The sequence below is a fragment of the Dromaius novaehollandiae genome, unplaced genomic scaffold (genome assembly GCF_036370855.1).
Source record: "Dromaius novaehollandiae isolate bDroNov1 unplaced genomic scaffold, bDroNov1.hap1 HAP1_SCAFFOLD_110, whole genome shotgun sequence".
Lineage (NCBI taxonomy): Eukaryota > Metazoa > Chordata > Aves > Casuariiformes > Dromaiidae > Dromaius > Dromaius novaehollandiae.
Window position 1 is genome coordinate 1 of NW_026991472.1, and position 108476 is coordinate 108476.

At 48.2% G+C, this 108476-nt stretch overlaps 2 protein-coding genes and 5 long non-coding RNA genes across 10 annotated transcripts; 2 read left to right on the forward strand and 5 right to left on the reverse strand.

Annotated features, from left to right (window-relative positions):
- The first annotated feature begins 26 nt into the window (after positions 1-26).
- On the forward strand, positions 27-17482 carry LOC135326743 (uncharacterized). Its single transcript, XR_010387002.1, has 4 exons — positions 27-1799; positions 4751-4834; positions 8941-9063; positions 10091-17482. It is a non-coding gene; the product is annotated as an uncharacterized LOC135326743 (long non-coding RNA).
- A 2508-nt stretch (positions 17483-19990) lies between these two features.
- Positions 19991-22603, forward strand: LOC135326742 (uncharacterized). Of its 3 annotated transcripts, none has more exons than XR_010387000.1 (5): positions 19991-20098; positions 20393-21538; positions 21830-21887; positions 22003-22175; positions 22359-22603. It is a non-coding gene; the product is annotated as an uncharacterized LOC135326742 (long non-coding RNA). The 3 variants fall into 3 exon arrangements; XR_010387001.1 differs by having other exon boundaries at positions 19995-20098; positions 21382-21538; XR_010386999.1 differs by lacking the exon at positions 19991-20098 and having other exon boundaries at positions 20193-21538.
- Positions 22604-23484: 881 nt separating this feature from the next.
- DNAAF6 (dynein axonemal assembly factor 6) lies at positions 23485-36582 on the reverse strand. The gene is made up of 7 exons (XM_064504514.1): positions 36519-36582; positions 35173-35281; positions 33378-33441; positions 31762-31873; positions 30430-30526; positions 29671-29756; positions 23485-27556 (listed from the first exon to the last, which is right to left on the reverse strand). Exons 2-7 carry the CDS (start codon positions 35272-35274, stop codon positions 27427-27429), a joined length of 591 nt encoding a protein of 196 aa, XP_064360584.1. The 5' UTR covers positions 35275-35281; positions 36519-36582; the 3' UTR covers positions 23485-27426.
- A 10982-nt stretch (positions 36583-47564) lies between these two features.
- LOC135326741 (dynein axonemal assembly factor 6-like) lies at positions 47565-81557 on the reverse strand. 2 transcript variants are annotated; one of them, XM_064504512.1, is made up of 7 exons: positions 81494-81557; positions 80154-80268; positions 54394-54457; positions 52778-52889; positions 51446-51542; positions 50687-50772; positions 47565-48572 (listed from the first exon to the last, which is right to left on the reverse strand). In XM_064504512.1, the coding sequence occupies exons 2-7, from the start codon at positions 80259-80261 to the stop codon at positions 48443-48445; spliced, it is 597 nt and encodes a 198-aa protein (XP_064360582.1). In that variant the 5' UTR covers positions 80262-80268; positions 81494-81557; the 3' UTR covers positions 47565-48442. The 2 variants fall into 2 exon arrangements, with proteins under 2 accessions (XP_064360582.1, XP_064360583.1); XM_064504513.1 differs by lacking the exons at positions 80154-80268; positions 81494-81557 and adding exons at positions 56189-56300; positions 57538-57601.
- On the reverse strand, positions 65498-69576 carry LOC135326744 (uncharacterized). Its single transcript, XR_010387003.1, has 2 exons — positions 69513-69576; positions 65498-68287 (listed from the first exon to the last, which is right to left on the reverse strand). It is a non-coding gene; the product is annotated as an uncharacterized LOC135326744 (long non-coding RNA).
- A 7899-nt stretch (positions 81558-89456) lies between the features above and the next one.
- Positions 89457-93566, reverse strand: LOC135326746 (uncharacterized). The gene is made up of 2 exons (XR_010387005.1): positions 93503-93566; positions 89457-92265 (listed from the first exon to the last, which is right to left on the reverse strand). It is a non-coding gene; the product is annotated as an uncharacterized LOC135326746 (long non-coding RNA).
- Positions 93567-101487: 7921 nt separating this feature from the next.
- LOC135326745 (uncharacterized) lies at positions 101488-105591 on the reverse strand. Its single transcript, XR_010387004.1, has 2 exons — positions 105528-105591; positions 101488-104290 (listed from the first exon to the last, which is right to left on the reverse strand). It is a non-coding gene; the product is annotated as an uncharacterized LOC135326745 (long non-coding RNA).
- Between the last annotated feature and the right edge of the window lie 2885 nt (positions 105592-108476).

Sequence of the window (108476 nt, forward strand, 5' to 3'; positions counted from 1 at the left end):
AACTAGAGAGGAAGTGTTGATGGCAGCTGCTTTTTAAAAGTAGTGCATAAATTCAAAAAAGCTATAGTCTGATGTAAAGTCGAGCATTAAGTTTCTCTAGTAACATTAGCTTGCCTTTTTTAAAGCTATGTTAATTGAATCCATAGTGTGTGCAGATGGATACAGCTCTATGGAGGCCATTATAGCTGTGCCAGTTTATATTAGCTGAGGATGAGCATTTAAAGAGTTTAAAGTGCTGTAGGGAGTTGGATTCAATAGTCAAATGAACAAAATGGTGACTGTCAAGGTTACAGAGTGATTGATGGTTTAAATATTCTTTGGTTTCACTTGAGCATGCTTCTTAGATGACTTTCATTCCTCTGAGTGGAATGATGTGGTCTTATATTGCTGCCTGTTATTACAGTTCTCCCTTTTGGACCCATTTGCTTTTGGTACTAGCAGAAATTTTCTTCTGACGTTGCAGCCAGTACAGATTAAATTTACTTGAAACTACTTTAAATAAAGTTTCTTCAGTTAGAGGTATTTAATAGAAAAGTTATTTAAAATGATAAAATTCTCTGTAAAGCTAGTCTGACGCAAATATTACCCATGCTTTGCAAATGTTGGATAACTCCAGTTAAATCTTGTTACCTCTGTGTTTGTTTGGAAGAGGCTCCCACCTGCACCATTATCTGCCCTCTCTTTTAGTAACCTACCTGAACAGCTATTGTCCATTCACTATACCTCCTTTCCTCTTTAGGTATGGCAGCTTGACTGCTTGTCCCTTTTTATGCAAGCTCTGCCCTTTGCAGAATACACTACAGAAAGTAGTGTTTCCAGTTAATAGCCTAGTGTCATTAACACCATTGAAATTTTTAATCATAACTATCTTGCCTTTGTGTTTTGGTTTATTTCTTGTTTTGCTATTTCTATCAACCACTTTCTTCTTGATAGTATTCTAAATGTGGAACATTAAATCTTGGAAAGGGACTTAATCACAGGAATCAATACACATACATTTCTCATTTTTTCATGTTGGCCATAGTTCAGGGATAATGGAATTGTGTAGCACTTATGGTTGAGACTTAGGAATAAGATCTGCTGTGTTTTCAAGTGTGTGCTTTGCTGATACATGTAAAGGAGAAGATTAGATTCACTAGGAGGAAACATTTTACCATATGAGAATAAAATAATTATCTGCTTGATCAGTTTTCTGTTCAAAAGTAGTCAGTGCCTACAAGGAGGAGGTGGGATTCTGGTACATAGTCTATAATTACGAGGCAAGCTGGATTTTTCATGTAATAATTTACTGAAAAAAAAATGCTTCTTTCCAATTAAATGAGGCAGAATATGGCTTGAAACCAAGGCAGTAGAGATTTTGAACGCGAATGTGTTTAATCGGGAAAGTTCTAGGTAAGTCTGGTGTGAAACTTTATTTCCTTTGAATATTGCAAGCTGAAGCTAAAAATAGGAAAGCCTTAGTGCAGGTTGCACAAGAGTAACTGATAGACTTGTTTTTCCCTGTCTTTCCAAGTTTAAGGTTGTCCTAACTTTGGCCTGAAATACTGGTGATGTGATGTCGTCTTTATTAAGATATGCAGTATTTTTTTATGAATAGACACTGATGATATGACTTTGCTTTTGTATATAGCAGATGTGACATATTTAGTGGAAAAGACTAGTAATGTTCCTCAAGCATGAAATTTGAATGAAATCTGAAAAACTAATTTATTTCTGCAGAAGAGACAAGTGATACTCTTCAAAATGAAGAAATCTGTCACAAAGAAGATGACCAGAATCCAGTATCTACTGATAATGTGGTGTGTATACTTTTCCTGTTCTAGTTATATGACCTCCTTAATTGTTGATGTTGTTATTGTCCAGCACTAGTGTTTTTCACTAGATGAAAGCTTCAGTTGAGTGTGCTGAGTCCTTCCTTATTGCTTGAGTACTACAAGAAGCTGGTTGTGGTGGAACTGTGCACATTCAATAGAAATTGAATAATACAGATTTTTCTGTATTATAACGACCCAGTGCTGTTCTTCTGGAGTGCAGAACACTCTGCTTAGGTAGCACTCTGTAAGTGCATATTGTAATAAAGCAGTAGGAATAAACAACAAAATAATAATAAAAAAGGATTTTCAGTAGCTTTGAGAAAGTCAGGTGTCTCTAGTGTTTCTTCTCTATAGCTAACCTTAGATCCGTGGGCTCAAGCCAGGGCTGGATATATAGTCTTCATTCCTATACTCTTGGCAGGGCATTATTTAGAAGTTTATTATTTTCTCACATGCATTCACTTTGAGTCGAACACAGTTCTTGCTGTTTTTATTTGACTGCAATAAGAACAAGGAAGGAAAGACAGAAGGAGGAGTCATGGCAAATAATGTAATATGTCCCCTTTGTTTAGCCTGTCTTCTCTCAAATTAGAAGAAAGGAGAGGAGGAAGAGGAGAGAAGACCTAAGTGGTAGGGTAATTTTTATCTTAAAAAGTTATCTGGAGAATGAACAGGTGATGGTTCCAGTTCCCAATTAGACTCTTCTAATTCAGTTAGAGGTTAAACTGCAGTAGCTCAGACCATGACTAAAACATTAGTTTTATAATCATCACCTATAGTCTGAAATGGGAAAGTGAACAGGAGATTTCCTTCCCTTTATAAATAAAGAGAGAATGTTTTATTTCTTTTTTTTTTTTTTTTTTTTTTTAATATATGATCACCTTTTGTGTAAACTAAAATTCCAGGGCTGTATTTCTTCTGGTTAGCCTAAAAAGAATGGCTGTCCTTTTCCATTCTTTTTAACCTGATGGCCTGCTGTGACCTTAGAAGGAATAACTCTCGAGTTTCAGGCGGATGTATTTACCATGGAGATGCAGAATGTAATGTGAAAAGGTCTGCAAAGATGATGCCCAACAATGAATCGGTTCTCCGGTTTACCTTAACCCCCAACATTATATAATTTGATATAATGAGGAAAAAAACAAAACAAGTAGTTTTTCATATCATGTTCTGAAAATTCTGTAACAAAATTTTAAAAAGTATGCTGTTAAAATTGGACTAAGACACAGTGGACTTGCATAAGAGATACAGTTTTTATTTGATATTCTAATCTATTTATCCTTTGCTATCTTAAAATATAGAATTGTAAGGAGGACAGAGTTGAATGTTTGGCATTTATTTAGAGGCTCTTTTCTTCACACTGAGTCTAAAATCAAAAATGTGTTTAAATCACAGTGCTAGTATATGATAACAGCAGACCTTTGTGACATTAAGCCTTTGAAATGTTACCACTTCAGCTGTGTCGTCAGACACTGAAGCACAGAAAATGTGGTTTATACTCCTTACCTTCAACATGTGCTCATTAGCTAAGTGGGTACTGCTACTGAGAAAGTGTTAACATGTCTGTAAGGATTTTTCCTTGGAGGTTAGGAGGAAATTTCTGATGGGTGGTCTGCAGGCAAACAGAAGGACATATATATGTTGCAGAGAAGTAACCTCCTATTAAGTAACGCCTCAGGAACTAACCATTAATTTGTACTTCTGTCACTGTGGGCCCTTGCCTAAGTTGTATTAAGTAGTATATTAAATAGTATAATAAAATTGCTTTAACCTATTTACACAGTCTCATAAGTGTTTACAAGTGCTAGAATAGTGAAAGGTAGCATGAAACCCCCTTCTTATACTACCATTGCTTCTTTCTCAAAAATATAGTGAAATTTATAGTTTAATCCCTCTTAATTCTTGATAAAAATGCCAGTCTCTTACCACTATCTAATTCAAATTCATTCCATCTGTTTGCAATCTAACTTACATGTGGAAAAAAAAAAAAACCCTCATAGGTGCTCTAAAGATGTATAAATTTTGTGGTTTTTCCTATCAAAGTACATGTTAACATAATTCTCTCACATGCCAAGTTTTTTGTTATGGGGGGAAAAAAACAAAACACAAGTGCTAAGTAGTTTAAATGGAATGTTTTAAAAGCTGATATATGATTATAATGTATTTCCAAATTTTAAACAGCATTGAGGATGGCCTTTAGCATTGTATTTTAGATAGGTCTAGAAACCCAATAAAGCTCCTAAGAATTGTTGTGAATCAACTGAAAATATCCGTGTGTGTGTGTGTGTGTGTGTGTGTGTGTGTGTGTATATATATTTTTTCACACACAGATACACACACACTTTTGAAACTGTCTATCATACCAATGTCCTCTACTCTTCAGGGCATTTGACTTGCGCTATGGCCAAAGTAGACTAAAGGAGAGACTCTAATTTTTTTAGGCAAGGCGTAGGTCAGTTAGGACTTGCCAGTCATTTGCCATAATTGTTGATTTTTTTTTTTTTTCTCTCCTCCCCCATCTAATTCCAGAGGAAAAAACTTTCTTACTCTACTTGGCCCTCTAGGATATCTTCAACAAAAGGCTTATGGAATAAATGCAGGCTTCTGCAGGCTGTAATGAGATACGGTATGCAATTTAATTGCCAAAAGCTCAGTGACATGTAGCTCCTCCTCTGCAAACAGCCTGAGTCACCGTGGCAGGAACTGTCCCAGGTCTGCATATACACAGTTCCAGTTTGGAGTCTTCCTAGACCTCCTATGGCTAAGGTGCATGATTGCCATCTAATGGGGGCTCCGGAACTCAAAATTGCTCATGAGCAGGCAGAAAAAGCCCTGTTACCTTATTCTTTACATGTTAGTTTGAGATAAACATTGTTGTTTGTTGCTCTAATCTATAAATTAGAATATTTGGAATGAACCATCTACTTCTGTTTCAGAAAATAGAAATTATAGATGATGAAGAAAGTGATATGATAAGCAATTCTGAAGTGGATCAAATGAGTTCTCTCTTGGATTATAAGGTAAGTAATTTAGGCCATGAAATAGTAAGCAAGATAGCCCTTCACAAAAAATTCAAACAGGTTTATCTGTGAGGAATTGAGCACAGGAGTGTGGGAGCCTGGAACTCTTCTGCTCTCATCAGGCAGCCATGGTGCAGCACACTTTCCCTTCAGTCGCATGCCAAGCAGTCTCATCCCATGCAGTCAGTTTATCTGTGTTTCAACACAGAGGGAGGGAGGATAAGTCCCATTTCTACAGAGCAGCTACATTACTGTAAGTGTAGCCATCTGCAGCTCCCACCAAGTGTCCCGAACCAAAACAATTTATTTAGTGTCTAAAATGAAACTTTCACTCTGTGCCATAATTGTTTTCTGGAGTGTTATGGAATGCTTTTAAAATATGGTGTGATGCGGCCAGCTTTGGAAAGAAATAATAACAGCTGGAATCCTCTAACAAAGTAGGGTGAACTGAGAAAGTAGTGGCTCTAATATTGTAGTGCAGAACATAAGCATTGTAGCCTGCAGGACTGGTTGTAAGCAGTAGTTGTGGGAGGGAAGAAAAGCAGTTAGATACCTGACAGCCCATGTATTCTGTGAAATGGTAAAGGTTATGTGTGCGCTACTGGTCTCAGAGTTGCCAAGTTCTGTATTTTATTTTGAGCATGCTTTTAATTTATGTGGCTGACTTTCTTACTTACAAAATAGGCATATTCTGCTAATGATAATCAGGTACTGAAACAATAAATAGATTAGATTTTTCAGAACAAAAATTAATCCCTCAAGCAGTGTTTTCCTGGTAAGGGCAGTGCAGAATGAATATGGATAAGAGAATGACCTTTTCTTAATGTCACCTGTCACCAAACTGAAAGGCCCGTTGTGACAGCATGCCCTACAGAACCTTGTTTGTTGTTTTGTTGTTTGACATAAGTGATTGGTTTTTGTGGCTGTGCGTTTTCTGCATAAATCTGTATTCCATCTTTTACTGGACAAAATCCCTTGCTAAATAGGCAACTTGTAAGTTTACATCTGTAATAAATCCATTAAGCTGTTTTTTAATGAAAATATCTCCTTTCATGAAATACGCAAAGACCAGATTTTCAGCAAGCCTCAAAGTCGCAGCCCAGATATGTATCTCTTACTCTCAGAGCTGTTGTAACCTGAAGCAGTATGGTGATTTGTATTTTTTTTAAGGAATATCATTTTTTTTAATTAAAAAAGTACATGTTTATAGGCTTGTTAAAAATCTTTTGATTCATTGCATAGTGTCACTTTTTCATGGCAACTAAATTTGAATTTTAGCCAGTCTAGCAAATGTGAACGGGAATGTTGGAGCACAGTTCTATATTATAAAAATATTTTCATCATTGTTAAAATGAAATGCTAATTGGTAAGTTTGCTTTTGAAATTTGCTTCTGCAGTTGTTTGCTGCTACCAAAACCAGCCATCAAGGAATGTTTTATATTTTTCCCTGCCAACCTAATTAATCATATGGTTATATAGTCAAACCCAACTTACAGAGATTTTTTTAAATTTACTTTTAATTCTCATTTTCATACAATATGGATAGGGGAAATAGTGATAAAATATCCAGTCTTCTGTCAGAATACTGTAATGTATTCACCAGTACAAGAAACCTATACAAAATGGCTGCAAATCAGAATCTCAGATCTAGATTCTACATTTCCGCAATGAGGTTTTACAAGTACTCATGAAAACATTCACAGGAGATTTTTTTCCTTTTCCTTTTGTCCTTTCATTCTTCTAGTTTTGTCTTCTATGACAGGATTTCAGGTATACATGTGGACTACACTGGGGATTATAGGTGAGATCTTGTGCAACAGAGTACTGGAGTATGTTGGCACACAATTTACCACGGGATAAGCTAGGTCATAAACCTTAGCTTACAGTTTACTCTATATTGATTATTTTTAATTAAGCTGTCTTGAATTTACCAGGGGATATCAGAGACAAGCAAATGGAACACTTGATCATGAAGTAGCTGTGAGCCTAAATGCTTACTTTCTGTGACGATGTCTTTGTATATCCCTAACAATTTCTCTATATGTATGTTTTCATTATCTTATGGGGGATGTGCATTCAGTGCCATTATATAGATACCTTTTGCAAAAATGCATGGATGATTTTGATCTTGAAAAGCAAACTGTATATTTAGCTTACATGATCTTTGCAAAGGTGAATAACAAGAGAAAAATTTGCTTTAGAAATGCTAAATCTGTCATCAGTCTATCTTATACATCAGTCAGTTGATAAGTTTGAAGAAGAAGAGATATTTGGAATAAACTGAAGTACCAGATCTGAATTTTTAATCAAGAAGTTTATCCCCATATCAGGGAAGTCAACTTGCAAATACAGTGACATGTATTTATAGAAAGGTTGGAAATATGCCTTTTTGTCCACAATATACACACTGTTCATATTTCTCTGACAATACAGTTAGAAATCTTATACAAATAAACTATTTTTTGAAATGTTAATGTTTCTTCTGTTGCCGAAGCCAGGAAAAGGTAAAAGATCCAGTGATAACTTTGCTGCCTCTCCCTCACCTATTTATCAGTCCTGCTTTGGTATAAAGCTATGGGAAATTGGAAACCGAAACTGGGGGGAGAGGGGGGGGCGGGGAGGGGTGGAACACTAGCTCTTTCACATGTTATTTAATATCAGTCAAGCTGAAGACTTGTGTGTCTTACCTGAGATTTCAGCCCTGGGAGTGGATGGTACGATACATAGAAGTGCACTTCTGCATGTTAGCAGTGGCAGCAGAGGGATTTGGGATTGGCTCGGCAGCTGCGGAATTCCTAGTAATGAGTGGGTGACTTGGTTGCAGAGCAGGTCTGCCTTGGTTTGTGAGGCAGATGGACATTTCTTTCCCTAATTAGTCGGGGATAGTAAAGATTTCCTCTGTTAATGGTAATATCATGAGAGTGACTTCATAGACTTCCTTCTAATATGTACATAAAATTCTCAAGAAAATACTGGTCATGTCACATACACAGACAGTTAGAATACTGTTCAATAACATCCACAAAAACAATGGTGTCCTATGAGAGGAAACCTCTGAGTTGTATGGCTTTACATTTACCAGTATGAAGCACCTCCCTGCTGAGAATCCCAGCTACAGCATGTGTGGGTAGAAGTGATGGGGGCATCGGATAACCATCCTGGTCCTGGCAGAAATGTAGAGGTGGGGTAGGCAAGAGCTTGCATCCTAGGTGACATAAATTACTAATTAGGGTTCATACTATTTTATTATTTCCATGTAGGGATAGATTGCTAAAAATCAGAATGGTAAATATTTTATCAATACATCACTGAATGTGGGGAATAAATCTGAAACATCATTCTTCCAGATTTCCCATGTGACCTGATTATTTTCTACCACAAGTATATCCCTATTTTATAAATATATTCCCATTCTTTCTGTAACCTCAGGGATCCTGGGGAGGTTGGTGAGCTGACTCTTCAGAATACACATCAAACTCAGTTGTGCTAGAGGATGGTATATTTTAGTTTGGTGGCCTTGAGGAATTCTTAAGTTCTTTTCCCTGGTCTTAGTGTCAAGCTTCCTGCTGTAGTAAATGAATTTAGTTGCTGTCTTTTATAGTCAGCCTGCCATTTCAAGATTACTTCCGAGACCTAGCTTTTGTTTTTCTTTATTGTAAAACGGAATTGGAGGTCATCCTTATGGAATAAAAAGCAATGCTTTCGATGTTCATGTAAGCATTGGTTCAAGTCATTAATGCTTTAACGGTGCGCAGTAATTCTGAAATGCCTTGTCTGCATGTAACATGATTTGCTATTACATATGTCTTATTCAGGATCATGAAAAATGAATTGGCATATGCATCTTTTTAGGCATTGTAGATTTAGTGTGATGTTATTGGTGGTCCATCAAAAAACTCTATCCAAAATGTGCATGCATTGTTCCAGAATTCTACAATTCTAGAATTTTGGGCCTTATTTAATATTGTTTTTGCCAGAAATCGTAATAAGTTCATCACTCCTTTTAAGTAAAAATGTTTAGTTTTAATATAAGTATATCTAAATGTTATTGAAATGATTCAGTATTATTTATTATTTTCAGAACTTTATGTAACTTTCCCCCACAGAATGAAGAAGTCAGATTCATTGAAAATGAGTTGGAAAATCACAAACAGAAGTATTTTGAACTACAAACATTTACTCGCAGTTTGATACTTGCTATTAAATCAGATGATAAAGAACAGCAGCAGGTAGGTCTTGAAGTAGGCCTTAATGTCAGTGTTCTATCATTTTCTTGTTTCTCTTCCATAGTACCCAGAGGCTCAAATTATGATCAGAGCAGCATTGTGCTGATCGTCTTATGGACACAAGAAGAGTTGAACTTTAAACAAAAGATCTTGCAGTCTGAACAAACAACGTAGAAAAAGTGTTACCTTTACAAAGGGGGAACCAGTGCACCAGTGTACACTGAAGGAGTTTGACTTGTCTGTTGTAAAGTCTAAGACAGATCTGGTATAAAAGCCAGGTTTCTTCAGGTTTAGTAGACTGCCTTTAATACATAACTGCCCTTTTAAGAACTGTAAGTTGTTAGCATTTGTTTTAATACTTGCTTGGATTATGTCTTGTATGAATAATGTTTTCTGCTTTATTTGGGAAGGGGTTTTGTTGCTTCCTCCCCCCCCTCCCCCTTTACAATCTGCAGTTGGCCATATGTAAAAATAGGAACTATAACCTGCAATAAAGAAACTTAAGACATTTTACATTCAACCTAAATTTGGCTTAAAGTTTTTTTTTCATAAAACCACATGAACTGAATAAAAAGGAGGGAACTTGAAATCTCTGAGATAAAAATTGAAACAGCTTACGACTAATCTTGTGTGCAGAACTTAGTCCTATCTCCTGCACACTCAGTGTAGTATGATTATAAATATATTAAAGCCTTTGCATGTTAAAAATACTTGAGTAAAACAAGTGAATATAGAACACTTACTCTGTCCAGTATATGGGGAAAAAATGTTTTGAACTGTTTCCAACAAAACTTAAATAACTCTGGAGATTTGCTTTAAGACACTTCATATCCATCCTTAGTATGTTTCATGTTATCCTTAGTATGTTTACCCTTATCAATATCTATCAATACTGACCTGTCTTCTTTTTAGCTATCCTATATCAGCACTGACTAAAAAGCTTAAGAAAGTTCATTCACTATACGAAGACATTTGAACATTGACATAAAACATATAGCTAAGTACTGTATTTTAATATTTTTAATTATAGGCACTGCTGTCAGACTTACCTCCTGAATTAGAAGAAATGGATTTCAATCATGCATCCCCAGAGCCTGATGATACCTCATTCAGTCTGTCGTCTTTATCTGAGAAAAATGCCTCAGACAGTTTGTGATTGTTTTTTTTTTTTTTTATTGACAAGAAAAAAAAGACTGCCTAACATGTAGGTTTGAGAACAGCTTTTTGTTATCTAATGTTCTTCAATCAAAAAAAAAAAAAAAAAAGGCCTAAGGTGAGGTAGACCTTGCTGAAGGATGACCATAGTATGTAATAGCTGCAGTTTGCAATGACAAAAATTTGAAATGTTGTTTTTGGTAAATGAAAGAACTGTGTGAGGCAAGGTTTCATTTTTTTTGTAGAATAACTTCTGACTTTCCAGAATAACTCTTGCTCTGTAGCAAAGTCTCTTTGAGCAGGGGTCCAAGAGTGGAAAACACATGTCCTGTTACACACCCAAATAATTTTTTCTGAGTTGCTTGCTATATGAAACTCACTAGTCCTGTTTATTGTAGATTCCCCATCCCCAATTCTTACTCAGGTAGGTGGACTAAAAATTGGGAATCCATATACAAGAATGGGCTTTTTATGAATTGTCCTTGAACCTCTTTGGAAATCTGAAATTAAACTAAAGTGCTTTTCATTATGTGATTGCAAATTGTTGAATCTTCTGTTTTCTGACCAAAATAACTGACAAAAACTTTGAAAGGCTAACCAAATAATTTGAATTATCATCAATAAATTATTAATATACAGAGGCAGTCATTAAATTTTGTAACAAATTAGATTCATACTGTAAACTCGATAGCTACAGAATGTGACTTTCTGATATTCTCACCATAGCAATGGGATTACATATGTTTACACTACTATTTAAAGTTTTATGAATGTAGTTACAGGTTTTATTTGTCAAAGTCTGGATACTAAAGTTCTGTTCACTAAGTTTTAAGTATGAGTTACATATTTTTCCATAAAATTCTCTCCAGTTTTATCAAGACAGTGTCATAAAGCCACAGCTGTCATCGTGTCCCAAAAGGTTTTTGAGTGTTTCAGATTGAGCTTTGCAAAATCTTCTAAAAGTGACCTATTTTAGAAGTAGCCCATCTGACAAATTTTTTTTGGCCAAAACCATAATACACTTGTCATTTCTGAACTGTGAGCTTAATTGCAGGCAGTGGCTGAAATGAATTTACTTTTTCCCAGCAGTTGTTCACATTGAATCCCCTTACTCATCCGAATAAACAGATGTGCAGACACATTCACATAAACTTAGTAGGGCATGTAGGTGCATGCCTGTATTATTAATGCTTTATAACTTCTAATCTGAATATTCCTGCACAAGCATTTTTGAAACAGATACTCTTGGAATCTTGTATTAAGCCTGATCTTTCGGTTTTACACCAAGTAGTAATTTATTCTGAATCTTTATTCATGTAGTACAGTAAGTAATCCCATTAATTTCAGTGGGACTGTTCCGACTCTGGTTCTATCTGAACAAAAAAGCATCCTAATTAAAAAAGAAAAAATAGTGGAAGTCCAAGGCGTAGCTGAGAAAATTGAGTCTGTTGAAGGCAGGGGCAGGGGCGACAAAAAAAAAAAAGTTTAATAGTGGTCTAGTGATCACAGATGATTTTATTTCACTCATTCTGTTCTGTTCCTCCCTAATCGCTTATGCAGGTTTTTTCTTTTTATTATTTACAGTGAGCTTTGTTCTTTTAAGCTTTTTTTTAGCTGTTTCTGTGTTGTCATTGGGCATAGGGAGCTTTTAACAATATTGTTAAATGCCAGCTGCACAAAGGATAGTAATTTTGAAAGCTGTATAAAAAATTTTTTTCACAGTTCTGATTACTGCGCAATTCAGTTAATTCATAGTCCACAAAAAGTCTTCCCATGTATTCTACAGAATAACCCTACAGAAAGCAAGCTGTTGGGGCTGTGTTACAAGGCTAGGCATTAAAATGCAAAATAGAATCTGAAGAGATAGTAAAGGCACTCAGTGGTTACACAGCGTAAGCGGTAGGTTCCTCATCCCTCAGTACCTTAATTGAAATGTCACATTCTGACTGGCAGACACATCCTTATATCCTTGTTCAGAGGGGGAGCAGTATTTTACTTCTGCTGAAATGACCACCTATCTAAAATTACTTAAGGTTTGTGAGCAAAGATCACAGTACTATCCCTCAAATGTAAACTAGAGCTCAACTGCAGTTCTGTACCATCTCTGAAAAAATAATTTATAAAGGGTTTTCTATACTGGGTTAACAAGGCTTTCTATTACTGTTCTCTCAAGATAGGAAATCTGTGCCACTGACAATGAAGTCTCTTGTTTTCTGTGAGCTTTGCTGAAATTAAAAAAAAAAAAAAAACAAAAAAACAAAAACAAAAAACTGTGATTTGCCGCTATTTGGATCCTATTTTCCTGCTGCTTCCACTTAAATTTCTGTGACAAAAGGCAGGATACTCTTAATGAGAGTTCTTGATTTCATGGTCAAGTTAGGTTACTGCAGTTCTTACCTTTTTACAAGACAATTGTCATTGTTGATAATAATCTGGTTTTTGTTCTGTCTTGCTTTTATTTCATATACCAAACAAATTGAGTGGATTCATTTTGAATGAACTGTCATGAGATTTAAACAATTATATAGGAGTCTCTTTGCTCAAGGAAGCTGGAATCCTCTATGAATTGCAGCTTGAGCGTGTTGTTCTTTGGTCCTTTTCTCATAGCAGGATTACAAGACAAAACAGAGTAAAGTAGTCATGTTGGCATACCCTGAAACATTTGGCAATATTACAGAATATTCAGGAAGAAAGAGTATAAATTATACTCCTGTATAACAGAATGCTATATTGGATACTAATATATGGTTGTTGTGTGGGGTTTTTTTCTTAATTTTAGAATATACTTCCTGTCATGGGTAAAACAAAAAAACTTGATGATTCATTACCATTGCTGGCTATTTAAAATGTTGCAGCAACAATAGTTTTGCAGTTCAGTGGCTGAAAAGCAGCACACTTGCTTATAGATTCTTTATCATAACAGCAGTTAACCATCCCAAAGTTGTGAAAATACATATCTAAATGTTGCACTTCAGACTAGCACCACACACATAGCTCATGGCTTTGTAATTTAAGGCTTTTTTGGTTTGTTTGTTTCCCTTACAGATAACTAAATGTGCTAGTCAGGTTTGCAGGTTACATCCAAATCCATGTAACTTGCATCGGTTCAAACTGGACCTTAGGACTATATGAGAGCACTTGGTCTTGTTGCCGTCCGTATTTCTTTAAAGCTTTGTCACAGTAACTGTACTGACACCCACCAAATTCTAAGAAGGGATACTAATTTCCAGATGAAATTCTGAAAGTTCTCTAGATGATGGAAGGTGATAGTCATGGTTGTCTTGGTATTTGACATATTTAGGGTTTTGGTCTGTGGTTATTTCATCTGTTCATAGGAGGATTAAAAAAAAAAAGCACACATCAAATGCTAATTCATCATTTGCATAGACTTCCCATGACAGACAAGGTTAATACTGTACTGTGTTACCATGAAAGAAATAAGGCCCCCTGATATTTCACTGTTTTGGATTAGTAATTTGAATAACTGCTACAGCAAAAGTGGCGTGTATTGACATTTTTATCATCTTTCTGCTAAGACTCTTGATTTGCTTTGTCCATGAAAGATGACTTCCCAGGCCCTGTTTATTCCTAATTCATGTTCCAACAGATGCATGATAAAGTGTGTCTTTCTGAAGAAACCAAAGCGGAAAAAGGTAGTTCAGAACAGACACTTTAAAACAGAAACAGGATGCGCTCTCTCCTGTAGGAGCAGTGAAGCTCTTTGATGCTAGCAAGCTTGCTGATACTTAAGAAAGCAGTTTCCTGAAGCTATGCCTCTTTTCATTTCCCTGCAGATGATACTTCTGTCAAGCCTGTAGGTCTAACAGAAGTGAGTAATAGTAAATATTCTAATAGGCAAATTTTTGGAAGATTTGATTTTTAGAAGTATGTGAAGAACAGATGTGCTATACAAGTGTCAGTTTTCTTGAGTACTTGGTTCTCAGAGCAGCACTGCACTTTAATCTTTCCAAGCATACATTTTTCACAAGCAGATTATGGGCTTTGCAATCCTCTGAGTTAAAAAAAAAAAAAAAAAAAAAATTGGCTTATATTTTTATCTTCTTAATTTGGTAAGCAGCTCATCAAGTCTATTCACCAAGTAGAGACGGTAATATCTACTGTTGTGGTTATAGAGTTGGAATGAATGGCAGAACAAATCAACAGTATCATGAACATCTTTGTTGTGGAAATCACTACTTAAAATTGATCAGCTCTCTAATTTTGGATCTGTGTTACACTACCATATTAATAACATTAAAAAGAAAAAATTGGACAGCACTAACTTTTCTATAGGTATTAGTCATAGCTGACTGTTGGTCTCAGGATACTGATAAAGTAAGGAAACAAAATAATATGTGAAAATGAAATACTAAACAGAATACCTGAAACACAAAGAAGTAATGACTTGTAATGTTGCAACCAAAAGTTCAGTTTACTACCTCCAGTCATACTGTCCAGATCCTTCAGGTCAGCCAGTGAAGTAAGAGGCTGCTTTACATGTTAATAAGGACTGGCAGCTCTCCAGTATTCATTTCACAACTGTGCTTTTTCTGCACAAATCTTAGTAACAGTTAATAAGCTGATCGGTTGTGGGTTGCCTGATCAAAATAGACAATGGTTTGTGAGAAAACTAGTTATTAGAGAGAAAAAAATAAAGAAGCTGTTTTATGATGTTTGACTTGTCTGCCCAATTCGTATTTCAGTACATTGGTCAAATGTTAAATCTTAAGTTATGAGCGAAAAAAAAAAGGCACTTTCCATGGCGGAATAGGGCTTTATTCTAACTAAAAAGTATTTTTCTGTGTAAGCCAGTAGCTGGCATTTTGCTCAGAAGACAACAGACACAAAAGAAGAAACTTTGGCATGTGGTGATGGTTGTTGTTTTTAAACAAATAAGCCATCAACTTCAAGAAAGAAATTCTTAAGAATGTTCCTGTAAAGCAAATGGTTTCAGGTCATTGCTTTGGCTGTAGCGAGCATTATACTGTATTACCAAACTAAGTAAATAATTCTTTTCCAATTCTGTATTAAACTTTACACACACTACCTCTGAAACGTAACACCACCTTTAAAACCACACAAAAATGTGAACTTTAAAAATTTTTAAACTTTTTATAGGCAATAAATTATTTCCAATACACATTCTTCAATTTTGTGCTTATTTTTTAGTTAAGATTGTGATAAATTCAGTTTTTTTATTTTAGTACTATTTTATGTATTGTCTTAAACACAAACAATTGACAAGGAAATAATAAACATATGGATATTGGGGAGAAAAGAGTAGCATATGTTAAGGATAATAAATATTACTATGACTAGGCTCAATGATGAAGTGGTAGTAAATGGGCTCGCTGTAGTATTTTGGTATAATGGATATCAGAAATACTCTGGTACTCAAGGATTGTCATAACATTTCTCAGTATAACACATTAATTTCTATGAGAGAGAACAGTCAAATAATGAGTCTCAGCAAGGTGACAAAAAGGGATAGGATTTTGCATTTTCCAAGAGTTAATGTGTTTTATAAATTGGTCCTCATTTTTATTTCAGCTTTTGCTTTATCTTTTTGTTTTTGCATAATATGTGTAGAGACTTCATAGGAACAATCTTGATTTGCTGCTAAGGAAGCATTAAATTAAAATGAATCAATAGCAAACTAAGGTTTAAATGAAAATAGACCATTTTTTGTAGTAAAGTTCATGTCAAAGAGGAAGAAGTGTTGGGAGGGTCTGTAGGCTGTACAGACCTGTTCAAGCAGATGGGGGGAGGGACCTAGGTACAAACAGGTGTTTTAGTTGAAAACTAATGAAGATTTGGGGGCGGAGGGGATATTCAAAAATGTGAAAGTAAAATGAAAAATTTATTCACCTTAGAAGACAACAAATTCTATTTTATTTTCAGATTCTGTGAAGTAAAGCTTATAAAATCATGGCAAATCCACTGAACTGTTTTGGGGATAAATTGTACTCTCTAATAGAAATCATATAACTTCTATGATCATTTCTAAGAATTACTGAGAATGTATGAACATCCATATGCATATTTATAATGTGCACAGATAAACTGAACTCAATCATCATTTTAGCATCCACAGAAGTATTTTCATTTAAAATCTTAATGTAATTCTTCTAAAATAGATTTTCTCATATTTTTGTAAGTCTTAGTATTTGATTACATAGTTTTGAAATTAAATACATCAATATAAATATTGATTGTAGAATAACTCTTTGCAAAACTGGTAAGTTTTCGGCTTAAATGTCCATAATAATGTTATTTCTAAGTAATCTTGGCATATAAACTGCTTTATTTATGAAGAGATAATGAATCTTAAGTCATGATAATTTCCATTTTAGTTACACTAAGGGCATCAGTTTCATTAAAAAATGATTTTCTGGAAGTTTAAACATTATTTTATAAATTGGATGTTTTCATTAACCTACAAAGCATAAGATAATAATCTGTCTTAAAAGTAGTATGATTTCTTTCTGGGCCAATTTGGTAAGCTTTGTAACCTGAGTGTATTACTGAATTTCTCTGTGAAAATCAATATTTATATTGTATTTTTATTACTTGTATCAGTATGTGTGGCAAGGAAACTACTATAAATCTTGAACTGAAGTACCTCCAGTATAGTCCAGGACATACAATCTTGGCTTATTTGAAAGATGGATGCCTCGTGAAATATTCCATAAATTTGTATTGATTTTTGTCTGTATATATAAGGGTATTTATAATCTTGTATTAACAGAGTCATCATGAACAATGCTTATTTCCTTCTTTAGAAGCCTGCCCAGCTATTTTTATAAAAAATGTTGGTCTTCGCCTTAATTTTTTGTGAAAATTTGTGCCATAGATAATACGTTATCTACAGATAGTTTACAAAATTTGTTTTGACTTGCCTTTAGTTAATTATTTTCCCTAAAATTATTGTAAATTTTTTCCCCTCTACATGTGTGTCAAGGTTGTTCTGTTTTCTTAAATGTTTTTTATTTTTATTTTAAAGTTTTGGAAGATATCTTCATATGCATGCTTTGGTGGTTCAAGATTTTTCTCTGTAGCTTATTGTTTATAGTTTGGCAAAACCTTTCATTAAAAAAATTGAGGTAATGCTTGTACAAATGTATCTAGAATGGCCCAAATGGTCAGAGTAAAGGGCTATTTAGCATTGGTAAATTTGTCTACTAGACTTCCAGAATATTTTTCTACGTCTGTCAAGCTTGGGACTATGGAGAAATTAAATAAAGGTTAACTAACTCCTTTTCCTACATGAAGTTCTCAGTTTCTGTATTTATGACTGTCTTGTAAAAATTAATCTGTATAAAACCAGAGACTGTATTCTTGAAACCCCATTTAGTTCTTAAGATCAGTAAAAAATTTTGTATGTTTAGGTCAGTATTTTGAAGATGAAGAGGGATGTGTTAGGAATTGTTATTTTAAGGTATAGCCATTCAATCATTTTGCAATTTTGTGACAGAAAAGGCTTCCATTTACAGATGTCAATTGTGTAGAAAGCTGCTGGAGTCAGAATTATGTAAGTTTTTTTCTAAATAGTATCTTAGGATTCTGGCACAGGTGCTGTGGCAGTGAAGAAGAGAAGAGCACATGTCATTTCCACCATTCCAAGTATGCAAGAACTAAGTTAATGTCAGGGCCAGGTTTCAGAACAGGCATGGTCATTGTCTTCCCTAATTCTTTACTTCTTAGTATATAACTCGTCAATACTTTTATTTTTGTTTGACAGAAATTCTTATTTGCCAATTATTTAGATACTATTTTTACCTGCTTTTAAATACTATGGTAGTAACATACTAATAGCAAAACAGTATGGTAGTTAAACAATGGTGGGGGACTGTTGGCAATCAATAGCCGCCTCATGCTTGACTGTAATGAATCATTTGCCATTCAGTTCACGTTCTTGACAAAAAGAAAATATTTTTATCAAAGTAAGGTTCTCAGTAGCTTGTATAGTTTTGTCTTTATAAAAACAATATAAATCAGAAAAAAAACAAACTACTATACTTTTTGTGGCAACCTGTGAGACACTGTACTTATTTCAACCATTTTCTTGTTAAAAGTTTCTTGTTCATTTAGAAAACAGTTGGAACCACTGTTCTTAAAAGTAATAAAGCTATGCCTATCTTTGGTGGGGAAGAAGGTAAAGGCTTTAAGAGATCTACTGTATATTGGGAGGAGTTATAAATATTTTAGATTAGTTCACTTTTAGTTTATGGAGAGCATTTTCGGAATTATATACAGAACTTGCATTCCTGTATCCCTAAGATACTAAAACTTGTCTCCCTTTCCATAAAATGAATTTAGGTATAATTAAAGCCATCAACATACAACAACACTAAGAGTTCAGACTAACGCTAGTAGTTTTCAGAAAAATGTCAGTTCTCTAAGCTGTCATGATACTATTTCTTAACACTTAATAGATTGAAAACGCTCAAGAGCTAAATACCATCACCCATAACTTAATCTTGAATTCAGACTGCCTGGTTTGACCAGGTGATGGGCTTCTGGCAGAAACTGTTAGTGCTAAGAACAACTGCTTGCCGATTGTGCAAATGTGATCAATACTGCAGCTCCTTTCAAGTGCTGGCAGTGTGGAAATGCGCTGTACGACCAAGGAGTGAGGAGAAGAGTGGTAACAGGATTTCAAGGCCAGGACTGGTGACAGAAGAATATATGCAAAAAATACGGTGTGAAGCATCTCTGATAAAACCAGAGAAGACTGGTTAAACTTGCGGGCCTATGTGAGACAAGGACTATATTCCATAAGCAGGGTGTAGCCTACTCACTGTTTTATCCAAGGTGGTTTTGTTGACTGTGACGTGCCAATAGAGGGGCGTCGGAGATTCTTTCAGATTCGGGTTAGTTGCACTGAACTCAAGAGATCATCATTTGTCAAGTGTAAGAATTTACTAGAGCTAAGCAGTTACACACATACGACGGACACTGGACAACACTGAACAACTTACACCAGACCATCTACAAGTCTAACAAAGCTAAAAAGTAAAGAACTGAAAACAGAATGCACATATCAGAGCTCTGTGGTTAAGCCACAGATGCACGGTACAGTGACCGTTCTCAGCCTTTCCTTGTCCTTATGGACCACCTCTCCAGTACGGTTTTCCCCAGATTGTTCTCAGCGTGCTCAAGCTATGCTGGGATGATTCAGGTTCTCCCTGGCAGTTGCCATCGGGGTGTCCCTGCTGATGGGTGGGTTGCTGGGTGTGCAGGCCAAGTGAGGGTGAGACTGAGTCCACACAGAGGTATGTGGCTTTCTTCTGTCCTTCAGAGGCTTAGGGTTTTTCATCCAATCAAACAGTGCCAGACCACGGTTACACAACAGAACCGATGGCCTCAGCCGGTAACAGGATGGATACCAACAGGGTGGTCAACAGACAACCCAGTTCCACGCTACCCAGAGGCTTACAGGGCGAGTCTGCAGTGTCACTTCTCCTTTGCTGACTAGGTTTGCTCAGCACTCAGGGGTCACTGGAGGTCCTCCCCAACGATATGCAAAACTTTAGTGCGGTTGGCTATCTGATATACATCAGTAGTAATCTGATGGAAATGGTTAACATAAAAACAGCAACTGTCATTAGTTAAGGCACACACTGCTCCTTGAGAGGCTAGCAAACAGTCAAGTGTGAAATGATTCTGTACAGTAGTTTGGCCAATATTGTGTATGTCTTCATTTAAAAGCGTTAAGGCATCGATGGGTGTGTTTTCTATCACTTCTGTGGTTACAGATTCACTATTGTTTTTTCCAGGTCAACTGCCCTCGCTGGGTAACTGCTTCCATGGCTTGTATATCAGCATTATGGGGCCACAGCCCACACGCTATTTCCAACTGGAGTGCAAGGATTATACTAAGGTAGCAATACCAGGGAGCACGGCACCCCGAAAATGAATTTTGGAATGTGGCTTTTGCTGCCTTGCCGGGGCAGTGTGTCAGCCCGAGAGCAAGGGGTGGGGGCGGGGGGGGGTCACAGCCGCCTTCCTTTCTTCGGGGAAAGGAAAGCCCCTGCCTGTCGTGGGGTCTAAAGCAGACGTACCCATTTAAACACTCCCTTAACGTGCCTAGTGTTTTCCTGTGGCTACTGTTTTACTGTGGGGAAATGCACGGAGCCAGACAGTCTCCCAGCCTGCTCCTGCGCATCCTCCCTAGCTTTCGTCAGGCCCTGCAGAGGCTCGTCTGCACAGCCTGCCCGGCTCCGTGAAAGACCGCCTCCCCGCCAAACGGCGCTCAGGAGAAGCACGGCCTACAACAAACAGCCGGTGGCACTGAGGTCACGCCTGTGCAGGGTGACTGGGAAGGAGCTGGCAGGCCGCGCGCACGCTCAGCGGCCCATTGTGAGGAGCTCCTGACACCTTCACAAGGTCTGCACGCCCGCCGGCGATGTCACAGCACCGCCAGGGCAACCCAGGGCCCCGTTGCCGGGCAGGCCTCATTTGCGCACACAGCTTTGGGAGTACCAGCAGACATGGCTGGCTGCTCTGCCTTGGTGTGCCTTCTCCTGTGTACTCTTCTTGTACACGGGGTCCCCATACCTGGGGAAAGAGAGGCTTCGGTGCTGTCTGAAGGTACGTACTCCGACGCAAGACCTCCTCTCCCCCACTAACATTGTCTAAGGGTGAATCTCCAGGGGCAAGGCAGCGCTCCCACGGGCCCCTACCAGCACCTGGGGGCACAGGCAGAATAGGGGGCTCCCTTCCAAAGCTGAGAACACTTGAGGAGGAGCTCTTCTGCAGAGACGCGGCTTTCCACAGCCTTCTGCGCCGCCCTCCTGCGCTGCCCACCCTGGGCACACACAAGCATCTGCCGAGCCTCGGCCCAGCACAGAAGTGGGTCTCGCTCGTGACAGCAGGCTCCTGCTTCCCTTTCTCCCAGCGCAGGAAGGAGGGAGAGAGGAGGAGCAAAACGCACCAAAAGGAGCAGGGGGGAGAAGAGAAGAATGGGGCGTTTTCTCAATGCACGGCACCAAACTAGGATACCACATGGCATCCCGCACGTGCTGGGATGCCACGTCCCCACGGCTGTGATGCGTGTGCCGCTGCGCTTGGGCTCTTCACGCTTCAGCCCTCCCCTTCCTACCTTTCACCTACCACAGCATGCACGTTTATATTAAACGCTGATCTCTGGCCACTGTTTTGCAGTACTCTCCCCCAAGGGTTCTGCAGAGGCTGACCCCAGCCCTCCAAAACGCAGAACTGTTGTCGTCATCGTCGCCAACACTTTGACGCTCGTCATCTTGACGTTGTTCTTTGCGTTCTGCGTTTGGCTCTACTACCGACTCAAGACCAGGAAAGAAAGGTAATGTTTGAAATTCACACCCCTTGCAAAGTGATACACCTTGCACAGCAGCTCCCAATGTGGGCATGGCAACAAGAACAGCACACCTGCAAGGCAGCCATTACACAGCTGCACAAAGTGCTTACCTGAAGCCCACAGGTACTCTCAAGGCTTCCCAGAAAGCTCCCAGGCCGGCATTTTAACCCTTTCCCTGGCAAATGGAACAGAGCACAAGTTCCCTCCTAGGGAGCGCGCTTCCTTTCAAAAGGACAACTAAAAATCCTTTACCATACCTCTCGGTACGATTCCTAGGTCTCCAGAGGACGATGCCGAGGCATCCGCTTGCCACTACCGCTGCCACTGCGGAGAGGTGAGTTCTGTCCTGCCTCCAGGACAAAAAGCTCCATCCGAGCAAGTCCCTTCAAACCTTCCCCTCTTCAAACTCGCACCAACACAAAGCTCATCTGCTAATGTGTTATTTCCAGCTTCACAGCAGCCTGCAGTGTACCTGCTCCAGGTGTGCTTCTCCGAGCGCAGCAAGCCTAGAGCTCTGCAACATCTGGGGCAATGAAGACGACAATCCGTATGGCGGCCTTCTCCCATCCCTGCCTCCTACACCGGGCATGGGAGAGTTCAGCAGAAGCTCTTCCAGTGACAGGTAATCGCCACCACAAAAGCAGAAGACACCTTGCTCAGGCTATGCTGCGCCCCTTTCAAGGGCGGGCTTGCTTTGGGGCCTCTGGGGGCAGCTTAAGGGCGTATTCTCCTGCTCCCTTTCCCTTGGGGCTGGCCAGTGTGCCCTTCAGAGAGCTACTGCACACAACCCCGGCTTCCATTTCAGTGCCACCACGCAGGAGGAGAACACCGCAGATGCAGGCGTGCCTGGCACAGGCAGGCTCGAAGCACCAGCCGGCGACAAGGCCTGAACGGGTGGCATCTCGGGCTGGGCACCGACACCAGGCCACGGCACCGTCCCTCCGCCCAGCCTGCCCGCACCGTGCTCCTCCGTCTCGGGCCGGTGCCATCATCGCGCCCGGCCACCTGCACGAGGAGGCCCCTGGGCAATAAAGACGGAGAGGAGGCAGAGCTCACGCAGCGCCAGAGTGGTGTTTCCTTAGAGCAGCTCGCGGGGGCCGGGGGTGGGGGGGATCTCTCCCACCCACAGGCCTTGGGGCACAGAGCTCCTCCACTCGCACGCGCTCCAGTGCCAACATGGCCGGGCCCGAGGGCTTTGGCCAGGAGCGCTCCTGGGCGAGCGGCAGCGCGGGGGACGCCGGCTACGAGAGCCCCTCACAGCCCCGCAGGCCGGCAGCCCCGCGCTCGCTCCCCGCGCTTTCACGCTGGCTCCCGGGCACGCCGCACTCGTGCCCACCCACCAGGGCCGGGAAGCGCTGCCACCCTGCCGGCGGCTCGCGGCCTGTCTGCGCTCCGCGGCTGTGCCGGTGGCACTCTTGAATGGGTTAAATCCCACTAACTAGGATTTCTAAATCCAAGTAATGGGGCTTTCCAATGCGGGGCTGCAGAGTGTCCCGGTGGCCAGGCCTCGGGGCCTCGGCAGCAGCCGTGCGGGCACAGCCGGAGCCCGGCTGCGGCGCCGGGGCTGGAGGCGGCGGGCGCTCTGTCCCGCTGCCCCGTGCAGCAAAGCCCCCTCCCCGCCACAGCCACTGCCTGCGCCCCAGCGGTGCTCGGGCAGCCTGCTGCCCTCCTCTGCTGCTCCGCGCGCCCTGACAGGCGCAAGTGGTGGCAACTGCTGCAAAGCCCCTTTCCCGCACAGCTGTGACCTGATTCAGCTCCCAGCAAATCCAGACTCGAAGCCTACCAGCTCCTGCACAACTGTGATGCGCCAACAGGGGAGCAGCTGAGATTCTGTCAGATTCCTGGGTTAGCGCGCTGAACTTCAGAGATCATCATTTGGCAGGTATAAGAAGTTACATATGACAACACTAAACAATTAACACCAAACCATCTACAAGTATAACAAAGCTGAATAGTAAAGCTAGAAATACAATAGAACTGAAAATAGAATACACATATTAGAGCTCCCTGGTTAAGCCACGGATGCTCAGTACAGTGACTTTTCTCGGATGCGCGGTACAGTGACCATTCTCACCCTTTCCTTGTACTTACGGGCCACCCCTCCGGTACAGTTTTCCCCAGACTCTTCTCACCACGCTCGGGCTGTGCCGGGATGATTCAGGTTCTCCCTGGCGGTCGCCATCAGTGGCGTCCCCGCTGATCGGTGAGTTGTCTGGTCTGCAGGCCAACTGAGGGCGAGTCTGAGTCCACACAGAGGTAGGTAGCTTACTCTCTTTTATCCTTCCCGGGCTTAGTTCCTTGCCCATTCGAACAGTGCCAGACCACAGTTACACAGCAGAACCGACGGCCTCAGCCAATAACAGTGTGGTCAAGAGGCTGGGCAACAGATAACAGTACGCATGTTCAACACCCAACAGTATGCGTACTCAACAGATAACCCAGTTCCACGCTACCCAGAGGCTTACAGGGCGAGTCTGCAGTGTCACTTCTCCTTTGCTGACTAGGTTTGCTCAGCACTCAGGGGTCGCTGGAGGGCTACAGCAACCCCACAGTGTGGTGACTCCGGCCATGGTGCACCGGGGTTCCTTAACTCTTGGGGAGCACCCCAGCGCAAACCCCTCTTCCATGGGCCGCGCCATCCTGAGTCCCACAGTTGCCTGTGTGTCATCATTCCCAAATACTGCCAGATGGCAGTATAGCTGCATACATACATACGTACTTTTTCATCTAGACACGCACAGACCCACCTGATTCTTCTCTCTTAAACTACGACTATGTACACACCTTATTACTAAGAAAGCCGATGAGGCTGGAAGCCAACACTGGAAATGGTGAATTACGACAAGAGATTTTGGCATCATCGGATAGGCATATGGCAGCAATCATTTCCTTGCACAGAGGAAATCTTCATAGAAAGCAATAGTAGTAGAGTCTTACATACTCAAGTATCAGTCTCTAGATGCACTTGCATGGTTAGATGGATAGGATTTAGAAGGCAAGGTTGCGAAACCTGAACTGAGACAAACTGAAAAGTGGACAAATAAAGAAATACACCTGACACTAAATATTTAGTAACAGTTTTGAAGGTGCTCTGAAACTGGATGTCTTGGGGAAAGAAAAATCCGACCTGTGATGAGCTGTGTTGCTGCACTTCCGCCTGGTGGCAAAGAATTCACAATACAGAATTGAAAAAAACATTGCCTTAAAAATGTCCTCACACTCTTGGTATGTTAGAATGAGCAACTATTTTCAATTAAATATTTAATATTTAAACTCAGGAATGAGATGTTTGGAAATCAGGACATTGAGATTAGACTGAACAGTTCTCTTACAGCAAGAGGATGTTTTCCTGAAACTCGCATGGGAGTTTCTGTCATTTGAATGACCCTTTGGACAGATGTTTAGCTGTCAAGGTGATGTCGTGAAACAATTTGCAGACTGGGTTTTGATTATTGTTTGTCGGCGTCGAATCTGAAAGAGCCTGCCTATCGTTCAAAGCTCCGTTTTATTCAACTTTTGGCCTTTCTTCTGAGGGCTTTTTCTGGGCTAGTGACACTGGACGTTGCAGTCTTCCTGCCTTGATTAATTCAGCCCTGCTGGCCACGTCTATTGGGGAGACCTGTGTGCAACGTTTTCTCTCTTGTATAGTTTACTTTGGGGAAGAAAATGCTGCTGTAGAAATAGTGTCAAAATGATCCTAGTATAGCTGTGCCCTCGGGGTTGATTTGATGTTTCTCTGCACAAAACCCAGTACTTTAAAACAACTGAATCAGTTCTACTTAAACTTTTTCTTTCTTTTTTTTTTTTTTTTTTTTTAGTTAGGTGTTGTATAGAAGTAATAACTGAATAGAATTTTTGGAACAATATCTGAAGAGTTTCAATATTTAGTTTTTTGCTAAGCCGCTGGAGAACAAGCATGTGTATGTGTTAGGTAAACAAAACTTTCTGGATCTACTCAAACCTGAAGGAAACCATTGCCAGAAATTAAAATGAGGTATCCAGGGACTTGCAATGTGATACCGAGCCTTTCAGCTCTTCTATTCTTTCCTGTCTGACAACTGTTTCTACAGTAAGCGTCTGTAAAAGAAATGACATTAAGAAGAAGGGATAAGGGATAATATTGTCTGCAGTCATCTGAGGATTCCTGCTGAGATCAATAAAGAGAAGAGGAGCCAGTGCTGATGAAGAAAAAGATTTGAAAAACTTCCATAAATGTTGGCCTTAAAGGGATTTTTGCAACTAGGAAAAAGGCTGGTTTAAGGTGACCGTGGAGTTGTTCTGGAATGAGGTGATACCCATTCTCTAGTCATGATATCAAATACTGCTCAGGAATGGCAAAGAACCTCCCTGAACCCTCTTTTCTTGCTCTATCTTCAGTGCCCCGTGGGAATGCAGGGCACCACTGGACAAGGGGTGCTGCTGCCGCCAACTACTGCACAAATGCATTTTGTGTCCTCAGGCGTTAGGAACAAGAACAGTGGTGCAATGCCCACTGTTCAAGTCTCAGGTACATTTTGTAAAAAAAAAAAAAAAAAAAAAAAAAAAAGAAAGAAAAAATCCTGCTTGACCTGGAAGACTCGAGGGGGACATGATGTGCAGCTCAGGCTGAGGCCACAGCAAGCCTCTCTTCTGGGTGTTTGTTTTACGCTGCTCTCCCTCTCCTCCTGGGATTTTGGTGTGCGAAGGAATTTGGCCTAGTCTTCAGTGCTTTAAGCAAGAATGATCTAGGATTTGGTAGATGTATCAGAAAAAATCCCCAGAAGTGAAACTAAAGCCACTGTGTGGACAAGATCTGCAAAGGCACCTGGTCCTTTCCTGCCCTCATTTTTACTGGCACTGGCGGACTATCAAGAGGCCTCGAAGATCTTGGATAAGCATACTTAAAGCATCAAAGCACAAGCCCTGCTTGTCCTTTCTACTTTGATCATTGAGCAGATATCTATTTGCTTCCTGTATGACTGACAAAATGTTAAATGAATGTATTAGCCCAGCAGCTAGTAAAAGAGAATCTTTATTACCCACCTGTGTGGCTCTAGATTAGACCTGAAGGCCATAGAAAAGCTTCTGCCATGCTTCAGCCATTTAAGAAAATGATGCTTTGTTATTCCAAGTTCTCTTATCTCACTTCTAGAAAGTCTCTCAGAACATACTGCAGAGAAGGGAGAGTTGAAGCTAACTAGAACAGTTCATTAGAACACACACTTTTATTAATTAAGAAAGATCAGAAGAATAGCTGGAGGGATAGCAGGTGAATAGATGACACTGAACCACACATTGCCAAAAATCGTTCAAAAGAGCTGAGCTGTTCAACAGTCTAACTATAGCAGGGTATCTTCTTCTGCCAGTGTAAAGGAGACTCAGGTGTGGAAATGGAGCCCTGGAAAGTGTAGAGCTCCTCACCTAAGAGTAGCTAAAAGTGAGTTCTGAACTGGCCTTGTTCTCAGCTTCTCTAATAGGAGGCCAAGCAGGAATATTATCACTTGCAATCTGGCAATAGTAACTAAGAAACACAGTCATGGGCCAGAGCCTCATTGTGCTACTTATCAGACACAGCCACTGAAAGACTTTTCCTGGCTTACAGAATTTGTGATCTCCAATTGCCTGATTCACAGGCCTGTATCAGACTGAAGGAGGCGGAACGTTAACTAGAGCAGCGCAAGAGCTGGACAGCCCCAGCCTACAGATTCTATGGGTGTTCTAAATACATCTTTTCCTTTCTCTTTCGTTCCTCCTAACTCATTTAATTTCTCCAGGGATTTTCCCCCTGGACTGTTCAAGGGGAACAATCTACTGTTTGATGACCAGTTAGATCCTGAGAAGACTTCAAAAGTTCAGGGGTCACTTTTTGAAAATTTTCCCCACTTCTCTATCCATCAGGCGAAATTGATGAAGTCAAACTCCCTTGTCATCCTCAAGGTGACTTCCAAGATCTCCTCTTCGGAGAGGAAATGAGCTTTTCCATTCCTGCTGTCCACAGGGTGGGGGAGGTGCAGCAACAGCTTCCTATAAAACAGGACACAGCGGGTTTGGATGCCTCAGACTGGGTGAGCAACTGAGATGGGACTGCAACTTCCTCTAGCAGTTCACTTATCAGTGTATATCAGGAAACATTAATTTAGCATATTCCCCCACTCATGACAGGTTGTGGGGCACCTGCAATACCCAGTGCACAGTTATACAAGCTCTGGAATATTTCTAACACTACTCTTTTCTTTCTCTTGCCTGTGGCTATGACAACAATTTCCAATGATGGATTGCGGGCTCTCTCCACAGTTCTTGCTTCTGCATAGTGCTGCACTGTAAATGCAGAGGAAGGAGGAGCTGCATTGCTATATTGGTGGTTAAAAAAAAAAATCTATATTGGTGGTAAAAAAAAATGCTATATTGGTGGTTAAAAAAAAAAATCTGAATAATGCCTAAGGCCTGAACATGTGTCTTTAGGAGCTTGTCTTCCCTAGTAAAAATAAATGACTGGTGCAGCCTCCTTAGAGGTTTTGTCCAGGCCAGTTACACAAAGGGCATGTCTATACTACAAAGCAAAGTGCAGGTATGAAAGTGGACTTAGGGTTATAAAGTCCCTTTGCTTTTTTTTTAACCTACGCTGGAGACCAATTCAGTGATCTCCTACTTGTAGCTGAGGCACCTAACATACGAAGGAAGGCTGGATCTTGGTCTCGGGAGATGTCCCGCAGTCCCATGCTACAGCCAGCAGAGAGCTCTTCCTGGAATGGCTGATAAGCCTTCTGAATCAACTTGGTAATTAATGAGAGCTCAAGCTTACTTACTCATGCAAAGAGTCTAGCCTCTTTCCTCTCTTATCCCAGAGCTTCTATGTTAACAAAATGAACCATGGGCCAGTCTTGGACTTGTGCTCTATTGACAGTGCAAATAGAACCAAGGAGACTTGAGAATTAAGAGACCTGCCCAGACAAGCACTATAAAGCCCTGCAAGACAACACAGTAGCATAGATGGGGGCTGTTTTAAATTGGGTTTTAAGGCATGCTGATTCTTCAGATCTTCAGCAGATCTTTCCAGCTCTGTGTCGTAGGAGCCATGGCTGAAAGGAAGGGGTACAGTCAGAGCACCTTTGCACCCTGCCAACTGAAAGAAGCCAGCCGGCATAATTTGGCTTACAATCAGCCTCAGGACCACAGAGTTGGAAACAGTTCCTTTGAGCCCCCCCTACACAGCTGTGAGAGCACAGTGTTTTTTGGTATGTAGAACTTGAAATCTTACTTACTTCTTTCATACTGACAGTATTTGCACTCATATATTTGTGAAATCAGCACTGGCTCAGGCTCTACCCAAGCATCCATTAGATTTACAGCAAACATTTTATTTGCTAGGCTTGTGACTTGAGACAGCTGGATACTATGAAGATAATGGTAGATCTGAGTCACCAAAAAGTAGGATTGCAAAAGAAAAAGGATGTTGAGGTTTTCCTACATCTGCAGTACTGCATCAAGCTATGTCTTTTGCTAACTATGGGTTCAATAAGTGATTATTATCTCTTCCACACTGTGGGGAATATGAATGAAGACTGTGAGAATCCCAGGAAGTCTTAGAGTATGTCAGTCAGTTTTTAGCTGTCTTTGTTGCAGTTATGAAGCAGCCTATAAAAAGCAAGAACTCAAGGGAAATCTCTTTAGGACAACCTTGTAATAATTCCATCCCTCTGTGTACATAACCAGGCATGGATACAATTCCACTCTCAACCTCTAAAACTGTATCTGCACATTTTTGTTTATCTTCATTTGTGCATGTGTATAAATTAACATTTATAAGCCAAATTCCCAAGTAGTTCCTCAAGACTGTAGTCAATTTGTCACAAACATTTTGGGCCCTTAAAGGCTTGCTGTTTCAGTAGCCAAAAACTATTTTAAGGCTATTCTTGCTAGACCAGTACCAGAGGTTTTAACCCTAGCACACTACAAGCCTAAAAATGGACTATAATACCTATAATACTTTTTTGTTTGTACTTATTTCTCCTGTGCAATTAATAATTTCATCTGCATCTTTACCTTTGCCTTTCCACATAGTATTTTACTGAAGGCTTGGTTAAACTCCCATTGAAACAAGATATTAACTATACTTCGATCAATTCTGATTCTCTTACTTTTGTGGGGTTCGAAGGTCAAGAACCTTGTCCTGGATGTCTAAAGTGATGTCCGAGAACTTTGTCTCTGGCAGTTTGATTTTAATCTGGAATAACAAGCAGAGATAAAGCTGTGATTAGTCATGCAGCACTACAAACCATAAAAGATCTCGTATCTTCATGATCATTTTGATGCTAGTGTCAAAGAGCAACATTCTGAACAGGCAATCTGTATTACAGAAAATATGAGAAAGTGATAATCTCATTGTTTTCAATAGCTCTGTTATGTATTGATACTGTATTTTCTACAAAATCTTGAGCTGATAATATACTCAGACAGGATCTGATACCTGTAACTTTAAAGACTGCCACAGCATTGTAGTACTCTGATAACTCACATACTTTGTAATAGATGCAGGCAGAGAAAAACTGTCTCCTCCTTCCTAGTCCCCCACGTCCCCACAGAAAATCATGTCTAAGATGAGACATCATGTTGGAGCTACTTTCATTTCCCTCAAGTCTGTATGCAGTATGCATTTGCATTGACTCTTTCTCTTTTGAGTACAGTGTCCTTGAGGAGCTACATGAGTTCCTCGGATTAGCAAGGGTAAATATCATCTACAAGTGTGTGGAAAGATGCAAGAAAATCCCATAGGAGGCCAAAAGCTGCACTATAGCTTGATGTTTATGTTCTGTGTCTCGAGAAGAGGGCGAGATTGAAAGGAGGAGGCTGCAGGGAAAGGCTACAGAGAAGGGATGGGAGATACAGACTCAGCATACCACCATGTCTTCACAGCAGGCTGTGGAAGGGTCTTTCCTGCTCATCCCTAAGAAGACGTCCTCTGTTCCCACTCGCTGTTTGAATAAAATCTCATACCTGAGAGACAGACAGAGAGAAAATTAGTTGTCTTACACCACACTGGAGAAGGGGCAGGAGACTAAAGGAGGCTGTATTTCTCAAAGGACCGACCATTGACCTTTGTATCAGTGCTCCTGTCCTTATCACATTCTCTCTCCTCCTTGCCAGTCTCCCTTCAAGCCTTCAATCCATCTGCATGAGGGTTTTTTTCAGAGCCATGAATGACACAGTTGGCTGGAAGATGTGTAGAACATTCACACCACCTTCCAAGGTATTCACTTTACTTCCTCTACCTCACTAACCAGCCTTTGCAGGATCAGGGAGCAGAGAAAGCATCCTAAATGAATATGATACTTATCAACTAGTCAGCCAACACAGTATTTTGGGAAAAGGATACTGTCACATACTTACACCTCTGACTGTGTTCTGTTCTGTCATCATACTCTTGGAGCATGAGAATAGCACTGTTTTCTTGACTAATTTTAATTATTTTGCATTTGGCCAACATTGATTTTCTCCCCCTCCAAATCAATTTGTCTCATTCTGAATGCTACAAAATCTGGAATCATATGTTCTCTTGCTCTTGAGATTTAATGAATGAGGAAATACAACTAAATATTGTATTTAGAACATATATTACTCCTAGTAAATTGAGCAAAATAAATGGAGTCATTCTCTACACTATTGGAAAAAGTGTATGACAAGAGTCTTCTTCACATCTCCAGTGGTCATGTGCATATGTAGCAATTCCTGTCAGTCAATGAAAAATCTGTCTAATAGCTCTGGATGCACCTCTCAAACCATCTGTTTTCCTTTTGGGCCATTTTCAATGAATTAATCTGATCAACTAGTACAAGAATTTATACTCTTCTCATCTGTGCAATGCAGTACATAACTGCTTGAGGCATGCCACCCTTTCCCCAGCAGGGAAGGGAAGAGTCAAGAAAAAATGGCATGAGAAAAACATCCATTGTAGCCACAACACAAACAGAGAACATGTTCTATACCTCACAGGTGATAAGTCTCAAATAAGAACAAATGTATAACAGTATGCAGAGATAGAGCTGAATGCCAAATCCCTCTTCACTAGTTGCTTCTTTAAAGGCAACAATCGGTACTCATTCCTTTGTCCTTCCACAATACAAGCTTTTCAGATGGCTGTATTCTACCCAAACACAGCTGATGCTATTTAACACATTTCCATCAAAGCTATGTAAAACCAATGTAGGCAGTCTCAGCTTGCTTACACTTACTCTGGCTGTTCCCTAGGATCCCAGGTATCATCAAATTCTGATCCTTCTGGGACTTCCTCTGTATTCCAAATCATTTTACTATTTTCAGATTTCACTTGAAAAGTACCTGTAACTGGTGGTAAGAAAGAAATCACACTATCATGTTTTAGAATGTCTATTTTTTTCTAGATTTGCTAAAAGCATATGTTTTTCTAGGCTATAATTATGATGTATTTTTTCGATACAAAAATTTTCTAACTGTGACCTCCTTCACCTGGATACCATATGAATGAGAACTGGTAAATGGAGGATGTTTTCACTTCTATTCTCTTAAATCTCCTCTACCCAACCTCTGTGTAAAGGAAATCCTGGTTTCGGGCATAAAATATATAGCATTTCAAAATGGGTAGTATGTAGAAGTACACGAAATATTTATCTTTCCCCAAGCGCTCTGACAGGAGATTTTAAGTGAGCAGAGATGTTTACAATAGGATCTATTTTCCTCATATAAATCCAGTTCTTACCATTAACTATTGAGCATAACCCAGACAAGGTACTGAAGGCTCATGAAAGCTGATTGCTAGAATAGCATGATTTATGTCTATCCTACCTGGAAAAAAATTATTTTTTATTCATCTGGTAAATCTTCAATTTGGAGATTTTTACAGTAAGAGCTCTGATTATTGTGGGATTCCCAAGCAAAAACAGGTTTTTTGTTATATTTGCTACAGTTTGTTACACCCATCCTGGTCCTTGTTGACCTTTCTTAGGGCTCATAACTATGTTGCCCAATATGTGATGGTATTAGCTCCAGGAAGAATATTATATCAACTTTGCTAAGACTATACTTGGGTTCCTTTCTTTCCTGAATACAATCCAAGGTGCTGAAACAAATTAACAGACCCTCAAGGTTTTGGTTCTTGTTGTTTGAAAGTCTGTCTGTATGCTGCCAGAATATCCGGAGTCAGATAAAGCACCTTAATTGCCCTGGGTTTCCTGGCGAAGAAATAGGTGTAGTGAGGAGGAAAACTGAAATACACTTTTCTCTTCGTCTGTCAGATTTTAGCATGATAAAGGCAGCATTGAATAAAGCTTATTTTTCTTCCAGTGTTTTGTATAAATAGGTGTGGGAGACTTTGGGGGGGAATATGGTATGTCTGTTTCACGGTGCACTTTGTAGCTTTTCATCCTCCTGAGAAGGAGGGACTCAGTTCCATGCAGTTTATTCTGTGAAGATCCTTTCAGATGAGTATTTAAAAGCTCATCCTCCTTGTCTGCTCTAAGGGAGCATTAACAATTCAATGGCAGTTCTTATAGAGAGCTTTTTGCTGCTTAGGTAGGATTCTCCTCAGCCCGTGATCAGGCTGTATTCCATACCCTGTTTATTTTCTCCACTTGAGGTTTCTACCTTCTGAAGCAACCCTTTCTGCTGTGCTTCATAGATGCATTTCAGCTTTCAGGAAAAGAAGTATTTCATAATGTACTTGTAAAAACAGCAGTGCTATTTCCCTCTCAGCTCAAAGGCCAGTGACCACTCAGTGCTTGAAGCAAGCTGTGTCAGTAGTAACTCTTAGTACAGCTGTTTTACTCTGCTAACGTGTGACTGGATGCTAAACTGTACAAACAACCCTTCTTACCAGTGGTCTCTTTCTTTACTGGTCCAATATTACCAGGAGCCATGGCACTAACAGAACAGCGTGGCTGCAAAAAAAGCCAAATGAAACTTTAATTCTCACAGAGCCCAGATCAATAACATGCAGTAACAATATTATCCAGGATCAATCAAATCAGTGATAGGATCCAGAAGTATTCTCAGCTTCACAATGGAACCATTGAACATGCTCTCTTCCTCACTCGCACATAGCAGAGAGTGATATTGATCCATTAGGTTTAAACAGAACTCGGAAGTACAGTCTTGCAGACAGATGCATTTTTTCTGAGTATTAGTTTCCATTGCATTTTAACAAAACTGTCCTGCTTTGCCTGCCATGAAAATACTGCAACAAGCCAGGGGCGCTACATGCAAATCTCATCATAGCATTTGGATTCCTTTTAAGATTAGAGACCATACGAGGCAACAACGTTTTCCTCTAATTATGAATGAATTTAATGCTAATAGGCCAATGTTAAGCATTTCTATATATATGAAGATTCCTCGGCTTGATAAGAGTGTCTCATATGCACAGAGCATTCAATTAAATCAAAATGAAGATTTCAAATTACCCCAAAGATTGACTCAGACTTAAATTGTAACAAATGATGTCAGTTTTCATTTCTGTCTCTGAAGTATTATTCATTTTATTAATAAGGTGTAAACAAGTTCTTTTAAAATTGGGATGTTTATTGCAAAGATGTACAGCAATAATACTAGCTTTAAAAGCAAACATAAAAGAGATGAAGGGTAGTTAGAGTGTGAAGGACCACATCTACCATCTAGCGAAAGGAAATCTCAAGGGAAATGGATCCCCTTCATCCCAAGTGTTTATTACTACTGATAATATTAGGGCACATCTGCTGGGTCAGCCTGCTGGCTCTTCTGGGTCAGCCTGCTAGCTCTCCTTTGAAGAGTGATGTTAGGGAGGATTACCGAGACGTGTGCCATTTTCGCTATCCAGGTCATAAAAAGACTCGTTCAAATCCAGAGACTTTTCAAAGAGTTTTGAACGCTCCTTGGGGCCTTGTACATTGTGACTGTTGGCACCTGTGGTCCTCCTGGGCATAACAGACACAGATATTTCTCCCCAGCACATGTGCATACCTAGATAAAACTAGCAGTTGTATATTCTGGAAACAAAGCACGTTTTCCAGATGCTGTGATTTTCATCTAGTCCTGAGATGAATTGATATAAAAGACCGAAAAGATATTTCTCTCATTAAGCATTCAGATCATTCATCTTACCATGATTACTAACCCTTCCCTATTTTACCATCTCCAACATATCTATTGTACTTCAGTGATCAATTATCTCTACAGTTCTTCAGTGTCTGACATGCAGAATTAGCACACTCAGTTGCCTCTGGATATTTTAGTCTCTACTCAGAAGTTAAGCAGCAACTTTTTCCTTCATATGAAGTCCTTTGTATCTAGTTGTAATTGCCTTCATCTCTGGCAGACTTCAGGGAAAAGTAGGGGGAAGTCTGAAGTATCTAACACTCTTTCAACTGCATGTTCTCATTTCCTTTAGGCTGAGAAAATAAATCTTCCTCCCATTCCATGCTCACAATCTCGCCTCCTATTCCTGGGGCATCTTCCTTACTTTCTCCCTCAGGAGCTTCTTACCCTACAAATACCTTCTAGCTGTTTCAGTCAGTCCAAAGCTGCATAAGGCTTTCTTTACTCACCCTGGGAAAAGCCAAATTTGCTTCTTAGTTAACAAGGTGAGACTGTGGTACAACATGTAGAAGCAGCAGCATTTCTTGTGGAAGACTCACCCCGTCGTCGTCGTCGTCATCTTCTTCTTGAGCATCACTAAGTAGCTTGGCAAGGGACTGCAGAGAAGAGACTGAGGAAATACTATCTATATCCATATCCATAGCTTACCTGCGCAGAAAAAACAAGTGACAGATGAAGAAAGAACACCACCTTTTCTATACTGTCCTTCCTCAAATGCAAACAATTTTCCTGCTGTGCTCTAGAAGGATAAACTTTGCCCAAAAACTTACATGAGATGCCAACGTGTACAGTGGAATATAATCAATGTTCCCCTGTCCGTAACCAAGTTATTGACTCTTTTGCTCCACAAGCACTTGTTGTGGAGCCTGCTCAAGTCTAACAGTGCTTATTAGCTCTGGCACAGCTCCATCCAAACATGGATTTTCTGCTCCTGTGGCCAGGTTGAGGGCAGCAGAATTTCTTGTTGCAGGTTTCGATTTGGCATTCTGGACTATATTTGTCTCCCTGAGGAGCCAGGCAGGGGTCTCCACGCCAGGTTCTCTGGCCTCCTTGTTCCAGGGAGGCTTAGGAGAGGCCCAGCTCTAGGTCCAAGCTGTCTTGGGCCTTTGCACAGTGCCCCAGGCAAGTCGGTACGCCCTCCAACAACCTAAAGCACAGGGAAGTGAGGTGCAGAGAGATCTAAGCTGCCCCCATGGAAAACAGCTTTGCTTTGTAACCAGTAGTACTGTATTATCTAGCATTGTCTTCCTCCTTTAGCCCAGGTTCTCGCTATCCAGGAACGGAGATTGGACTTAGCAATTAACTCAGTGAATTTACATATAACCATATAGTCCCATTCATGTAGCATCTTAACGTCTTTAAAGCACAGCTTCACTCATCCCGACCAGACAACTCTGAGAGTGGGCAATTTAACCATCCCCGTCATACAGAGCGCTGAAACCACCAAATAACCTGCTGCAAAACACAAAACCCAACGACGGGCCTAGAGGGGGAAGCCGGGGGCGGGAGAGAAAGGGAGGAGGGGCGAGGGAAGGACAGCTCTCCCCGGCCACCGCAGGGAGCTGCCAGCAGCTCCGGGTCGAACACCTCCCCTGCAGCAGCGGTCCCGCAGCAGCATGTGCCCGGTGCAGCCTCCCGCCTCCACGGAACGTTCTGGAAGCGCCACGGCCTGCACCGCTCTGCGTCGACAGAAGCCCGCGGTGCCCCGGCCGCTTCCAGCCGCACACCGCCCCGGAGACCCCGCCCCAGGCCCCGGCCTCCCGCGGCCGCCCGGCCCACGCCACGCCACGCCACGCCACGCCACGCCACGCAGCGAGCAGCCGCCTCAGCGGGCGCCAGGGCGCCCCGGCCCCGGCCCCGGCCCCGGCCCCGGCCCCGGCCGTACCGCCGCCTGCAACCGCCGCCTGCAACCGTCACCCGGCACCGGCCGCGTCCTCCGTTGCCACAGTAACGAGGAGCCCGCCGCTCCGCCTCGCCCCGTGAGCCAATGCGGCGTGGTGTCCGATGAGCGGCGGCAGGGAGAGCCAATAGTTTTTCGGAGCGGTGAGAGCCCGGCCGGCGCCTGGGCGGCGGGGCGAGGGGCGGGCGCAGAGCAGTTGCGTCACTGTCTACCGGCCGGAAGCAACGTAAAAAGCGTCCTCAGCGGGCGCGCGCGCCGTGCAGGGAGCGGGAGCTGGCGGCGGGGAGGGGCTGTCGCCGTCGCCGTCGGTCCGGTAGGTGCTCGGGGCCGCCGCCCCCGTCACCCTGCCCTGCCCTGCCCTGCCCTCGGCCGGTGCCGCAGCCCCGGTGGGCGGCGAGCCGCGCCCCCGCACGTCGCTTCAGCCGCGGGCCGGGGCCGTGGGGCGCCCCCCCGCCCCCGAGGGCTGACGGCGGCGCGCCCCTTCTCTCGCAGGCCGCCGGCAGCCATGAACCAGTTCAGCTTCGGGTCGGGCGCGGCGGGAGGCGGCTTCACCTTCGGCGTGCCGAAGACGGCCGCCGCCACCACGGCCGCGACGGGCTTCTCCTTCTCCACCTCCGCCGCCTCGGGAGGCTTCAGCTTCGGCACGGCGGCGCAGACGCCCGCCAGCAGCCAGCCGGCCGGGCTCTTCTCCCTCAGCACGCCGGCCAGCACCGCGCAGCCCGCCGGCTTCAGCTTCGGCACGCAGCCCGCCGCCACGGCGGCGCCGGCCGGGGCCGTGTTCTCGCTGGGGTGAGTCCCGCGGCCCAGCGCCCGCCGCCGCGGGGGGGCGGGGGGGGAGGTGGCGGCGCTGCCGAGCGGCCTGCTGCTTTGGAGGCGCCTGGGAAAGTACCTCAGAACAGAGCGAGGCCGCTGCTGTTGCGGGGTGAACCTGTGCTGCAGTGCAGCACATCCGTAGGTGTTTACTGGGGCCTGTTCTTTCTCTCCATTCACTTTTCCACGGGCTATCAAGACCAGTCAATCCTGTGACTTATTCCACTGCTGAAAGTTGTATGTTTATGCTGCTGCTTTGGAGACATGAGTCCATGCTGGTTAAGAAAAAGGAGAATTTGAGCTTTTGCATGGTGCGCCTGTTCTGTTGTGATTAAAACTTGGGGTGCTCAGAATCTGTCCTTTCCCAAGCAGGACTTCAGTCCTTTTAAGACACTGTAAACCCTGGAATGGGAATTGGTAGAATCATTTGTCTTTCCAGATAGTCCCACTTCTGAAGTGGAAAAATGTGATGAAACAGCCCAGGGAAATCCTGCTTGCTCTGCTTTTGCCCGAGCAGTGCTCCTCAGGTCATGTTAGTAAGGTAGAATGAAGGTTACCAAGAACCAGCATCTTATTGATAGCAATGGAAAAGAGGTGTTAGGCAGGTGCGAGCTGTAGTTTTACTTTGTCATCTGCCTTGTGGCTGGGAAAGGGGAGAGACTGGAGCTGGTAAGTAATTGAGGTTATTGGCATTTTTGCTTTTCAGTTTTACTTTACAGAATAGTGCTATTTCTGAGGGTCCCTGGGGCAGTTATACTAGTGGAAAATCATACGAAAGAATGGCTTCACTTTTTCAAAAAATACACTCTTTCCTTCTTAGCTTATGTTCTTTCCTTCTTTCTTCCAAATATGCAGCTGCTGCTCAGGAAGGCCTTTTGTCATCATCGTACTGTTTTTGTTTGTTAAATTTAAAATAACTTTTCCACCCGAGAATGGTGGAAAGGGAGTTGGATGGAGGCTAGCAGTGGGAAGGTAGCTGGAAGAAAGTCTTGTGTTAGTTTGAAGCAGAGGAGGTGACAAGGATGTGTAAGGTCTGAGAGAAGAAACTTATTCTGAAACATTCATGGTGATGTAAATACCTTGGTGGGAGGAGGTAATTAAGGAGGAGTCAGTAAAAGTGGACTTGGTGGAGTCTGTATGACAGGAATTGTAGTGCGATCTGTGTCAAAACTGGGCTGCGGTTAGCTTGAAGTAGGAACCTGAAGTGCACATCTCTGAAATTAAGATGTTCTCTGCTGTCAGTAAATACTTTGTAAGAAAGCTGATTCTTAGTAGTTCACTGGATATATGTCTCAGATTACCTTACTTTTTTTTTTTTTTTTTTTTTTTTTCCCTAGGGGAAAGGCACCCAAATTACACTTGGGAGGCAGTAGCACAACTCAAGCTGCAGGTATCACAGGAGGCTTTGGGTTCGGCGGCTCTGTACCGGCTAGTGCGCCCTCAAGGCAAGCAGCAGCCCCCTCTGGCTTTGTTTTTGGCTCTGCTGGTACCACCGCCACTACCACTCGGTCTGGGACAACTGGAGGGTTTACTTTTTCCAGTGGTAGTGCAACCCAGGCAGCAACACCCAGCTTCAGTATCAGCACCGTAAGCAGTGCGGCCCCGCAAGCAGCGCCCGCGGGGTTGACCTTTGGAGCAGCGCCTGCTGCCGCTGCCACCGCTGCTGCCACCCTAGGAGCAACAAACAACACAGCCAGCAACTGCCTTCAGCCTTGGGGGACAGTGCTCAGGTGAGTGCCTGGGCTGGGAATGTGGGCTGTAATTGGGAAGCCTGCCGACATGGAGGGCACCTGGGGGTGGTGTGTGAAGTTCTGAAGCCTCCTTCAGCTTTTGCTGGTGTGAAGTGAAACTCGTGGTCGTAATACATGCTTTCTTTTTTTCCCTATTTATCCAGGGTCTCTAGTTACAGACACAAAAGTGCACCCATTAGGGCCCAAGCGGATATGCATGTATCCGTTTGTTTCTTAACATTACAGCAATTGGCAGAACTTGTATGTGTGTCTGAATTAGTGAGTTTGCCACCTGGCTAGGTCAGTCTGAAGCAAAGCATCTGTTTATGTGGGGAAGTTTCTCAGAACAGCATCTCTTGGCTTAGCTGTTTCTTGTGATATTTGAGCTTAATGCTGAGATGAAGTAGCCTGTAGTCTTGCCTCCTTACATTCTGAATGGCCAGTCTTTATTTTGTGACTGTGTATGTGTGAATTTGAAACCGGAGGTGATAAAGGAAGACAAGTACAGTGTAAAATGGCCCAGAAGGCAAGTGACTGCCGAGATAACAGTGGGATGCTCTCGTGTTTGAATGTGCCTTGCAGGATTTTGAATGGCTTTGCTGTCAGTACTTTTTGGGCTGGTGGGGGTGGGGGTCTTCATCATTAGGGATGGGGATTCCTAAGCTGAGTGGTGTTTGAGAAGTATTACTGAAGGGGTTTGGAGGCTGAGGCTGAAATAATTCTGCCACTGAAGAGAAGTGTCAGAGTTGCATTTGAAGTGCTTGGAGAGTGTCTTTGGTGGATTTGGGGTGGGGGTATAGAGGCAGGGATGGGAGTGGTGAGGAAGGGGAGTGCCCTGCCCAGGATGCTGAACTGTTGCTGAACCCAGGCAACAAACCTGTTTCACTTTAACAGTGAAACTTGCGGGCCTGTTTGAGACAAGGACTATATTCCGTAAGCAGGGTGTAGCCTACTCACTGTTTTATCCAAGGTGGTTTTGTTGACTGTGACGCGCCAATAGAGGGGCGTCGGAGATTCTTTCAGATTCGGGTTAGTTGCACTGAACTCAAGAGATCATCATTTGTCAAGTGTAAGAATTTACTAGAGCTAAGCAGTTACACACATACGACGGACACTGGACAACACTGAACAACTTACACCAGACCATCTACAAGTCTAACAAAGCTAAAAAGTAAAGAACTGAAAACAGAATGCACATATCAGAGCTCTGTGGTTAAGCCACAGATGCACGGTACAGTGACCGTTCTCAGCCTTTCCTTGTCCTTATGGACCACCTCTCCAGTACGGTTTTCCCCAGATTGTTCTCAGCATGCTCAAGCTATGCTGGGATGATTCAGGTTCTCCCTGGCAGTTGCCATCGGGGTGTCCCTGCTGATGGGTGGGTTGCTGGGTGTGCAGGCCAAGTGAGGGTGAGACTGAGTCCACACAGAGGTATGTGGCTTTCTTCTGTCCTTCAGAGGCTTAGGGTTTTTCATCCAATCAAACAGTGCCAGACCACGGTTACACAACAGAACCGATGGCCTCAGCCGGTAACAGGATGGATACCAACAGGGTGGTCAACAGACAACCCAGTTCCACGCTACCCAGAGGCTTACAGGGCGAGTCTGCAGTGTCACTTCTCCTTTGCTGACTAGGTTTGCTCAGCACTCAGGGGTCACTGGAGGTCCTCCCCAACGATATGCAAAACTTTAGTGCGGTTGGCTATCTGATATACATCAGTAGTAATCTGATGGAAATGGTTAACATAAAAACAGCAACTGTCATTAGTTAAGGCACACACTGCTCCTTGAGAGGCTAGCAAACAGTCAAGTGTGAAATGATTCTGTACAGTAGTTTGGCCAATATTGTGTATGTCTTCATTTAAAAGCGTTAAGGCATCGATGGGTGTGTTTTCTATCACTTCTGTGGTTACAGATTCACTATTGTTTTTTCCAGGTCAACTGCCCTCGCTGGGTAACTGCTTCCATGGCTTGTATATCAGCATTATGGGGCCACAGCCCACACGCTATTTCCAACTGGAGTGCAAGGATTATACTAAGGTAGCAATACCAGGGAGCACGGCACCCCGAAAATGAATTTTGGAATGTGGCTTTTGCTGCCTTGCCGGGGCAGTGTGTCAGCCCGAGAGCAAGGGGTGGGGGGGGGGGGGGGGGGTCACAGCCGCCTTCCTTTCTTCGGGGAAAGGAAAGCCCCTGCCTGTCGTGGGGTCTAAAGCAGACGTACCCATTTAAACACTCCCTTAACGTGCCTAGTGTTTTCCTGTGGCTACTGTTTTACTGTGGGGAAATGCACGGAGCCAGACAGTCTCCCAGCCTGCTCCTGCGCATCCTCCCTAGCTTTCGTCAGGCCCTGCAGAGGCTCGTCTGCACAGCCTGCCCGGCTCCGTGAAAGACCGCCTCCCCGCCAAACGGCGCTCAGGAGAAGCACGGCCTACAACAAACAGCCGGTGGCACTGAGGTCACGCCTGTGCAGGGTGACTGGGAAGGAGCTGGCAGGCCGCGCGCACGCTCAGCGGCCCATTGTGAGGAGCTCCTGACACCTTCACAAGGTCTGCACGCCCGCCGGCGATGTCACAGCACCGCCAGGGCAACCCAGGGCCCCGTTGCCGGGCAGGCCTCATTTGCGCACACAGCTTTGGGAGTACCAGCAGACATGGCTGGCTGCTCTGCCTTGGTGTGCCTTCTCCTGTGTACTCTCCTTGTACACGGGGTCCCCATACCTGGGGAAAGAGAGGCTTCGGTGCTGTCTGAAGGTACGTACTCCGACGCAAGACCTCCTCTCCCCCACTAACATTGTCTAAGGGTGAATCTCCAGGGGCAAGGCAGCGCTCCCACGGGCCCCTACCAGCACCTGGGGGCACAGGCAGAATAGGGGGCTCCCTTCCAAAGCTGAGAACACTTGAGGAGGAGCTCTTCTGCAGAGACGCGGCTTTCCACAGCCTTCTGCGCCGCCCTCCTGCGCTGCCCACCCTGGGCACACACAAGCATCTGCCGAGCCTCGGCCCAGCACAGAAGTGGGTCTCGCTCGTGACAGCAGGCTCCTGCTTCCCTTTCTCCCAGCGCAGGAAGGAGGGAGAGAGGAGGAGCAAAACGCACCAAAAGGAGCAGGGGGGAGAAGAGAAGAATGGGGCGTTTTCTCAATGCACGGCACCAAACTAGGATACCACATGGCATCCCGCACGTGCTGGGATGCCACGTCCCCACGGCTGTGATGCGTGTGCCGCTGCGCTTGGGCTCTTCACGCTTCAGCCCTCCCCTTCCTACCTTTCACCTACCACAGCATGCACGTTTATATTAAACGCTGATCTCTGGCCACTGTTTTGCAGTACTCTCCCCCAAGGGTTCTGCAGAGGCTGACCCCAGCCCTCCAAAACGCAGAACTGTTGTCGTCATCGTCGCCAACACTTTGACGCTCGTCATCTTGACGTTGTTCTTTGCGTTCTGCGTTTGGCTCTACTACCGACTCAAGACCAGGAAAGAAAGGTAATGTTTGAAATTCACACCCCTTGCAAAGTGATACACCTTGCACAGCAGCTCCCAATGTGGGCATGGCAACAAGAACAGCACACCTGCAAGGCAGCCATTACACAGCTGCACAAAGTGCTTACCTGAAGCCCACAGGTACTCTCAAGGCTTCCCAGAAAGCTCCCAGGCCGGCATTTTAACCCTTTCCCTGGCAAATGGAACAGAGCACAAGTTCCCTCCTAGGGAGCGCGCTTCCTTTCAAAAGGACAACTAAAAATCCTTTACCATACCTCTCGGTACGATTCCTAGGTCTCCAGAGGACGATGCCGAGGCATCCGCTTGCCACTACCGCTGCCACTGCGGAGAGGTGAGTTCTGTCCTGCCTCCAGGACAAAAAGCTCCATCCGAGCAAGTCCCTTCAAACCTTCCCCTCTTCAAACTCGCACCAACACAAAGCTCATCTGCTAATGTGTTATTTCCAGCTTCACAGCAGCCTGCAGTGTACCTGCTCCAGGTGTGCTTCTCCGAGCGCAGCAAGCCTAGAGCTCTGCAACATCTGGGGCAATGAAGACGACAATCCGTATGGCGGCCTTCTCCCATCCCTGCCTCCTACACCGGGCATGGGAGAGTTCAGCAGAAGCTCTTCCAGTGACAGGTAATCGCCACCACAAAAGCAGAAGACACCTTGCTCAGGCTATGCTGCGCCCCTTTCAAGGGCGGGCTTGCTTTGGGGCCTCTGGGGGCAGCTTAAGGGCGTATTCTCCTGCTCCCTTTCCCTTGGGGCTGGCCAGTGTGCCCTTCAGAGAGCTACTGCACACAACCCCGGCTTCCATTTCAGTGCCACCACGCAGGAGGAGAACACTGCAGACGCAGGCGCGCCTGGCACGGGCAGGCTCGAAGCACCAGCCGGCGACAAGGCCTGAACGGGTGGCATCTCGGGCTGGGCACCGACACCAGGCCACGGCACTGTCCCTCCGCCCAGCCTGCCCGCACCGTGCTCCTCCGTCTCGGGCCGGTGCCATCATCGCGCCCGGCCACCTGCACAAGGAGGCCCCTGGGCAATAAAGACGGAGAGGAGGCAGAGCTCACGCAGCGCCAGAGTGGTGTTTCCTTAGAGCAGCTCGCGGGGGCCGGGGGTGGGGGGGATCTCTCCCACCCACAGGCCTTGGGGCACAGAGCTCCTCCACTCGCACGCGCTCCAGTGCCAACATGGCCGGGCCCGAGGGCTTTGGCCAGGAGCGCTCCTGGGCGAGCGGCAGCGCGGGGGACGCCGGCTACGAGAGCCCCTCACAGCCCCGCAGGCCGGCAGCCCCGCGCTCGCTCCCCGCGCTTTCACGCTGGCTCCCGGGCACGCCGCACTCGTGCCCACCCACCAGGGCCGGGAAGCGCTGCCACCCTGCCGGCGGCTCGCGGCCTGTCTGCGCTCCGCGGCTGTGCCGGTGGCACTCTTGAATGGGTTAAATCCCACTAACTAGGATTTCTAAATCCAAGTAATGGGGCTTTCCAATGCGGGGCTGCAGAGTGTCCCGGTGGCCAGGCCTCGGGGCCTCGGCAGCAGCCGTGCGGGCACAGCCGGAGCCCGGCTGCGGCGCCGGGGCTGGAGGCGGCGGGCGCTCTGTCCCGCTGCCCCGTGCAGCAAAGCCCCCTCCCCGCCACAGCCACTGCCTGCGCCCCAGCGGTGCTCGGGCAGCCTGCTGCCCTCCTCTGCTGCTCCGCGCGCCCTGACAGGCGCAAGTGGTGGCAACTGCTGCAAAGCCCCTTTCCCGCACAGCTGTGACCTGATTCAGCTCCCAGCAAATCCAGACTCGAAGCCTACCAGCTCCTGCACAACTGTGATGCGCCAACAGGGGAGCAGCTGAGATTCTGTCAGATTCCTGGGTTAGCGCGCTGAACTTCAGAGATCATCATTTGGCAGGTATAAGAAGTTACATATGACAACACTAAACAATTAACACCAAACCATCTACAAGTATAACAAAGCTGAAAAGTAAAGCTAGAAATACAATAGAACTGAAAATAGAATACACATATTAGAGCTCCCTGGTTAAGCCACGGATGCTCAGTACAGTGACTTTTCTCGGATGCGCGGTACAGTGACCATTCTCACCCTTTCCTTGTACTTACGGGCCACCCCTCCGGTACAGTTTTCCCCAGACTCTTCTCACCACGCTCGGGCTGTGCCGGGATGATTCAGGTTCTCCCTGGCGGTCGCCATCAGTGGCGTCCCCGCTGATCGGTGAGTTGTCTGGTCTGCAGGCCAACTGAGGGCGAGTCTGAGTCCACACAGAGGTAGGTAGCTTACTCTCTTTTATCCTTCCCGGGCTTAGTTCCTTGCCCATTCGAACAGTGCCAGACCACAGTCACACAGCAGAACCGACGGCCTCAGCCAATAACAGTGTGGTCAAGAGGCTGGGCAACAGATAACAGTACGCATGTTCAACACCCAACAGTATGCGTACTCAACAGATAACCCAGTTCCACGCTACCCAGAGGCTTACAGGGCGAGTCTGCAGTGTCACTTCTCCTTTGCTGACTAGGTTTGCTCAGCACTCAGGGGTCGCTGGAGGGCTACAGCAACCCCACAGTGTGGTGACTCCGGCCGTGGTGCACCGGGGTTCCTTAACTCTTGGGGAGCACCCCAGCGCAAACCCCTCTTCCATGGGCCGCGCCATCCTGAGTCCCACAGTTGCCTGTGTGTCATCATTCCCAAATACTGCCAGATGGCAGTATAGCTGCATACATACATACGTACTTTTTCATCTAGACACGCACAGACCCACCTGATTCTTCTCTCTTAAACTACGACTATGTACACACCTTATTACTAAGAAAGCCGATGAGGCTGGAAGCCAACACTGGAAATGGTGAATTACGACAAGAGATTTTGGCATCATCGGATAGGCATATGGCAGCAATCATTTCCTTGCACAGAGGAAATCTTCATAGAAAGCAATAGTAGTAGAGTCTTACATACTCAAGTATCAGTCTCTAGATGCACTTGCATGGTTAGATGGATAGGATTTAGAAGGCAAGGTTGCGAAACCTGAACTGAGACAAACTGAAAAGTGGACAAATAAAGAAATACACCTGACACTAAATATTTAGTAACAGTTTTGAAGGTGCTCTGAAACTGGATGTCTTGGGGAAAGAAAAATCCGACCTGTGATGAGCTGTGTTGCTGCACTTCCGCCTGGTGGCAAAGAATTCACAATACAGAATTGAAAAAAACATTGCCTTAAAAATGTCCTCACACTCTTGGTATGTTAGAATGAGCAACTATTTTCAATTAAATATTTAATATTTAAACTCAGGAATGAGATGTTTGGAAATCAGGACATTGAGATTAGACTGAACAGTTCTCTTACAGCAAGAGGATGTTTTCCTGAAACTCGCATGGGAGTTTCTGTCATTTGAATGACCCTTTGGACAGATGTTTAGCTGTCAAGGTGATGTCGTGAAACAATTTGCAGACTGGGTTTTGATTATTGTTTGTCGGCGTCGAATCTGAAAGAGCCTGCCTATCGTTCAAAGCTCCGTTTTATTCAACTTTTGGCCTTTCTTCTGAGGGCTTTTTCTGGGCTAGTGACACTGGACGTTGCAGTCTTCCTGCCTTGATTAATTCAGCCCTGCTGGCCACGTCTATTGGGGAGACCTGTGTGCAACGTTTTCTCTCTTGTATAGTTTACTTTGGGGAAGAAAATGCTGCTGTAGAAATAGTGTCAAAATGATCCTAGTATAGCTGTGCCCTCGGGGTTGATTTGATGTTTCTCTGCACAAAACCCAGTACTTTAAAACAACTGAATCAGTTCTACTTAAACTTTTTCTTTCTTTTTTTTTTTTTTTTTTTTTAGTTAGGTGTTGTATAGAAGTAATAACTGAATAGAATTTTTGGAACAATATCTGAAGAGTTTCAATATTTAGTTTTTTGCTAAGCCGCTGGAGAACAAGCATGTGTATGTGTTAGGTAAACAAAACTTTCTGGATCTACTCAAACCTGAAGGAAACCATTGCCAGAAATTAAAATGAGGTATCCAGGGACTTGCAATGTGATACCGAGCCTTTCAGCTCTTCTATTCTTTCCTGTCTGACAACTGTTTCTACAGTAAGCGTCTGTAAAAGAAATGACATTAAGAAGAAGGGATAAGGGATAATATTGTCTGCAGTCATCTGAGGATTCCTGCTGAGATCAATAAAGAGAAGAGGAGCCAGTGCTGATGAAGAAAAAGATTTGAAAAACTTCCATAAATGTTGGCCTTAAAGGGATTTTTGCAACTAGGAAAAAGGCTGGTTTAAGGTGACCGTGGAGTTGTTCTGGAATGAGGTGATACCCATTCTCTAGTCATGATATCAAATACTGCTCAGGAATGGCAAAGAACCTCCCTGAACCCTCTTTTCTTGCTCTATCTTCAGTGCCCCGTGGGAATGCAGGGCACCACTGGACAAGGGGTGCTGCTGCCGCCAACTACTGCACAAATGCATTTTGTGTCCTCAGGCGTTAGGAACAAGAACAGTGGTGCAATGCCCACTGTTCAAGTCTCAGGTACATTTTGTAAAAAAAAAAAAAAAAAAAAAAAAAAAGAAAGAAAAAATCCTGCTTGACCTGGAAGACTCGAGGGGGACATGATGTGCAGCTCAGGCTGAGGCCACAGCAAGCCTCTCTTCTGGGTGTTTGTTTTACGCTGCTCTCCCTCTCCTCCTGGGATTTTGGTGTGCGAAGGAATTTGGCCTAGTCTTCAGTGCTTTAAGCAAGAATGATCTAGGATTTGGTAGATGTATCAGAAAAAATCCCCAGAAGTGAAACTAAAGCCACTGTGTGGACAAGATCTGCAAAGGCACCTGGTCCTTTCCTGCCCTCATTTTTACTGGCACTGGCGGACTATCAAGAGGCCTCGAAGATCTTGGATAAGCATACTTAAAGCATCAAAGCACAAGCCCTGCTTGTCCTTTCTACTTTGATCATTGAGCAGATATCTATTTGCTTCCTGTATGACTGACAAAATGTTAAATGAATGTATTAGCCCAGCAGCTAGTAAAAGAGAATCTTTATTACCCACCTGTGTGGCTCTAGATTAGACCTGAAGGCCATAGAAAAGCTTCTGCCATGCTTCAGCCATTTAAGAAAATGATGCTTTGTTATTCCAAGTTCTCTTATCTCACTTCTAGAAAGTCTCTCAGAACATACTGCAGAGAAGGGAGAGTTGAAGCTAACTAGAACAGTTCATTAGAACACACACTTTTATTAATTAAGAAAGATCAGAAGAATAGCTGGAGGGATAGCAGGTGAATAGATGACACTGAACCACACATTGCCAAAAATCGTTCAAAAGAGCTGAGCTGTTCAACAGTCTAACTATAGCAGGGTATCTTCTTCTGCCAGTGTAAAGGAGACTCAGGTGTGGAAATGGAGCCCTGGAAAGTGTAGAGCTCCTCACCTAAGAGTAGCTAAAAGTGAGTTCTGAACTGGCCTTGTTCTCAGCTTCTCTAATAGGAGGCCAAGCAGGAATATTATCACTTGCAATCTGGCAATAGTAACTAAGAAACACAGTCATGGGCCAGAGCCTCATTGTGCTACTTATCAGACACAGCCACTGAAAGACTTTTCCTGGCTTACAGAATTTGTGATCTCCAATTGCCTGATTCACAGGCCTGTATCAGACTGAAGGAGGCGGAACGTTAACTAGAGCAGCGCAAGAGCTGGACAGCCCCAGCCTACAGATTCTATGGGTGTTCTAAATACATCTTTTCCTTTCTCTTTCGTTCCTCCTAACTCATTTAATTTCTCCAGGGATTTTCCCCCTGGACTGTTCAAGGGGAACAATCTACTGTTTGATGACCAGTTAGATCCTGAGAAGACTTCAAAAGTTCAGGGGTCACTTTTTGAAAATTTTCCCCACTTCTCTATCCATCAGGCGAAATTGATGAAGTCAAACTCCCTTGTCATCCTCAAGGTGACTTCCAAGATCTCCTCTTCGGAGAGGAAATGAGCTTTTCCATTCCTGCTGTCCACAGGGTGGGGGAGGTGCAGCAACAGCTTCCTATAAAACAGGACACAGCGGGTTTGGATGCCTCAGACTGGGTGAGCAACTGAGATGGGACTGCAACTTCCTCTAGCAGTTCACTTATCAGTGTATATCAGGAAACATTAATTTAGCATATTCCCCCACTCATGACAGGTTGTGGGGCACCTGCAATACCCAGTGCACAGTTATACAAGCTCTGGAATATTTCTAACACTACTCTTTTCTTTCTCTTGCCTGTGGCTATGACAACAATTTCCAATGATGGATTGCGGGCTCTCTCCACAGTTCTTGCTTCTGCATAGTGCTGCACTGTAAATGCAGAGGAAGGAGGAGCTGCATTGCTATATTGGTGGTTAAAAAAAAAAATCTATATTGGTGGTAAAAAAAAATGCTATATTGGTGGTTAAAAAAAAAAATCTGAATAATGCCTAAGGCCTGAACATGTGTCTTTAGGAGCTTGTCTTCCCTAGTAAAAATAAATGACTGGTGCAGCCTCCTTAGAGGTTTTGTCCAGGCCAGTTACACAAAGGGCATGTCTATACTACAAAGCAAAGTGCAGGTATGAAAGTGGACTTAGGGTTATAAAGTCCCTTTGCTTTTTTTTTAACCTACGCTGGAGACCAATTCAGTGATCTCCTACTTGTAGCTGAGGCACCTAACATACGAAGGAGGGCTGGATCTTGGTCTCGGGAGATGTCCCGCAGTCCCATGCTACAGCCAGCAGAGAGCTCTTCCTGGAATGGCTGATAAGCCTTCTGAATCAACTTGGTAATTAATGAGAGCTCAAGCTTACTTACTCATGCAAAGAGTCTAGCCTCTTTCCTCTCTTATCCCAGAGCTTCTATGTTAACAAAATGAACCATGGGCCAGTCTTGGACTTGTGCTCTATTGACAGTGCAAATAGAACCAAGGAGACTTGAGAATTAAGAGACCTGCCCAGACAAGCACTATAAAGCCCTGCAAGACAACACAGTAGCATAGATGGGGGCTGTTTTAAATTGGGTTTTAAGGCATGCTGATTCTTCAGATCTTCAGCAGATCTTTCCAGCTCTGTGTCGTAGGAGCCATGGCTGAAAGGAAGGGGTACAGTCAGAGCACCTTTGCACCCTGCCAACTGAAAGAAGCCAGCCGGCATAATTTGGCTTACAATCAGCCTCAGGACCACAGAGTTGGAAACAGTTCCTTTGAGCCCCCCCTACACAGCTGTGAGAGCACAGTGTTTTTTGGTATGTAGAACTTGAAATCTTACTTACTTCTTTCATACTGACAGTATTTGCACTCATATATTTGTGAAATCAGCACTGGCTCAGGCTCTACCCAAGCATCCATTAGATTTACAGCAAACATTTTATTTGCTAGGCTTGTGACTTGAGACAGCTGGATACTATGAAGATAATGGTAGATCTGAGTCACCAAAAAGTAGGATTGCAAAAGAAAAAGGATGTTGAGGTTTTCCTACATCTGCAGTACTGCATCAAGCTATGTCTTTTGCTAACTATGGGTTCAATAAGTGATTATTATCTCTTCCACACTGTGGGGAATATGAATGAAGACTGTGAGAATCCCAGGAAGTCTTAGAGTATGTCAGTCAGTTTTTAGCTGTCTTTGTTGCAGTTATGAAGCAGCCTATAAAAAGCAAGAACTCAAGGGAAATCTCTTTAGGACAACCTTGTAATAATTCCATCCCTCTGTGTACATAACCAGGCATGGATACAATTCCACTCTCAACCTCTAAAACTGTATCTGCACATTTTTGTTTATCTTCATTTGTGCATGTGTATAAATTAACATTTATAAGCCAAATTCCCAAGTAGTTCCTCAAGACTGTAGTCAATTTGTCACAAACATTTTGGGCCCTTAAAGGCTTGCTGTTTCAGTAGCCAAAAACTATTTTAAGGCTATTCTTGCTAGACCAGTACCAGAGGTTTTAACCCTAGCACACTACAAGCCTAAAAATGGACTATAATACCTATAATACTTTTTTGTTTGTACTTATTTCTCCTGTGCAATTAATAATTTCATCTGCATCTTTACCTTTGCCTTTCCACATAGTATTTTACTGAAGGCTTGGTTAAACTCCCATTGAAACAAGATATTAACTATACTTCGATCAATTCTGATTCTCTTACTTTTGTGGGGTTCGAAGGTCAAGAACCTTGTCCTGGATGTCTAAAGTGATGTCCGAGAACTTTGTCTCTGGCAGTTTGATTTTAATCTGGAATAACAAGCAGAGATAAAGCTGTGATTAGTCATGCAGCACTACAAACCATAAAAGATCTCGTATCTTCATGATCATTTTGATGCTAGTGTCAAAGAGCAACATTCTGAACAGGCAATCTGTATTACAGAAAATATGAGAAAGTGATAATCTCATTGTTTTCAATAGCTCTGTTATGTATTGATACTGTATTTTCTACAAAATCTTGAGCTGATAATATACTCAGACAGGATCTGATACCTGTAACTTTAAAGACTGCCACAGCATTGTAGTACTCTGATAACTCACATACTTTGTAATAGATGCAGGCAGAGAAAAACTGTCTCCTCCTTCCTAGTCCCCCACGTCCCCACAGAAAATCATGTCTAAGATGAGACATCATGTTGGAGCTACTTTCATTTCCCTCAAGTCTGTATGCAGTATGCATTTGCATTGACTCTTTCTCTTTTGAGTACAGTGTCCTTGAGGAGCTACATGAGTTCCTCGGATTAGCAAGGGTAAATATCATCTACAAGTGTGTGGAAAGATGCAAGAAAATCCCATAGGAGGCCAAAAGCTGCACTATAGCTTGATGTTTATGTTCTGTGTCTCGAGAAGAGGGCGAGATTGAAAGGAGGAGGCTGCAGGGAAAGGCTACAGAGAAGGGATGGGAGATACAGACTCAGCATACCACCATGTCTTCACAGCAGGCTGTGGAAGGGTCTTTCCTGCTCATCCCTAAGAAGACGTCCTCTGTTCCCACTCGCTGTTTGAATAAAATCTCATACCTGAGAGACAGACAGAGAGAAAATTAGTTGTCTTACACCACACTGGAGAAGGGGCAGGAGACTAAAGGAGGCTGTATTTCTCAAAGGACCGACCATTGACCTTTGTATCAGTGCTCCTGTCCTTATCACATTCTCTCTCCTCCTTGCCAGTCTCCCTTCAAGCCTTCAATCCATCTGCATGAGGGTTTTTTTCAGAGCCATGAATGACACAGTTGGCTGGAAGATGTGTAGAACATTCACACCACCTTCCAAGGTATTCACTTTACTTCCTCTACCTCACTAACCAGCCTTTGCAGGATCAGGGAGCAGAGAAAGCATCCTAAATGAATATGATACTTATCAACTAGTCAGCCAACACAGTATTTTGGGAAAAGGATACTGTCACATACTTACACCTCTGACTGTGTTCTGTTCTGTCATCATACTCTTGGAGCATGAGAATAGCACTGTTTTCTTGACTAATTTTAATTATTTTGCATTTGGCCAACATTGATTTTCTCCCCCTCCAAATCAATTTGTCTCATTCTGAATGCTACAAAATCTGGAATCATATGTTCTCTTGCTCTTGAGATTTAATGAATGAGGAAATACAACTAAATATTGTATTTAGAACATATATTACTCCTAGTAAATTGAGCAAAATAAATGGAGTCATTCTCTACACTATTGGAAAAAGTGTATGACAAGAGTCTTCTTCACATCTCCAGTGGTCATGTGCATATGTAGCAATTCCTGTCAGTCAATGAAAAATCTGTCTAATAGCTCTGGATGCACCTCTCAAACCATCTGTTTTCCTTTTGGGCCATTTTCAATGAATTAATCTGATCAACTAGTACAAGAATTTATACTCTTCTCATCTGTGCAATGCAGTACATAACTGCTTGAGGCATGCCACCCTTTCCCCAGCAGGGAAGGGAAGAGTCAAGAAAAAATGGCATGAGAAAAACATCCATTGTAGCCACAACACAAACAGAGAACATGTTCTATACCTCACAGGTGATAAGTCTCAAATAAGAACAAATGTATAACAGTATGCAGAGATAGAGCTGAATGCCAAATCCCTCTTCACTAGTTGCTTCTTTAAAGGCAACAATCGGTACTCATTCCTTTGTCCTTCCACAATACAAGCTTTTCAGATGGCTGTATTCTACCCAAACACAGCTGATGCTATTTAACACATTTCCATCAAAGCTATGTAAAACCAATGTAGGCAGTCTCAGCTTGCTTACACTTACTCTGGCTGTTCCCTAGGATCCCAGGTATCATCAAATTCTGATCCTTCTGGGACTTCCTCTGTATTCCAAATCATTTTACTATTTTCAGATTTCACTTGAAAAGTACCTGTAACTGGTGGTAAGAAAGAAATCACACTATCATGTTTTAGAATGTCTATTTTTTTCTAGATTTGCTAAAAGCATATGTTTTTCTAGGCTATAATTATGATGTATTTTTTCGATACAAAAATTTTCTAACTGTGACCTCCTTCACCTGGATACCATATGAATGAGAACTGGTAAATGGAGGATGTTTTCACTTCTATTCTCTTAAATCTCCTCTACCCAACCTCTGTGTAAAGGAAATCCTGGTTTCGGGCATAAAATATATAGCATTTCAAAATGGGTAGTATGTAGAAGTACACGAAATATTTATCTTTCCCCAAGCGCTCTGACAGGAGATTTTAAGTGAGCAGAGATGTTTACAATAGGATCTATTTTCCTCATATAAATCCAGTTCTTACCATTAACTATTGAGCATAACCCAGACAAGGTACTGAAGGCTCATGAAAGCTGATTGCTAGAATAGCATGATTTATGTCTATCCTACCTGGAAAAAAATTATTTTTTATTCATCTGGTAAATCTTCAATTTGGAGATTTTTACAGTAAGAGCTCTGATTATTGTGGGATTCCCAAGCAAAAACAGGTTTTTTGTTATATTTGCTACAGTTTGTTACACCCATCCTGGTCCTTGTTGACCTTTCTTAGGGCTCATAACTATGTTGCCCAATATGTGATGGTATTAGCTCCAGGAAGAATATTATATCAACTTTGCTAAGACTATACTTGGGTTCCTTTCTTTCCTGAATACAATCCAAGGTGCTGAAACAAATTAACAGACCCTCAAGGTTTTGGTTCTTGTTGTTTGAAAGTCTGTCTGTATGCTGCCAGAATATCCGGAGTCAGATAAAGCACCTTAATTGCCCTGGGTTTCCTGGCGAAGAAATAGGTGTAGTGAGGAGGAAAACTGAAATACACTTTTCTCTTCGTCTGTCAGATTTTAGCATGATAAAGGCAGCATTGAATAAAGCTTATTTTTCTTCCAGTGTTTTGTATAAATAGGTGTGGGAGACTTTGGGGGGGAATATGGTATGTCTGTTTCACGGTGCACTTTGTAGCTTTTCATCCTCCTGAGAAGGAGGGACTCAGTTCCATGCAGTTTATTCTGTGAAGATCCTTTCAGATGAGTATTTAAAAGCTCATCCTCCTTGTCTGCTCTAAGGGAGCATTAACAATTCAATGGCAGTTCTTATAGAGAGCTTTTTGCTGCTTAGGTAGGATTCTCCTCAGCCCGTGATCAGGCTGTATTCCATACCCTGTTTATTTTCTCCACTTGAGGTTTCTACCTTCTGAAGCAACCCTTTCTGCTGTGCTTCATAGATGCATTTCAGCTTTCAGGAAAAGAAGTATTTCATAATGTACTTGTAAAAACAGCAGTGCTATTTCCCTCTCAGCTCAAAGGCCAGTGACCACTCAGTGCTTGAAGCAAGCTGTGTCAGTAGTAACTCTTAGTACAGCTGTTTTACTCTGCTAACGTGTGACTGGATGCTAAACTGTACAAACAACCCTTCTTACCAGTGGTCTCTTTCTTTACTGGTCCAATATTACCAGGAGCCATGGCACTAACAGAACAGCGTGGCTGCAAAAAAAGCCAAATGAAACTTTAATTCTCACAGAGCCCAGATCAATAACATGCAGTAACAATATTATCCAGGATCAATCAAATCAGTGATAGGATCCAGAAGTATTCTCAGCTTCACAATGGAACCATTGAACATGCTCTCTTCCTCACTCGCACATAGCAGAGAGTGATATTGATCCATTAGGTTTAAACAGAACTCGGAAGTACAGTCTTGCAGACAGATGCATTTTTTCTGAGTATTAGTTTCCATTGCATTTTAACAAAACTGTCCTGCTTTGCCTGCCATGAAAATACTGCAACAAGCCAGGGGCGCTACATGCAAATCTCATCATAGCATTTGGATTCCTTTTAAGATTAGAGACCATACGAGGCAACAACGTTTTCCTCTAATTATGAATGAATTTAATGCTAATAGGCCAATGTTAAGCATTTCTATATATATGAAGATTCCTCGGCTTGATAAGAGTGTCTCATATGCACAGAGCATTCAATTAAATCAAAATGAAGATTTCAAATTACCCCAAAGATTGACTCAGACTTAAATTGTAACAAATGATGTCAGTTTTCATTTCTGTCTCTGAAGTATTATTCATTTTATTAATAAGGTGTAAACAAGTTCTTTTAAAATTGGGATGTTTATTGCAAAGATGTACAGCAATAATACTAGCTTTAAAAGCAAACATAAAAGAGATGAAGGGTAGTTAGAGTGTGAAGGACCACATCTACCATCTAGCGAAAGGAAATCTCAAGGGAAATGGATCCCCTTCATCCCAAGTGTTTATTACTACTGATAATATTAGGGCACATCTGCTGGGTCAGCCTGCTGGCTCTTCTGGGTCAGCCTGCTAGCTCTCCTTTGAAGAGTGATGTTAGGGAGGATTACCGAGACGTGTGCCATTTTCGCTATCCAGGTCATAAAAAGACTCGTTCAAATCCAGAGACTTTTCAAAGAGTTTTGAACGCTCCTTGGGGCCTTGTACATTGTGACTGTTGGCACCTGTGGTCCTCCTGGGCATAACAGACACAGATATTTCTCCCCAGCACATGTGCATACCTAGATAAAACTAGCAGTTGTATATTCTGGAAACAAAGCACGTTTTCCAGATGCTGTGATTTTCATCTAGTCCTGAGATGAATTGATATAAAAGACCGAAAAGATATTTCTCTCATTAAGCATTCAGATCATTCATCTTACCATGATTACTAACCCTTCCCTATTTTACCATCTCCAACATATCTATTGTACTTCAGTGATCAATTATCTCTACAGTTCTTCAGTGTCTGACATGCAGAATTAGCACACTCAGTTGCCTCTGGATATTTTAGTCTCTACTCAGAAGTTAAGCAGCAACTTTTTCCTTCATATGAAGTCCTTTGTATCTAGTTGTAATTGCCTTCATCTCTGGCAGACTTCAGGGAAAAGTAGGGGGAAGTCTGAAGTATCTAACACTCTTTCAACTGCATGTTCTCATTTCCTTTAGGCTGAGAAAATAAATCTTCCTCCCATTCCATGCTCACAATCTCTCCTCCTATTCCTGGGGCATCTTCCTTACTTTCTCCCTCAGGAGCTTCTTACCCTACAAATACCTTCTAGCTGTTTCAGTCAGTCCAAAGCTGCATAAGGCTTTCTTTACTCACCCTGGGAAAAGCCAAATTTGCTTCTTAGTTAACAAGGTGAGACTGTGGTACAACATGTAGAAGCAGCAGCATTTCTTGTGGAAGACTCACCCCGTCGTCGTCGTCGTCGTCATCTTCTTCTTGAGCATCACTAAGTAGCTTGGCAAGGGACTGCAGAGAAGAGACTGAGGAAATACTATCTATATCCATATCCATAGCTTACCTGCGCAGAAAAAACAAGTGACAGATGAAGAAAGAACACCACCTTTTCTATACTGTCCTTCCTCAAATGCAAACAATTTTCCTGCTGTGCTCTAGAAGGATAAACTTTGCCCAAAAACTTACATGAGATGCCAACGTGTACAGTGGAATATAATCAATGTTCCCCTGTCCGTAACCAAGTTATTGACTCTTTTGCTCCACAAGCACTTGTTGTGGAGCCTGCTCAAGTCTAACAGTGCTTATTAGCTCTGGCACAGCTCCATCCAAACATGGATTTTCTGCTCCTGTGGCCAGGTTGAGGGCAGCAGAATTTCTTGTTGCAGGTTTCGATTTGGCATTCTGGACTATATTTGTCTCCCTGAGGAGCCAGGCAGGGGTCTCCACGCCAGGTTCTCTGGCCTCCTTGTTCCAGGGAGGCTTAGGAGAGGCCCAGCTCTAGGTCCAAGCTGTCTTGGGCCTTTGCACAGTGCCCCAGGCAAGTCGGTACGCCCTCCAACAACCTAAAGCACAGGGAAGTGAGGTGCAGAGAGATCTAAGCTGCCCCCATGGAAAACAGCTTTGCTTTGTAACCAGTAGTGCTGTATTATCTAGCATTGTCTTCCTCCTTTAGCCCAGGTTCTCGCTATCCAGGAACGGAGATTGGACTTAGCAATTAACTCAGTGAATTTACATATAACCATATAGTCCCATTCATGTAGCATCTTAACGTCTTTAAAGCACAGCTTCACTCATCCCGACCAGACAACTCTGAGAGTGGGCAATTTAACCATCCCCGTCATACAGAGCGCTGAAACCACCAAATAACCTGCTGCAAAACACAAAACCCAACGACGGGCCTAGAGGGGGAAGCCGGGGGCGGGAGAGAAAGGGAGGAGGGGCGAGGGAAGGACAGCTCTCCCCGGCCACCGCAGGGAGCTGCCAGCAGCTCCGGGTCGAACACCTCCCCTGCAGCAGCGGTCCCGCAGCAGCATGTGCCCGGTGCAGCCTCCCGCCTCCACGGAACGTTCTGGAAGCGCCACGGCCTGCACCGCTCTGCGTCGACAGAAGCCCGCGGTGCCCCGGCCGCTTCCAGCCGCACACCGCCCCGGAGACCCCGCCCCAGGCCCCGGCCTCCCGCGGCCGCCCGGCCCACGCCACGCCACGCCACGCCACGCCACGCCACGCAGCGAGCAGCCGCCTCAGCGGGCGCCAGGGCGCCCCGGCCCCGGCCCCGGCCCCGGCCCCGGCCCCGGCCGTACCGCCGCCTGCAACCGCCGCCTGCAACCGTCACCCGGCACCGGCCGCGTCCTCCGTTGCCACAGTAACGAGGAGCCCGCCGCTCCGCCTCGCCCCGTGAGCCAATGCGGCGTGGTGTCCGATGAGCGGCGGCAGGGAGAGCCAATAGTTTTTCGGAGCGGTGAGAGCCCGGCCGGCGCCTGGGCGGCGGGGCGAGGGGCGGGCGCAGAGCAGTTGCGTCACTGTCTACCGGCCGGAAGCAACGTAAAAAGCGTCCTCAGCGGGCGCGCGCGCCGTGCAGGGAGCGGGAGCTGGCGGCGGGGAGGGGCTGTCGCCGTCGGTCCGGTAGGTGCTCGGGGCCGCCGCCCCGGCCCCGTCGCCCTGCCCTGCCCTGCCCTCGGCCGGTGCCGCAGCCCCGGTGGGCGGCGAGCCGCGCCCCCGCACGTCGCTTCAGCCGCGGGCCGGGGCCGTGGGGCGCCCCCCCGCCCCCGAGGGCTGACGGCGGCGCGCCCCTTCTCTCGCAGGCCGCCGGCAGCCATGAACCAGTTCAGCTTCGGGTCGGGCGCGGCGGGAGGCGGCTTCACCTTCGGCGTGCCGAAGACGGCCGCCGCCACCACGGCCGCGACGGGCTTCTCCTTCTCCACCTCCGCCGCCTCGGGAGGCTTCAGCTTCGGCACGGCGGCGCAGACGCCCGCCAGCAGCCAGCCGGCCGGGCTCTTCTCCCTCAGCACGCCGGCCAGCACCGCGCAGCCCGCCGGCTTCAGCTTCGGCACGCAGCCCGCCGCCACGGCGGCGCCGGCCGGGGCCGTGTTCTCGCTGGGGTGAGTCCCGCGGCCCAGCGCCCGCCGCCGCGGGGGGGCGGGGGGGGAGGTGGCGGCGCTGCCGAGCGGCCTGCTGCTTTGGAGGCGCCTGGGAAAGTACCTCAGAACAGAGCGAGGCCGCTGCTGTTGCGGGGTGAACCTGTGCTGCAGTGCAGCACATCCGTAGGTGTTTACTGGGGCCTGTTCTTTCTCTCCATTCACTTTTCCACGGGCTATCAAGACCAGTCAATCCTGTGACTTATTCCACTGCTGAAAGTTGTATGTTTATGCTGCTGCTTTGGAGACATGAGTCCATGCTGGTTAAGAAAAAGGAGAATTTGAGCTTTTGCATGGTGCGCCTGTTCTGTTGTGATTAAAACTTGGGGTGCTCAGAATCTGTCCTTTCCCAAGCAGGACTTCAGTCCTTTTAAGACACTGTAAACCCTGGAATGGGAATTGGTAGAATCATTTGTCTTTCCAGATAGTCCCACTTCTGAAGTGGAAAAATGTGATGAAACAGCCCAGGGAAATCCTGCTTGCTCTGCTTTTGCCCGAGCAGTGCTCCTCAGGTCATGTTAGTAAGGTAGAATGAAGGTTACCAAGAACCAGCATCTTATTGATAGCAATGGAAAAGAGGTGTTAGGCAGGTGCGAGCTGTAGTTTTACTTTGTCATCTGCCTTGTGGCTGGGAAAGGGGAGAGACTGGAGCTGGTAAGTAATTGAGGTTATTGGCATTTTTGCTTTTCAGTTTTACTTTACAGAATAGTGCCATTTCTGAGGGTCCCTGGGGCAGTTATACTAGTGGAAAATCATACGAAAGAATGGCTTCACTTTTTCAAAAAATACACTCTTTCCTTCTTAGCTTATGTTCTTTCCTTCTTTCTTCCAAATATGCAGCTGCTGCTCAGGAAGGCCTTTTGTCATCATCGTACTGTTTTTGTTTGTTAAATTTAAAATAACTTTTCCACCCGAGAATGGTGGAAAGGGAGTTGGATGGAGGCTAGCAGTGGGAAGGTAGCTGGAAGAAAGTCTTGTGTTAGTTTGAAGCAGAGGAGGTGACAAGGATGTTTAAGGTCTGAGAGAAGAAACTTATTCTGAAACATTCATGGTGATGTAAATACCTTGGTGGGAGGAGGTAATTAAGGAGGAGTCAGTAAAAGTGGACTTGGTGGAGTCTGTATGACAGGAATTGTAGTGCGATCTGTGTCAAAACTGGGCTGCGGTTAGCTTGAAGTAGGAACCTGAAGTGCACATCTCTGAAATTAAGATGTTCTCTGCTGTCAGTAAATACTTTGTAAGAAAGCTGATTCTTAGTAGTTCACTGGATATATGTCTCAGATTACCTTACTTTTTTTTTTTTTTCCCTAGGGGAAAGGCACCCAAATTACACTTGGGAGGCAGTAGCACAACTCAAGCTGCAGGTATCACAGGAGGCTTTGGGTTCGGCGGCTCTGTACCGGCTAGTGCGCCCTCAAGGCAAGCAGCAGCCCCCTCTGGCTTTGTTTTTGGCTCTGCTGGTACCACCGCCACTACCACTCGGTCTGGGACAACTGGAGGGTTTACTTTTTCCAGTGGTAGTGCAACCCAGGCAGCAACACCCAGCTTCAGTATCAGCACCGTAAGCAGTGCGGCCCCGCAAGCAGCGCCCACGGGGTTGACCTTTGGAGCAGCGCCTGCTGCCGCTGCCACCGCTGCTGCCACCCTAGGAGCAACAAACAACACAGCCAGCAACTGCCTTCAGCCTTGGGGGACAGTGCTCAGGTGAGTGCCTGGGCTGGGAATGTGGGCTGTAATTGGGAAGCCTGCCGACATGGAGGGCACCTGGGGGTGGTGTGTGAAGTTCTGAAGCCTCCTTCAGCTTTTGCTGGTGTGAAGTGAAACTCGTGGTCGTAATACATGCTTTCTTTTTTTCCCTATTTATCCAGGGTCTCTAGTTACAGATGCAAAAGTGCACCCATTAGGGCCCAAGCAGATATGCATGTATCCGTTTGTTTCTTAACATTACAGCAATTGGCAGAACTTGTATGTGTGTCTGAATTAGTGAGTTTGCCACCTGGCTAGGTCAGTCTGAAGCAAAGCATCTGTTTATGTGGGGAAGTTTCTCAGAACAGCATCTCTTGGCTTAGCTGTTTCTTGTGATATTTGAGCTTAATGCTGAGATGAAGTAGCCTGTAGTCTTGCCTCCTTACATTCTGAATGGCCAGTCTTTATTTTGTGACTGTGTATGTGTGAATTTGAAACCGGAGGTGATAAAGGAAGACAAGTACAGTGTAAAATGGCCCAGAAGGCAAGTGACTGCCGAGATAACAGTGGGATGCTCTCGTGTTTGAATGTGCCTTGCAGGATTTTGAATGGCTTTGCTGTCAGTACTTTTTGGGCTGGTGGGGGTGGGGGTCTTCATCATTAGGGATGGGGATTCCTAAGCTGAGTGGTGTTTGAGAAGTATTACTGAAGGGGTTTGGAGGCTGAGGCTGAAATAATTCTGCCACTGAAGAGAAGTGTCAGAGTTGCATTTGAAGTGCTTGGAGAGTGTCTTTGGTGGATTTGGGGTGGGGGTATAGAGGCAGGGATGGGAGTGGTGAGGAAGGGGAGTGCCCTGCCCAGGATGCTGAACTGTTGCTGAACCCAGGCAACAAACCTGTTTCACTTTAACAGTGAAACTTGCGGGCCTGTTTGAGACAAGGACTATATTCCGTAAGCAGGGTGTAGCCTACTCACTGTTTTATCCAAGGTGGTTTTGTTGACTGTGACGCGCCAATAGAGGGGCGTCGGAGATTCTTTCAGATTCGGGTTAGTTGCACTGAACTCAAGAGATCATCATTTGTCAAGTGTAAGAATTTACTAGAGCTAAGCAGTTACACACATACGACGGACACTGGACAACACTGAACAACTTACACCAGACCATCTACAAGTCTAACAAAGCTAAAAAGTAAAGAACTGAAAACAGAATGCACATATCAGAGCTCTGTGGTTAAGCCACAGATGCACGGTACAGTGACCGTTCTCAGCCTTTCCTTGTCCTTATGGACCACCTCTCCAGTACGGTTTTCCCCAGATTGTTCTCAGCGTGCTCAAGCTATGCTGGGATGATTCAGGTTCTCCCTGGCAGTTGCCATCGGGGTGTCCCTGCTGATGGGTGGGTTGCTGGGTGTGCAGGCCAAGTGAGGGTGAGACTGAGTCCACACAGAGGTATGTGGCTTTCTTCTGTCCTTCAGAGGCTTAGGGTTTTTCATCCAATCAAACAGTGCCAGACCACGGTTACACAACAGAAGCGATGGCCTCAGCCGGTAACAGGATGGATACCAACAGGGTGGTCAACAGACAACCCAGTTCCACGCTACCCAGAGGCTTACAGGGCGAGTCTGCAGTGTCACTTCTCCTTTGCTGACTAGGCTTGCTCAGCACTCAGGGGTCACTGGAGGTCCTCCCCAACGATATGCAAAACTTTAGTGCGGTTGGCTATCTGATATACATCAGTAGTAATCTGATGGAAATGGTTAACATAAAAACAGCAACTGTCATTAGTTAAGGCACACACTGCTCCTTGAGAGGCTAGCAAACAGTCAAGTGTGAAATGATTCTGTACAGTAGTTTGGCCAATATTGTGTATGTCTTCATTTAAAAGCGTTAAGGCATCGATGGGTGTGTTTTCTATCACTTCTGTGGTTACAGATTCACTATTGTTTTTTCCAGGTCAACTGCCCTCGCTGGGTAACTGCTTCCATGGCTTGTATATCAGCATTATGGGGCCACAGCCCACACGCTATTTCCAACTGGAGTGCAAGGATTATACTAAGGTAGCAATACCAGGGAGCACGGCACCCCGAAAATGAATTTTGGAATGTGGCTTTTGCTGCCTTGCCGGGGCAGTGTGTCAGCCCGAGAGCAAGGGGCGGGGGGGAGGGGGGTCACAGCCGCCTTCCTTTCTTCGGGGAAAGGAAAGCCCCTGCCTGTCGTGGGGTCTAAAGCAGACGTACCCATTTAAACACTCCCTTAACGTGCCTAGTGTTTTCCTGTGGCTACTGTTTTACTGTGGGGAAATGCACGGAGCCAGACAGTCTCCCAGCCTGCTCCTGCGCATCCTCCCTAGCTTTCGTCAGGCCCTGCAGAGGCTCGTCTGCACAGCCTGCCCGGCTCCGTGAAAGACCGCCTCCCCGCCAAACGGCGCTCAGGAGAAGCACGGCCTACAACAAACAGCCGGTGGCACTGAGGTCACGCCTGTGCAGGGTGACTGGGAAGGAGCTGGCAGGCCGCGCGCACGCTCAGCGGCCCATTGTGAGGAGCTCCTGACACCTTCACAAGGTCTGCACGCCCGCCGGCGATGTCACAGCACCGCCAGGGCAACCCAGGGCCCCGTTGCCGGGCAGGCCTCATTTGCGCACACAGCTTTGGGAGTACCAGCAGACATGGCTGGCTGCTCTGCCTTGGTGTGCCTTCTCCTGTGTACTCTTCTTGTACACGGGGTCCCCATACCTGGGGAAAGAGAGGCTTCGGTGCTGTCTGAAGGTACGTACTCCAACGCAAGACCTCCTCTCCCCCACTAACATTGTCTAAGGGTGAATCTCCAGGGGCAAGGCAGCGCTCCCACGGGCCCCTACCAGCACCTGGGGGCACAGGCAGAATAGGGGGCTCCCTTCCAAAGCTGAGAACACTTGAGGAGGAGCTCTTCTGCAGAGACGCGGCTTTCCACAGCCTTCTGCGCCGCCCTCCTGCGCTGCCCGCCCTGGGCACACACAAGCATCTGCCGAGCCTCGGCCCAGCACAAGAGTGGGTCTCGCTCGTGACAGCAGGCTCCTGCTTCCCTTTCTCCCAGCGCAGGAAGGAGGGAGAGAGGAGGAGCAAAACGCACCAAAAGGAGCAGGGGGGAGAAGAGAAGAATGGGGCGTTTTCTCAATGCACGGCACCAAACTAGGATACCACATGGCATCCCGCACGTGCTGGGATGCCACGTCCCCACGGCTGTGATGCGTGTGCCGCTGCGCTTGGGCTCTTCACGCTTCAGCCCTCCCCTTCCTACCTTTCACCTACCACAGCATGCACGTTTATATTAAACGCTGATCTCTGGCCACTGTTTTGCAGTACTCTCCCCCAAGGGTTCTGCAGAGGCTGACCCCAGCCCTCCAAAACGCAGAACTGTTGTCGTCATCGTCGCCAACACTTTGACGCTCGTCATCTTGACGTTGTTCTTTGCGTTCTGCGTTTGGCTCTACTACCGACTCAAGACCAGGAAAGAAAGGTAATGTTTGAAATTCACACCCCTTGCAAAGTGATACACCTTGCACAGCAGCTTCCAATGTGGGCATGGCAACAAGAACAGCACACCTGCAAGGCAGCCATTACACAGCTGCACAAAGTGCTTACCTGAAGCCCACAGGTACTCTCAAGGCTTCCCAGAAAGCTCCCAGGCCGGCATTTTAACCCTTTCCCTGGCAAATGGAACAGAGCACAAGTTCCCTCCTAGGGAGCGCGCTTCCTTTCAAAAGGACAACTAAAAATCCTTTACCATACCTCTCGGTACGATTCCTAGGTCTCCAGAGGACGATGCCGAGGCATCCGCTTGCCACTACCGCTGCCACTGCGGAGAGGTGAGTTCTGTCCTGCCTCCAGGACAAAAAGCTCCATCCGAGCAAGTCCCTTCAAACCTTCCCCTCTTCAAACTCGCACCAACACAAAGCTCATCTGCTAATGTGTTATTTCCAGCTTCACAGCAGCCTGCAGTGTACCTGCTCCAGGTGTGCTTCTCCGAGCGCAGCAAGCCTAGAGCTCTGCAACATCTGGGGCAATGAAGACGACAATCCGTATGGCGGCCTTCTCCCATCCCTGCCTCCTACACCGGGCATGGGAGAGTTCAGCAGAAGCTCTTCCAGTGACAGGTAATCGCCACCACAAAAGCAGAAGACACCTTGCTCAGGCTATGCTGCGCCCCTTTCAAGGGCGGGCTTGCTTTGGGGCCTCTGGGGGCAGCTTAAGGGCGTATTCTCCTGCTCCCTTTCCCTTGGGGCTGGCCAGTGTGCCCTTCAGAGAGCTACTGCACACAACCCCGGCTTCCATTTCAGTGCCACCACGCAGGAGGAGAACACTGCAGACGCAGGCGCGCCTGGCACGGGCAGGCTCGAAGCACCAACCGGCGACAAGGCCTGAACGGGTGGCATCTCGGGCTGGGCACCGACACCAGGCCACGGCACCGTCCCTCCGCCCAGCCTGCCCGCACCGTGCTCCTCCGTCTCGGGCCGGTGCCATCATCGCGCCCGGCCACCTGCACGAGGAGGCCCCTGGGCAATAAAGACGGAGAGGAGGCAGAGCTCACGCAGCGCCAGTGGTGTTTCCTTAGAGCAGCTCGCGGGGGCCGGGGGTGGGGGGGATCTCTCCCACCCACAGGCCTTGGGGCACAGAGCTCCTCCACTCGCACGCGCTCCAGTGCCAACATGGCCGGGCCCGAGGGCTTTGGCCAGGAGCGCTCCTGGGCGAGCGGCAGCGCGGGGGACGCCGGCTACGAGAGCCCCTCACAGCCCCGCAGGCCGGCAGCCCCGCGCTCGCTCCCCGCGCTTTCACGCTGGCTCCCGGGCACGCCGCACTCGTGCCCACCCACCAGGGCCGGGAAGCGCTGCCACCCTGCCGGCGGCTCGCGGCCTGTCTGCGCTCCGCGGCTGTGCCGGTGGCACTCTTGAATGGGTTAAATCCCACTAACTAGGATTTCTAAATCCAAGTAATGGGGCTTTCCAATGCGGGGCTGCAGAGTGTCCCGGTGGCCAGGCCTCGGGGCCTCGGCAGCAGCCGTGCGGGCACAGCCGGAGCCCGGCTGCGGCGCCGGGGCTGGAGGCGGCGGGCGCTCTGTCCCGCTGCCCCGTGCAGCAAAGCCCCCTCCCCGCCACAGCCACTGCCTGCGCCCCAGCGGTGCTCGGGCAGCCTGCTGCCCTCCTCTGCTGCTCCGCGCGCCCTGACAGGCGCAAGTGGTGGCAACTGCTGCAAAGCCCCTTTCCCGCACAGCTGTGACCTGATTCAGCTCCCAGCAAATCCAGACTCGAAGCCTACCAGCTCCTGCACAACTGTGATGCGCCAACAGGGGAGCAGCTGAGATTCTGTCAGATTCCTGGGTTAGCGCGCTGAACTTCAGAGATCATCATTTGGCAGGTATAAGAAGTTACATATGACAACACTAAACAATTAACACCAAACCATCTACAAGTATAACAAAGCTGAAAAGTATAGTAAAGCTAGAAATACAATAGAACTGAAAATAGAATACACATATTAGAGCTCCCTGGTTAAGCCACGGATGCTCAGTACAGTGACTTTTCTCGGATGCGCGGTACAGTGACCATTCTCACCCTTTCCTTGTACTTACGGGCCACCCCTCCGGTACAGTTTTCCCCAGACTCTTCTCACCACGCTCGGGCTGTGCCGGGATGATTCAGGTTCTCCCTGGCGGTCGCCATCAGTGGCGTCCCCGCTGATCGGTGAGTTGTCTGGTCTGCAGGCCAACTGAGGGCGAGTCTGAGTCCACACAGAGGTAGGTAGCTTACTCTCTTTTATCCTTCCCGGGCTTAGTTCCTTGCCCATTCGAACAGTGCCAGACCACAGTTACACAGCAGAACCGACGGCCTCAGCCAATAACAGTGTGGTCAAGAGGCTGGGCAACAGATAACAGTACGCATGTTCAACACCCAACAGTATGCGTACTCAACAGATAACCCAGTTCCACGCTACCCAGAGGCTTACAGGGCGAGTCTGCAGTGTCACTTCTCCTTTGCTGACTAGGTTTGCTCAGCACTCAGGGGTCGCTGGAGGGCTACAGCAACCCCACAGTGTGGTGACTCCGGCCATGGTGCACCGGGGTTCCTTAACTCTTGGGGAGCACCCCAGCGCAAACCCCTCTTCCATGGGCCGCGCCATCCTGAGTCCCACAGTTGCCTGTGTGTCATCATTCCCAAATACTGCCAGATGGCAGTATAGCTGCATACATACATACGTACTTTTTCATCTAGACACGCACAGACCCACCTGATTCTTCTCTCTTAAACTACGACTATGTACACACCTTATTACTAAGAAAGCCGATGAGGCTGGAAGCCAACACTGGAAATGGTGAATTACGACAAGAGATTTTGGCATCATCGGATAGGCATATGGCAGCAATCATTTCCTTGCACAGAGGAAATCTTCATAGAAAGCAATAGTAGTAGAGTCTTACATACTCAAGTATCAGTCTCTAGATGCACTTGCATGGTTAGATGGATAGGATTTAGAAGGCAAGGTTGCGAAACCTGAACTGAGACAAACTGAAAAGTGGACAAATAAAGAAATACACCTGACACTAAATATTTAGTAACAGTTTTGAAGGTGCTCTGAAACTGGATGTCTTGGGGAAAGAAAAATCCGACCTGTGATGAGCTGTGTTGCTGCACTTCCGCCTGGTGGCAAAGAATTCACAATACAGAATTGAAAAAAACATTGCCTTAAAAATGTCCTCACACTCTTGGTATGTTAGAATGAGCAACTATTTTCAATTAAATATTTAATATTTAAACTCAGGAATGAGATGTTTGGAAATCAGGACATTGAGATTAGACTGAACAGTCCTCTTACAGCAAGAGGATGTTTTCCTGAAACTCGCATGGGAGTTTCTGTCATTTGAATGACCCTTTGGACAGATGTTTAGCTGTCAAGGTGATGTCGTGAAACAATTTGCAGACTGGGTTTTGATTATTGTTTGTCGGCGTCGAATCTGAAAGAGCCTGCCTATCGTTCAAAGCTCCGTTTTATTCAACTTTTGGCCTTTCTTCTGAGGGCTTTTTCTGGGCTAGTGACACTGGACGTTGCAGTCTTCCTGCCTTGATTAATTCAGCCCTGCTGGCCACGTCTATTGGGGAGACCTGTGTGCAACGTTTTCTCTCTTGTATAGTTTACTTTGGGGAAGAAAATGCTGCTGTAGAAATAGTGTCAAAATGATCCTAGTATAGCTGTGCCCTCGGGGTTGATTTGATGTTTCTCTGCACAAAACCCAGTACTTTAAAACAACTGAATCAGTTCTACTTAAACTTTTTCTTTTTTTTTTTTTCTTTTTTTTTTAGTTAGGTGTTGTATAGAAGTAATAACTGAATAGAATTTTTGGAACAATATCTGAAGAGTTTCAATATTTAGTTTTTTGCTAAGCCGCTGGAGAACAAGCATGTGTATGTGTTAGGTAAACAAAACTTTCTGGATCTACTCAAACCTGAAGGAAACCATTGCCAGAAATTAAAATGAGGTATCCAGGGACTTGCAATGTGATACCGAGCCTTTCAGCTCTTCTATTCTTTCCTGTCTGACAACTGTTTCTACAGTAAGCGTCTGTAAAAGAAATGACGTAAAGAAGAAGGGATAAGGGATAATATCGTACTTCAGTGATCAATTATCTCTACAGTTCTTCAGTGTCTGACATGCAGAATTAGCACACTCAGTTGCCTCTGGATATTTTAGTCTCTACTCAGAAGTTAAGCAGCAACTTTTTCCTTCATATGAAGTCCTTTGTATCTAGTTGTAATTGCCTTCATCTCTGGCAGACTTCAGGGAAAAGTAGGGGGAAGTCTGAAGTATCTAACACTCTTTCAACTGCATGTTCTCATTTCCTTTAGGCTGAGAAAATAAATCTTCCTCCCATTCCATGCTCACAATCTCGCCTCCTATTCCTGGGGCATCTTCCTTACTTTCTCCCTCAGGAGCTTCTTACCTTACAAATACCTTCTAGCTGTTTCAGTCAGTCCAAAGCTGCATAAGGCTTTCTTTACTCACCCTGGGAAAAGCCAAATTTGCTTCTTAGTTAACAAGGTGAGACTGTGGTACAACATGTAGAAGCAGCAGCATTTCTTGTGGAAGACTCACCCCATCGTCGTCGTCGTCATCTTCTTCTTGAGCATCACTGAGTAGCTTGGCAAGGGACTGCAGAGAAGAGACTGAGGAAATACTATCTATATCCATATCCATAGCTTACCTGCGCAGAAAAAACAAGTGACAGATGAAGAAAGAACACCACCTTTTCTATACTGTCCTTCCTCAAATGCAAACAATTTTCCTGCTGTGCTCTAGAAGGATAAACTTTGCCCAAAAACTTACATGAGATGCCAACGTGTACAGTGGAATATAATCAATGTTCCCCTGTCCGTAACCAAGTTATTGACTCTTTTGCTCCACAAGCACTTGTTGTGGAGCCTGCTCAAGTCTAACAGTGCTTATTAGCTCTGGCACAGCTCCATCCAAACATGGATTTTCTGCTCCTGTGGCCAGGTTGAGGGCAGCAGAATTTCTTGTTGCAGGTTTCGATTTGGCATTCTGGACTATATTTGTCTCCCTGAGGAGCCAGGCAGGGGTCTCCACGCCAGGTTCTCTGGCCTCCTTGTTCCAGGGAGGCTTAGGAGAGGCCCAGCTCTAGGTCCAAGCTGTCTTGGGCCTTTGCACAGTGCCCCAGGCAAGTCGGTACGCCCTCCAACAACCTAAAGCACAGGGAAGTGAGGTGCAGAGAGATCTAAGCTGCCCCCATGGAAAACAGCTTTGCTTTGTAACCAGTAGTGCTGTATTATCTAGCATTGTCTTCCTCCTTTAGCCCAGGTTCTCGCTATCCAGGAACGGAGATTGGACTTAGCAATTAACTCAGTGAATTTACATATAACCATATAGTCCCATTCATGTAGCATCTTAACGTCTTTAAAGCACAGCTTCACTCATCCCGACCAGACAACTCTGAGAGTGGGCAATTTAACCATCCCCGTCATACAGAGCGCTGAAACCACCAAATAACCTGCTGCAAAACACAAAACCCAACGACGGGCCTAGAGGGGGAAGCCGGGGGCGGGAGAGAAAGGGAGGAGGGGCGAGGGAAGGACAGCTCTCCCCGGCCACCGCAGGGAGCTGCCAGCAGCTCCGGGTCGAACACCTCCCCTGCAGCAGCGGTCCCGCAGCAGCATGTGCCCGGTGCAGCCTCCCGCCTCCACGGAACGTTCTGGAAGCGCCACGGCCTGCACCGCTCTGCGTCGACAGAAGCCCGCGGTGCCCCGGCCGCTTCCAGCCGCACACCGCCCCGGAGACCCCGCCCCAGGCCCCGGCCTCCCGCGGCCGCCCGGCCCACGCCACGCCACGCCACGCCACGCCACGCCACGCAGCGAGCAGCCGCCTCAGCGGGCGCCAGGGCGCCCCGGCCCCGGCCCCGGCCCCGGCCGTACCGCCGCCTGCAACCGCCGCCTGCAACCGTCACCCGGCACCGGCCGCGTCCTCCGTTGCCACAGTAACGAGGAGCCCGCCGCTCCGCCTCGCCCCGTGAGCCAATGCGGCGTGGTGTCCGATGAGCGGCGGCAGGGAGAGCCAATAGTTTTTCGGAGCGGTGAGAGCCCGGCCGGCGCCTGGGCGGCGGGGCGAGGGGCGGGCGCAGAGCAGTTGCGTCACTGTCTACCGGCCGGAAGCAACGTAAAAAGCGTCCTCAGCGGGCGCGCGCGCCGTGCAGGGAGCGGGAGCTGGCGGCGGGGAGGGGCTGTCGCCGTCGCCGTCGGTCCGGTAGGTGCTCGGGGCCGCCGCCCCCGTCACCCTGCCCTGCCCTGCCCTCGGCCGGTGCCGCAGCCCCGGTGGGCGGCGAGCCGCGCCCCCGCACGTCGCTTCAGCCGCGGGCCGGGGCCGTGGGGCGCCCCCCCGCCCCCGAGGGCTGACGGCGGCGCGCCCCTTCTCTCGCAGGCCGCCGGCAGCCATGAACCAGTTCAGCTTCGGGTCGGGCGCGGCGGGAGGCGGCTTCACCTTCGGCGTGCCGAAGACGGCCGCCGCCACCACGGCCGCGACGGGCTTCTCCTTCTCCACCTCCGCCGCCTCGGGAGGCTTCAGCTTCGGCACGGCGGCGCAGACGCCCGCCAGCAGCCAGCCGGCCGGGCTCTTCTCCCTCAGCACGCCGGCCAGCACCGCGCAGCCCGCCGGCTTCAGCTTCGGCACGCAGCCCGCCGCCACGGCGGCGCCGGCCGGGGCCGTGTTCTCGCTGGGGTGAGTCCCGCGGCCCAGCGCCCGCCGCCGCGGGGGGGCGGGGGGGGAGGTGGCGGCGCTGCCGAGCGGCCTGCTGCTTTGGAGGCGCCTGGGAAAGTACCTCAGAACAGAGCGAGGCCGCTGCTGTTGCGGGGTGAACCTGTGCTGCAGTGCAGCACATCCGTAGGTGTTTACTGGGGCCTGTTCTTTCTCTCCATTCACTTTTCCACGGGCTATCAAGACCAGTCAATCCTGTGACTTATTCCACTGCTGAAAGTTGTATGTTTATGCTGCTGCTTTGGAGACATGAGTCCATGCTGGTTAAGAAAAAGGAGAATTTGAGCTTTTGCATGGTGCGCCTGTTCTGTTGTGATTAAAACTTGGGGTGCTCAGAATCTGTCCTTTCCCAAGCAGGACTTCAGTCCTTTTAAGACACTGTAAACCCTGGAATGGGAATTGGTAGAATCATTTGTCTTTCCAGATAGTCCCACTTCTGAAGTGGAAAAATGTGATGAAACAGCCCAGGGAAATCCTGCTTGCTCTGCTTTTGCCCGAGCAGTGCTCCTCAGGTCATGTTAGTAAGGTAGAATGAAGGTTACCAAGAACCAGCATCTTATTGATAGCAATGGAAAAGAGGTGTTAGGCAGGTGCGAGCTGTAGTTTTACTTTGTCATCTGCCTTGTGGCTGGGAAAGGGGAGAGACTGGAGCTGGTAAGTAATTGAGGTTATTGGCATTTTTGCTTTTCAGTTTTACTTTACAGAATAGTGCCATTTCTGAGGGTCCCTGGGGCAGTTATACTAGTGGAAAATCATACGAAAGAATGGCTTCACTTTTTCAAAAAATACACTCTTTCCTTCTTAGCTTATGTTCTTTCCTTCTTTCTTCCAAATATGCAGCTGCTGCTCAGGAAGGCCTTTTGTCATCATCGTACTGTTTTTGTTTGTTAAATTTAAAATAACTTTTCCACCCGAGAACGGTGGAAAGGGAGTTGGATGGAGGCTAGCAGTGGGAAGGTAGCTGGAAGAAAGTCTTGTGTTAGTTTGAAGCAGAGGAGGTGACAAGGATGTGTAAGGTCTGAGAGAAGAAACTTATTCTGAAACATTCATGGTGATGTAAATACCTTGGTGGGAGGAGGTAATTAAGGAGGAGTCAGTAAAAGTGGACTTGGTGGAGTCTGTATGACAGGAATTGTAGTGCGATCTGTGTCAAAACTGGGCTGCGGTTAGCTTGAAGTAGGAACCTGAAGTGCACATCTCTGAAATTAAGATGTTCTCTGCTGTCAGTAAATACTTTGTAAGAAAGCTGATTCTTAGTAGTTCACTGGATATATGTCTCAGATTACCTTACTTTTTTTTTTTTTTTTTTTCCCTAGGGGAAAGGCACCCAAATTACACTTGGGAGGCAGTAGCACAACTCAAGCTGCAGGTATCACAGGAGGCTTTGGGTTCGGCGGCTCTGTACCGGCTAGTGCGCCCTCAAGGCAAGCAGCAGCCCCCTCTGGCTTTGTTTTTGGCTCTGCTGGTACCACCGCCACTACCACTGAGTCTGGGACAACTGGAGGGTTTACTTTTTCCAGTGGTAGTGCAACCCAGGCAGCAACACCCAGCTTCAGTATCAGCACCGTAAGCAGTGCGGCCCCGCAAGCAGCGCCCGCGGGGTTGACCTTTGGAGCAGCGCCTGCTGCCGCTGCCACCGCTGCTGCCACCCTAGGAGCAACAAACAACACAGCCAGCAACTGCCTTCAGCCTTGGGGGACAGTGCTCAGGTGAGTGCCTGGGCTGGGAATGTGGGCTGTAATTGGGAAGCCTGCCGACATGGAGGGCACCTGGGGGTGGTGTGTGAAGTTCTGAAGCCTCCTTCAGCTTTTGCTGGTGTGAAGTGAAACTCGTGGTCGTAATACATGCTTTCTTTTTTTCCCTATTTATCCAGGGTCTCTAGTTACAGACACAAAAGTGCACCCATTAGGGCCCAAGCGGATATGCATGTATCCGTTTGTTTCTTAACATTACAGCAATTGGCAGAACTTGTATGTGTGTCTGAATTAGTGAGTTTGCCACCTGGCTAGGTCAGTCTGAAGCAAAGCATCTGTTTATGTGGGGAAGTTTCTCAGAACAGCATCTCTTGGCTTAGCTGTTTCTTGTGATATTTGAGCTTAATGCTGAGATGAAGTAGCCTGTAGTCTTGCCTCCTTACATTCTGAATGGCCAGTCTTTATTTTGTGACTGTGTATGTGTGAATTTGAAACCGGAGGTGATAAAGGAAGACAAGTACAGTGTAAAATGGCCCAGAAGGCAAGTGACTGCCGAGATAACAGTGGGATGCTCTCGTGTTTGAATGTGCCTTGCAGGATTTTGAATGGCTTTGCTGTCAGTACTTTTTGGGCTGGTGGGGGTGGGGGTCTTCATCATTAGGGATGGGGATTCCTAAGCTGAGTGGTGTTTGAGAAGTATTACTGAAGGGGTTTGGAGGCTGAGGCTGAAATAATTCTGCCACTGAAGAGAAGTGTCAGAGTTGCATTTGAAGTGCTTGGAGAGTGTCTTTGGTGGATTTGGGGTGGGGGTATAGAGGCAGGGATGGGAGTGGTGAGGAAGGGGAGTGCCCTGCCCAGGATGCTGAACTGTTGCTGAACCCAGGCAACAAACCTGTTTCACTTTAACAGTGAAACTTGCGGGCCTGTTTGAGACAAGGACTATATTCCGTAAGCAGGGTGTAGCCTACTCACTGTTTTATCCAAGGTGGTTTTGTTGACTGTGACGCGCCAATAGAGGGGCGTCGGAGATTCTTTCAGATTCGGGTTAGTTGCACTGAACTCAAGAGATCATCATTTGTCAAGTGTAAGAATTTACTAGAGCTAAGCAGTTACACACATACGACAGACACTGGACAACACTGAACAACTTACACCAGACCATCTACAAGTCTAACAAAGCTAAAAAGTAAAGAACTGAAAACAGAATGCACATATCAGAGCTCTGTGGTTAAGCCACAGATGCACGGTACAGTGACCGTTCTCAGCCTTTCCTTGTCCTTATGGACCACCTCTCCAGTACGGTTTTCCCCAGATTGTTCTCAGCGTGCTCAAGCTATGCTGGGATGATTCAGGTTCTCCCTGGCAGTTGCCATCGGGGTGTCCCTGCTGATGGGTGGGTTGCTGGGTGTGCAGGCCAAGTGAGGGTGAGACTGAGTCCACACAGAGGTATGTGGCTTTCTTCTGTCCTTCAGAGGCTTAGGGTTTTTCATCCAATCAAACAGTGCCAGACCACGGTTACACAACAGAACCGATGGCCTCAGCCGGTAACAGGATGGATACCAACAGGGTGGTCAACAGACAACCCAGTTCCACGCTACCCAGAGGCTTACAGGGCGAGTCTGCAGTGTCACTTCTCCTTTGCTGACTAGGTTTGCTCAGCACTCAGGGGTCACTGGAGGTCCTCCCCAACGATATGCAAAACTTTAGTGCGGTTGGCTATCTGATATACATCAGTAGTAATCTGATGGAAATGGTTAACATAAAAACAGCAACTGTCATTAGTTAAGGCACACACTGCTCCTTGAGAGGCTAGCAAACAGTCAAGTGTGAAATGATTCTGTACAGTAGTTTGGCCAATATTGTGTATGTCTTCATTTAAAAGCGTTAAGGCATCGATGGGTGTGTTTTCTATCACTTCTGTGGTTACAGATTCACTATTGTTTTTTCCAGGTCAACTGCCCTCGCTGGGTAACTGCTTCCATGGCTTGTATATCAGCATTATGGGGCCACAGCCCACACGCTATTTCCAACTGGAGTGCAAGGATTATACTAAGGTAGCAATACCAGGGAGCACGGCACCCCGAAAATGAATTTTGGAATGTGGCTTTTGCTGCCTTGCCGGGGCAGTGTGTCAGCCCGAGAGCAAGGGGTGGGGGGGGGGGGGGGGGGGTCACAGCCGCCTTCCTTTCTTCGGGGAAAGGAAAGCCCCTGCCTGTCGTGGGGTCTAAAGCAGACGTACCCATTTAAACACTCCCTTAACGTGCCTAGTGTTTTCCTGTGGCTACTGTTTTACTGTGGGGAAATGCACGGAGCCAGACAGTCTCCCAGCCTGCTCCTGCGCATCCTCCCTAGCTTTCGTCAGGCCCTGCAGAGGCTCGTCTGCACAGCCTGCCCGGCTCCGTGAAAGACCGCCTCCCCGCCAAACGGCGCTCAGGAGAAGCACGGCCTACAACAAACAGCCGGTGGCACTGAGGTCACGCCTGTGCAGGGTGACTGGGAAGGAGCTGGCAGGCCGCGCGCACGCTCAGCGGCCCATTGTGAGGAGCTCCTGACACCTTCACAAGGTCTGCACGCCCGCCGGCGATGTCACAGCACCGCCAGGGCAACCCAGGGCCCCGTTGCCGGGCAGGCCTCATTTGCGCACACAGCTTTGGGAGTACCAGCAGACATGGCTGGCTGCTCTGCCTTGGTGTGCCTTCTCCTGTGTACTCTCCTTGTACACGGGGTCCCCATACCTGGGGAAAGAGAGGCTTCGGTGCTGTCTGAAGGTACGTACTCCAACGCAAGACCTCCTCTCCCCCACTAACATTGTCTAAGGGTGAATCTCCAGGGGCAAGGCAGCGCTCCCACGGGCCCCTACCAGCACCTGGGGGCACAGGCAGAATAGGGGGCTCCCTTCCAAAGCTGAGAACACTTGAGGAGGAGCTCTTCTGCAGAGACGCGGCTTTCCACAGCCTTCTGCGCCGCCCTCCTGCGCTGCCCACCCTGGGCACACACAAGCATCTGCCGAGCCTCGGCCCAGCACAGAAGTGGGTCTCGCTCGTGACAGCAGGCTCCTGCTTCCCTTTCTCCCAGCGCAGGAAGGAGGGAGAGAGGAGGAGCAAAACGCACCAAAAGGAGCAGGGGGGAGAAGAGAAGAATGGGGCGTTTTCTCAATGCACGGCACCAAACTAGGATACCACATGGCATCCCGCACGTGCTGGGATGCCACGTCCCCACGGCTGTGATGCGTGTGCCGCTGCGCTTGGGCTCTTCACGCTTCAGCCCTCCCCTTCCTACCTTTCACCTACCACAGCATGCACGTTTATATTAAACGCTGATCTCTGGCCACTGTTTTGCAGTACTCTCCCCCAAGGGTTCTGCAGAGGCTGACCCCAGCCCTCCAAAACGCAGAACTGTTGTCGTCATCGTCGCCAACACTTTGACGCTCGTCATCTTGACATTGTTCTTTGCGTTCTGCGTTTGGCTCTACTACCGACTCAAGACCAGGAAAGAAAGGTAATGTTTGAAATTCACACCCCTTGCAAAGTGATACACCTTGCACAGCAGCTCCCAATGTGGGCATGGCAACAAGAACAGCACACCTGCAAGGCAGCCATTACACAGCTGCACAAAGTGCTTACCTGAAGCCCACAGGTACTCTCAAGGCTTCCCAGAAAGCTCCCAGGCCGGCATTTTAACCCTTTCCCTGGCAAATGGAACAGAGCACAAGTTCCCTCCTAGGGAGCGCGCTTCCTTTCAAAAGGACAACTAAAAATCCTTTACCATACCTCTCGGTACGATTCCTAGGTCTCCAGAGGACGATGCCGAGGCATCCGCTTGCCACTACCGCTGCCACTGCGGAGAGGTGAGTTCTGTCCTGCCTCCAGGACAAAAAGCTCCATCCGAGCAAGTCCCTTCAAACCTTCCCCTCTTCAAACTCGCACCAACACAAAGCTCATCTGCTAATGTGTTATTTCCAGCTTCACAGCAGCCTGCAGTGTACCTGCTCCAGGTGTGCTTCTCCGAGCGCAGCAAGCCTAGAGCTCTGCAACATCTGGGGCAATGAAGACGACAATCCGTATGGCGGCCTTCTCCCATCCCTGCCTCCTACACCGGGCATGGGAGAGTTCAGCAGAAGCTCTTCCAGTGACAGGTAATCGCCACCACAAAAGCAGAAGACACCTTGCTCAGGCTATGCTGCGCCCCTTTCAAGGGCGGGCTTGCTTTGGGGCCTCTGGGGGCAGCTTAAGGGCGTATTCTCCTGCTCCCTTTCCCTTGGGGCTGGCCAGTGTGCCCTTCAGAGAGCTACTGCACACAACCCCGGCTTCCATTTCAGTGCCACCACGCAGGAGGAGAACACTGCAGACGCAGGCGCGCCTGGCACGGGCAGGCTCGAAGCACCAACCGGCGACAAGGCCTGAACGGGTGGCATCTCGGGCTGGGCACCGACACCAGGCCACGGCACCGTCCCTCCGCCCAGCCTGCCCGCACCGTGCTCCTCCGTCTCGGGCCGGTGCCATCATCGCGCCCGGCCACCTGCACGAGGAGGCCCCTGGGCAATAAAGACGGAGAGGAGGCAGAGCTCACGCAGCGCCAGAGTGGTGTTTCCTTAGAGCAGCTCGCGGGGGCCGGGGGTGGGGGGGATCTCTCCCACCCACAGGCCTTGGGGCACAGAGCTCCTCCACTCGCACGCGCTCCAGTGCCAACATGGCCGGGCCCGAGGGCTTTGGCCAGGAGCGCTCCTGGGCGAGCGGCAGCGCGGGGGACGCCGGCTACGAGAGCCCCTCACAGCCCCGCAGGCCGGCAGCCCCGCGCTCGCTCCCCGCGCTTTCACGCTGGCTCCCGGGCACGCCGCACTCGTGCCCACCCACCAGGGCCGGGAAGCGCTGCCACCCTGCCGGCGGCTCGCGGCCTGTCTGCGCTCCGCGGCTGTGCCGGTGGCACTCTTGAATGGGTTAAATCCCACTAACTAGGATTTCTAAATCCAAGTAATGGGGCTTTCCAGTGCGGGGCTGCAGAGTGTCCCGGTGGCCAGGCCTCGGCAGCAGCCGTGCGGGCACAGCCGGAGCCCGGCTGCGGCGCCGGGGCTGGAGGCGGCGGGCGCTCTGTCCCGCTGCCCCGTGCAGCAAAGCCCCCTCCCCGCCACAGCCACTGCCTGCGCCCCAGCGGTGCTCGGGCAGCCTGCTGCCCTCCTCTGCTGCTCCGCGCACCCTGACAGGCGCAAGTGGTGGCAACTGCTGCAAAGCCCCTTTCCCGCACAGCTGTGACCTGATTCAGCTCCCAGCAAATCCAGACTCGAAGCCTACCAGCTCCTGCACAACTGTGATGCGCCAACAGGGGAGCAGCTGAGATTCTGTCAGATTCCTGGGTTAGCGCGCTGAACTTCAGAGATCATCATTTGGCAGGTATAAGAAGTTACATATGACAACACTAAACAATTAACACCAAACCATCTACAAGTATAACAAAGCTGAATAGTAAAGCTAGAAATACAATAGAACTGAAAATAGAATACACATATTAGAGCTCCCTGGTTAAGCCACGGATGCTCAGTACAGTGACTTTTCTCGGATGCGCGGTACAGTGACCATTCTCACCCTTTCCTTGTACTTACGGGCCACCCCTCCGGTACAGTTTTCCCCAGACTCTTCTCACCACGCTCGGGCTGTGCCGGGATGATTCAGGTTCTCCCTGGCGGTCGCCATCAGTGGCGTCCCCGCTGATCGGTGAGTTGTCTGGTCTGCAGGCCAACTGAGGGCGAGTCTGAGTCCACACAGAGGTAGGTAGCTTACTCTCTTTTATCCTTCCCGGGCTTAGTTCCTTGCCCATTCGAACAGTGCCAGACCACAGTTACACAGCAGAACCGACGGCCTCAGCCAATAACAGTGTGGTCAAGAGGCTGGGCAACAGATAACAGTACGCATGTTCAACACCCAACAGTATGCGTACTCAACAGATAACCCAGTTCCACGCTACCCAGAGGCTTACAGGGCGAGTCTGCAGTGTCACTTCTCCTTTGCTGACTAGGTTTGCTCAGCACTCAGGGGTCGCTGGAGGGCTACAGCAACCCCACAGTGTGGTGACTCCGGCCATGGTGCACCGGGGTTCCTTAACTCTTGGGGAGCACCCCAGCGCAAACCCCTCTTCCATGGGCCGCGCCATCCTGAGTCCCACAGTTGCCTGTGTGTCATCATTCCCAAATACTGCCAGATGGCAGTATAGCTGCATACATACATACGTACTTTTTCATCTAGACACGCACAGACCCACCTGATTCTTCTCTCTTAAACTACGACTATGTACACACCTTATTACTAAGAAAGCCGATGAGGCTGGAAGCCAACACTGGAAATGGTGAATTACGACAAGAGATTTTGGCATCATCGGATAGGCATATGGCAGCAATCATTTCCTTGCACAGAGGAAATCTTCATAGAAAGCAATAGTAGTAGAGTCTTACATACTCAAGTATCAGTCTCTAGATGCACTTGCATGGTTAGATGGATAGGATTTAGAAGGCAAGGTTGCGAAACCTGAACTGAGACAAACTGAAAAGTGGACAAATAAAGAAATACACCTGACACTAAATATTTAGTAACAGTTTTGAAGGTGCTCTGAAACTGGATGTCTTGGGGAAAGAAAAATCCGACCTGTGATGAGCTGTGTTGCTGCACTTCCGCCTGGTGGCAAAGAATTCACAATACAGAATTGAAAAAAACATTGCCTTAAAAATGTCCTCACACTCTTGGTATGTTAGAATGAGCAACTATTTTCAATTAAATATTTAATATTTAAACTCAGGAATGAGATGTTTGGAAATCAGGACATTGAGATTAGACTGAACAGTCCTCTTACAGCAAGAGGATGTTTTCCTGAAACTCGCATGGGAGTTTCTGTCATTTGAATGACCCTTTGGACAGATGTTTAGCTGTCAAGGTGATGTCGTGAAACAATTTGCAGACTGGGTTTTGATTATTGTTTGTCGGCATCGAATCTGAAAGAGCCTGCCTATCGTTCAAAGCTCCGTTTTATTCAACTTTTGGCCTTTCTTCTGAGGGCTTTTTCTGGGCTAGTGACACTGGACGTTGCAGTCTTCCTGCCTTGATTAATTCAGCCCTGCTGGCCACGTCTATTGGGGAGACCTGTGTGCAACGTTTTCTCTCTTGTATAGTTTACTTTGGGGAAGAAAATGCTGCTGTAGAAATAGTGTCAAAATGATCCTAGTATAGCTGTGCCCTCGGGGTTGATTTGATGTTTCTCTGCACAAAACCCAGTACTTTAAAACAACTGAATCAGTTCTACTTAAACTTTTTCTTTTTTTTTTTTTCTTTTTTTTTTAGTTAGGTGTTGTATAGAAGTAATAACTGAATAGAATTTTTGGAACAATATCTGAAGAGTTTCAATATTTAGTTTTTTGCTAAGCCGCTGGAGAACAAGCATGTGTATGTGTTAGGTAAACAAAACTTTCTGGATCTACTCAAACCTGAAGGAAACCATTGCCAGAAATTAAAATGAGGTATCCAGGGACTTGCAATGTGATACCGAGCCTTTCAGCTCTTCTATTCTTTCCTGTCTGACAACTGTTTCTACAGTAAGCGTCTGTAAAAGAAATGACGTAAAGAAGAAGGGATAAGGGATAATATCGTACTTCAGTGATCAATTATCTCTACAGTTCTTCAGTGTCTGACATGCAGAATTAGCACACTCAGTTGCCTCTGGATATTTTAGTCTCTACTCAGAAGTTAAGCAGCAACTTTTTCCTTCATATGAAGTCCTTTGTATCTAGTTGTAATTGCCTTCATCTCTGGCAGACTTCAGGGAAAAGTAGGGGGAAGTCTGAAGTATCTAACACTCTTTCAACTGCATGTTCTCATTTCCTTTAGGCTGAGAAAATAAATCTTCCTCCCATTCCATGCTCACAATCTCGCCTCCTATTCCTGGGGCATCTTCCTTACTTTCTCCCTCAGGAGCTTCTTACCTTACAAATACCTTCTAGCTGTTTCAGTCAGTCCAAAGCTGCATAAGGCTTTCTTTACTCACCCTGGGAAAAGCCAAATTTGCTTCTTAGTTAACAAGGTGAGACTGTGGTACAACATGTAGAAGCAGCAGCATTTCTTGTGGAAGACTCACCCCATCGTCGTCGTCGTCGTCGTCATCTTCTTCTTGAGCATCACTGAGTAGCTTGGCAAGGGACTGCAGAGAAGAGACTGAGGAAATACTATCTATATCCATATCCATAGCTTACCTGCGCAGAAAAAACAAGTGACAGATGAAGAAAGAACACCACCTTTTCTATACTGTCCTTCCTCAAATGCAAACAATTTTCCTGCTGTGCTCTAGAAGGATAAACTTTGCCCAAAAACTTACATGAGATGCCAACGTGTACAGTGGAATATAATCAATGTTCCCCTGTCCGTAACCAAGTTATTGACTCTTTTGCTCCACAAGCACTTGTTGTGGAGCCTGCTCAAGTCTAACAGTGCTTATTAGCTCTGGCACAGCTCCATCCAAACATGGATTTTCTGCTCCTGTGGCCAGGTTGAGGGCAGCAGAATTTCTTGTTGCAGGTTTCGATTTGGCATTCTGGACTATATTTGTCTCCCTGAGGAGCCAGGCAGGGGTCTCCACGCCAGGTTCTCTGGCCTCCTTGTTCCAGGGAGGCTTAGGAGAGGCCCAGCTCTAGGTCCAAGCTGTCTTGGGCCTTTGCACAGTGCCCCAGGCAAGTCGGTACGCCCTCCAACAACCTAAAGCACAGGGAAGTGAGGTGCAGAGAGATCTAAGCTGCCCCCATGGAAAACAGCTTTGCTTTGTAACCAGTAGTGCTGTATTATCTAGCATTGTCTTCCTCCTTTAGCCCAGGTTCTCGCTATCCAGGAACGGAGATTGGACTTAGCAATTAACTCAGTGAATTTACATATAACCATATAGTCCCATTCATGTAGCATCTTAACGTCTTTAAAGCACAGCTTCACTCATCCCGACCAGACAACTCTGAGAGTGGGCAATTTAACCATCCCCGTCATACAGAGCGCTGAAACCACCAAATAACCTGCTGCAAAACACAAAACCCAACGACGGGCCTAGAGGGGGAAGCCGGGGGCGGGAGAGAAAGGGAGGAGGGGCGAGGGAAGGACAGCTCTCCCCGGCCACCGCAGGGAGCTGCCAGCAGCTCCGGGTCGAACACCTCCCCTGCAGCAGCGGTCCCGCAGCAGCATGTGCCCGGTGCAGCCTCCCGCCTCCACGGAACGTTCTGGAAGCGCCACGGCCTGCACCGCTCTGCGTCGACAGAAGCCCGCGGTGCCCCGGCCGCTTCCAGCCGCACACCGCCCCGGAGACCCCGCCCCAGGCCCCGGCCTCCCGCGGCCGCCCGGCCCACGCCACGCCACGCCACGCCACGCCACGCCACGCAGCGAGCAGCCGCCTCAGCGGGCGCCAGGGCGCCCCGGCCCCGGCCCCGGCCCCGGCCGTACCGCCGCCTGCAACCGCCGCCTGCAACCGTCACCCGGCACCGGCCGCGTCCTCCGTTGCCACAGTAACGAGGAGCCCGCCGCTCCGCCTCGCCCCGTGAGCCAATGCGGCGTGGTGTCCGATGAGCGGCGGCAGGGAGAGCCAATAGTTTTTCGGAGCGGTGAGAGCCCGGCCGGCGCCTGGGCGGCGGGGCGAGGGGCGGGCGCAGAGCAGTTGCGTCACTGTCTACCGGCCGGAAGCAACGTAAAAAGCGTCCTCAGCGGGCGCGCGCGCCGTGCAGGGAGCGGGAGCTGGCGGCGGGGAGGGGCTGTCGCCGTCGCCGTCGGTCCGGTAGGTGCTCGGGGCCGCCGCCCCCGTCACCCTGCCCTGCCCTGCCCTCGGCCGGTGCCGCAGCCCCGGTGGGCGGCGAGCCGCGCCCCCGCACGTCGCTTCAGCCGCGGGCCGGGGCCGTGGGGCGCCCCCCCGCCCCCGAGGGCTGACGGCGGCGCGCCCCTTCTCTCGCAGGCCGCCGGCAGCCATGAACCAGTTCAGCTTCGGGTCGGGCGCGGCGGGAGGCGGCTTCACCTTCGGCGTGCCGAAGACGGCCGCCGCCACCACGGCCGCGACGGGCTTCTCCTTCTCCACCTCCGCCGCCTCGGGAGGCTTCAGCTTCGGCACGGCGGCGCAGACGCCCGCCAGCAGCCAGCCGGCCGGGCTCTTCTCCCTCAGCACGCCGGCCAGCACCGCGCAGCCCGCCGGCTTCAGCTTCGGCACGCAGCCCGCCGCCACGGCGGCGCCGGCCGGGGCCGTGTTCTCGCTGGGGTGAGTCCCGCGGCCCAGCGCCCGCCGCCGCGGGGGGGCGGGGGGGGAGGTGGCGGCGCTGCCGAGCGGCCTGCTGCTTTGGAGGCGCCTGGGAAAGTACCTCAGAACAGAGCGAGGCCGCTGCTGTTGCGGGGTGAACCTGTGCTGCAGTGCAGCACATCCGTAGGTGTTTACTGGGGCCTGTTCTTTCTCTCCATTCACTTTTCCACGGGCTATCAAGACCAGTCAATCCTGTGACTTATTCCACTGCTGAAAGTTGTATGTTTATGCTGCTGCTTTGGAGACATGAGTCCATGCTGGTTAAGAAAAAGGAGAATTTGAGCTTTTGCATGGTGCGCCTGTTCTGTTGTGATTAAAACTTGGGGTGCTCAGAATCTGTCCTTTCCCAAGCAGGACTTCAGTCCTTTTAAGACACTGTAAACCCTGGAATGGGAATTGGTAGAATCATTTGTCTTTCCAGATAGTCCCACTTCTGAAGTGGAAAAATGTGATGAAACAGCCCAGGGAAATCCTGCTTGCTCAGCTTTTGCCCGAGCAGTGCTCCTCAGGTCATGTTAGTAAGGTAGAATGAAGGTTACCAAGAACCAGCATCTTATTGATAGCAATGGAAAAGAGGTGTTAAGGCAGGTGCGAGCTGTAGTTTTACTTTGTCATCTGCCTTGTGGCTGGGAAAGGGGAGAGACTGGAGCTGGTAAGTAATTGAGGTTATTGGCATTTTTGCTTTTCAGTTTTACTTTACAGAATAGTGCCATTTCTGAGGGTCCCTGGGGCAGTTATACTAGTGGAAAATCATACGAAAGAATGGCTTCACTTTTTCAAAAAATACACTCTTTCCTTCTTAGCTTATGTTCTTTCCTTCTTTCTTCCAAATATGCAGCTGCTGCTCAGGAAGGCCTTTTGTCATCATCGTACTGTTTTTGTTTGTTAAATTTAAAATAACTTTTCCACCCGAGAACGGTGGAAAGGGAGTTGGATGGAGGCTAGCAGTGGGAAGGCAGCTGGAAGAAAGTCTTGTGTTAGTTTGAAGCAGAGGAGGTGACAAGGATGTGTAAGGTCTGAGAGAAGAAACTTATTCTGAAACATTCATGGTGATGTAAATACCTTGGTGGGAGGAGGTAATTAAGGAGGAGTCAGTAAAAGTGGACTTGGTGGAGTCTGTATGACAGGAATTGTAGTGCGATCTGTGTCAAAACTGGGCTGCAGTTAGCTTGAAGTAGGAACCTGAAGTGCACATCTCTGAAATTAAGATGTTCTCTGCTGTCAGTAAATACTTTGTAAGAAAGCTGATTCTTAGTAGTTCACTGGATATATGTCTCAGATTACCTTACTTTTTTTTTTTTTTTCCCTAGGGGAAAGGCACCCAAATTACACTTGGGAGGCAGTAGCACAACTCAAGCTGCAGGTATCACAGGAGGCTTTGGGTTCGGCGGCTCTGTACCGGCTAGTGCGCCCTCAAGGCAAGCAGCAGCCCCCTCTGGCTTTGTTTTTGGCTCTGCTGGTACCACCGCCACTACCACTGAGTCTGGGACAACTGGAGGGTTTACTTTTTCCAGTGGTAGTGCAACCCAGGCAGCAACACCCAGCTTCAGTATCAGCACCGTAAGCAGTGCGGCCCCGCAAGCAGCGCCCGCGGGGTTGACCTTTGGAGCAGCGCCTGCTGCCGCTGCCACCGCTGCTGCCACCCTAGGAGCAACAAACAACACAGCCAGCAACTGCCTTCAGCCTTGGGGGACAGTGCTCAGGTGAGTGCCTGGGCTGGGAATGTGGGCTGTAATTGGGAAGCCTGCCGACATGGAGGGCACCTGGGGGTGGTGTGTGAAGTTCTGAAGCCTCCTTCAGCTTTTGCTGGTGTGAAGTGAAACTCGTGGTCGTAATACATGCTTTCTTTTTTTCCCTATTTATCCAGGGTCTCTAGTTACAGACGCAAAAGTGCACCCATTAGGGCCCAAGCGGATATGCATGTATCCGTTTGTTTCTTAACATTACAGCAATTGGCAGAACTTGTATGTGTGTCTGAATTAGTGAGTTTGCCACCTGGCTAGGTCAGTCTGAAGCAAAGCATCTGTTTATGTGGGGAAGTTTCTCAGAACAGCATCTCTTGGCTTAGCTGTTTCTTGTGATATTTGAGCTTAATGCTGAGATGAAGTAGCCTGTAGTCTTGCCTCCTTACATTCTGAATGGCCAGTCTTTATTTTGTGACTGTGTATGTGTGAATTTGAAACCGGAGGTGATAAAGGAAGACAAGTACAGTGTAAAATGGCCCAGAAGGCAAGTGACTGCCGAGATAACAGTGGGATGCTCTCGTGTTTGAATGTGCCTTGCAGGATTTTGAATGGCTTTGCTGTCAGTACTTTTTGGGCTGGTGGGGGTGGGGGTCTTCATCATTAGGGATGGGGATTCCTAAGCTGAGTGGTGTTTGAGAAGTATTACTGAAGGGGTTTGGAGGCTGAGGCTGAAATAATTCTGCCACTGAAGAGAAGTGTCAGAGTTGCATTTGAAGTGCTTGGAGAGTGTCTTTGGTGGATTTGGGGTGGGGGTATAGAGGCAGGGATGGGAGTGGTGAGGAAGGGGAGTGCCCTGCCCAGGATGCTGAACTGTTGCTGAACCCAGGCAACAAACCTGTTTCACTTTAACAGTGAAACTTGCGGGCCTGTTTGAGACAAGGACTATATTCCGTAAGCAGGGTGTAGCCTACTCACTGTTTTATCCAAGGTGGTTTTGTTGACTGTGACGCGCCAATAGAGGGGCGTCGGAGATTCTTTCAGATTCGGGTTAGTTGCACTGAACTCAAGAGATCATCATTTGTCAAGTGTAAGAATTTACTAGAGCTAAGCAGTTACACACATACGACGGACACTGGACAACACTGAACAACTTACACCAGACCATCTACAAGTCTAACAAAGCTAAAAAGTAAAGAACTGAAAACAGAATGCACATATCAGAGCTCTGTGGTTAAGCCACAGATGCACGGTACAGTGACCGTTCTCAGCCTTTCCTTGTCCTTATGGACCACCTCTCCAGTACGGTTTTCCCCAGATTGTTCTCAGCGTGCTCAAGCTATGCTGGGATGATTCAGGTTCTCCCTGGCAGTTGCCATCGGGGTGTCCCTGCTGATGGGTGGGTTGCTGGGTGTGCAGGCCAAGTGAGGGTGAGACTGAGTCCGCACAGAGGTATGTGGCTTTCTTCTGTCCTTCAGAGGCTTAGGGTTTTTCATCCAATCAAACAGTGCCAGACCACGGTTACACAACAGAAGCGATGGCCTCAGCCGGTAACAGGATGGATACCAACAGGGTGGTCAACAGACAACCCAGTTCCACGCTACCCAGAGGCTTACAGGGCGAGTCTGCAGTGTCACTTCTCCTTTGCTGACTAGGCTTGCTCAGCACTCAGGGGTCACTGGAGGTCCTCCCCAACGATATGCAAAACTTTAGTGCGGTTGGCTATCTGATATACATCAGTAGTAATCTGATGGAAATGGTTAACATAAAAACAGCAACTGTCATTAGTTAAGGCACACACTGCTCCTTGAGAGGCTAGCAAACAGTCAAGTGTGAAATGATTCTGTACAGTAGTTTGGCCAATATTGTGTATGTCTTCATTTAAAAGCGTTAAGGCATCGATGGGTGTGTTTTCTATCACTTCTGTGGTTACAGATTCACTATTGTTTTTTCCAGGTCAACTGCCCTCGCTGGGTAACTGCTTCCATGGCTTGTATATCAGCATTATGGGGCCACAGCCCACACGCTATTTCCAACTGGAGTGCAAGGATTATACTAAGGTAGCAATACCAGGGAGCACGGCACCCCGAAAATGAATTTTGGAATGTGGCTTTTGCTGCCTTGCCGGGGCAGTGTGTCAGCCCGAGAGCAAGGGGCGGGGGGGAGGGGCGTCACAGCCGCCTTCCTTTCTTCGGGGAAAGGAAAGCCCCTGCCTGTCGTGGGGTCTAAAGCAGACGTACCCATTTAAACACTCCCTTAACGTGCCTAGTGTTTTCCTGTGGCTACTGTTTTACTGTGGGGAAATGCACGGAGCCAGACAGTCTCCCAGCCTGCTCCTGCGCATCCTCCCTAGCTTTCGTCAGGCCCTGCAGAGGCTCGTCTGCACAGCCTGCCCGGCTCCGTGAAAGACCGCCTCCCCGCCAAACGGCGCTCAGGAGAAGCACGGCCTACAACAAACAGCCGGTGGCACTGAGGTCACGCCTGTGCAGGGTGACTGGGAAGGAGCTGGCAGGCCGCGCGCACGCTCAGCGGCCCATTGTGAGGAGCTCCTGACACCTTCACAAGGTCTGCACGCCCGCCGGCGATGTCACAGCACCGCCAGGGCAACCCAGGGCCCCGTTGCCGGGCAGGCCTCATTTGCGCACACAGCTTTGGGAGTACCAGCAGACATGGCTGGCTGCTCTGCCTTGGTGTGCCTTCTCCTGTGTACTCTTCTTGTACACGGGGTCCCCATACCTGGGGAAAGAGAGGCTTCGGTGCTGTCTGAAGGTACGTACTCTGACGCAAGACCTCCTCTCCCCCACTAACATTGTCTAAGGGTGAATCTCCAGGGGCAAGGCAGCGCTCCCACGGGCCCCTACCAGCACCTGGGGGCACAGGCAGAATAGGGGGCTCCCTTCCAAAGCTGAGAACACTTGAGGAGGAGCTCTTCTGCAGAGACGCGGCTTTCCACAGCCTTCTGCGCCGCCCTCCTGCGCTGCCCGCCCTGGGCACACACAAGCATCTGCCGAGCCTCGGCCCAGCACAAGAGTGGGTCTCGCTCGTGACAGCAGGCTCCTGCTTCCCTTTCTCCCAGCGCAGGAAGGAGGGAGAGAGGAGGAGCAAAACGCACCAAAAGGAGCAGGGGGGAGAAGAGAAGAATGGGGCGTTTTCTCAATGCACGGCACCAAACTAGGATACCACATGGCATCCCGCACGTGCTGGGATGCCACGTCCCCACGGCTGTGATGCGTGTGCCGCTGCGCTTGGGCTCTTCACGCTTCAGCCCTCCCCTTCCTACCTTTCACCTACCACAGCATGCACGTTTATATTAAACGCTGATCTCTGGCCACTGTTTTGCAGTACTCTCCCCCAAGGGTTCTGCAGAGGCTGACCCCAGCCCTCCAAAACGCAGAACTGTTGTCGTCATCGTCGCCAACACTTTGACGCTCGTCATCTTGACGTTGTTCTTTGCGTTCTGCGTTTGGCTCTACTACCGACTCAAGACCAGGAAAGAAAGGTAATGTTTGAAATTCACACCCCTTGCAAAGTGATACACCTTGCACAGCAGCTTCCAATGTGGGCATGGCAACAAGAACAGCACACCTGCAAGGCAGCCATTACACAGCTGCACAAAGTGCTTACCTGAAGCCCACAGGTACTCTCAAGGCTTCCCAGAAAGCTCCCAGGCCGGCATTTTAACCCTTTCCCTGGCAAATGGAACAGAGCACAAGTTCCCTCCTAGGGAGCGCGCTTCCTTTCAAAAGGACAACTAAAAATCCTTTACCATACCTCTCGGTACGATTCCTAGGTCTCCAGAGGACGATGCCGAGGCATCCGCTTGCCACTACCGCTGCCACTGCGGAGAGGTGAGTTCTGTCCTGCCTCCAGGACAAAAAGCTCCATCCGAGCAAGTCCCTTCAAACCTTCCCCTCTTCAAACTCGCACCAACACAAAGCTCATCTGCTAATGTGTTATTTCCAGCTTCACAGCAGCCTGCAGTGTACCTGCTCCAGGTGTGCTTCTCCGAGCGCAGCAAGCCTAGAGCTCTGCAACATCTGGGGCAATGAAGACGACAATCCGTATGGCGGCCTTCTCCCATCCCTGCCTCCTACACCGGGCATGGGAGAGTTCAGCAGAAGCTCTTCCAGTGACAGGTAATCGCCACCACAAAAGCAGAAGACACCTTGCTCAGGCTATGCTGCGCCCCTTTCAAGGGCGGGCTTGCTTTGGGGCCTCTGGGGGCAGCTTAAGGGCGTATTCTCCTGCTCCCTTTCCCTTGGGGCTGGCCAGTGTGCCCTTCAGAGAGCTACTGCACACAACCCCGGCTTCCATTTCAGTGCCACCACGCAGGAGGAGAACACCGCAGATGCAGGCGTGCCTGGCACAGGCAGGCTCGAAGCACCAACCAGCGACAAGGCCTGAACGGGTGGCATCTCGGGCTGGGCACCGACACCAGGCCACGGCACCGTCCCTCTGCCCAGCCTGCCCGCACCGTGCTCCTCCGTCTCGGGCCGGTGCCATCATCACGCCCGGCCACCTGCACGAGGAGGCCCCTGGGCAATAAAGACGGAGAGGAGGCAGAGCTCACGCAGCGCCAGTGGTGTTTCCTTAGAGCAGCTCGCGGGGGCCGGGGGTGGGGGGGATCTCTCCCACCCACAGGCCTTGGGGCACAGAGCTCCTCCACTCGCACGCGCTCCAGTGCCAACATGGCCGGGCCCGAGGGCTTTGGCCAGGAGCGCTCCTGGGCGAGCGGCAGCGCGGGGGACGCCGGCTACGAGAGCCCCTCACAGCCCCGCAGGCCGGCAGCCCCGCGCTCGCTCCCCGCGCTTTCACGCTGGCTCCCGGGCACGCCGCACTCGTGCCCACCCACCAGGGCCGGGAAGCGCTGCCACCCTGCCGGCGGCTCGCGGCCTGTCTGCGCTCCGCGGCTGTGCCGGTGGCACTCTTGAATGGGTTAAATCCCACTAACTAGGATTTCTAAATCCAAGTAATGGGGCTTTCCAATGCGGGGCTGCAGAGTGTCCCGGTGGCCAGGCCTCGGGGCCTTGGCAGCAGCCGTGCGGGCACAGCCGGAGCCCGGCTGCGGCGCCGGGGCTGGAGGCGGCGGGCGCTCTGTCCCGCTGCCCCGTGCAGCAAAGCCCCCTCCCCGCCACAGCCACTGCCTGCGCCCCAGCGGTGCTCGGGCAGCCTGCTGCCCTCCTCTGCTGCTCCGCGCACCCTGACAGGCGCAAGTGGTGGCAACTGCTGCAAAGCCCCTTTCCCGCACAGCTGTGACCTGATTCAGCTCCCAGCAAATCCAGACTCGAAGCCTACCAGCTCCTGCACAACTGTGATGCGCCAACAGGGGAGCAGCTGAGATTCTGTCAGATTCCTGGGTTAGCGCGCTGAACTTCAGAGATCATCATTTGGCAGGTATAAGAAGTTACATATGACAACACTAAACAATTAACACCAAACCATCTACAAGTATAACAAAGCTGAAAAGTATAGTAAAGCTAGAAATACAATAGAACTGAAAATAGAATACACATATTAGAGCTCCCTGGTTAAGCCACGGATGCTCAGTACAGTGACTTTTCTCGGATGCACGGTACAGTGACCATTCTCACCCTTTCCTTGTACTTACGGGCCACCCCTCCGGTACAGTTTTCCCCAGACTCTTCTCACCACGCTCGGGCTGTGCCGGGATGATTCAGGTTCTCCCTGGCGGTCGCCATCAGTGGCGTCCCCGCTGATCAGTGGGTTGTCTGGTCTGCAGGCCAACTGAGGGCGAGTCTGAGTCCACACAGAGGTAGGTAGCTTACTCTCTTTTATCCTTCCCGGGCTTAGTTCCTTGCCCATTCGAACAGTGCCAGACCACAGTCACACAGCAGAACCGACGGCCTCAGCCAATAACAGTGTGGTCAAGAGGCTGGGCAACAGATAACAGTACGCATGTTCAACACCCAACAGTATGCGTACTCAACAGATAACCCAGTTCCACGCTACCCAGAGGCTTACAGGGCGAGTCCGCAGTGTCACTTCTCCTTTGCTGACTAGGTTTGCTCAGCACTCAGGGGTCGCTGGAGGGCTACAGCAACCCCACAGTGTGGTGACTCCGGCCGTGGTGCACCGGGGTTCCTTAACTCTTGGGGAGCACCCCAGAGCAAACCCCTCTTCCATGGGCCGCGCCATCCTGAGTCCCACAGTTGCCTGTGTGTCATCATTCCCAAATACTGCCAGATGGCAGTATAGCTGCATACATACATACGTACTTTTTCATCTAGACGCGCACAGACCCACCTGATTCTTCTCTCTTAAACTACGACTATGTACACACCTTATTACTAAGAAAGCCGATGAGGCTGGAAGCCAACACTGGAAATGGTGAATTACGACAAGAGATTTTGGCATCATCGGATAGGCATATGGCAGCAATCATTTCCTTGCACAGAGGAAATCTTCATAGAAAGCCATAGTAGTAGAGTCTTACATACTCAAGTATCAGTCTCTAGATGCACTTGCATGGTTAGATGGATAGGATTTAGAAGGCAAGGTTGCGAAACCTGAACTGAGACAAACTGAAAAGTGGACAAATAAAGAAATACACCTGACACTAAATATTTAGTAACAGTTTTGAAGGTGCTCTGAAACTGGATGTCTTGGGGAAAGAAAAATCCGACCTGTGATGAGCTGTGTTGCTGCACTTCCGCCTGGTGGCAAAGAATTCACAATACAGAATTGAAAAAAACATTGCCTTAAAAATGTCCTCACACTCTTGGTATGTTAGAATGAGCAACTATTTTCAATTAAATGAAATATTTAATATTTAAACTCAGGAATGAGATGTTTGGAAATCAGGACATTGAGATTAGACTGAACAGTTCTCTTACAGCAAGAGGATGTTTTCCTGAAGCTCGCATGGGAGTTTCTGTCATTTGAATGACCCTTTGGACAGATGTTTAGCTGTCAAGGTGATGTCGTGAAACAATTTGCAGACTGGGTTTTGATTATTGTTTGTCGGCGTCGAATCTGAAAGAGCCTGCCTATCGTTCAAAGCTCCGTTTTATTCAACTTTTGGCCTTTCTTCTGAGGGCTTTTTCTGGGCTAGTGACATTGGACGTTGCAGTCTTCCTGCCTTGATTAATTCAGCCCTGCTGGCCACGTCTATTGGGGAGACCTGTGTGCAACGTTTTCTCTCTTGTATAGTTTACTTTGGGGAAGAAAATGCTGCTGTAGAAATAGTGTCAAAATGATCCTAGTATAGCTGTGCCCTTGGGGTTGATTTGATGTTTCTCTGCACAAAACCCAGTACTTTAAAACAACTGAATCAGTTCTACTTAAACTTTTTCTTTTTTTTTTTTTTTTTTTTTTTTTTAGTTAGGTGTTGTATAGAAGTAATAACTGAATAGAATTTTTGGAACAATATCTGAAGAGTTTCAATACTTAGTTTTTTGCTAAGCCGCTGGAGAACAAGCATGTGTATGTGTTAGGTAAACAAAACTTTCTGGATCTACTCAAACCTGAAGGAAACCATTGCCAGAAATTAAAATGAGGTATCCAGGGACTTGCAATGTGATACCGAGCCTTTCAGCTCTTCTATTCTTTCCTGTCTGACAACTGTTTCTACAGTAAGCGTCTGTAAAAGAAATGACATAAAGAAGAAGGGATAAGGGATAATATTGTACTTCAGTGATCAATTATCTCTACAGTTCTTCAGTGTCTGACATGCAGAATTAGCACACTCAGTTGCCTCTGGATATTTTAGTCTCTACTCAGAAGTTAAGCAGCAACTTTTTCCTTCATATGAAGTCCTTTGTATCTAGTTGTAATTGCCTTCATCTCTGGCAGACTTCAGGGAAAAGTAGGGGGAAGTCTGAAGTATCTAACACTCTTTCAACTGCATGTTCTCATTTCCTTTAGGCTGAGAAAATAAATCTTCCTCCCATTCCATGCTCACAATCTCGCCTCCTATTCCTGGGGCATCTTCCTTACTTTCTCCCTCAGGAGCTTCTTACCCTACAAATACCTTCTAGCTGTTTCAGTCAGTCCAAAGCTGCATAAGGCTTTCTTTACTCACCCTGGGAAAAGCCAAATTTGCTTCTTAGTTAACAAGGTGAGACTGTGGTACAACATGTAGAAGCAGCAGCATTTCTTGTGGAAGACTCACCCCGTCATCGTCGTCGTCGTCGTCGTCGTCATCTTCTTCTTGAGCATCACTAAGTAGCTTGGCAAGGGACTGCAGAGAAGAGACTGAGGAAATACTATCTATATCCATATCCATAGCTTACCTGCGCAGAAAAAACAAGTGACAGATGAAGAAAGAACACCACCTTTTCTATACTGTCCTTCCTCAAATGCAAACAATTTTCCTGCTGTGCTCTAGAAGGATAAACTTTGCCCAAAAACTTACATGAGATGCCAACGTGTACAGTGGAATATAATCAATGTTCCCCTGTCCGTAACCAAGTTATTGACTCTTTTGCTCCACAAGCACTTGTTGTGGAGCCTGCTCAAGTCTAACAGTGCTTATTAGCTCTGGCACAGCTCCATCCAAACATGGATTTTCTGCTCCTGTGGCCAGGTTGAGGGCAGCAGAATTTCTTGTTGCAGGTTTCGATTTGGCATTCTGGACTATATTTGTCTCCCTGAGGAGCCAGGCAGGGGTCTCCACGCCAGGTTCTCTGGCCTCCTTGTTCCAGGGAGGCTTAGGAGAGGCCCAGCTCTAGGTCCAAGCTGTCTTGGGCCTTTGCACAGTGCCCCAGGCAAGTCGGTACGCCCTCCAACAACCTAAAGCACAGGGAAGTGAGGTGCAGAGAGATCTAAGCTGCCCCCATGGAAAACAGCTTTGCTTTGTAACCAGTAGTACTGTATTATCTAGCATTGTCTTCCTCCTTTAGCCCAGGTTCTCGCTATCCAGGAACGGAGATTGGACTTAGCAATTAACTCAGTGAATTTACATATAACCATATAGTCCCATTCATGTAGCATCTTAACGTCTTTAAAGCACAGCTTCACTCATCCCGACCAGACAACTCTGAGAGTGGGCAATTTAACCATCCCCGTCATACAGAGCGCTGAAACCACCAAATAACCTGCTGCAAAACACAAAACCCAACGACGGGCCTAGAGGGGGAAGCCGGGGGCGGGAGAGAAAGGGAGGAGGGGCGAGGGAAGGACAGCTCTCCCCGGCCACCGCAGGGAGCTGCCAGCAGCTCCGGGTCGAACACCTCCCCTGCAGCAGCGGTCCCGCAGCAGCATGTGCCCGGTGCAGCCTCCCGCCTCCACGGAACGTTCTGGAAGCGCCACGGCCTGCACCGCTCTGCGTCGACAGAAGCCCGCGGTGCCCCGGCCGCTTCCAGCCGCACACCGCCCCGGAGACCCCGCCCCAGGCCCCGGCCTCCCGCGGCCGCCCGGCCCACGCCACGCCACGCCACGCCACGCCACGCCACGCAGCGAGCAGCCGCCTCAGCGGGCGCCAGGGCGCCCCGGCCCCGGCCCCGGCCCCGGCCCCGGCCCCGGCCGTACCGCCGCCTGCAACCGCCGCCTGCAACCGTCACCCGGCACCGGCCGCGTCCTCCGTTGCCACAGTAACGAGGAGCCCGCCGCTCCGCCTCGCCCCGTGAGCCAATGCGGCGTGGTGTCCGATGAGCGGCGGCAGGGAGAGCCAATAGTTTTTCGGAGCGGTGAGAGCCCGGCCGGCGCCTGGGCGGCGGGGCGAGGGGCGGGCGCAGAGCAGTTGCGTCACTGTCTACCGGCCGGAAGCAACGTAAAAAGCGTCCTCAGCGGGCGCGCGCGCCGTGCAGGGAGCGGGAGCTGGCGGCGGGGAGGGGCTGTCGCCGTCGCCGTCGGTCCGGTAGGTGCTCGGGGCCGCCGCCCCGCCCCCGTCGCCCTGCCCTGCCCTGCCCTGCCCTCGGCCGGTGCCGCAGCCCCGGTGGGCGGCGAGCCGCGCCCCCGCACGTCGCTTCAGCCGCGGGCCGGGGCCGTGGGGCGCCCCCCCGCCCCCGAGGGCTGACGGCGGCGCGCCCCTTCTCTCGCAGGCCGCCGGCAGCCATGAACCAGTTCAGCTTCGGGTCGGGCGCGGCGGGAGGCGGCTTCACCTTCGGCGTGCCGAAGACGGCCGCCGCCACCACGGCCGCGACGGGCTTCTCCTTCTCCACCTCCGCCGCCTCGGGAGGCTTCAGCTTCGGCACGGCGGCGCAGACGCCCGCCAGCAGCCAGCCGGCCGGGCTCTTCTCCCTCAGCACGCCGGCCAGCACCGCGCAGCCCGCCGGCTTCAGCTTCGGCACGCAGCCCGCCGCCACGGCGGCGCCGGCCGGGGCCGTGTTCTCGCTGGGGTGAGTCCCGCGGCCCAGCGCCCGCCGCCGCGGGGGGGCGGGGGGGGAGGTGGCGGCGCTGCCGAGCGGCCTGCTGCTTTGGAGGCGCCTGGGAAAGTACCTCAGAACAGAGCGAGGCCGCTGCTGTTGCGGGGTGAACCTGTGCTGCAGTGCAGCACATCCGTAGGTGTTTACTGGGGCCTGTTCTTTCTCTCCATTCACTTTTCCACGGGCTATCAAGACCAGTCAATCCTGTGACTTATTCCACTGCTGAAAGTTGTATGTTTATGCTGCTGCTTTGGAGACATGAGTCCATGCTGGTTAAGAAAAAGGAGAATTTGAGCTTTTGCATGGTGCGCCTGTTCTGTTGTGATTAAAACTTGGGGTGCTCAGAATCTGTCCTTTCCCAAGCAGGACTTCAGTCCTTTTAAGACACTGTAAACCCTGGAATGGGAATTGGTAGAATCATTTGTCTTTCCAGATAGTCCCACTTCTGAAGTGGAAAAATGTGATGAAACAGCCCAGGGAAATCCTGCTTGCTCTGCTTTTGCCCGAGCAGTGCTCCTCAGGTCATGTTAGTAAGGTAGAATGAAGGTTACCAAGAACCAGCATCTTATTGATAGCAATGGAAAAGAGGTGTTAGGCAGGTGCGAGCTGTAGTTTTACTTTGTCATCTGCCTTGTGGCTGGGAAAGGGGAGAGACTGGAGCTGGTAAGTAATTGAGGTTATTGGCATTTTTGCTTTTCAGTTTTACTTTACAGAATAGTGCCATTTCTGAGGGTCCCTGGGGCAGTTATACTAGTGGAAAATCATACGAAAGAATGGCTTCACTTTTTCAAAAAATACACTCTTTCCTTCTTAGCTTATGTTCTTTCCTTCTTTCTTCCAAATATGCAGCTGCTGCTCAGGAAGGCCTTTTGTCATCATCGTACTGTTTTTGTTTGTTAAATTTAAAATAACTTTTCCACCCGAGAACGGTGGAAAGGGAGTTGGATGGAGGCTAGCAGTGGGAAGGCAGCTGGAAGAAAGTCTTGTGTTAGTTTGAAGCAGAGGAGGTGACAAGGATGTGTAAGGTCTGAGAGAAGAAACTTATTCTGAAACATTCATGGTGATGTAAATACCTTGGTGGGAGGAGGTAATTAAGGAGGAGTCAGTAAAAGTGGACTTGGTGGAGTCTGTATGACAGGAATTGTAGTGCGATCTGTGTCAAAACTGGGCTGCAGTTAGCTTGAAGTAGGAACCTGAAGTGCACATCTCTGAAATTAAGATGTTCTCTGCTGTCAGTAAATACTTTGTAAGAAAGCTGATTCTTAGTAGTTCACTGGATATATGTCTCAGATTACCTTACTTTTTTTTTTTTTTTTTTTCCCCTAGGGGAAAGGCACCCAAATTACACTTGGGAGGCAGTAGCACAACTCAAGCTGCAGGTATCACAGGAGGCTTTGGGTTCGGCAGCTCTGTACCGGCTAGTGCGCCCTCAAGGCAAGCAGCAGCCCCCTCTGGCTTTGTTTTTGGCTCTGCTGGTACCACCGCCACTACCACTCGGTCTGGGACAACTGGAGGGTTTACTTTTTCCAGTGGTAGTGCAACCCAGGCAGCAACACCCAGCTTCAGTATCAGCACCGTAAGCAGTGCGGCCCCGCAAGCAGCGCCCGCGGGGCTGACCTTTGGAGCAGCGCCTGCTGCCGCTGCCACCGCTGCTGCCACCCTAGGAGCAACAAACAACACAGCCAGCAACTGCCTTCAGCCTTGGGGGACAGTGCTCAGGTGAGTGCCTGGGCTGGGAATGTGGGCTGTAATTGGGAAGCCTGCCGACATGGAGGGCACCTGGGGGTGGTGTGTGAAGTTCTGAAGCCTCCTTCAGCTTTTGCTGGTGTGAAGTGAAACTCGTGGTCGTAATACATGCTTTCTTTTTTTCCCTATTTATCCAGGGTCTCTAGTTACAGACGCAAAAGTGCACCCATTAGGGCCCAAGCGGATATGCATGTATCCGTTTGTTTCTTAACATTACAGCAATTGGCAGAACTTGTATGTGTGTCTGAATTAGTGAGTTTGCCACCTGGCTAGGTCAGTCTGAAGCAAAGCATCTGTTTATGTGGGGAAGTTTCTCAGAACAGCATCTCTTGGCTTAGCTGTTTCTTGTGATATTTGAGCTTAATGCTGAGATGAAGTAGCCTGTAGTCTTGCCTCCTTACATTCTGAATGGCCAGTCTTTATTTTGTGACTGTGTATGTGTGAATTTGAAACCGGAGGTGATAAAGGAAGACAAGTACAGTGTAAAATGGCCCAGAAGGCAAGTGACTGCCGAGATAACAGTGGGATGCTCTCGTGTTTGAATGTGCCTTGCAGGATTTTGAATGGCTTTGCTGTCAGTACTTTTTGGGCTGGTGGGGGTGGGGGTCTTCATCATTAGGGATGGGGATTCCTAAGCTGAGTGGTGTTTGAGAAGTATTACTGAAGGGGTTTGGAGGCTGAGGCTGAAATAATTCTGCCACTGAAGAGAAGTGTCAGAGTTGCATTTGAAGTGCTTGGAGAGTGTCTTTGGTGGATTTGGGGTGGGGGTATAGAGGCAGGGATGGGAGTGGTGAGGAAGGGGAGTGCCCTGCCCAGGATGCTGAACTGTTGCTGAACCCAGGCAACAAACCTGTTTCACTTTAACAGTGAAACTTGCGGGCCTGTTTGAGACAAGGACTATATTCCGTAAGCAGGGTGTAGCCTACTCACTGTTTTATCCAAGGTGGTTTTGTTGACTGTGACGCGCCAATAGAGGGGCGTCGGAGATTCTTTCAGATTCGGGTTAGTTGCACTGAACTCAAGAGATCATCATTTGTCAAGTGTAAGAATTTACTAGAGCTAAGCAGTTACACACATACGACGGACACTGGACAACACTGAACAACTTACACCAGACCATCTACAAGTCTAACAAAGCTAAAAAGTAAAGAACTGAAAACAGAATGCACATATCAGAGCTCTGTGGTTAAGCCACAGATGCACGGTACAGTGACCGTTCTCAGCCTTTCCTTGTCCTTATGGACCACCTCTCCAGTACGGTTTTCCCCAGATTGTTCTCAGCGTGCTCAAGCTATGCTGGGATGATTCAGGTTCTCCCTGGCAGTTGCCATCGGGGTGTCCCTGCTGATGGGTGGGTTGCTGGGTGTGCAGGCCAAGTGAGGGTGAGACTGAGTCCGCACAGAGGTATGTGGCTTTCTTCTGTCCTTCAGAGGCTTAGGGTTTTTCATCCAATCAAACAGTGCCAGACCACGGTTACACAACAGAAGCGATGGCCTCAGCCGGTAACAGGATGGATACCAACAGGGTGGTCAACAGACAACCCAGTTCCACGCTACCCAGAGGCTTACAGGGCGAGTCTGCAGTGTCACTTCTCCTTTGCTGACTAGGCTTGCTCAGCACTCAGGGGTCACTGGAGGTCCTCCCCAACGATATGCAAAACTTTAGTGCGGTTGGCTATCTGATATACATCAGTAGTAATCTGATGGAAATGGTTAACATAAAAACAGCAACTGTCATTAGTTAAGGCACACACTGCTCCTTGAGAGGCTAGCAAACAGTCAAGTGTGAAATGATTCTGTACAGTAATTTGGCCAATATTGTGTATGTCTTCATTTAAAAGCGTTAAGGCATCGATGGGTGTGTTTTCTATCACTTCTGTGGTTACAGATTCACTATTGTTTTTTCCAGGTCAACTGCCCTCGCTGGGTAACTGCTTCCATGGCTTGTATATCAGCATTATGGGGCCACAGCCCACACGCTATTTCCAACTGGAGTGCAAGGATTATACTAAGGTAGCAATACCAGGGAGCACGGCACCCCGAAAATGAATTTTGGAATGTGGCTTTTGCTGCCTTGCCGGGGCAGTGTGTCAGCCCGAGAGCAAGGGGCGGGGGGGGTGGGGGGGGGGGTCACAGCCGCCTTCCTTTCTTCGGGGAAAGGAAAGCCCCTGCCTGTCGTGGGGTCTAAAGCAGACGTACCCATTTAAACACTCCCTTAACGTGCCTAGTGTTTTCCTGTGGCTACTGTTTTACTGTGGGGAAATGCACGGAGCCAGACAGTCTCCCAGCCTGCTCCTGCGCATCCTCCCTAGCTTTCGTCAGGCCCTGCAGAGGTTCGTCTGCACAGCCTGCCCGGCTCCGTGAAAGACCGCCTCCCCGCCAAACGGCGCTCAGGAGAAGCACGGCCTACAACAAACAGCCGGTGGCACTGAGGTCACGCCTGTGCAGGGTGACTGGGAAGGAGCTGGCAGGCCGCGCGCACGCTCAGCGGCCCATTGTGAGGAGCTCCTGACACCTTCACAAGGTCTGCACGCCCGCCGGCGATGTCACAGCACCGCCAGGGCAACCCAGGGCCCCGTTGCCGGGCAGGCCTCATTTGCGCACACAGCTTTGGGAGTACCAGCAGACATGGCTGGCTGCTCTGCCTTGGTGTGCCTTCTCCTGTGTACTCTTCTTGTACACGGGGTCCCCATACCTGGGGAAAGAGAGGCTTCGGTGCTGTCTGAAGGTACGTACTCCGACGCAAGACCTCCTCTCCCCCACTAACATTGTCTAAGGGTGAATCTCCAGGGGCAAGGCAGCGCTCCCACGGGCCCCTACCAGCACCTGGGGGCACAGGCAGAATAGGGGGCTCCCTTCCAAAGCTGAGAACACTTGAGGAGGAGCTCTTCTGCAGAGACGCGGCTTTCCACAGCCTTCTGCGCCGCCCTCCTGCGCTGCCCGCCCTGGGCACACACAAGCATCTGCCGAGCCTCGGCCCAGCACAAGAGTGGGTCTCGCTCGTGACAGCAGGCTCCTGCTTCCCTTTCTCCCAGCGCAGGAAGGAGGGAGAGAGGAGGAGCAAAACGCACCAAAAGGAGCAGGGGGGAGAAGAGAAGAATGGGGCGTTTTCTCAATGCACGGCACCAAACTAGGATACCACATGGCATCCCGCACGTGCTGGGATGCCACGTCCCCACGGCTGTGATGCGTGTGCCGCTGCGCTTGGGCTCTTCACGCTTCAGCCCTCCCCTTCCTACCTTTCACCTACCACAGCATGCACGTTTATATTAAACGCTGATCTCTGGCCACTGTTTTGCAGTACTCTCCCCCAAGGGTTCTGCAGAGGCTGACCCCAGCCCTCCAAAACGCAGAACTGTTGTCGTCATCGTCGCCAACACTTTGACGCTCGTCATCTTGACGTTGTTCTTTGCGTTCTGCGTTTGGCTCTACTACCGACTCAAGACCAGGAAAGAAAGGTAATGTTTGAAATTCACACCCCTTGCAAAGTGATACACCTTGCACAGCAGCTCCCAATGTGGGCATGGCAACAAGAACAGCACACCTGCAAGGCAGCCATTACACAGCTGCACAAAGTGCTTACCTGAAGCCCACAGGTACTCTCAAGGCTTCCCAGAAAGCTCCCAGGCCGGCATTTTAACCCTTTCCCTGGCAAATGGAACAGAGCACAAGTTCCCTCCTAGGGAGCGCGCTTCCTTTCAAAAGGACAACTAAAAATCCTTTACCATACCTCTCGGTACGATTCCTAGGTCTCCAGAGGACGATGCCGAGGCATCCGCTTGCCACTACCGCTGCCACTGCGGAGAGGTGAGTTCTGTCCTGCCTCCAGGACAAAAAGCTCCATCCGAGCAAGTCCCTTCAAACCTTCCCCTCTTCAAACTCGCACCAACGCAAAGCTCATCTGCTAATGTGTTATTTCCAGCTTCACAGCAGCCTGCAGTGTACCTGCTCCAGGTGTGCTTCTCCGAGCGCAGCAAGCCTAGAGCTCTGCAACATCTGGGGCAATGAAGACGACAATCCGTATGGCGGCCTTCTCCCATCCCTGCCTCCTACACCGGGCATGGGAGAGTTCAGCAGAAGCTCTTCCAGTGACAGGTAATCGCCACCACAAAAGCAGAAGACACCTTGCTCAGGCTATGCTGCGCCCCTTTCAAGGGCGGGCTTGCTTTGGGGCCTCTGGGGGCAGCTTAAGGGCGTATTCTCCTGCTCCCTTTCCCTTGGGGCTGGCCAGTGTGCCCTTCAGAGAGCTACTGCACACAACCCCGGCTTCCATTTCAGTGCCACCACGCAGGAGGAGAACACCGCAGATGCAGGCGTGCCTGGCACAGGCAGGCTCGAAGCACCAGCCGGCGACAAGGCCTGAACGGGTGGCATCTCGGGCTGGGCACCGACACCAGGCCACGGCACCGTCCCTCCGCCCAGCCTGCCCGCACCGTGCTCCTCCGTCTCGGGCCGGTGCCATCATCGCGCCCGGCCACCTGCACGAGGAGGCCCCTGGGCAATAAAGACGGAGAGGAGGCAGAGCTCACGCAGCGCCAGAGTGGTGTTTCCTTAGAGCAGCTCGCGGGGGCCGGGGGTGGGGGGGATCTCTCCCACCCACAGGCCTTGGGGCACAGAGCTCCTCCACTCGCACGCGCTCCAGTGCCAACATGGCCGGGCCCGAGGGCTTTGGCCAGGAGCGCTCCTGGGCGAGCGGCAGCGCGGGGGACGCCGGCTACGAGAGCCCCTCACAGCCCCGCAGGCCGGCAGCCCCGCGCTCGCTCCCCGCGCTTTCACGCTGGCTCCCGGGCACGCCGCACTCGTGCCCACCCACCAGGGCCGGGAAGCGCTGCCACCCTGCCGGCGGCTCGCGGCCTGTCTGCGCTCCGCGGCTGTGCCGGTGGCACTCTTGAATGGGTTAAATCCCACTAACTAGGATTTCTAAATCCAAGTAATGGGGCTTTCCAGTGCGGGGCTGCAGAGTGTCCCGGTGGCCAGGCCTCGGGGCCTCGGCAGCAGCCGTGCGGGCACAGCCGGAGCCCAGCTGCGGCGCCGGGGCTGGAGGCGGCGGGCGCTCTGTCCCGCTGCCCCGTGCAGCAAAGCCCCCTCCCCGCCACAGCCACTGCCTGCGCCCCAGCGGTGCTCGGGCAGCCTGCTGCCCTCCTCTGCTGCTCCGCGCACCCTGACAGGCGCAAGTGGTGGCAACTGCTGCAAAGCCCCTTTCCCGCACAGCTGTGACCTGATTCAGCTCCCAGCAAATCCAGACTCGAAGCCTACCAGCTCCTGCACAACTGTGATGCGCCAACAGGGGAGCAGCTGAGATTCTGTCAGATTCCTGGGTTAGCGCGCTGAACTTCAGAGATCATCATTTGGCAGGTATAAGAAGTTACATATGACAACACTAAACAATTAACACCAAACCATCTACAAGTATAACAAAGCTGAATAGTAAAGCTAGAAATACAATAGAACTGAAAATAGAATACACATATTAGAGCTCCCTGGTTAAGCCACGGATGCTCAGTACAGTGACTTTTCTCGGATGCGCGGTACAGTGACCATTCTCACCCTTTCCTTGTACTTACGGGCCACCCCTCCGGTACAGTTTTCCCCAGACTCTTCTCACCACGCTCGGGCTGTGCCGGGATGATTCAGGTTCTCCCTGGCGGTCGCCATCAGTGGCGTCCCCGCTGATCAGTGGGTTGTCTGGTCTGCAGGCCAACTGAGGGCGAGTCTGAGTCCACACAGAGGTAGGTAGCTTACTCTCTTTTATCCTTCCCGGGCTTAGTTCCTTGCCCATTCGAACAGTGCCAGACCACAGTCACACAGCAGAACCGACGGCCTCAGCCAATAACAGTGTGGTCAAGAGGCTGGGCAACAGATAACAGTACGCATGTTCAACACCCAACAGTATGCGTACTCAACAGATAACCCAGTTCCACGCTACCCAGAGGCTTACAGGGCGAGTCCGCAGTGTCACTTCTCCTTTGCTGACTAGGTTTGCTCAGCACTCAGGGGTCGCTGGAGGGCTACAGCAACCCCACAGTGTGGTGACTCCGGCCGTGGTGCACCGGGGTTCCTTAACTCTTGGGGAGCACCCCAGAGCAAACCCCTCTTCCATGGGCCGCGCCATCCTGAGTCCCACAGTTGCCTGTGTGTCATCATTCCCAAATACTGCCAGATGGCAGTATAGCTGCATACATACATACGTACTTTTTCATCTAGACGCGCACAGACCCACCTGATTCTTCTCTCTTAAACTACGACTATGTACACACCTTATTACTAAGAAAGCCGATGAGGCTGGAAGCCAACACTGGAAATGGTGAATTACGACAAGAGATTTTGGCATCATCGGATAGGCATATGGCAGCAATCATTTCCTTGCACAGAGGAAATCTTCATAGAAAGCCATAGTAGTAGAGTCTTACATACTCAAGTATCAGTCTCTAGATGCACTTGCATGGTTAGATGGATAGGATTTAGAAGGCAAGGTTGCGAAACCTGAACTGAGACAAACTGAAAAGTGGACAAATAAAGAAATACACCTGACACTAAATATTTAGTAACAGTTTTGAAGGTGCTCTGAAACTGGATGTCTTGGGGAAAGAAAAATCCGACCTGTGATGAGCTGTGTTGCTGCACTTCCGCCTGGTGGCAAAGAATTCACAATACAGAATTGAAAAAAACATTGCCTTAAAAATGTCCTCACACTCTTGGTATGTTAGAATGAGCAACTATTTTCAATTAAATGAAATATTTAATATTTAAACTCAGGAATGAGATGTTTGGAAATCAGGACATTGAGATTAGACTGAACAGTTCTCTTACAGCAAGAGGATGTTTTCCTGAAGCTCGCATGGGAGTTTCTGTCATTTGAATGACCCTTTGGACAGATGTTTAGCTGTCAAGGTGATGTCGTGAAACAATTTGCAGACTGGGTTTTGATTATTGTTTGTCGGCGTCGAATCTGAAAGAGCCTGCCTATCGTTCAAAGCTCCGTTTTATTCAACTTTTGGCCTTTCTTCTGAGGGCTTTTTCTGGGCTAGTGACATTGGACGTTGCAGTCTTCCTGCCTTGATTAATTCAGCCCTGCTGGCCACGTCTATTGGGGAGACCTGTGTGCAACGTTTTCTCTCTTGTATAGTTTACTTTGGGGAAGAAAATGCTGCTGTAGAAATAGTGTCAAAATGATCCTAGTATAGCTGTGCCCTCGGGGTTGATTTGATGTTTCTCTGCACAAAACCCAGTACTTTAAAACAACTGAATCAGTTCTACTTAAACTTTTTTTTTTTTTTTTTTTTTTTTTTTTTTTAGTTAGGTGTTGTATAGAAGTAATAACTGAATAGAATTTTTGGAACAATATCTGAAGAGTTTCAATACTTAGTTTTTTGCTAAGCCGCTGGAGAACAAGCATGTGTATGTGTTAGGTAAACAAAACTTTCTGGATCTACTCAAACCTGAAGGAAACCATTGCCAGAAATTAAAATGAGGTATCCAGGGACTTGCAATGTGATACCGAGCCTTTCAGCTCTTCTATTCTTTCCTGTCTGACAACTGTTTCTACAGTAAGCGTCTGTAAAAGAAATGACATAAAGAAGAAGGGATAAGGGATAATATTGTACTTCAGTGATCAATTATCTCTACAGTTCTTCAGTGTCTGACATGCAGAATTAGCACACTCAGTTGCCTCTGGATATTTTAGTCTCTACTCAGAAGTTAAGCAGCAACTTTTTCCTTCATATGAAGTCCTTTGTATCTAGTTGTAATTGCCTTCATCTCTGGCAGACTTCAGGGAAAAGTAGGGGGAAGTCTGAAGTATCTAACACTCTTTCAACTGCATGTTCTCATTTCCTTTAGGCTGAGAAAATAAATCTTCCTCCCATTCCATGCTCACAATCTCGCCTCCTATTCCTGGGGCATCTTCCTTACTTTCTCCCTCAGGAGCTTCTTACCCTACAAATACCTTCTAGCTGTTTCAGTCAGTCCAAAGCTGCATAAGGCTTTCTTTACTCACCCTGGGAAAAGCCAAATTTGCTTCTTAGTTAACAAGGTGAGACTGTGGTACAACATGTAGAAGCAGCAGCATTTCTTGTGGAAGACTCACCCCGTCATCGTCGTCGTCGTCGTCGTCGTCATCTTCTTCTTGAGCATCACTAAGTAGCTTGGCAAGGGACTGCAGAGAAGAGACTGAGGAAATACTATCTATATCCATATCCATAGCTTACCTGCGCAGAAAAAACAAGTGACAGATGAAGAAAGAACACCACCTTTTCTATACTGTCCTTCCTCAAATGCAAACAATTTTCCTGCTGTGCTCTAGAAGGATAAACTTTGCCCAAAAACTTACATGAGATGCCAACGTGTACAGTGGAATATAATCAATGTTCCCCTGTCCGTAACCAAGTTATTGACTCTTTTGCTCCACAAGCACTTGTTGTGGAGCCTGCTCAAGTCTAACAGTGCTTATTAGCTCTGGCACAGCTCCATCCAAACATGGATTTTCTGCTCCTGTGGCCAGGTTGAGGGCAGCAGAATTTCTTGTTGCAGGTTTCGATTTGGCATTCTGGACTATATTTGTCTCCCTGAGGAGCCAGGCAGGGGTCTCCACGCCAGGTTCTCTGGCCTCCTTGTTCCAGGGAGGCTTAGGAGAGGCCCAGCTCTAGGTCCAAGCTGTCTTGGGCCTTTGCACAGTGCCCCAGGCAAGTCGGTACGCCCTCCAACAACCTAAAGCACAGGGAAGTGAGGTGCAGAGAGATCTAAGCTGCCCCCATGGAAAACAGCTTTGCTTTGTAACCAGTAGTACTGTATTATCTAGCATTGTCTTCCTCCTTTAGCCCAGGTTCTCGCTATCCAGGAACGGAGATTGGACTTAGCAATTAACTCAGTGAATTTACATATAACCATATAGTCCCATTCATGTAGCATCTTAACGTCTTTAAAGCACAGCTTCACTCATCCCGACCAGACAACTCTGAGAGTGGGCAATTTAACCATCCCCGTCATACAGAGCGCTGAAACCACCAAATAACCTGCTGCAAAACACAAAACCCAACGACGGGCCTAGAGGGGGAAGCCGGGGGCGGGAGAGAAAGGGAGGAGGGGCGAGGGAAGGACAGCTCTCCCCGGCCACCGCAGGGAGCTGCCAGCAGCTCCGGGTCGAACACCTCCCCTGCAGCAGCGGTCCCGCAGCAGCATGTGCCCGGTGCAGCCTCCCGCCTCCACGGAACGTTCTGGAAGCGCCACGGCCTGCACCGCTCTGCGTCGACAGAAGCCCGCGGTGCCCCGGCCGCTTCCAGCCGCACACCGCCCCGGAGACCCCGCCCCAGGCCCCGGCCTCCCGCGGCCGCCCGGCCCACGCCACGCCACGCCACGCCACGCCACGCCACGCAGCGAGCAGCCGCCTCAGCGGGCGCCAGGGCGCCCCGGCCCCGGCCCCGGCCCCGGCCCCGGCCCCGGCCGTACCGCCGCCTGCAACCGCCGCCTGCAACCGTCACCCGGCACCGGCCGCGTCCTCCGTTGCCACAGTAACGAGGAGCCCGCCGCTCCGCCTCGCCCCGTGAGCCAATGCGGCGTGGTGTCCGATGAGCGGCGGCAGGGAGAGCCAATAGTTTTTCGGAGCGGTGAGAGCCCGGCCGGCGCCTGGGCGGCGGGGCGAGGGGCGGGCGCAGAGCAGTTGCGTCACTGTCTACCGGCCGGAAGCAACGTAAAAAGCGTCCTCAGCGGGCGCGCGCGCCGTGCAGGGAGCGGGAGCTGGCGGCGGGGAGGGGCTGTCGCCGTCGCCGTCGGTCCGGTAGGTGCTCGGGGCCGCCGCCCCGCCCCCGTCGCCCTGCCCTGCCCTGCCCTGCCCTGCCCTCGGCCGGTGCCGCAGCCCCGGTGGGCGGCGAGCCGCGCCCCCGCACGTCGCTTCAGCCGCGGGCCGGGGCCGTGGGGCGCCCCCCCGCCCCCGAGGGCTGACGGCGGCGCGCCCCTTCTCTCGCAGGCCGCCGGCAGCCATGAACCAGTTCAGCTTCGGGTCGGGCGCGGCGGGAGGCGGCTTCACCTTCGGCGTGCCGAAGACGGCCGCCGCCACCACGGCCGCGACGGGCTTCTCCTTCTCCACCTCCGCCGCCTCGGGAGGCTTCAGCTTCGGCACGGCGGCGCAGACGCCCGCCAGCAGCCAGCCGGCCGGGCTCTTCTCCCTCAGCACGCCGGCCAGCACCGCGCAGCCCGCCGGCTTCAGCTTCGGCACGCAGCCCGCCGCCACGGCGGCGCCGGCCGGGGCCGTGTTCTCGCTGGGGTGAGTCCCGCGGCCCAGCGCCCGCCGCCGCGGGGGGGCGGGGGGGGAGGTGGCGGCGCTGCCGAGCGGCCTGCTGCTTTGGAGGCGCCTGGGAAAGTACCTCAGAACAGAGCGAGGCCGCTGCTGTTGCGGGGTGAACCTGTGCTGCAGTGCAGCACATCCGTAGGTGTTTACTGGGGCCTGTTCTTTCTCTCCATTCACTTTTCCACGGGCTATCAAGACCAGTCAATCCTGTGACTTATTCCACTGCTGAAAGTTGTATGTTTATGCTGCTGCTTTGGAGACATGAGTCCATGCTGGTTAAGAAAAAGGAGAATTTGAGCTTTTGCATGGTGCGCCTGTTCTGTTGTGATTAAAACTTGGGGTGCTCAGAATCTGTCCTTTCCCAAGCAGGACTTCAGTCCTTTTAAGACACTGTAAACCCTGGAATGGGAATTGGTAGAATCATTTGTCTTTCCAGATAGTCCCACTTCTGAAGTGGAAAAATGTGATGAAACAGCCCAGGGAAATCCTGCTTGCTCAGCTTTTGCCTGAGCAGTGCTCCTCAGGTCATGTTAGTAAGGTAGAATGAAGGTTACCAAGAACCAGCATCTTATTGATAGCAATGGAAAAGAGGTGTTAGGCAGGTGCGAGCTGTAGTTTTACTTTGTCATCTGCCTTGTGGCTGGGAAAGGGGAGAGACTGGAGCTGGTAAGTAATTGAGGTTATTGGCATTTTTGCTTTTCAGTTTTACTTTACAGAATAGTGCCATTTCTGAGGGTCCCTGGGGCAGTTATACTAGTGGAAAATCATACGAAAGAATGGCTTCACTTTTTCAAAAAATACACTCTTTCCTTCTTAGCTTATGTTCTTTCCTTCTTTCTTCCAAATATGCAGCTGCTGCTCAGGAAGGCCTTTTGTCATCATCGTACTGTTTTTGTTTGTTAAATTTAAAATAACTTTTCCACCCGAGAACGGTGGAAAGGGAGTTGGATGGAGGCTAGCAGTGGGAAGGCAGCTGGAAGAAAGTCTTGTGTTAGTTTGAAGCAGAGGAGGTGACAAGGATGTGTAAGGTCTGAGAGAAGAAACTTATTCTGAAACATTCATGGTGATGTAAATACCTTGGTGGGAGGAGGTAATTAAGGAGGAGTCAGTAAAAGTGGACTTGGTGGAGTCTGTATGACAGGAATTGTAGTGCGATCTGTGTCAAAACTGGGCTGCAGTTAGCTTGAAGTAGGAACCTGAAGTGCACATCTCTGAAATTAAGATGTTCTCTGCTGTCAGTAAATACTTTGTAAGAAAGCTGATTCTTAGTAGTTCACTGGATATATGTCTCAGATTACCTTACTTTTTTTTTTTTTTTTTTTTCCTAGGGGAAAGGCACCCAAATTACACTTGGGAGGCAGTAGCACAACTCAAGCTGCAGGTATCACAGGAGGCTTTGGGTTCGGCGGCTCTGTACAGGCTAGTGCGCCCTCAAGGCAAGCAGCAGCCCCCTCTGGCTTTGTTTTTGGCTCTGCTGGTACCACCGCCACTACCACTCGGTCTGGGACAACTGGAGGGTTTACTTTTTCCAGTGGTAGTGCAACCCAGGCAGCAACACCCAGCTTCAGTATCAGCACCGTAAGCAGTGCGGCCCCGCAAGCAGCGCCCGCGGGGCTGACCTTTGGAGCAGCGCCTGCTGCCGCTGCCACCGCTGCTGCCACCCTAGGAGCAACAAACAACACAGCCAGCAACTGCCTTCAGCCTTGGGGGACAGTGCTCAGGTGAGTGCCTGGGCTGGGAATGTGGGCTGTAATTGGGAAGCCTGCCGACATGGAGGGCACCTGGGGGTGGTGTGTGAAGTTCTGAAGCCTCCTTCAGCTTTTGCTGGTGTGAAGTGAAACTCGTGGTCGTAATACATGCTTTCTTTTTTTCCCTATTTATCCAGGGTCTCTAGTTACAGACGCAAAAGTGCACCCATTAGGGCCCAAGCGGATATGCATGTATCCGTTTGTTTCTTAACATTACAGCAATTGGCGGAACTTGTATGTGTGTCTGAATTAGTGAGTTTGCCACCTGGCTAGGTCAGTCTGAAGCAAAGCATCTGTTTATGTGGGGAAGTTTCTCAGAACAGCATCTCTTGGCTTAGCTGTTTCTTGTGATATTTGAGCTTA

What these genes read in the sequence shown, in the direction of transcription:
- LOC135326741 (XM_064504512.1), bottom strand. Translation starts at nt 80,261, where the DNA reads ATGGATATGGATATAGATAGTATTTCCTCAGTCTCTTCTCTGCAGTCC. An exon ending in ACGACGACGACGACGATGGG is followed by an intron (nt 54,458 to 80,153) that starts GTGAGTCTTCCA and finishes CTTTTTTTGCAG; the next exon opens with CCACGCTGTTCTGTTAGTGC. An exon ending in AGTAAAGAAAGAGACCACTG is followed by an intron (nt 52,890 to 54,393) that starts GTAAGAAGGGTT and finishes TCTTACCACCAG; the next exon opens with TTACAGGTACTTTTCAAGTG.
- DNAAF6 (XM_064504514.1), bottom strand. Translation starts at nt 35,274, where the DNA reads ATGGATATGGATATAGATAGTATTTCCTCAGTCTCTTCTCTGCAGTCC. An exon ending in ATGACGACGACGACGACGGG is followed by an intron (nt 33,442 to 35,172) that starts GTGAGTCTTCCA and finishes CTTTTTTTGCAG; the next exon opens with CCACGCTGTTCTGTTAGTGC. An exon ending in AGTAAAGAAAGAGACCACTG is followed by an intron (nt 31,874 to 33,377) that starts GTAAGAAGGGTT and finishes TCTTACCACCAG; the next exon opens with TTACAGGTACTTTTCAAGTG.